At 39.4% G+C, this 124,109-nt stretch overlaps 1 protein-coding gene and 1 pseudogene across 5 annotated transcripts; one reads left to right on the top strand and one right to left on the bottom strand.

The window, feature by feature from the left end:
- Positions 1-38,699: 38,699 nt before the first annotated feature.
- On the bottom strand, positions 38,700-42,802 carry LOC137231168 (PHD finger protein 20 pseudogene; annotated as a pseudogene).
- Positions 42,803-69,122: 26,320 nt separating this feature from the next.
- On the top strand, positions 69,123-119,374 carry SLC35F2 (solute carrier family 35 member F2). 5 transcript variants are annotated; one of them, XM_067750917.1, is made up of 8 exons: positions 69,123-69,421; positions 99,168-99,343; positions 101,510-101,637; positions 111,718-111,877; positions 112,742-112,898; positions 113,445-113,497; positions 114,545-114,699; positions 118,333-119,374. In XM_067750917.1, the coding sequence occupies exons 1-8, from the start codon at positions 69,138-69,140 to the stop codon at positions 118,516-118,518; spliced, it is 1,299 nt and encodes a 432-aa protein (XP_067607018.1). In that variant the 5' UTR covers positions 69,123-69,137; the 3' UTR covers positions 118,519-119,374. The 5 variants fall into 5 exon arrangements, with proteins under 5 accessions (XP_067607018.1, XP_067607019.1, XP_067607021.1 ...); XM_067750918.1 differs by lacking the exon at positions 118,333-119,374 and adding an exon at positions 117,184-118,323; XM_067750920.1 differs by lacking the exon at positions 118,333-119,374 and adding an exon at positions 116,510-117,169.
- The last annotated feature ends 4,735 nt before the right edge of the window (positions 119,375-124,109 follow it).

The raw sequence follows: 124,109 nt of genomic DNA, 5'->3' as shown, positions 1-124,109 counted from the left end.
GCCTGCCTCTCATCTCAAGTGAAAGAGCCTGAGCAGGACCACTCATAGAGTTCAGTATGTGCCCCTAACAATTTAGAGAGATGTTTAACTCCACATGAGAAATCTAAAGAGTGAAAGCCTTGCTGGCTATCTGTTCCAATGAAGGAGTGAAGGAGAGGTTGCTCATATGTTGGGACTAACCTGCATTTCTCTACTTCACTGGGGAAAAGGATGAATTATCTATGGACCAGAAGAAGGAAATCATGCATATGCGAGGGTCAGCATGGAAGTGTCTTAGATTCCATCCAAGAGGACTCCTTGGATGTGTACCACTGGATGCCTGTGGACTACAGAAGGAATAGCAAACAACCAGTCAGAATACAGGTGCATGCAGCCATGACAAGGCTTGTAAGTGAGTTTTCTAGTGATATGGGATTTATGAAGAACCCCCAAAATCTACCAAAGTGCCAGGAAGAAAAGAGTTGGTTTAAGACCTTCTCTGAGACCAAGGAGTGTGACACCACATCACCATGACAGAATGGTATGAATTTTTCTGTTTCCCATTCCTCTTCCTCACACCCTAGAGTGACCCAAAACCAGGCTTGGCAAGATGAGAGAAGAGGAGAAACATTAGGTAAGGTAGAGAGAAGAAACTACCTTTCTCTCTTCCCTAGTTGCAGGCTTCTCATGGCAACAGGTCAGAGGTGGGGGTAGGGGAGAAGTCACAATTTTGAATCATGGGACAGGAGATTTTTATTATTGAATTGAGTGTTGTTGTATGACTTGAAGGGACTAAAATGACTTCTTATTACCTAAGAATGGCCTGAAAAGTCCAAGCACTGGCCTGAGTTTTACCTAGAGTTGCGGGGGCGAAAATTAGTGCCACAGAGTGGATTTAAAGGGACCCAGGGAAGCAAAAATAACCTGAACCTCTCAGTTCTTGTATTCATTATGTACATCACACTGTGTTATAGCTTTTGCGACTCATTCCTGTGCTTACAAAAAATACTTCCTTTCAGTTCAACAGGTGATCATTTAAGTAACATGCCACTGATTGGATTTTCAGTATCCTATCTTCAAATTGTAACACATCCCCAACTCCTTTCAAATAAATTCAGGTCATATGATCCCAGATTCCTATCCTTGAATGTCTATTGCCTACAGTATTTTTGGGTACAGGTAGGTAATGGAAATCACTCAGCTATTTTAAGCAGAAAATGATTTAATGCAGGAATTCAGTGGTGAAAATAATTGCCCGGAGGGCTAGAGGAGCAAGCTCTAGGTGGGGCTTCCAAGGGATGTCTCACAGAACAAGATGGCTACTGGAGTGCTGCCAATTCTGTCCTAATCAAGATGCTGGGGAATCAGAAAGCCACGCTACAACTGTTGTCCCCAGGAACATACATTCTTAGCTTCGACCCAGGAATCAGGATGCTGCTGCCACCACAACTGTTGGCTTCAGAGTCTTGTCTCTCTTGCTACATCCACACGAGCGAAAACAGATGCCATACATATTATATACTTATTCTCCCCTCAGATCTAAATTCAAGTCTTTTGTGCGTACATCTGATGAACAAAACCGAAGTCTTAGCTATAAGAGAATTGGGTAAATGTAATTTTTAGCTTTCCAACTTCTATATAACCAGAGAGGCACACTAGGAAGAGGTTATAAAAGTTATTTAGTGAGCCAATCGACTGTGTCAGCCATACCATATCTCTCTTTCTTTCTCTTTTGTTTTTTCTTTTTAAGGCAACTGAGAGCTGCTATTTTTCTCTAAATTCTTATTGGTTGTGATGCTATTGTTTACTTATTTGTTTGTTTTATATTTATTTATTTATTTGGCTGTGCCAGGTCTTAGTTGTGGCAGACGGGATCTTCATTGCAGCGTGTGGGCTCTTTTGGCTGCGGCAGGGGGGCTCTTAGTTGTGGGATGCGGGATTTATTTCCCTGGCCAGGGATTGAACCCGGGCCGCTTGCATTGGGAGTGGAGAGTCTTAACGACTGGGCCACCAGGGAAGTCCCTCTATTTCTTTCTTGATAAACTTTTTGATTTGGTGGATCACAATCTCCAACAGCTTCCCAAAAAAGGATGCAAAGCAAGAAAAATTTTTGAGAACTTTCAAGTCTAAAAACGCTTTTATTTTACCCTCACATTTACTTAATAGTTTGCCTGGATATTGTGCTTTATGGCTGGAAATAATTTTCCATCAGAATTTTGAAAACACTTTTGCATCGTCTCCTAGATTCCAGAGTTGTAGTTGAGAAGTCTAAAGCCATTTTCATTCCTAACTGTTTGTCTTGAAACTACTTGCTTTTTTCCTGTCTGAAGGTTTTCAGATCCTTTCTTTATGTCTGATTTCATAAAACTTTACAGTGATGTGACTTTTTCTTTCACTGTGGGCTCTTTCATTATGAATACTCACTTTTCAATGGTAGGATTTTTTTTTGTAATTGTTTTTTCTTTGAGAATTTCCTTTACTCCATTTCTTTGTTCTCTTCCTGAAATGCATATAGGTTGGATGTAAGATCTTTTGGGTATATCTTCTGAATTTCTTATTTTTTATCTCCCATTTTCTATCTCTTTGTATTTTGTGGATTTGCTTTTTTGTTTTTTGGCCACACCATGCACCTTGTGGGATCCTAGCTCCCTGACCTGGGATCAAACCCGTGCCTCTGCAAGGGAAGCACAGATTCCTAACCACTGGGAATTCCCTCTACTTAATTTTTCTGTAAATCTAATAGTGCTCTAAAAACTAAAGTCTATTAGAGCCATACTATGTTGAGACTAAACCAGGAGTCAAAATGGAAATAGGAATAGCTATTAGAAGGCTATTACAAGTACCCAGGCAAAAGTATTTTGTCTATCTAGGGGGGAAGTGGTGAGGGCGAAGAGAAATGTCACAAAAGGGCAAGTAACCCACGAACCACAGGAAGGCCAGGTGACCCTACTGCTTGCTAGTGCTGTGCATTATACCTGTGAAATACACCAGGCCCCCTTGAGACACATCAGATGGTACCTAGACCAGCTATCAGCAAAGACTTCCACAGCGAGACTACCACCTTAGGAACCAAACCCCCACTCCAGTGCTGGTCAAGCCAATCCTCAGAGAAATCTCCCTCAGGAGAAGCCCCCAGAACAAGGGAGAACATGACCAGGAAAGATTACCCGAAACTGCACCTAGGGAGAATGTGCAGCCAGCTGCAGAGATGTGTATTTTGGTTTTACATCTTGTAGATTTCTTCAACTTTATATTTCAGTCTTTCTATTGAATTAAAAAATTTTGCTTTCATACTTCAATTTCCAAGAGGTTTTTGCTATTGTTGCTTTCTGATTATTTCCTTTTTACAGCATACTGTTCTTGTTTTATGAATGTATTATTTCATTATCTTTATGATGACATTATTATTTTTAAAGTTTTCTTTTGGTCTCTGCTTAGTCTGTTTCCTTTGCCTTCATTTTATTTTCCCTGGTGACTTATTTTGGTCTCTGACTTTCCACACTGAGTTTGCAGCTTCCTGAATTCTGTTAAGTCAGTTACCACTTGTTGAAATACTTTTTTCTTGAAATATTTGGTTGGCAGCCTTGTCTGCTGTTGTCTTTTCTTCTGTTTTCTTTGTCTTTGTGGGTTTAAGTTTTTTCATTGTTTTTGTGGTTAACCTCTTTACTATATCACTCACTGAAGTTTTGAAGAAGAACAAGAAAAAACATATATGTTCAATACACTATGTTTTAAAATGACTTTCATTTGATGAGAGCTAAGATCCGGAGGACAGAGTAGCTTAGCCAAGAACAAAACACAAGTCTGTGGCAAAGCCAAGCTAACACTTAGTTCTGATTTCAGGTTTAAGGTTATTACCAATTCCTGCTTTCCCATTTCTTCTCTCCTACTTCTTGCACTTATAACTGTCTGATATTCTTCCTATGTATTATTAATTAACTAATTTATTTATTTATTTATTCACTTCCCCACTCCATCTTCCATGCTGTTTACATGCAATAACTAGAAAGTGCCTGGCACAGAGTAAGCACTCAGTCTTTAACTATTAAATAAATTAATTAAAAGTTAGGGAAGACAAACCCTTCTCCAAGTTGATGGTTCATGAGAGGTGTTAGACATTTTTGACTTGGGGTCTCCACATGCCTTCTATGAGCTAGGCACACCTTGTGTGTTCACAGTTTGTCTTCTTTTTTTGCCTGTAATGTCCTCCCCATTTCCTTGTTTGACTACTCTTACTTTTTAAAAAGCTGCCTATATCACCTTCTTTGTAATAATGTCATTCCCAATCCCTTTTCACCCTCGTAGTGTGGTCTCTTGCCTTCCTACATTGAGAACCTTTTCCTTTCTACTTCTATAACACCATTCAAGTCTATCTTGAGACTGTATACATCTATCCTTAAGAGCTCAAATTCTGGAGTCAGCAAATCTGGGTTTGAGTGTATCACTTGTTAACTGTGTGATACTGGGAAATTTATATACCTCTCTAGGTCTCAGTTTCTGACACATGGTAATCACTTATTTTACTTTATTTTAATTGGTGATTTATATATCTGGTATCTTCTGTTGCCTATGAGCATCTGAAGTCAGAATTTCCTTAACTGATCATTCAATAATGTAAGCAGCTTTTGGTAGGAAAGAGCTCTTTGCAGGATGCCCCTTTTGTCTTGTCACTTTAACAAAGCTGTATTGTAAGTAACCTTAAATCAGGCACTGCCACGCACTATTCATCTCCGGCCTAAGCATACCTCTCAAATCTTTTGATCACATAATACCTTACCTAACCTGTTGTTTCTTTCCTTAGATCAAAGAAATAGAAATGAAGAATAAGTAATTAGCATTTGAATAGATCTCTTCCCCAGCTTCCCCTTCAGTAATCTTGTGAACAAACTGTGTGAACAAGACAGCATCTAAGAAAGATCACAAAGAGTTGGCAAGCCTGCACACAGTGGGAGATAGTGACCAGTCTGATTCACTATCTCAGTGATTAACTGAGATTACTTCCTCTTTCCCCTTTAAAAACTTACATAGCCGAGCAGAATCTTCGGAGTTGGTTTCGGGGACAAGTCTACCTTCTCCCCAGATTGTTGGCTCTCTGATTAAAAGCAATGTTTTCTGTTTCTACGAACACTTGCCTCTCAAGTATTGATTTTTGAGTGGTGAGCAGCTGGACCTGAGTTCAGTAACACTAAGCACTTTTAATGTAAGTATACCTATTCACATAATCCTCCAAATACTCTGTCTGGGTCTAAGTTTGCCTGACTCCTAAATTCATACAATTTTGCCAAACTGCTTCCTGGTTTTAATATCAACCTCTCTAAATTCTTCCAATAATTTGGTGCTTCCATAAAAATTTATCAACAATAGTCTTATGCTTTTATAAGGTAATTATTTCTTAACATTACTTTATTGCTTAACATAAAGTATAAATAAGATCAACCCAGCTGGAATTCAGGGACTCACAGCTGAGTAGGTTTGAGGATTATCTCTAAAGTGTCAGTGAATAATTAGGATTTAAGCATTTATTTGAATATATTTGACTTTGTCCACAGGACCTCACGATTCATTTTTTTTAAATAGATTTTTATTGGAGTATAATTTCTTCACAATACTGGGTTAGTTTCTGTTGCATAACAAAGTGAATCAGCCATATGCATACACATGTGCCCATAACCTCTCCTTCTTGAGCCTCCCTTCCATCCTGTCTATCCCACACCTCTAAGTGGTCACAAAGCACGAAGCTGATCTCCCTGTGCTATGCTGCTGCTTCCCACCAGCCAATTATTTTACATTTGGTAGTGTATATATGTCAATGCTATTCTCACTTCGCCCTAGCTTTGCCCTCACACCCCATGTCCTCAAGTCCATTTTCTATGTTTACCTCTTTATTCCCGCCCTGCAACTAGGTTCATCAGTACCATTTTTTCTTTGTTTTTTAGATTCCATATATATCCATTAGCATACAGTATTTGTTTTTCTCTTTCTGACTTACTTCACTCTGTATGACAGACTCTATGTCCATCCAACTCACTACAAATAACTCAATTTCGTTTCTTTTTACGGCTGAGTAATATTCCATTGTATATATGTTTCACATCTTCTTTATCCATTCATCTGTCGATGGACATTTAGGTTGGTTCCATGTCCTGGCTATTCTAAATAGTGCTGCAATGAACACTGTAGTACATGTCTCTTCTTGAATTATGGTTTTCTCAGGGTATATGCCCAATAGTGGGTTTGCTGAGTCATATGGTTAGTTCTATTTTTAGTTTTTTAAGGAACCTCCATACTGTTTTCCATAGTGCTTGTAACAATTTACATTCCCACCAAGAGTGCAAGAGGGTTCACTTTTCACCACACCCTTTCCAGCATTTATTGTTTCTAGATTTTTTGATAACGGCCATTCTGCAACTGTGAGGTGATACTTCATTTTAGTTTTGATTTGCATTTCTCTAATAATCAGTGATATTGAGCATCTTTTCATGTGCCTCTTGGCCATCTGTATGTCTTCCTTGGTGAAATATCTATTCAGGCCTTATGCCCATTTTTTAACTGGATTGCTTGTTTTTTTGATATTGAGCTCCATGAGCTGTTTGTATATTTTGGAGTATAATCCTTTGTCTGTTGTTTCATTTGCAAATATTTTGTTCCATTCTGAAGGTTGTCTCCACACCCTCTCCAGCATTTATTGTTTCTAGATTTTTTGATGATGGCCATTCTGACTGGTGTGAGATGATATCTCATTGTAGTTTAGATTTGCATTTCTCTAATGATTAATGATGTTGAGCATTTTTCATGTGTTTGTTGGCAGTCTGTATATCTTCTTTGGAGAAATGTCTGTTTAGGTCTTCTGCCCATTTTTGGATTGGGTTGTTTGATTTTTTGGTATTGAGCTGCATATAAATTTTGGAGATTAATCCTTTGTCAGTTGCTTCATTTGCAAATATTTTCTCCCATTCTGAGGGTTGTCTTTTGGTCTTGTTTATGGTTTCCTTTGCTGTGCAAAAGCTTTGAAGTTTCATTAGGTCCCATTTGTTTATTTTTGGTTTTATTTCCATTTCTCTAGGAGGTGGGTCAAAAAGGATCTTGCTGTGATTTATGTCACAGAGTGTTCTGCCTATGTTTTCCTCTAAGAGTTTGATAGTTTGTGGCCTTACATTTAGGTCTTTAATCCACTTTGAGCCTATTTTTGTGTCTGGTGTTAGGGAGTGATCTAATCTCATACTTTTACATGTACCTGTCCAGTTTTCCCAGCACCACTTATTGAAGAGGCTGTCCTTTCTCCACTGTACATTCCTGCCTCCTTTATCAAAGATAAGGTGGCCATATGTGCATGGGTTTATCTCTGGGCTTTCTATCCTGTTCCATTGATCTATCTTTCTGTTATTGTGCCAGTACTATACTGTCTTGATTACTGTAGCTTTGTAGTATAGTCTGAAGTCAGGGAGCCTGATTCCTCCAGCTCCGTTTTTCATTCTCAAGATTGCTTTGGCGATTCAGGGTCTTTTGTGTTTCCATATAAATTGTGAAATTTTTTTATTCTAGTTCTGTGAAAAATGCCAGTGGTAGTTTGATAGGGATTGCACTGAATCTGTAGATGGCTTTGGGTAGTAGAGTCATTTTCACAATGTTGATTCTTCCAATCCAAGAACATGGTATATCTCTCCATCTATTTGTATCATCTTTAATTTCTTTCATCAGTGTCTTATAATTTTCTGCATACAGCTCTTTTGTCTCCTTAGGTAGGTTTATTCCTAGATATTTTATTCTTTTTGTTGCATTGGTAAATGGGAGTGTTTTCTTGATTTCACTTTCAGATTTTTCATCATTAGTGTATAGGAATGCCAGAGATTTCTGTGCATTAATTTTGTATCCTGCCACTTTACCAAATTCATTGATTAGCTCTAGTAGTTTTCTGGTAGCATCTTTAGGATTCTCTATGTATAGTATCCTGTCATCTGCAAACAGTGACAGCTTTACTTCTTCTTTTCTGATTTGGATTCCTTTTATTTCCTTTTCTTCTCTGATTGCTGTGGCTAAAACTTCCAAAACTATGTTGAATAAGAGTGGTGACAGTGGGCAGCCTTGTCTTGTTCCTGATCTTAGTGGAAATGCTTTCAGTTTTTCACCATTGAGGACGATGTTGGCTGTGGGTTTGTCATATATGGTCTTTATTACGTTGTGGAAAGTTCCCTCTATGCCTACTTTCTGCAGGGTTTTTATGGTAAATGGGTATTGAATTTTGTCAAAAGCTTTCTCTGCCTCTATTGAGATGATCATATGGTTTTTCTCCTTCAGTTTGTTAATATGGTGTATCCCATTTCTCTTTTTATTTTTATGAGTGGGATTGTGTTTCTGTCTTACTGGTTGTTTGGTCTGAGGCTTCTAACACTGGAGTTTGTAGGCTACTGGGTAGAGTTGGGTCTTGGTGCTGAGATGAGGAACTCTGTGAGATCCTACTCTGATGAATATTCCCTGGGGTCTGAGGTTCTCTGTTAGTCCAGTGGTTCGGACTGTGAGCTCCCACTGCAGGAGCTTCTGCCTGACCCCTGGCTCATGAATCAAGATCCCACAAACTGCCTGTGGTGGCAAAAAAAGAAAGAAAAAAAAAGAACAATAACACAGTAAAAAATAAAATTAGACTAGGAAACTAACAGATATGTTAGGAAGAATATAAAAATAAAAATATAGACGAACCAACAACCGGAATGTACATTAGTATAGCAATAGTAAAAAAAGGGGGGCGGAGGCCTTGGCTGTGGAGGACAGGGCTTAAGCGAGGGTGAGGTTTGGGTGGTGGGTGGGGCCAATGCTCAGGACCCACAGTTCTTGAAAGGGTCCTGGGGGTTGTGGGGGGTGGGACTTAGGCTCAAGGAACAGAAGCAACCCAGGTGTGCCCCCTACCCCTGGTCTCATTGGGCAGGGCACCTCACCTGGGATCCCTCCTCTCCTCTCCTGCTCCTCCTGCATGGCTCCTCCTGCCTGCCTCTCCCAATCTCTCCAACCTCCCTCCTATGCCCCCAGGACCCATGTGGCCTGGATGGGGCTTTGGAGGGGAGTAACTGGCTTGGGAGTTCAGCAGGCTTCCCAGCCCAAGTGGGCCAGGCGATTGTCCTCTGCTCCTCTCCTGCTCTTCCCAGAGAGTCCCTCCCGCCTGTTGCTCCTGATCTCCCTGGCCTCAGGGGCGCCAATCCTGTCTGGCTTCCACTTCTCCGCCCCCCTCAGTCCCCCTACATCCTACTGGTTCACTTTGGGGTTCCTCCCGTCCCCTTGGGCATCAAAGTCCCCCACCAGTGCCCAGCAGGCGCCCTAGTTGTGGGGAGACGTTAAATCCATGTCTTCCTACACCGCCACCTTGACTCCACCTCCAGACCACATGATTCTAGAACAATTAGCCAAATATATGAATTCAATCAACTTGGTCAATTTATTTTTTAAAAAACCCAATTAGTTAATTGACTCAAGTAGCTAGTACAGGTGATTTATTTCCTAAACATCGATATGTCATTACTATGGGTAATTTCATCTTTTCCTTTCTAGAAATTTTGTATTCATTATTTTATTTATTCAATATTTGTATACAAATACGTTATTAGCCTTCACCTCACTTAAATAAGCAATATAGGGGGACCTTGAAGATGGCGGAAGAGTAAGACGCGGAGATCACCTTCCTCCCCACAGATACACCAGAAATACATTTACACGTGGAACAACTCCTACAGAACACCTACTGAAGGCTGGCAGAAGACCTCAGACCTCCCAAAACGCAAGAAACTCCCCACATACCTGGGTAGGGCAAAAGAAAAAAAAAAAAAGAAAAAACAGAGACAAAAGAATAGGGACGGCACCTGCACCAGTGGGAGGGAGCTGTGAAGGAGGAAAAGTTTCCACACACTAGGAAGCCCCTTCGCGGGCGGAGACTGCGGGAGGCGGAGGGGGGAGCTTCGAAGCCGCGGAGGAGTGCACAGCAACGGGTGCGGAGGGCAAAGCGGGGAGATTCCCGCACAGAGGATCGGTGCCGACCGGCACTCACCAGCCCGAGAGGCTTGTCTGCTCACCCGCCGGGGCGGGCGGGGCTGCGAGCTGAGGCTCTGAGGCTCGGGTTTCGGTTTCGGAAGGAGCGCAGGGAGAGGACTTGGGTTGGCGGCTTGAACATAGCCTGAAGGGGTTAGTGCACCACGGCTAGCCGGGAGGGAGTCCGGGGAAAAGTCTGCACCTGCCGAAGAGGCAAGAGACTTTTTCTTCCCTCTTCGTTTCCTGGTGCGTGAGGAGAGGGGTTTAAGAACGCTGCTTAAAGGAATTCCAGAGACGGGCGCGAGTCGCGGCTAAAAGCGCGGACCCCAGAGACGGGTGCAAGCCGCGGCTAAAAGCGCGGACCCCAGAGACGGGCGGGAGACGCTAAGGCTGCTGCTGCCGCCACCAAGGGGCCTGTGTGCGAGCACAGGTCACTCTCCACACCCCTCTTCCGCGGAGCCTGTGCAGCCCGCCACTGCCAGGTTCCCGGATCCAGGGACAACTTCACCGGGAGAACGCACCGCTGGCCTCAGGCTGGTGCAAAGTCACGCGGACTTTGCCGCCGCAGGCCCGCCCCGCACTCTGTGCCCCTCCCTCCCCACCGGCCTGAGTGCGCCAGAGCCCCCGAATCAGCGGCTCCTTGAACCCCGTCCTGTCTAAGTGAAAAAACAGATGCCCTCCAGCGACCTACACGCAGAGGCAGGGCCAAATCCAAAGCTGAGCCCCTGTGAGCTGTGAGAACAAAGAAGAGAAAGGGAAATCTCTCCCAGCAGCCTCAGAAGCAGCGGATTAAAGTCCACAATCAACTTGATATACCTTGCATCTGTGGAATACCTGAATAGACAACCAATCATCCCAAATTAAGGAAGTGGACTTTAGGAGCAAGATCTATGATTTTTTTCCCTATTCCTCTTTTTGTGAATGTGTATGTGTATGCTTCTGTGTGAGATCTTGTCTGTATAGTCTTGCTTCCACCATTTGTCCTAGGGTTCTATCCATCCATGGTTTCTTTAAAAAACTTTTTTCTTAATAATCAATTTTAATTTTAATAACGTTATTATACTTTACCTTCTTTCTTTCTTTTTCTTTCTTTCTTTCTTTCTTTCTTTCTTTCTTTCTTTCTTTCTTTCTTTCCTTCTTGCCTTCTTTCCTTCTTTCTTTCTTCCTTCCTTCCTTCCTTCCTTCCTTCTCTCCTTTCCTTCTTTCTTTCCTCTTACTTCTACTAATTCCCTCTACTTTTTCTCCCTTTTATTCTGAGCCGTGTGGATGAAAGGCTCTTGGTGCTCCAGCCAGGAGTCAGGGCTCTGCCTCTGAGGTAGGAGAGCCAACTTCAGGACACTGGTCAACAAGAGACCTCCCAGCTCCACGTAATATCAAACGGCAAAAATCTCCCAGAGACCTCCATCTTAACACCAACACCCAGCTTCACTCAACGACCAGCAAGCCACAGTGCTGGACAACCTATGCCAAACAACTAGCAAAACAGGAACACAACCCCACCCATTAACAGAGAGGCTGCCTAAAATCATAATAAGGCCACAGACACCCCAAAACACACCACCAGACGTGAACCTGCCCACTAGAGAGACAAGATCCAGCCTCATCCACCACAACACAGGCACTAGTCCTCTCCACCAGGAAGCCTACACAACCCACTGAACCAACCTTACCCACTGGAGACAGACATCAAAAACAGCGGGAACTACGAACCTGCAGTCTGCAAAAAGGAGACCCCAAACACAATAAGATAAGCAAAATGAGAAGACAGAAAAACACACAGCAGATAAAGGAGCAAAATAAAAATGCACCAGACCTAACAAATGAAGAGGAAATAGGCAGTCTACCTGAAAAAGAATTCAGAATAATGATAGTAAGGATGATCAAAAATCTTGGAAACAGAATGGACAAAATGCAAGAAACAGTTAACAAGGACCTAGAAGAAATAAAGATGAAACAAGCAATGATGAACAACATAATAAATGAAATTAAAAGTACTCTAGATGGGATCAATAACAGAATAACTGAGGCAGAAGAACAGATAAGTGACCTGGAAGATAAAATAGTGGAAATAACTACTGCAGAGCAGAATAAAGAAAAAAGAATGAAAAGAACTGAGGACAGTCTCAGAGACCTCTGGGACAACATTAAACGCACCAACATTCGAATTATAGGGGTTCCAGAAGAAGAAGAGAAAAAGAAAGGGACTGAGAAAATATTTGAAGAGATTATAGTTGAAAACTTCCCTGATATGGGAAAGGAAATAGTTAATCAAGTCCAGGAAGCACAGAGCGTCCCATACAGGATAAATCCAAGGAGAAATACACCAAGACACATATTAATCAAACTGTCAAAAATTAAATACAAAGAAAGCATATTAAAAGCAGCAAGGGAAAAACAACAAATAACACATAAGGGAATCCCCATAAGGTTAACAGCTGATCTCTCAGCAGAAACCCTACAAGCCAGAAGGGAGTGGCAGGACATACTGAAAGTGATGAAGGAGAAAAACCTGCAGCCAAGACTACTCTACCCAGCAAGGATCTCATTCAGATTTGATGGAGAAATTAAAACCTTTACAGACAAGCAAAAGCTGAGAGAGTTCAGCACCACCAAACCAGCTTTACAACAAATGCTAAAGGAACTTCTCTAGGCAAGAAACACAAGAGAAGGAAAAGACCTATAATAACGAACCCAAAACAATTTAGAAAATGGGAATAGGAACATACATATCGATAATTACCTTAAATGTAAATGGACTAAATGCTCCCACCAAAAGACACAGATTAGCTGAATGGATACAAAAACAAGACCCTTATATATGGTGTCTACAAGAGACCCACTTCAGACCTAGAGACACATACAGACTGAAAGTAAGGGGATGGAAAAAGATATTCCATGCAAATGGAAACCAAAAGAAAGCTGGAGTAGCAATTCTTATATCAGACAAAATAGACTTTAAAATAAGGACTATTAAAAGAGTCAAAGAAGGACACTACATAATGATCAAGGGATCGATCCAAGAAGAAGATATAACAATTGTAAATATTTATGCACCCAACATAGGAGCACATCAATACATAAGGCAAATACTAACAGCCATAAAAGGGGAAATTGACAGTAACACATTCATAGTAGGGGACTTAAACACCCCACTTTCACCCATGGACAGATCATCCAAAATGAAAATAAATAAGGAAACACAAGCTTTAAATGATACATTAAACAAGATGGACTTAATTGATATTTATAGGACACTCTATCCAAAAACAATAGAATACACATTTTTCTCAAGTGCTCATGGAACATTCTCCAGAATAGATCATATCTTGGGTCACAAATCAAGCCTTGGTAAATTTAAGAAAATCGAAATTGTATCAAGTATCTTTTCTGACCACAACGCCATGAGACTAGATATCAATTACAGGAAAAGATCTGTAAAGAATACAAACACATGGAGGCTAAACAATACACTACTTAATAATGAAGTGATCACTGAAGAAATCAAAGAGAAAATCAAAAAATACATAGAAACAAATGACAATGGAGACACAATGACCCAAAACCTATGGGATGCAGCAAAAGCCATTCTAAGGGGGAAGTTTATAGCAATACAAACCCACCTTAAGGAGCAGGAAACATCTCGAATAAACAACCTAACCTTGCACCTCAAGCAATTAGAGAAAGAAGAACAAAAAAAATCCAAAGCTAGCAGAAGGAAAGAAATCATAAAAATCAGATCAGAAATAAATGAAAAAGAAATGAAGGAAACAATAGCAAAGATCAATAAAACTAAAAGCTGGTTCTTTGAGAAGATAAACAAAATAGATAAACCACTAGCCAGACTCATCAAGAAAAAAAGGGAGAAGACTCAAATCAATAGAATTAGAAATGAAAAAGGAGAGGTAACAACTGACACTTCAGAAATAAAAAAGATCATGAGAGATTACTCAGGCAACTCTATGCCAATAAAATGGACAATCTGGAAGAAATGGACAAATTCTTAGAAATGCACAACCCGCCAAGACTGAATCAGGAAGAAATAGAAAATATGAACAGACCAATCACAAGCACTGAAATTGAAACTGTGATTAAAAATCTTCCAAAAAACAAAAGCCCAGGACCAGATGGCTTCACAGGCGAATTCTATCAAACATTTAGAGAAGAGCTAACACCTATCCTTCTCAAACTCTTCCAAAATATAGCAGAGAGAGGCACACTCCCAAACTCCTTCTACGAGGACACCATCACCTTGATACCAAAACCAGACAAGGATGTCACAAAGAAAGAAAACTACAGGCCAATATCACTGATGAACATAGATGCAAAAATCCTCAACAAAATACTAGCAAACAGAATCCAACAGCACATTAAAAGGATCATACACCATGATCAAGTGGGGTTTATTCCAGGAATGCAAGGATTCTTCAATATACGGAAATCTGTCAATGTGATAAACCATATTAACAAATTGAAGGAGAAAAACCATATGATCATCTCAATAGAGGCAGAGAAAGCTTTTGACAAAATTCAACACCCATTTATGATAAAAACCCTGCAGAAAGTAGGCATAGAGGGAACTTTCCTCAACATAATAAAGGCCATATATGACAAGCCCACAGCAAACATCATCCTCAATGGTGAAAAACTGAAAGCATTTCCACTAAGATCAGGAACAAGACAAGGTTGCCCACTGTCACCACTCTTATTCAACATAGTTTTGAAAGTTCTAGCCACAGCAATCAGAGAAGAAAAGGAAATAAAAGGAATCCAAATCAGAAAAGAAGAAGTAAAGCTGTCACTGTTTGCAGATGACAGGATACTATACATAGAGAATCCTAAAGATGCTACCAGAAAACTACTAGAGCTAATCAATGAATTTGGTAAAGTGGCAGGATACAAAATTAATGCACAGAAATCTCTGGCATTCCTATACACTAATGATGAAAAATCTGAAAGTGAAATCAAGAAAACACTCCCATTTACCACTGCAACAAATAGAATAAAATATCTAGGAATAAACCTACCTAAGGAGACAAAAGACCTGTATGCAGAAAATTATAAGACACTGATGAAATAAATTAAAGATGATACAAATAGATGGAGAGATATACCATGTTCTTGGATTAGAAGAATCAACATTGTGAAAATGACTCTACTACCCAAAGCAATCTATAGATTCAATGCAATCCCTATCAAACTACCACTGGCATTTTTCACAGAACTAGAACAAAAAATTTCACAATTTGTATGGAAACACAAAAGACCCTGAATAGCCAAAGCAATCTTGAGAACGAAAAAAGGAACTGGAGGAATCAGGCTCCCTGACTTCAGACTATACTATAAAGCTACAGTTATCAAGACGGTATGGTACTGGCACAAAAACAGAAAGATAGATCAATGGAACAGGATAGAAAGCCCAGAGATAAACCCACGCACATATGGACACCTTATCTTTGATAAAGGTGGCAGGGATGTACAGTGGAGAAAGGACAGCCTCTTCAATAAGTGGTGCTGGGAAAACTGGACAGGTACATGTAAAAATATGAGATTAGATCACTTCCTAACACCATACAAAAAAAATAAGCTCAAAATGGATTAAAGACCTAAATGTAAGGCCACAAACTATCAAACTCTTAGAGGAAAACATAGGCAGAACACTCTGTGATATAAATCACAGCAAGATCCTTTCTGACCCACCTCCTAGAGTAATGGAAATAAAACCAAAAATAAACAAATGGGACCTAATGAAACTTCAAAGCTTTTGCACAGCAAAGGAAACCATAAACAAGACCAAAAGACAACCCTCAGAATGGGAGAAAATATTTGCAAAGGAAGCAACTGACAAAGGATTAATCGCCAAAATTTACAAGCAGCTCATGCAGCTCAATAACAGAAAAACAAACAACCCAATCCAAAAATGGGCAGAAGACCTAAACAGACATTTCTCCAAAGAAGATATACAGACTGCCAACAAACACATGAAAGAAAGCTCAACATCATTCATCATTAGAGAAATGCAAATCAAAACTGCAATGAGATATCATCTCACACCAGTCAGAATGGCCATCATCAAAAAATCTAGAAACAAGAAATGCTGGAGAGGGTGTGGAGAAAAGGGAACACTGTTGCACTGCTGGTGGGAATGTGAATTGGTTCAGCCACTATGGAGAACAGTATGGAGGTTCCTTAAAAAACTACAAATAGAACTACCATATGACCCAGCAATCCCACTACTGGGCATATACCCTGAGAAAACCAAAATTCAAAAAGAGTCATGTACCAAAATGTTCATTGCAGCTCTATTTACAATAGCCCGGAGATGGAAACAACCTAAGTGCCCATCATCGGATGAATGGATAAAGAAGATGTGGCACATATATACAATGGAATATTACTCAGCCATAAAAAGAAACGAAATTGAGTTATTTGCAATGAGGTGGATAGACCTAGAGTCTGTCATACAGAGTGAAGTAAGTCAGAAGGAAAAAGACAAATACCGTATGCTAACACATATCTATGGAATTTAAGAAAAAAAAATATCATGAAGAACCTAGGGGTAAGGCAGGAATAAAGACACAGACCTACTGGAGAACGGACTTGAGGTTATGGGGACGGGGAAGGGTGAGCTGTGACAGGGCGAGAGAGAGTCATGGACATATACACACTAACAAACATAGTAAGGTAGATAGCTAGTGGGAAGCAGCCGCATGGCACAGGGATATTGGCTCGGTGCTTTGTGACAGCCTGGAGGGGTGGGATAGGGAGGGTGGGAGGGAGGGAGACGCAAGAGGGAAGACATATGGGAACATATGTTTATGTATGACTGATTCACTTTGTTATAAAGCAGAAACTAACACACCATTGTCAAGCAATTATACCCCAATAAAGATGTTAAAAAAAAAAATAGATAGCCAACAAGGACCTACTGTATAGCACAGGGAACTCTGCTCAATATTCTGTAATAACCTAAAAACCTAAATGGGAAAAGAATTTGAAAAACAATAGATACATGTGTACGTATAACTGAATCACTTTGCTGTACACCAAACCAACACAACATTGTTAATTAACTGTACTCTAATATAAAATAAAAATTAAAAAAAATAGTAATCAAAAAAAATAAGCAATATACATTTAATTTGAAAACATTGCAATATTTGTCTCGATATAATTTCTATTGGCAATGTTTATGAAAATGAGCTTTGGTGTCATTCTTGCCTTTTCATTATTCTTTAGTACATTTTCAATATCTTATATTTGCTTGAATAATACTGAGATGAACTTCCAAAATACTAATCATTATCCTCATTTATGTTACATATTTTGGTTTCCCGCACTGACATCCATTAAATGTCACAAATGGTCTCCACACATGACCTCTCTCCCTCTTTCCATCCCCTAAGTGAGGGCATTTGCTAGGTTAGTTCTGTTTTTCTCTATATACATTGTCATCTTCAGGGAATTTCATTTAGCTTAATTGTTTCAGCTACCACTTCTAGGCATAAGAATATTTCTCTAGTATTGTCTTTTCTGTGTATCTTAAACAGCCTAGATATGATTTCCTGGAAGCTTAGCTGTTCCTTGAAGTACAACATGCTTGAAAATCAAACTCATTGTCTACTTCACAAACTGACTTGTCCAGATTTCTCTTTCTCTGTCAATAGTACCATCATTCTCTCAGTCATTCTCAGAACCTTCAGGTCATCTTTTATCTCTTCCTCTTCCTTGCTAAGCAATCACCAAGTTCTATAGATTCTTTAGACATGAGCCTTGTTTTGGTTCCTTCTTTTGTATTCTTTCCACCACTACTCAAGTGGAGCTTGTTACTGAATGTGGTGCTACAATAATTACCTTCTAATGGCTCTCCTACATTCAGAATCCTTTCTTTCTTTCTAATGGATTCTTACATGAGCAGTCTTCTTGGTAACCTACTGCTCAAAAAGCCTCTTAATAACTGTCTATAGAATGAAACTGAAACTACTTGACTTAAATTCAAGGCCCTTCACAGTTTGGTCCCAACCTACCTTTTTTTCCTTTTCTTATCCTGTTCCTTATCATGAAATCCCCTCTTTCAGCAAGGCCTTCTGCTTATTCTTCCATGATTATACATAATACTCCATTTTTCACCTTGATTCCAAATGCTCTCTTACTCATCACCTATCCAAAGTCCTAACCATAATTTAAAGCTCAGAAAAAGAGGTTTTTTTTTTTCTTCAGGAAGTCTTTTCTGATTGAGCCTGGAGCTTAACTTTTAATGTGCATGCTTTGTTTTTCCAATAAATTGCAAATTTCTTGATGCCAAGGATACATATATGTATTAATACATATATTAACATCTTGATTCCAAGGACAAAATTAGGACATATGGTCTGTGAAAATGTGACAGTACTAATGGAGAGATAGGGCTGCTATTTGAATTTGGGGCACTCAAGACTTATGGAAAATATACCCAAATTTCAAATTTTAAAAGTCCTTTTTGTTGATGCATTTAAATTGGTTTTCCAAAAAATACATTTTGCAGGACAGTAAAGGCAATGTTATTTGGCACATATGAATGGAAAGTTTAACTGTTTTTTATTTTATTTTATCTGATTTAGTGAGAACACAAATAAATCAAAGTATGAAAATCAAATATATTAAACCTCAGAATATTCTTAGCTGATTTATTTTGACAAGTGTTTAAATTATTTAGCTGTTCTGAATTTGATTTTTAATTATTTATAAAAACACATGGTAGTGCATTAGTAAATGTCTTGAAGAGTGTTTTGTAAAACTAGGCAGCAGTAATAATATCACCATAACTCTGCCATTTAATTTTTGCTGATGAGTGGGTTGCGCCTCTGAGGATAGTTGTAAGAAACATTAGGGTACAGTGCTTATGCAGTGTGATACAGGATGATAGTGTATCAATTGTCTTTTTAAGTCTTTGTGCTACTACAGTTTTTCAATATTTTTCAAAACTGCCAGCAGTTCAGTGAGACTTTTAATTCATTCTTTAGCTTAGAATATCATCTTTATATTCACTCAATGCTATATGCTCAAATTTCTCAAGAAATTATCTACTTACTTTTTAGCAACAGCACTTTTAAATGATGTCCATTACATCCTAAATGTCCAACCTCTTCTGTTTTTACTTCTGCTTGGAGAATTTTCAAAAGCACTTCAGTATTTGAACAATAATGTAATAATCTACAATGTAGATTTTACATGGAACAATTGTAGGTAATAAACCTAGCTTCCTTATGCAATTTTCCCCTTAATTTTTTCCTTTTGACATTTTCAATACAGACTCCTTATTATTCCTCAATGAGAGTGAGGTTAATATAAAGAGGGCTACAGTAAGGCATTCCCAAAGTTTATTGGTTTTGAAAGCAAAACCAAGAAGAATCAATGTTTAATTTAACTCCTGCAATGGATGTCACCTGTGTTTATTACTAATAAACACTGTGCTAGTGCTGGAAAAGTTATAACCTTAAGCACTATCCAAGGTAGAGAGACATTGTATTTATTTCACAGATATAATTCCTCCAGTTACTGGACAGATGGAATCTATTGTGGGACAAGGGCTTTCTAATTTATGTATCAACTCTTTTTTGTTTCACTTATGTGGTAACATCATGCATGGCTTAGCACTTGATCTCCATCCTTCCTAACACTTGATTTCCTCCCAGTGTATCTTCCTGGTTTGCAAAGGCTGGAAAGGTAAACATTAGATTTCTCAGGCTTTTTTTGTGGCTATGTGTTTAAAATAAAACTTTTTGTATGGACATTTTAAAACATTTACAAAAATAGAAAGACTAGTAGAGTGAACCACGCATACCTATCCATCATTCAGCTTCAAAAATTACCAGCATTTTGCCAGTCTTGTTTCACCTATTCCCTTCCACTTTTTTTTGTTGTTGAAATTTAAAAAAAAACTAAGATATCACATATTTGTACCTGTAAACATTTCAGAAGTCATTGCTAACTGATAAGTACATTTAACAAAACATCAAAAACAGCTTGGTTCTTGCAAGATGTGTGTGGTCAAGATTTGAGAGGTAGAGGTGAGGTAGAGGCCATATGTCTGCTGTCTGCTGTTAGGCATGAGCAGTGAAGACTGGGTTTATCTTCACAGCAATCCAGTATCCAGTTGTTCACTATTGGCAAATAAAACGTCACTACATTACTGGAATGATTGATCTCAATCATCAAGGAGAAATCACGCTGCTGCTGTACAAGGAGACAAAAAAAAAAAAAAAAAAAAAGAGTTTTTCTGGAATCTAAGGTATCCTCTGGGTTGCCTCTTATGTGCCAAGCCAGTGACAAAGGTTAATGGAAAACTCAGCTACCCAGTACAGGCAGGACTTCTCGGGAAGTAAACAACAGCTTGTGCTTACATAGTATCAACTATGTGTCATATACTGTTCTAAGCATTTCACATTTCATGTATATCAACTCATCTAATTCTCACAATAATCCTATGATGTGGACACTTTCATTATCTCTGTTTTACAGATGAGCGTGCTGAGGCACAGAGAGATTAAAATAACTTGACCAAAGTTCACAGAGTTAATAAGTGGCAGAGCTGGGCTTCAAACCCAGATAACATAATTCCAGAGCCATGCTCGTAATAACTGCATTTTACTAGTTCTTAGTTCGGATCATCCTATCAGGTAAAATCCAAATCAGTTAAGGTGCTAACTGAGAGCAAAGGGAACATAGAATGTGTAATGAAGAAGGAAATTATAAATAGCAATATGATTTTATGACTAGTAGCAGAAATGAGACCTGCAGTAACAACTCAGATATTTCTCCTGTCTGTGTTATATATTATAGCAGACATCTTTGGTGCTGAATCTGATTTTAGTTGCAGTTATTTTGAGTAGTTCCCCTGGTGGACGATTCCTTTGCATGCTGTGTCTGACTTCAAGGGTTTCTCTGTTTTCCTGCTCAGGGCTTTCTCTGAAGTTGTGGGGATCTGTTCATCCCAGGCAGAGGGCAGCCTAGAAACGAAGAGGAGTTACTGCCCAGGAGCAATTCTCTACCATCAGGGATTGATGTTGTTGGATCAATGCCAACCTCCATCCTTGAGGAGCAATTCATAATTGCATTCAATCTCTTCCTCAGGATTCCCAGTGAGATCAGCTCCAGTTGCCTACAGTGATAACTGTGCCGGCTCAGTAATAGAGGTTTTGTTGTCTTTCTTTCCTGTCTAAATCACCCCATTCTTTTATTCCTCCTTTGTGGGGTCACCTCCCAAATAAATATGGGCACTCAAGTCCTTGTCTTGGGTATTATATTTAAGTACTTGAACCAATTTCCTTCATCTTCCCCTCTTCTGTTCTCTTTGTAGGGTGTGTTGTTGGTGGTTAACTTCATAATTTAGTCCACTGGTTATAGTATATGATGGCAGGATTGTGACTAAACAAGAAGAGGAATGAACATCACCCAGGAATGGATGCAGTGATTCTTGAGAATTTGGATGTACTTTTCTTGTGAGAGATTTTGCATGTCTTTTTATTAGTAAGGGTAATTGCATTATGTTAGACAGGAGCAGGCTGGTTTTGCTCTTGATATTGTTTAGAAGTTTAAGCAGAAGTAGAAGTGTGCATGGATATTGAGTAGCCAAAGAGCTGAATTATGGGAAACAATTAATAATTCAGCATCCATTTCCAACTCCTTCTACTTTCTCTTCCTATACTTTGAGTCTGAAAATCTATAAACTGCACTTTAGGACTCTCTTGTATTTATGATCATTGTTGTGATATAAGTTCCACAAATTAGATGCATTTATTATGATTTAAAGGTGGAAGTGAGGAAAAGGCCTCACTAGTATTTTGCTCTACCAAGTATAGTCATGGGGATGTTGTTTTATTTATTTATTTTTTAAAACATCTTTATTGGAGTATAATTGCTTTACAATGGTGTGTTAGTTTCTGCTTTATAACAAAGTGAATCAGTCATACATAAACATATGTTCCCATATGTCTTCCCACTTGTGTCTCCCTCCCTCCCACCCTCCCCATCCCACCCCTCCAGGCTGTCACAAAGCACCGAGCCAATATCCCTGTGCCATGCGGCTGCTTCCCACTAGCTACCTACCTTACTACGTTTGTTAGTGTGTATATGCCCATGACTCTCTCTCGCCCTGTCACAGCTCACCCTTCCCCCTCCCCATAACCTCAAGTCCGTTCTCTAGGAGGTCTGCGTCTTTATTCCTGCTTTACCCCTAGGTTCTTCATGACATTTTTTTTCTTAAATTCCATAGATATGTGTTAGCATACGGTATTTGTCTTTTTCCTTCTGACTTACTTCACTCTGTATGACAGACTCTAGGTCTATCCACCTCATTGCAAATAACTCAATTTCGTTTCTTTTTATGGCTGAGTAATATTCCATTGTATATATGTGCCACATCTTCTTTATCCATTCATCTGATGATGGGCACTTAGGTTGTTTCCATCTCCGGGCTATTGTAAATAGAGCTGCAATGAACATTTTGGTACATGACTCTTTTTGAATTTCGGTTTTCTCAGGGTATATGCCCAGTAGTGGGATTGCTGGGTCATATGGTAGTTCTATTTGTAGTTTTTAAGGAACCTCCATACTGTTCTCCATAGTGGCTGAACCAATTCACATTCCAACCAGCAGTGCAAGAGTGTTCCCTTTTCTCTATACCCTCTCCAGCATTCATTGTTTCTAGATTTTTTGATGATGGCCATTCTGACTGGTGTGAGATTATATCTCATTGCAGTTTTGATTTGCATTTCTCTAATGATGAATGATGTTGAGCATTCTTTCATGTGTTTGTTGGCAGTCTGTATATCTTCTTTGGAGAAATGTCTGTTTAGGTCTTCTGCCCATTTTTGGATTGGGTTGTTTGTTTTTCTGTTATTGAGCTGCATGAGCTGCTTGTAAATTTTGGAGATTAATCCTTTGTCAGTTGCTTCCTTTGCAAATATTTTCTCCCATTCTGAGGGTTGTCTTTTGGTCTTGTTTATGGTTTCCTTTGCTGTGCAAAAGCTTTGAAGTTTCATTAGGTCCCATTTGTTTATTTTTGTTTTTATTTCCATTACTCTAGGAGGTGGATCAGAAAGGATCTTCCTGTGATTTATGTCACAGAGTGTTCTGCCTATGTTTTCCTCTAAGAGTTTGATAGTTTCTAGCCTTACATTTAGGTCTTTAATCCATTTTGAGCTTATTTTTTTTGTATGGTGTTAGGGAGTGATCTAATCTCATACTTTTACATGTATCTGTCCAGTTTTCCCAGCACCACTTATTGAAGAGGCTGTCCTTTCTCCACTGTACATTCCTGCCACCTTTATCAAAGATAAGGTGTCCATATGTACATGGGTTTATCTCTGGGCTTTCTATCCTGTTCCATTGATCTATCTTTCTGTTATTGTGCCAGTACCATACCGTCTTGATAACTGTAGCTTTGTAGTATAGTCTGAAGTCAGGGAGTCTGATTCCTCCAGCTTTGTTTTTCGTTCTCAAGATTGCTTTGGCTATTCAGGGTCTTTTGTGTTTCCATACAAATTGCAAAATTTTTTGTTCTAGTTCTGTGAAAAATGCCAGTGGTAGTTTGATAGGGATTGCTTTGAATCTATAGATTGCTTTGGGTAGTAGAGTCATTTTCACAATGTTGATTCTTCTAATCCAAGAACATGGTATATCTCTCCATCTATTTGTATCATCTTTAATTTATTTCATCAGTGTCTTATAATTTTCTGCATACAGGTCTTTTGTCTCCTTAGGTAGGTTTATTCCTAGATATTTTATTCTATTTGTTGCGATGGTAAATGGGAGTGTTTTCTTGATTTCACTTTCAGATTTTTCATCATTAGTATATAGGAAAGCCAGAGATTTCCGTGCATTAATTTTGTATCCTGCTACTTTACCAAATTCATTGATTAGCTCTAGTAGTTTTCTGGTAGCATCTTTAGGATTCTCTATGTATAGTATCATGTCATCTGCAAACAGTGACAGCTTTACTTCTTCTTTTCTGATTTGGATTCCTTTTACTTCCTTTTCTTCTCTGATTGCTGTGGCTAGAACTTTCAAAACTATGTTGAATAAGAGTGGTGAGAGTGGACAACCTTGTCTTGCTCCTGATCTTAGTGGAAATGCTTTCAGTTTTTCACCATTGAGGATGATGTTTGCTGTGGGCTTGTCATATATGGCCTTTATTATGTTGAGGAAAGTTCCCTCTATGCCTACTTTCTGCAGGGTTTTTATCATAAATGGTGTTGAATTTTGTCAAAAGCTTTCTCTGCCTCTATTGAGAGGATCATATGGTTTTTCTCCTTCATTTTGTTAATATGGTTTATCACATTGATAGATTTGCGTATATTGAAGAATCCTTGCATTCCTGGAATAAACCCCACTTGATCATGGTGTATGATCCGTTTAATGTGCTGTTGGATTCTGTTTGCTAGTATTTTGTTGAGGATTTTTGCATCTATGTTCATCAGTGATATTGGCCTGTAGTTTTCTTTCTTTGTGACATCCTTGTCTGGTTTTGGTATCAAGGTGATGGTGGCCTCATAGAAGGAATTTGGTAGTGTTCCTCCCTCTGCTATATTTTGGAAGAGTTTGAGAAGGATAGGTGTTAGCTATTCTCTGAATATTTGATAGAATTCGCCTGTGAAGCCATCTGGTCCTGGGCTTTTGTTTTTTGGAAGATTTTTAATCACAGTTTCAATTTCAGTGCTTGTGATTGGTCTGTTCATATTTTCTATTTCTTCCTGATTCAGTCTTGGTAGGTTGTGCATTTCTAAGAATTTGTCCATTTCTTCCAGATTGTCCATTTTATTGGCATAGAGTTGCCTGAGTAATCTCTCATGATCCTTTTTATTTCTGAAGTGTCAGTTGTTACCTCTCCTTTTTCATTTCTAATTCTATTGATTTGAGTCTTCTCCCTTTTTTTCTTGATGAGTCTGGCTAGTGGTTTATCTATTTTGTTTATCTTCTCAAAGAACCAGCTTTTAGTTTTATTGATCTTTGCTATTGTTTCCTTCATTTCTTTTTCATTTATTTCTGATCTGATTTTTATGATTTCTTTCCTTCTGCTAGCTTTGGATTTTTTTTGTTCTTCTTTCTCTAATTGCTTGAGGTGCAAGGTTAGGTTGTTTATTCGAGATGTTTCCTGCTCCTTAAGGTGGGTTTGTATTGCTATATACTTCCCCCTTAGAATGGCTTTTGCTGCATTCCATAGGTTTTGGGTCATTGTGTCTCCATTGTCATTTGTTTCTATGTATTTTTTAATTTCCTCTTTGATTTCTTCAGTGATCACTTCATTATTAAGTAGTGTATTGTTTAGCCTCCATGTGTTTGCATTTTTTACAGATCTTTTCCTGTAATTGATATCTAGTCTCATAGCGTTGTGGTCAGAAAAGATACTTGATACAATTTCGATTTTCTTAAATTTACCAAGGTTTGATTTTTGACCCAAGTTATGATCTATTCTGGAGAATGTTGCATGAGCACTTGAGACAAAGGTGTATTCTGTTGTTTTTGGATGGAATGTCCTATAAATATCAATTAAGTCCATCTTGTTTAATGTATCATTTAAAGCTTGTGTTTCCTTATTTATTTTCATTTTGGATGATCTGTCCATGGGTGAAAGCGGGGTGTTAAGGTCCCCTACTATGAATGTGTTACTGTCGATTTCCCCTTTTATGGCTGTTAGTATTTGCCTTATGTATTGATGTGCTCCTATGTTGGGTGCATAAATATTTACAATTGTTATATCTTCTTCTTGGATCGATCCCTTGATCATTATGTAGTGTCCTTCTTTGACTCTTTTAATAGTCCTTATTTTAAAGTCTATTTTGTCTGATATGAGAATCGCTACTCCAGCTTTCTTTTGGTTTCCATTTGCATGGAATATCCTTTTCCACCCCCTTACTTTCAGTCTGTATGTGTCTCTAGGTCTGAAGTGGGTCTCTTGTAGACAGCATACATAAGGGTCTTGTTTTTGTATCCATTCAGCCAGTCTGTGTCTTTTCGTGGGAGCATTTAGTCCATTTACATTTAAGGTAATTATCGATATATATGTTCCTATTCCCATTTTCTAAATTGTTTTGGGTTCGTTATTGTAGGTCTTTTCCTTCTCTTGTGTTTCTTGTCTAGAGAAGTTCCTTTAGCATTTGTTGTAAAGCTGGTTTGGTGGTGCTGAACTCTCTCAGCTTTTGCTTGTCTGTAAAGCTTTTAATTTCTCCATCAAATCTGAATGAGATCCTTGCTGGGTAGAGTAGTCTTGGTTGCAGGTTTTTCTCCTTCATCACTTTCAGTATGTCCTGCCACTCCCTTCTGGCTTGTAGGGTTTCTGCTGAGAGATCAGCTGTTAACCTTATGGGGATTCCCTTGTGTGTTATTTGTTGTTTTTCCCTTGCTGCTTTTAATATGCTTTCTTTGTATTTAATTTTTGACAGTTTGATTAATATGTGTCTTGGCATATTTCTCCTTGGATTTATCCTGTATGGGACTCTCTGTGCATCTTGGACTTGATTAACTATTTCCTTTCCCATATCAGGGAAGTTTTCAACTATAATCTCTTCAAATATTTTCTCAGTCCCTTTCTTTTTCTCTTCTTCTTCTGGAACCCCTATAATTCGAATGTTGGTGTTTTTAATGTTGTCCCAGAGGTCTCTGAGACTGTCCTCAGTTCTTTTCATTCTTTTTTCTTTATTCTGCTCTGCAGTAGTTATTTCCACTATTTTATCTTCCAGGTCACTTATCTGTTCTTCTGCCTCAGTTATTCTGCTATTGATCCCATCTAGAGTACTTTTAATTTCATTTATTGTGTTGTTCATCATTGCTTGTTTCATCTTTATTTCTTCTAGGTCCTTGTTAACTGTTTCTTGCATTTTGTCCATTCTATTTCCAAGATTTTTGATCATCCTTACTATTATTATTCTGAATTCTTTTTCAGGTAGACTGCCTATTTCCTCTTCATTTGTTAGGTCTGGTGCATTTTTATCTTGCTTCTTTATCTGCTGTGTGTTTTTCTGTCTTCTCATTTTGCTTATCTTACTGTGTTTGGGGTCTCCTTTTTGCAGGCTGCAGGTTTGTAGTTCTCACTGTTTTTGATGTCTGTCTCCAGTGGGTAAGGTTGGTTCAGTGGGTTGTGTAGGCTTCCTGGTGGAGGGGACTAGTGCCTGTGTTGTGGTGGATGAGGCTGGATCTTGTCTCTCTAGTGGGCAGGTTCATGTCTGGTGGTGTGTTTTGGGGTGTCTGTGGCCTTATTATGATTTTAGCAGCCTCTCTGCTAATGGGTGGGGTTGTGTTCCTGTATTGCTAGTTGTTTGGCATAGGTTGTCCAGGACTGTAGCTTGCTGGTCGTTGAGAGAAGCTGGGTGCTGGTGTTAAGATGGAGGTCTCTGGGAGATTTTTGCTGTTTGATATTATGTGGAGCTGGGAGGTCTCTTGTTGACCAGTATCCTGAAGTTGGCTCTCCTACCTCAGAGGCAGAGTCCTGACTGCTGGCTGGAGCACCAAGAGCCTTTCATCCACACGGCTCAGAATAAAAGGGAGAAAAAGTAGAGAGAATTAGTAGAAGTATGAAGAAAGAAAGAAAGAAAGAAAGAAAGAAAGAAAGAAAGAAAGAAAGAAAGAAAGAAAGAAGCAAAGAAGGAAAGAAAGGAGGGAGGGAGGGAGGAAGGAAGGAAGGAAGGAGGGAAGGAAGGAAAAAAAGACAGAAAGAAGATACAGTAAAATAAAATAAAGTATAATAAAGTGATTGAATTGAAAAATAATTTTTTAGAAAAATAAAAAGGGACGGATAGAACCGTAGGACAAATGTTGGAAGCAAAGCTATACAGACAAAATCTTACACAGAAACATACACATACACCCTCACAAAAAGAGGTAAAGGGGAAAAAATCATAACTCTTGCTCTCTGAGACCACCTCCTCAATTTGGGATGATTCATTGTCTAAAGGAAGGAAGGAAGGAAGGAAAGAAAGAAAGAAAGAAAGAAAGAAAGAATGAAAGAAAGAAAGAAAGAAGGAAGGAAGGAAAGAAAGAAAGAAAGAAAGAATGAAAGAAAGAAAGAAAGAAGAAAGAAAGAAAGAAAGAAAGAAAGAAAGAAAGAAAGAAAGAAAGAAAGAAAGAAAGAAAGAAAGAAAGAACGATGTTTTATTCTTATAAGGACATCAGTGTCCAGTTTCTAGCTTTGCTGGTAGCAAGAGACAAGGCATGGAACGCCTGGCAGGCATGGAGTGAGCTCAGAATCACCATTTGTGGCAGCAGTGACTTCCTGATCTGTGAATTGGAGCTTCTACATTGTGTTTTAGACACAGCCTCTGATTCTCCACCTTCCTGCCTGTTGCAGAGGCTGAAACTCCTCGGGTGGGCTAGTTTTGTGATTCTGTTCTATCTAGAAATCATCTCTGGAGAGTAGACTAGAGTCAGCTTCTCCAGGCATTCCAAAGGGTTTTTTGTAAGCACCTAATTCCCTGGTTTATATTGTTTTATGTTTAAAATAGTTCCTCGTTGCTGTTTTCTGCAACTGGACCCTGACTGAAAAAATTAGAATGAGACATATCTCTGTGCTGTGTCACCTCAGGATTTATTACCAGATGAAGCTTCTGGATCAGCAGAGCTGAGGGTCTGGACCTGAAGTACTCTTGCCCCACCACAGTGATGTCATTCTGTGGCTCCCTTTATGATTTGTGTTCTCTACTAAAACAAAAGCTCTTTTCAAGAATGTTTAGGTCTAGAGGCATATAAAAGATATCTTTCAGAAACCTCATTTTACTTTATGCATTTTTTTCTGTTAATTTCTTATTTATTTAATTTTAAATTAGGTATAAATTTAAGTGCATATAAAAGTGTAGTCCAATGGATTTTTACATATATATATATATATCATAACCACTACCCAGATCAAGATACAAAACATTTTTAGTACCCCAGAAGTTTCCTTCAAGTTCTCTCCTAGTTTATATCCCCCCATAGCATATTAGTTTTCTAGAGCTGCCATAACAGATTACCACAAATTAGGTGGCTTAAAAAATAGAAATTTATTCTTTCTCTGTTCTAGAGGCTCTTAAGGAGAATCTGTTCTATGTCTCTCTCCTAGCTTCTGCTGGTTTCCAGCAATCCTTGAAGGTCTTTGTCCTACAGCTGTATCACTCCAATCTCTGCCTTCCTCATCACATGGCATTCTTTCTCTTTGTCTCTATGTCTCTGTGTCCAAATTTCCCACTTCTTATAAGGACATCAGTCACTGAATTAGGGTCCACCCTAATCCAGTATGATCTCATCCTACTTGATTACATCTTAAAAGACCCCATTTCCAAATAAGGTCACATTCACAGGTGCTGGAGTTAAGACTTCAACATATCTTTTTAGGGGACACAATTCAACCCATAACACCAAAAGTAACCACTATTAAGATTCCAATCCTAAAAGGTTCGTTTCAGTTTTTTGAACTTCTTGAAATTAATATAAATGGAAGCATAGAGTAATTCTGGCTTTTTTTCACTTAATATACATCTGTAAGATTCATCCCATGTTATTTCATGTATCAGTACTTTGGTTTTTTTAATTGATGCACTATAGTATTCCATTGTAGAAATTTATCTCCTCTATTATTGATGGACATTTATGTGTTTTCCAGTTTGGGGTGATGAAATAAAATTTGTATTTTATGACAAGAGAATAAAAAAGTTAAACAATATTTTTTCTCTGCCTGTTGGGGCCTTCTCCCTCCTCTTTGCTGTGTATTGTGCATTGCATTAACTAGACTTTCTTAGGAGATAACCTTCCTTCTTTTTCTTCAGTAGTTTAAAAAATCTTTTTAAATACTTTTTGGAGGTATAGTTGATGTACAATATTATATAAGTTTTGATGCACAACATAGTGATTCACATTTTTAAAATTTATACTCCATTTATAGTTATTATAAAGTATAGGCTATATTCCCTGTGCTGTACAATATATCCTTATACCTTATTTGTTTTATACATAGGAGTTTGTACCTCTTAATCCCCTACCCCTATCTTGCTCCTCCCCCACTTCCTTCTTCCTGCTGGTAACCACTGTTTTGTTCCCTATATCTGTGAGTCTTCCTCTTTTTTTTTTTAAAGTCTTTATTGAATTTGTTACAATATTGCTTCTGTTTTATGTTTTGTTTTTTTGACCACGAGGCATGTGGGATCTTAGCTCTCTGACCAGAGATCGAACACTCACCCCCTGCATTGGAAGGGGAAGTCTTAATCACTGGACCACCAGGGAAGTCCCTTTTTAAAAACTATTCACTAGTTTATTGTATTCTTTAGATTCCACATATAAGTGGTATCATGCAGTGATATTTGTGGTATAAGTCTTTCTCTATCTGACTTATTTCACTTAGTATAATACCCTTCAAGTCCATCCATGTTGTTACAAATGGCAAAATTTTGTTCTTTTTAATGGCTGAGTAGTATTCCATTGTATATATATACCACATCTTTTTTATCCATTCATCTGTTGATGGACACTTAGGTTGCTTCCATACCTTGGCAATTGTAAATAATGCTGCAATGAACATTGGGATGCATATATCTTTTTGATTTGTTTTTATTTTTTGGATAGATACCCTGTAGTGGAATTGGTGGGTCATATGATAGTTTGATTTTAAGTTTTTTGAGAAACCTCCATATTGTTTTCCCTAGTGGCTGCACCAATTTACTTTCCCACCAACACTGTACTAGGGTTCCATTTTCTTGCCAGCATTTCTTATTTGTGTTCTTTTCAATGATAGCCATTCTAACAGATGTGAGGTGATATCTGAGGTGGTTTTAATTTGCATTTCTCAGTTAATGAGGTTGAACATATTTTCATGTGCCTGCTGGCCATCTGTACATCTTCTTTGGAAAAAAGTCTATCAGGTCTTCTGCTCATTTTTAAATTGGGCTGTTTGGGTTTTTTTTTTGATGTTGAGTTGTATGAGCTGTTTATATATTTTGGATATTAACTCCTTATTGGTCACATCATTTGCAAATGTTTTCTCCCATTCAGTATGTTGTCCTTTTGTTTTGTCAGCTGTTTCCTTTGCTGTGCAAAAAGCTTTTAAGTTTAATTAGGTCCCTTTTGTTTATTTTTGCTTTTATTTCCTTTGTTTTAGGGAACAGATCCAAAAAAAATATTGCTACGATTTATGTCAAAGAGTGTCCTGCCTATGTTTTCCTCTAGTAGTTTTATAGTATCAGGTCTTACATTTAGGTCTTTAATCCATTTTGAGTTTATTTTTGTATATAGTGTTAGAGAATGTTCTAATTTCATTCTTTTACATGTAGCTGTCCAATTTTCCCAGCACCATTTATTGAAGAGACAGTCTTTTCTCCATTGTATATTCTTACTTCCTTTGTCATAGATTAATTGGCTATAAGTATTTGTGTTTATTTCTGGCTTTCTGTTCTGTTTGATTGATCTATGTGTCTGCTTTTGTGCCAATACCATACTGTTTCGATTACTGAATCTTTGTAGTCTGTATAGTCTAAAGTCAGGGAGTGTGATTCCTCCAGCTCTGTTCTTTCTCAAGATTGATACCCTTCCTTCTTAATCTTGTAAGGGGTCATGATGACCCAATACTTGAGATCTGGATCATGTAAACTGTCAATACATCATTTGTTGTATAACCTTTTTTCTCAAAAACTTATATAACTGTGCTTTGACCTCTGAGGACAGACAGTCCTCAGAGCTTTCTGAAAGACTGTCTCTGGGGTTATAATTGTCAGGTTGGCTTGAATAAAATTTTCCATTTGTTTCTTAGTTTGGCTGTTGATTAATTTTTGCCACCATTAGCATTGTGTAGCTGGCAGAATATCAGAGATACCCACCAGAGGATACCTGGAGTCTTCCCCAAACTAGCACTCAGTACCAGCACAGGCCCATTGAAACCCAATGGTTTCTTGGTACACATCAGGTGTTCTGATGAATTCTCCTGATATCTGGATCTCATTACTTTTAAGTGATGATCCAAAAAATTTTTATTAGAGCTGTTTTCACTTAAGACTTGGAGTCTTAAGGGGCACAGGTGCATTTCCTAAGCAGGGACTTAGGGGGATCTGGGCAGGAGGCCCAGGGAAATATAGGTGGCAGATTTTTTGTGAAATTTGGTTTAAATTGAAAAAAATAACTAAGTTGACATGTGGTTTGAATAGAACTTTTGCTAGTGAAGTGAGAGACTGAATATTCAGCTCTGATGAACAAGGGACATTTGCTCCTTCTAGCTACAGGATGCCCTTAGGCAACTAAGGACCTAGTGGATTTTCTGATGATTATTCCTTGTGATGTGTAGCTGTCCTACAGAAGAACCCCACTACAACCATTAAGTAAATACTGATTTTCTTTTTCTTCTTCTTCTTTTTTCTTTTTTTCATATTTTTTGGCCGTGCTGTGTGGCAAGTGGGATCTTATTTCCCTGACCAGGGATCAAACCTGTGCCACCTGCAGTGGAAGTGTGGTGTCTTAACCACTGGACTGCCAGGGAAGTCCCAAATACTGCTTTTCTGAGGATGCCTGAGATAAGGACTGATCATCCAGTCCTCTGGGCACCCACAGCGGTTTCAGACTATGAGAGGGAGAAACTGAGACACATAAAAGAATCAAACTGACTTAAGGCTAACTCCTTGGGGAGCTAGAATCAGAAGCAGCACACTACCCTGATCTCAGAAAGTTGTTCAGATCATATTTCATATCTGAATTAGACTACAAATAATGGGAAATTGTGCCTCAAAGCCAAACAGTCTGGGCTTCCCTGGTGGCGCAGTGGTTGAGAATGTGCCTGATAGTGCAGGGGACACAGGTTCGAGCCCTGGTCTGAGAAGATCCCACATGCCGCGGAGCAACTAGGCCCGTGAGCCACAACTACTGAGCCTGCGCGTCTGGAGCCTGTGCTCCGCAACAAGAGAGGCCGAGATAGTGAAGAGGCCCGCTCACTGCGATGAAGAGTGGCCCCTTCTTGCCGCAACTAGAGAAAGCCCTCGCACAGAAACGAAGACCCAACACAGCCAAAAAAAAAAAAAAAAAAAGAAATATAAAAATAAATTAAAAAAATAAAAAAAGCCAAACAGTCCACTGATGGACAGACACCTATGGGGATACCAGCTGTTTATGTATGCTTGCAAGTGCCTACTTAATTGGGAATTAAAGGTAATCCTGCCTTGAAATAGTCAAGGTGGGGCTTTTTTTGGCATTCCCAAACTGATTTTTGTGTGCACAATTAAAGCAGAAGGTTAAGTTCTTACCATGTCAGTCAATCTCCTGGATTTCTGCCTGCATTGTCTACTGGAAACAAGAGTGGTAAGAGTTCTTTTTCTCTTTTCTAAAATTAGATTAACAGGAAAAAATATTTGTAAGGCTAGCTTCTTGAACTCTTTGACTTGGAAAGACATCTAAATTGTTAAAATTTAGAGAGCTCTCAAGTTAAACTATTGTACCTATTTTAATTTGTATGCAGAAGCCCCCAAAGGCTTCAAAATTCCAAAATAGCTTCATTGAAGGATTAATAATATAAAAGATACCTGAAACAAACAAAAAGCTTTAAGACTGACATAACTTCTGCTCCACTCTATCCTCCTTTACTTGAGTACTCATTCTAGTGATCCTCTCTGAGTTGCCCTTCCACTCTGAAGAGACTTTCAAACAGTTACCTTTAGAAATGAGACCACCTGAAGCTGTAAGCTAGCTTCTTCAGATCAAAGGCCATAGGTAAAGAATAGTTAAAGTATTTCTTAAACCCAGGGAGGATCCTCAAAAATTTTTGTAATTGGATTACCAAGATAGGAAGATACTGGTCTAACTTAACTCCTAACCACACCTGAAATTCAGAGCCTGATAGGATTTTTTTTTTTTTTTTTGGCCTCCCCTAGGCTAAATGAGTGGGGGAAAAAAATTTCAGTGTAGGTGGATGGGTATGTTGGTCCTTTGATGTCACTGAGGTGGCCACCTGATTCTTTGAGGAATTAAAAACAGTTGCCTTGGTTCTACAAATCTAGTCTTTACAGGACAAGAGGGGTGGCTCCAGAAACAATCCAAAGCCCAACAATCCTTTTACCACTCCCCAAACCTCCCCTATTTATCTTAAGAGGCTTATAAGTATTGAAAAATAAATCTGGCCTTAAGAGAACAAAAGTTCTTCCTAGGAGGAACTTGCATTTCTCTCCCTATGCCTTTGAAATGCAAATGTTCTACCTGGTCTTCTCCAGGAACTCTCATCTAGGTCATCTTTTTAAAATGCAAATTTCAGGAAAGTAACTCTTATCAAAAGAAAAAATAACAGGGAGAAAATGTGGGACTTCCTGGCATGTGCAGTTGTTAAGAATCCACCTGCCAATGCAGGGGACACAGGTTTGATCCCTGGTCTGGGAAGATCCTACCTTCTGCGGAGCAACTAAGCCCGTGCACCACAACTACTGAGCCTATGCTCTAGAGCCTGCGGGCCACAACTACCGAGCCTGTGTGCTGCAACTACTGAAGCCCGCACCCCTAGAGCCTGTGCTCTGCAACAAGAGAAGCCAGCGTAATGAGAAGCCCGAGCACTGCAACGAAGAGTGGCCCCCGCTTGCCACAACTAGAGAAAAGCCTGCGCGCAGCAACGAAGACCCAACGCAAAAAAAAAAAAAAAAAAAAAAAAAGGTGGGGGGAAGGTAATTTGGACTAGGACAAATCTTAAGTGTCTTCTCCATAAATATTAGTAAAAAATGGTTTAGCCATCTAAACAGGTGACTTTGATTTGTTCCATCTGCCAGAAACCCAATTTGAACTCAACCTACTTGTAACTAATGGATTTTGTATTATTGTACCTGATTCATGGCTGAAGTTTTGCAATGGGAACTATGGTGTCAGTGTGTGTGTGTGTGTGTGTGTGTGTGTGTGTGTGTGTAGTATTGTCAAAATTAATTTGTAAAAGAACTCTATTTAATTGATCTTAAAGGAAATTAAGCATTTATATAAATACTCAGAAATTCAAAAGAAATTAACCCAAATGAATTTCAGGATCATATGATCTAGGATTAAGTTTTATTGAATGAAAACAACTTTAAGTTTGTTGGTTTAATTAATACAGACATGTCTTTAGAGTCATCAAAAGTATAATATTTGTATAATATTATACAGTATAATATATAATAATATAATAAATTATAATATTTTATTGTACCTAGTTTTACTAGAAGTGAAATAAGATCTTATTATTCCTGGCACAAAATTTGTCATTAAGAAAAATAACTTGATATGATGAAACTTTTAAGTAAATTAAATGTAAATGAGATAAGACATTTTAGGTGAACACTTTGGGAATAATTATGTTTTAGGACTGTCTACTTAAAATAGTTTCTCCAGATTTTTGGTAAGTTGAAACTGCTAAATTAAGTTAAATGATGAGAATTCATTGGATATCCAGATCATTTCCAAATAGGATACTGGAACATTAATTGCTAAGCAAGACTAAGTTTACCTGCTTTTGCTTACTAGAGAAAAACTAAAGATGTTTGTGTTCATTGGACACGTCTTGTACCCCACTGAAGAAAGAAATTATGTTACAGAATATGTTCATAGGTTTGCCAGTCAAGAAATGCTGGTATGACAGTTTATAATTATTTGCTTCTCAGTTTTCACTAGAAAATTAAACTTAAAACCTCAGTTGTTTTTTTTTGCTGTTGTTTTTTGCTTTTTGCTGTATGTGGGCCTCTCACTGTTGTGGCCTCTCCCGTTGCGGAGCACTGGCTCTGGACGTGCAGGCTCAGCCATGGCTCACGGGCCTAGCCACTCTGTGGCATGTGGGATCTTCCCGGACCGGGGCACGAACCCGTGTCCCCTGCATCGGCAGGCGGACTCTCAACCACTGCGCCACCAGGGAAGCCCAAAACCTCAGTTTTAAGGTTAAGAATTCTAATTAAAATATGTAATTAAAACTATTAAAATTAATAAGTAAAACATCTTTGTATGCAAGGAAAAAGAAGGTATAAGGAACAGAAATACATTTTTTCAAGGGAAAATAAAGTAATTTTGTCCTAAATCTGGTTATTTCTAAATGGGAAAGAAAATAAGGGCCAAATTTATATGGATATACAAAGTTGTTCTACAAAGTTCTAGGTTTATGAGAAAAAAAAAAGAAACTTTAAAAAGGAATCCTATGTGTGGTCAGGACTAAGATTAGAATAAATTTAATTGAGTAAATAAAATTTAATATTAAAGGTAAAGTGGTATAAAGCCTGAATTTGGTTTTCTCTCTGTTAAGAGGACAAAGTTTTCTTAGAGTATTAATCTGCTTTTGATAACAGATTGTAAAATTTCTTTAGCTTCTAAGTAATCTGTTTTAACTTTCTGTATTTGTTTTGAAATCTTTTATTGTCACTTTGGTTAAGTGAATATTGTTCCACAGTTATCTATCATCTTATTCAACCAAGTGTTCTGAAACTTTTTTGATATTTTTGACAAACTTCCCCAAAATCAAATTCTAACTGAAGTTCATTTGACCTCTAGCTAACTTCGAGGTTTTTCCAAAGACTCCTGGAACACCTCAAGAGAATTGGGTTTTTTCTTCTTATCAAAGAAAGATAAACCTTATTTGGTACATTAAATTACATGGTAAGCATTGTCAAGTGTGTGGTGATAAACCTTCTTAAGATATGGGTAAATGTCATTAATATAGATGTTCTAGAAATTATATAAAATTTCTAAAATTGAATAAGTCCTGGTAAAATGCTACTGATTCTAGTTATTATCTTAAAATATTGTATGCCACAGCAATTACCAAGTTTCTTTGTCAACTGCATTGTAATCAAAAAGTCTTTTGTCATTCACAGACAGTTACTGCTTTACTTTGATGCTTTTGCAAAAAATGTTTCATCTTTAAGAAGATTCATAGAAAGGACTTTTTGACAAGTACAGGTTTCTGATAACTTTCAGATCATACCACTGAACTGGGTAAGAAATTAAAGAATTCTAGCAGAAAATCTGATGGATTCATGAAGCTGTTAACAAAGGATAAAAATCAAGGACTAGTCACATAAAACTGAGTGAACTGATAAATATGGTTATAATTTTTTCATTTTGTCTGAAATATGACATTTTAATATGTGTTTTCCAGATATAAGGAAACCATTCCCCTCAAGCTATTATGACTTACAGCAATTTGGTAAATTATATCTTTGTAAGTAGAACTGAAACATTTATCTTTTCTTTCTACCTGATTCCTTCAGAAATTGGAAACTCTTAGGTTTCTGGGAACAGCAGCCTTATCAGATGAATAAAAAATGCTACCTCCTAGCAGTTGCAGGAATCTTAAGATATTTTGGGGACCTCAAGCAGAGGAATCCACCAAAATCTATAGATTTCACAGGTGGAATCTGATGGCAAGCCCTTGGTGTGGCTTTCCTGGTCTTGAGAGACTTTTTTTTTTTAACACCTTTATTGGAGTATAATTGCTTTACAATGGTGTGTTAGTTTCTGCTTTACAACAAAATGAATCAGTTATATATATACATATGTTCCCATATGTCTTTCCTCTTGCGTCTCTCTCCCTCCCACCCTCCCTATCCCACCCCTCCAGGCGGTCACAAAGCACCGAGCTGATCTCCCGTGCTATGCGGCTGCTTCCCACTAGCTATCTACCTTACGTTTTGTAGTGTATATATGTCCATGCCTCTCTCTCGCTTTGTCACAGCTTACCCTTCCCCCTCCCCATATCTTCAAGTCCATTCTCTAGTAGGTCTGTGTCTTTATTCTTGTTTTACCCCTAGGTTCTTCATGACATTTTTTAAAATTAAATTCCATATATGTGTTAGCATACAGTATTTGTCTCTCTCTTTCTTTAAAACTGCAATTTGAGATTCCTTATAAAAAGGTCCAGCACAGTCAATTTTTTTTTTATTATATTGAAGTATAGTTGATTTACAGTGTCATGTTTAATTTCTGCCATATAGCAAAGTGACTCAGTTTACACACACACACACACACACACACACACATGCACACACATATATTTATTTTCATATTCTTTTCCTTTTTGGTTTATCACAGGATATTGAATATAGTTCTCTGTGCTATACAGCAGGACCTTGTTGTTTATCCATCCTATATATAATAGTTTACAGCTGCTAATCCCAAACTCCCAATCCTTTCTCTCCTCTTCCCCTTGGCAACCACAGGTCTGTTCTCTATATCTGTGAATCTTCTTTTTGTTTGTTTTGTTTTGTACATATGTTCATTTGTGTCATATTTTAGATTCCACATATAAATGATATCATGCGTTATTTGTCTTTCTCTTTCTGACTTACTTCGCTTAGTATGATAATCTCTAGGTCCATCTATGTTGCTGCAAATGGCATTATTTCATTCTTTTTTATGGCTGAGTAATATTCCATTGTATGTATGTGTGTGTATATATATATATATATATATATATATATACCACATTTTCTTTATCCATTAATCTGTCGATGGACATTTAGGTTGTTTCCATGTCTTGGCTATTGTGAATAGTGCTGCTATGAACATAGGGGTGCATGTATCTTTTTTTTTCTTTCTTTTGTCAAGGTAATTTTTTTTTTTTGCGGTACGCGGGCCTCTCACTGTTGTGGCCTCTCCCGTTGCAGAGCACAGGCTCCGGATGTGCAGGCTCAGCGGCCATGGCTCACGGGCCCAGCCGCTCTGCGGCATGTGGGATCTTCCTGGACCGGGGCACGAACCTGTGTCCCCTGCATCGGCAGGCGAACTCTCAACCACTGCGCCACCAGGGAAGTCCAAGGCAATTTTTTTAATAGGTGGATAGTTTTTCTCAAAAGAAAACTTAGGTAGTGTACATATTTCTAAATGGTAACATTAATTAACAGTAATATTTGCAAATAACAGTTTCCAGTGCTCCAGCCTGGGGTTAATTCAACTTGACCCAGGAATTGGGGATGGAGCCCCTCAACATAGCTTTAAATTAGGGAAGCACACAGGGGTTATCAGAACTTGGAGTCACCCCCTGCTTCCCTAAGGACAAAGGTCACAATGAGTGAAATGGGATTATTTCCTTTACAAAAAGCATACAGTAAACTCAATAATGGCCACTTGGCAAAATTAGGGTAACTCAGTTTCTTCTTTCATCTTGAAAAAGACATGAGATTGACTCCCTTAAAGTTACAGCTTCCCCAGAAGTTATGCTCAAATGTGTTTTCAGGAAAGAAAAATCAGTAATCTAATAAGTCACCGTACCTCACAGTTGTGGCTACAGAAAATCATCCTGTTTCTTCCCCTTTCAGACAAGCTTCACACAGTTCTTATAATGTGGCCGTCTGATAAATTATGCTAAACATAGATGCCATGCATACTCCTTGAGCGTTTCTTCCCACACCAGAAACACCAATATTAGCAATGGGAAACAACCTCTTAGAGAGGAATTGTGTCAGCTTTATTACAGATGTCATAGCCACATGTATTCCCTCTGATGGATGAGCTACAGCAGGTTAACTTGTCCTAAATTCATTTTATATCAAATGGTGAGTTAAATTACTAGACAAAGCATACCCTGAAACAGATCTTGGTACAGAGGGCTTTGTGACCGCAATGACCTGTACCTTAAAGCCTAACCATCCCAAAGGTCACCGGAGATACTCTCATTGCTTATTGAGATATTGGCTACTTCACATTTACATAGTAAATATTTGCAGCATATAACATTACAGATTCATAAACCCATAATTAACTTGTGAGTGTTAATGGATAGATGTGCTTTGATTTTTGCCTTTAGTGATAGGAAAACTAAATGGTAAAACGGGTCACTCCTCAAAGCATGGAACATTTTCTTTAACTTTGCCTAGTAAGGAAAAACAAAACAATTACATGTGGAACCATAATCTGGAAGAGTAACAAATATTGTCTCAAAAGGTACAAACTGTACCTGGACCTTAAGCAGCATAATCACCTTGATCTCACAAAATAATACGAACAGGAAATTTAAAGTGTTAAAGTATATTAAAACAATTCTGAAAATGCCAACTACTGAACATATACCCTTCGGGGAAGGAGAAAAGCGGCAGCAGATGTAGAATCTGGTTTGTTTACAACAATACAAAGTAAGGTAATTCCCCAAACCACATTCTTTGTAACAAATATTTACAGTGAGAGTTCAAATTTGGGGGAACCATTTGTTGGACATTAAATAGAACTGGTAAGCTGTCAAGAAATGGGTAGAAAGTGCTGTCCTTTGGGTTCCAGACCCTGCCTGCTTCAGTTTGGAATTCCTCCTAGATTCTTATTACAGTGAGATTCTATTTCTTCCACGGGCTGTATGGGTTCTGCTACAAAAGACACAACCCAGCCAATTCTGGGGTGAAAGCATACAAAACTTGTCCCCGGTACCATGAAGTCATGCAACAGAGGTAGTGAGAAAATGAAGAGTTCTAAGAAGGCAGGGTGGCCAAGGCCTCTGCTCCTTCCCAACCTCCACAGAATGGTGAAGTCACGACTTTCCCACGAAGCTGGAAAAATGAAAATGATGCCTGCTGCCTAAATCCATGCCAGGCAGAAAACCAGAAGGCTTGGCATGTGCCCCAACCTGACAGAAAAGTCAATTAAATAAGCTGCAAGTTGAATTTACAACTGTTTCCGACTAAACATTTTTGGCTCTCATTCCATTTATCATCAGTGGCACGATTTCAAGTGAAGTTTGTGCAAAAAGACTCACTCTCCATTCAACAATGTGCACAGAAGAAGGGAATTCCAAGAGTCTATTTGCTACCTTCTTGGTAGGCTTCAAGATCAGAGTGCCCTCCCTTCCAGCAGCCAAAACGGCCTCTTTGTCCAAGTCCATCACACCCCTGCCCAGATCCCTGAAGTCAGTCAGTGTCACGTGCATTTGGCATGCTAGGTTTATTTATTTAAATACGTGAAGCTCCTCCTGCAGGTGCCCCAGGATTGTTCCCCCATTAGTGTGGGGGTGCCCAGTTTCATGTTGAGCAACAGAGTGCGATCTGTTGCACCTTGCCCAGGTCCATCAGCAGCTGCTTGATGCAATGCTTGAGCTGCGGAAGGCTGGCCAGAGGCTCCGGGGGCTCCAGCTCCCCAGTGTAGTCCAGCCAGCTCTCCAACACGTCCAGCTCCTTCTCAATGGAGTCCATCCTATGCATAACTTCGTCCTGAAGAGACTCCACATGCGTCAGCAGGTTAAACTGCCACTGGTGCTGGGAGCTCAGCAACCCCTCTCCGCCTCTGTCCAGCAGCTTCCGAGCGGGGTCTTCCTCAGGTAGGACCTTTCTGGAGACATATTCCCTCACCTTTGGGGAGCTGGGTTTGGGGTCACTGTCCCCTCTGCTCCTGTCTTGTTCTAGAGGCCAGCGCAGGCGCGGAGAGTGGGAATCGTCACCATTCTCGTGGAGGGGGTTGACTGCATCGTCAAGGGCAGAGCACCGGGTCTCCACCACCAGCTTCTGTTCCACAGCAGGGTAGTAGGTGCGGGGCTTCTGCAAGGGCAGGGGCAGAGGCTTCTCCACCGCCTCGTTCAAAGTTCTATAGCTTGGGGCTTCCTCCCTGCTCTTGGCTTCAGTGACATGGATGTGTTTGGAATGAGATCTCCCCTCCGCCAGATGCTGTTTCCAAGGCTGACACCACAGCTGCAGATCAGGATGTTCCCGGCTTCTTCTTCTTCAGACTCCTTGGTACCGGATGATGTGTTTTGCAAAGGATCAGTAGTAACCGTATTAACCAAATCTGATACAACCAAGTCAGGATCTAGGATCTCGTGGGTCCCATTAGTGGACAGCCTGGAGGACCGTCTCCTTGATAGGTCTTTGTCAGTGTTTTCCGAGTAGTTTTTTTACTGTTCCTGGGATGAATTTTTGTCAAGCCGAGGACGTTTTAATGGGACTTCACTTCTTTTTGATATCTTCCGTCTTCTCAATTCCAATGTTATTGGTTGCAAAGTTTGAGAGTTTGAATCCACAGCAGTAGGAGCTATGGAAGGGAGTCTGCCTCGCTTTCTTTTTGGCTCTCTCAAGTTTTCTTATGGACTCTTCACAATATCATTTTCAGGTTTCTTATCCACTTGAGCATCTCCAGAATACTCTCTGTCATTTTCTGAAATGTTCTTCTTATCTTCCTTCTTGTTCTTGAGAAGGCTCCTCTGACACCTTCCCCTTTTCAGAACAGATTAACTTTCCTTCTTTATCAGGTTGTTTGGGTCTCTTTTCTGTCTTTAAGGCTTTGTCCTCTTTGTCTTTCTTCACATTGGCTGTGGCTTTTCTCTGCTCTTTAAACTTCTGTCTTTTATCAGGAGATGATGAAAGACTTTTTATGTTCTGTTTCTTTAGGCCTAGCATTACCCACAATATTCTGATCTTTCGAAAAAGCTTTGACATGAATATGTTTGACAGTCTGAACTACTCCATCATAAAATTTCACAGTGTAGGTACCTGTGCTGTACAGTATATCCTTGTAGCTTTTTCTTCTATGAGTTTGACTTGATTTTCCCCATATTAAGTGAGATCAGTCACCATTTTAATAAAAATTGTCCATCCTTGTTAACAGCAGTGATTTTGGCTGGGTAAAAACGACAATCAGACCAGCAAGCAAGGACCTGCTCATTTATTTGAAATTCAGATGATCTTTCCTCTTCATGTAAGCCTGCTTTCCTCAGCTGTATTTTCTCTAAAGGGCGTAAATAAGGACTTTCCCAGCAGAACCATTCATCAGAATGATGGTTCCAACGCTTGAAATGGATGAGTACTTTTCCTTCTTCATAATCAATATCTTCTATGTGAGCTGGATACCAGTTTTTTAATTGGTCCCAGGCTTCCAACTGGCCTCCCACTTCAAAGCTGATTCCTCGTCTGTTAGGTGGATGCTTTGTCATTTTCAGTCATCAATGGAGGCTGCCTTTATTCTACTCACAGCCCCGCTCCGGCTGCTCCGCTCCGGGTCCAACCGACTGAAGGACTCTGCGTGCTGCACACCACGTGACCCTGGGGACGCGGCCAGGCAATCCCCCGCCCCACCCCCCACATGCACCATCGACTGCACCGAGTGACGCAGCGCCTCAGTTGCCCCGCCCTTGGCCCCGCCCCACCGGCGCATGTATCTTTTTGAATTATAGTTTTGTCTGGGTATATGCCCAGGAGTGGAATTGCTGGATGGTATGGCAACTTTATTTTTAGTTTCTTGAGGAACCTCTATACTAATTTCCATAGTGGCTGCACCAATTTACATTGCCACCAACAGTGTAAGAAGGTTCCCTTTTCTCCACACTCTCTCCTGCATTTCTTATTTGTAGACTTTTTAATGATGGCCATTCTGACTGGTGTGAGGTGGTACCTCATTGTTGCTTTGATTTACATTTCTCTAATAATTAGTGATGGTGAGTGTCTTTTCATGCAGTGCAGCCAATATAAAAGAGCCTGTAGGATCAACTTATGTAAATAATCAGACCAAGTTTATTGAAGTCAGGAATATTTTTCAAACAAATTAGTCTTTTTTTTTTTTTTTTTTGCGATATGCGGGCCTCCCACCGCCGCAGCCTCTCCCATTGCGGAGCACAGGCTACGGATGCACAGGCCCAGCGGCCATAGCCCACGGGCCCAGCCGCTCCACGGCACGCGGGATCTTCCCGGACCGGGGCACGAACCCGCGTCCCCCGCATCCCAACCACTGCGCCACCAGGGAAACCCCTAAAGATTTTAACAAATGTACTTTCATTTACTTATTTATTTATTTATGGCTGTGTTGGGTCTTCGTTGCTGCACGCGTGTTTTCCCTAGTTGCGGCGAGCGAGGGCTACTATTTGTAGTGCACGGGCTTCTCATAGTGGTGGCTTCTGTTGTTGCAGAGCATGGGCTCTAGGCACGGGGGCTTCAGTAGTTGTGGCGCATGGGCTCAGTAGTTGTGGCTCGTGGGCTCTAGAGATCATAGGCTCAGTAGTTGTGGTGCACGGGCTTAGTTGCTCTGCGGTACATGGGATCTTCCCAGACCAGGGCTTGAACCTACGTCCTCTGCATTGGCAGGTGGATTCTTAACCACTGTGCCATCAGGGAAGTCCACAAATTAGTCTTAATTTGGCCATATTTGGTAGAAATTAGGGTATTTTAGAGATAAAAAAGTGAACGTTTCAGTGGACATTAAGTTCTACTGTTGCTGTCTTTGAGGTTTCTTGTATTTACTGCCTAAGACTCACTTCCCAGTTGGCTCCTTGTTACTATGTTACATTGTTGTAAAGTTTAATTGAATTATTAAAAGGATAGTCTAAGTTTGTTTCTAAAGCTTATCACAGCAATCTATCTTTGGATGAATATCAGATGCCTCATGACCTGCAGATAGGAGATTATGCAAACTGGAAAACATATCAGATAAAGAACTCTGTACAGACATTGGAAGGAGCCATATCAGGTCTCCTTTCCTGAACTGCAGCTCCTTTTTCTGACACCCAACTTCCACTAACTAAGACCAACACTACCAGACCAGGACGTCTGAAATAGACAGCTGACACAAGATCCCAGATCAGGCCTGTACACTAATTACTTTGATAATTGCTCACACTTTTGCTTATGAACCAAATGTATTTCTTCCTTGGAAGAAATCATAGGTGAGTTTCAAAAATCAATCCAGTTGCTGGGTTTGTGGCCAATTGCCTACATCCAGCACCCTGTGTTCCCAGGTAGTCTCCCATACAGGTACTAATCAGGCACGATTCTGTTTGGCCTCCAAGATCAGATGAGATGGGCCACATACAGTACTCCTGGGTTACTGGTTACTTGTGGATTTCTCTTCTTCAAGGCTCTAATTGGATTGCCCTTACAGATTTTATTTTAGAAGAAAGAAACTCTAGTACTCTGTAAGATACTGCTGCCACCAGTATCACTAAGTGAGACCCTCTTACCTGGCCAGTTAATGGCACATGTTCTGAACCTGGCCATAAATACTCCTTTTCACTAGATGTTAAATATTGGATGGCTCTTAACAGGACCCAGGACTTATGGAACAAATTTTGGCCTTGGCTCTCCCCAGGTTGGTTAGGAAGATGAACAATTGGTTCCCCTTGGTCTCAAGGTCACCTAGGGGTAGGCCTCCAATCTGACTTTAATGCAAGTGCACTGGGTTTGATCAGTTTTCCAATGCTATGATCATTTGGCCATGATATATTTTTCCTTCACTTGGAAGAGAAGATATTATTACTCACATAGAAGCTTTAACAAAATGTACTCAGCCAGCTTTGAATGATAGTAATCAAGTTATCAGCTTGCTCAGTTTGGAAGTTTCCATGATGAAAAAGTGATCCTACAGAATCACATGGCCTTTGATATTCTATTTCCCAAGGGGAAACTTGTGCTATAATCCATGCTGAATGTTGGGTTTTATACCTGATATATCTTCTGATGTAACTCATCTTATGCCACATATGAAGAATCAATTTCCACTCTAAATGATCCTCTTCCCAGTTTAGGTGAAATACTAGAAAATTGGTTTGGTTTAGGAGGATCTTGGCTTAAACCTTTATTAGTGACATTGTTACTCTTATTGGCAATTTTGATTATTGTTTATGTAACTTATAAAGTTATAGATTCTTGCCTTACACACTGTATATCACCTACTCCTACCAAGACAATATCTAAACAACTTGAAACTATTGATCACATCTGTAGTACTCTATACATCAGTGAACATGCACAATGCACATGCAAGGTAAAATTAGCATAAGTCCTATTGGACAACTTGGAATTGACTGCTAGTCCTTGCCAAACATCTTATTGGTACAATCCCCTGAAAGACAAGAAAGCACTGGGCTATTAAGACCTGACAGTGAGGAACATGATGGACGCAGGGCAGGTAATCAACCATCGTGGCATCAAGGGACCAAATATTTGGTCTCTTACTGCTTTCTTTCAAAAGATTAATGATCAAAAGGGGGAAATTGATGAAATAAAATCCATATTTTATGGCAAGACAAGAAAATTTAAACATATTTTCTCTGGCCATTTGGGCCTCTGCCCTCCCCTTTAGTGTGTATTGTGCATCTGCATTAACTAGACCTCCTTAGGAGATAATATGCCTTCTTAATCTTGTAAAAGGTCATGATGATCCACTATTTGATAACTCCTTAGGATATAACCTTCATTTTCAATCTTGTAAGAGGGTCATGATGACCCACTATTCACCTTGTATGTGCTGATCTGGATTGTGTAAACTGTCAGTATGTCATTTGACATATAACTGTTTGTCTCAAAAACATATGTAACTGTGCTTTGACCTCTAAGGGTAGAACAGTCCTCAGAGCTTTCTGAAAGACTGTCTCCTGGATTATAATCCTCTAGTTGGCTTGAATAAAATTTCCCATTTCTTTCTTAGAGTGACTATTGATTAATTTTTGTCAACACGGATTACTAGAATCTGTTTTTACCCACAGAACATTTTTGACTCCAAATATGTGGATTTTCCACATTAACAATCAATTCTCCCACTCTCCAGACACCATCTGGGTGTTCTGTAGCTCAATTCAACACTGACACTAACTATATGGAGTGAGCACAGACTTCACAGGTTAAGGGATCAGTCCCACAAGAAACTTTCCACTTCAGAGGCCAATTGCAAGTCTGGGCCTCGCATACTTCTGCATAGTCAGCTACAAAGTCAGGGGATTCCCATGACCCCTCCTTAGGTGTGATAGTTTACCAGAAGGGCTCATAGGACTCAGGAAAATAGTTTATTTACTATTATCAATTTATTATAAAGTATATATTATATGTATTATAAAGGATATAATAAATAAAATTTATTAGAAAAGGATAAAGGATTATCAACAACAGCCAAGTGGAGGAGATGCATAGGGCAAGATGTGGGAGGTGGGTGGGTGGGCACAGAGCTTCCATTCTCTGTCTGGGTGCACCACCCTCCCAGCACTCCTTGTTTTCACCAAACTGGAAACTCTGTGAACCTCACTGTTTAGTGTTTTTATGAAGGTTCCATTATGTAGGCATGGTTGATTCATTCACTGGCCATTCATGATTAACTAAACTTCCAGCTTCTTTCTCCTCCCCAGAGGTCAGGGGTGGGGCTTAAAGTTCCAACTGTCTAGCCACATGGCTGGTTTCTCTGGCAACAAGACTGTATCTTCTGAGAGTCATCACATTAGCATAAACTCAGATATGGTTGAAAGGGGCTTATTATGAATGACAAAAATGTTCCTCTTACCCCTATCACTCAGGAAATTCCAAGCCTTTTAGGAACTCTGTGACAGGAACTGGGGATGAAGAACAAATATGTATTTCTTATTATATCACAATAACACAGAGGTATTATTACATTTTTGTATATGTCATTGATGGAAATATGTATTAATTTTCTCATGGGTATACACTTGTCAGTGGGATATTAGGGTCATGTGGTATGCATATGTTCAGCTTTAGCTGGTATACAGTTTTCTAAAGTGGTCATACTTATTTATATTACCACCAGGAGTGTATGAGAGTTCTAGTAGTTATATAGCCTCATCAATATTTGGCATTGTCATTTTAAGAATTTAGAAGTTCTGTTGGGTGTATAGTGGTGAAACTGTGCAACTCAGATTGGGACTTGAATGCACACACTTGGACTCGAACCCAGCCAAAACCCAGATTGGTACATGAACCCACGGTCTTTTTTTTTTTTTTTTTTAACATCTTTATTGGAGTATAATTGCTTTACAGTGGTGTGTTAGTTTCTGCTTTATAACAAAGTGAATCAGTTATACATAAACATATGTTCCCATATCTCTTCCCTCTTGCGTCTCCCTCCCTCCCACCCTCCCTATCCCACCCCTCCAGGCTGTCACAAAGCACCAAGCCAATATCTCTGTGCCATGCGGCTGCTTCCAACTAGCTATCTACCTTACTACGTTTGTTAGTGTGTATATGTCCATGACTCTCTCTCGCCCTGTCACAGCTCACCCTTCCCCCTCCCCATAACCTCAAGTCCGTTCTCTAGGAGGTCTGCGTCTTTATTCCTGCCTTACCCCACCCACGGTCTTTTAATTGAGATCACACACCTGGTCTCAGAACATAATGAAGCTCAGGTTCTTGATGTCTCATTGCAGAAAGAATTCAGTGAGAGACAGAGTGGTAAGTAAGAAGTGGATTTATTTAGAGAGAAACACTCTCCACAGACAGAATGTGGGCCATCTCAGAAGGCAAGAGGTTCCGAAATATGGGGTGGTTAATTTTTATTGGCTGGGTAATTTCATAGGCTAATGAGCATGAGGATTATTCCAAGTATTTTGGGGAAAGGGTGAGATTTCCAGGAACTGAGTCACAGCCCACTTTTTGATCTTTGATGGTCGGCTTTGGAACTGTCATGGCACTGGTGGGTGTGACACTTCTTAGCTTATGCTAATATATTACAATGAAGCATATAATTAAGCTCAAGGTCCACTGAAAGTCAAATCTTTGCCATCTTGGACCTAGTTGGTTCTAACCAGTTTTTGTCATGTCCTATGGCTATGTCATTCTTTTAAAGGTTGTGCCCTGCCCCCTTCCTTTCTGTGTCATTGGAATGTCATTGCATTTCCTTGATGACTAGTAATGGTGAGTATCTTATAGTTATTGGCCATTTGGATATCCTATTTTGTGAAGTGCCTGTAAAAATATTTTGCCCACTTTTTATTTGGTTTGTCTTTTTCTTCTTGATTTGTAGGAATTTTTTTTATGTATTGTGGATTTGAGTCTTTTGTCAGATATGTATTATAAATATCTTCTCCCAGTCTGTCGCTACTTTTTTTTCTTAAATTATTTTAATGATTCAAAACTTTTATATTATAGATTAAATAAATGCAGAATTACATTTCAGGCATGTTGTCAGTTAGACTGTGAATGACCCTCCAAACTAAACAAATAAAACATGAAGAATACGAAGTCATTTAAAATCCATTGCTAACTGATTTGTTAGGTAGCTAGTCAGACATGAATGGGTCTCCACCCCATCCTGGATGGGGTCATCTTTCCCTCCCCCACCTAATTATACAGGTAATTAGAGAATGCCCAGAGATCTTCCCTCTTCTAGTCAAGGACCACCACTAAGTTTCCAGTCTTATCAGGACCAAGCAAAATAAAACCACCCCCACAGGTTGGCACAGGTGCACCAAGACCTAAAACGTGACTCAAAGCAACCCGGGGTTCATTATGCTGTATTTGGAATACATTGGCATTGCATTTTTTGCCTCCCCCTCTCCCCCATGGGTTTTTCTTGGGTGCTTATGGATATGTGCCTGCACACTAGGAGAAAACTTATATAACCTAAAGCTGTCAATCGACTTCTCAGTCAAATGACACAGGACACAGTGAGGGACCACCACTCTAAACAACCCAACCCTACACCCATTGCGGGGCTGCTTCTGGTTTCCAGACAGCTCACTCTCATTTCTTTCTTGGGAGTGTACTTTTGCTTTGCTTAATAAAACTCTTGCTACTTAAAGCACTATTCACAATAGCCAAAATGTGGAAACAACCTAAATGTCCACCGACAGATGAATGGATAATGAAGATGTATATATATATACAATGGAATACTACTCAGTCATAAAAAAGAATGAAATAATGCCATTTGCAGCAACATGGATGTGCCTAGAGATTATCATACTAAGGGAAGTAAGTGAGAAAGACAAATACCATATGATATCACTTATATGTAGAATCTAAATTATGGCACAAATAAACCTATCTACAAAAGAGAAACAGACTCACAGACATAGAGAACAGACTTGTGGTTGCCAAGGGGGAGAGGGGTGGGGGAGGGAAATACTGGGAGTTTGGGATTAGCACATGAAAATTTATATAGGATAGATAAACAACAAGGTCCTACTGTATAGCACAGGGAACTATATTCAATATCCTGTGATAAACCATAATGGAAAAGAATATTAAAAAAAGAATGCCTATAGGTGTATAACTGAGTCACTTTGCTGTAAAGCAGAGATTGACACAACACTGTAAATCAACTATATTTCAATTAAATTTTTAAAAAATCCATTGCTGAGCTAGTAGGAAAGTAGCAACTCTGCAGAGAACTCCAAATGAAGTGAACTCAGATATCCTGTGAACTAATAATGTGCTAAAGCCAGTTTTTGCCCTGAAGGTTTCTGCTAACTCTTAAAGAATGTGAGCCTCTGCTTTGAAGACTTCTTTGTGCTACTTCTTTAAGTGTAAAAGTTAAAGTTCAGGGCATGCTTAAGGTGAGGGTCTCTGAAAGGAAAATCAAAATGGAGTCAGTATTGCTAAGAGTGTCTCTAAAATGGAACCAGGAAGCCATTAAGGAAGTGGACTTATGCACTGCTCATCTCAGTTTGGATGGAATCTGACATTTTGACCTGATGAAGTCATCCAGAGCACCTGCCAGAAACTCAAGATACTTATTGGACCCTTACACTAATATAACTTGTAATAGTTTACCTATTTATCAGACCCCTACTCTAAAACAGCTCCTGAGTTCTTAAGGACAAATATTTTCTAGCTTGCATCAGAGTCAATCACAGTTCTTGTCAGGCAACTTTTAACAACGCTGTTGCTTTTTATCTTTTTTTTTTTTTTTTTTTGACTATGCGGGTTTGTGGGATTTCCGTTTCCCGACCAGGGTTCGATCACATGCCCCCTGCAGTGGAAGCTCAGAGCCCTAACCACTGGACCACCAGGGAATTCCCATGGCTTTTTATCTTTTTAAGCTTCTCTTTCTCCTCCTTGGAGCAGTAATTCAGGGTTACCTGAATTTGTGTCTCTCAAACTGCAATTCTTCTTTATTTTAAAATATTTATTTATTTATTTGGTTGCTCTGGGTCTTAGTTGTGGCACATGGGCTCCTTAGCTGTGACATGTGAACTCTTAGTTGTGGCATGCATCTGGGCAGATCTAGTTCCCCGCCCAGAGATTGAACCTGGGACCCCTGCATTGGGAGCACAATGTCTTAACTACTGCACCACCTGGGAAGTCCTTCAAATTGCAATTCTTTTTTTTGTTTGTTTGGTTTTATTCTGGGGATTTTTTTTTTATTCAACAGAAAGTCACAAAAATTATAATCATCCTCATCAGTTCACTCAGTCCCATGTAATTCATTTTTTTTCACCTTGATCTTTTGTTAGCACTTTTATGAATTCATCAGTTTTCCATTAGAGTTCTGAAAATGGTTACTCATTCAGTTCAGCAGTATAGTCAGTTACCAGAAATCTGTACTTGTCAGAGTCTTTTCCATGCAAATTGCAATTCTTAAGACCCCAAATAACTCTTTTTTTTAAAGATTTTTTTGATGTGGACCATTTTTAAAGTCTTTATTGAATTTGTTACAATATTGTTTATGTTTTAGTTTTTTTGGCCACAAGGCATGTGGGATCTTAGCTCTCTGACCAGGGATCAAACCCACACCCCTTGCATTGGTAGGCAAAGTCTTCACCACTGGACTGCCAGGGAAGTCACTAAACTCTTCTTATTTTTGTTGACAGGACCCAGTCATAAACCTTCTGAGTAAAGCTGGAGGCTCAGAGATCTATATTTGAAGTGTAAATGTGAATAAAAAAATAAATCTCATTATGCAGAAGAGATCAGCAAAGAGAGTTGCCTGTTTGAAACTTGGTGGAGATGAAAAATAGCATTCAAAGATTCATAACACAAGCTAGCCAATATGAGTTTTGCAATTTGAATTCATGCTACCTGTGTGTGACTCAAAAAACCTCCAGTGTGGAATTTAATTTAAAATGGTCCTAGTCTGGTAGCTCCCCCAGGTAGAAGTAACTCATCTTCGAGGGAATTCAGCTCTAATCTAGATATCAAAATATTCACAGATAGGGACTTCCCTGGTGGTGCAGTGGATAAGACTCCGTGCTCCCAATGCAGGGAGCCTGGGTTTGATATCTGGTCAGGGAACTAGATCTCACATGCATGCCACAACTAAGAGTTCACATGTCACAACTAAGGAGTCGGCTAGTCATAACTAAGGAGCCCACCTGCTGCAACTAAGAGCCAGTGCAACCAAATAAATAAATATTTTTAAAAATTCACAGATAATATTCTGAAGACTAGAACAGTTTAAAAGAAATCAGGCACCATTAATGAGAAATAATAGAAGCAATGAACAGCAGGCATTCACCTATAAAATTCCAGCTTTGGGGATTTTAAGGCAGAATGTAAAATAACTTTACTTAATGTGTTTTTTAAAAATGAGGGAAGCTTGAATATATGAGGAGGAAACAAATCGATTTGCATAATAACCTCTAGAAATAATTGATATGAATATCTCAAAATTGGTTTAAACCACAATCACATGCAATTAAAAAGAGAATTAACATTCTTGAGGATAGATTTGAAGTAATTATCCAGAATAACTTCAGAGACAAGGATATGGAAAATATGAAAGAAATGAAGAGATTTGGAGGAGAGAATAAGAAAGTCTGATCTACATTTAGAAGGAGTTTCTGAAGAAGATAATAAATAGGGAAAGGGCAATATCCAAAGAGATAATGCAGAAAAAAATTAATTATTAAAAAGTATTTTCAGGTCCAGGAAGCCCAACAAAGCCAAACAAATCCCAAGCAAAATAATCTACATCTAGATACATCATAATGAAATGCACAACCCCAGGGAAAAAGAAAAGGTAGTAAAAAGTAACAAGAAAAAAATCAGATCACCTACAAAGAAAAGGTAAATTAGATGGTTGGCTGGCTCTCAATTGCAACAGTGAAGACAGGAAAATATATTCAAAGTGGTGAGAGAAAATATTAGTCAATTTAAACTTCCATACCCATCAAAACTGTCTTCAAAACAAAGAGGGTAAAATAAAGTTATTTTCAGACAAGCAATAATAGAGAGATTTTACCATCAAAGCCACGCTCTAAAGGAAGTTCTAAAGATATAACTCAAGTAGAAAGAAAATAAATTCTTTTTTTTTTTTTGCGGTACGCGGGCCTCTCACTGTTGTGGCCTCTCCCGCTGCGGAGCACAGGCTCCGGACGCGCAGGCTCAGCGGCCATGGCCCATGGGCCCAGGCGCTCCGCGGCATGTGGAATCCTCCCAGACCAGGGCACGAGCCTGCATCCCCCGCATCGGCAGGCGGACTCTCAACCACTGTGCCACCAGGGAAGCCCAAGAAAATAAATTCTTGATGGAAGATCTGGCCACATAATTTTGGTGTCTCAGTGAAGGATTCTGAAAATGCAGAGCTCCTTGTTAAAAAATTAAGGATTTCAAGATGGTAACAGCAGAACATGAAATCAAGCATGGGGCCCTTCTGAGCAGTGGGCCCTATGTGACTGCACATGTCACAGACCCATAAATATGATGCTAATCAATAAGTCTGTGAAACAATAATAAATTTATCTACTTGTGAGGGAGAAAAAGCAAGCTAGAATTAAATTACTAGACAATATCATAAAAATTGGAGGAGTTATTAGAGTACTCTAATTTTCTTGAGGATAAAAACTGATTAATTTTAAACTTTGTTAACTTTGCATGTTAGAATAGCTAGGACAACCATAAAAGAATAAGTGTAGAGTATATAACTTCCAAATAAGTAAAGGAGAAAAAACATAGCCAATCCAAAAGAAGGCAAGAAAGAGGAAAAAAAAGTGTCTCATGACACTTTGAGACAAGTTGAAACCACATAATAATTTGGTCTGAATAAATCCAAATATTCTGGTAATCACTCTATATGTAAATAGACTAAATTCCAATGAAATGACAAAGATTGTCAGATTGAAAGACAAAACAAAATCCAGCTATATGTTATTTCAAGAGATGTATAAACGTCATTATTATGCAGACATATTGAAAAGCAAAAAATGGAAAAAAAATGCCAGGCCAATACTAACCAAAAGGAAGCTGGAGAGACTATATTAGTATCAGGAAAAACTGACTTTAATATAAAAAGTTATTACTATAGATAAAGAGTACCATGTCATAATGATAAAATATTTAACTCACTAGAGATATATAACAATTTAAAATTACTACGTACCTGGTAACAAAAATTAAAAACATCCAAAGTAAAGATTGGCAAATCTACAAGGAGAAACTGATAAAGCTCCCATTATAGAGGGATTGTTTAACGCACTGGTTCAAATTTTAGTATACATACATCAGAAACCATGGAAGCCTTGTTAGAACACAGATTGCTGGGCCCACCTCTAGAATTCCTGATTCAGTAGGCTGAGGGTAAAGTTTGAGAATTTCCACTTCTAAAAAGTTATCAAGTGCTACTGATGTTTCTGGTTTAGGAACCACATTTTGAAAGTCACTGGTTTAACAAATGTTTCAATAATTGATAGATCAAACAGACAAAAAATCAGTAGGAGATGCAATATTTGAAGAGCACCATTAATGTTTGGTCTAATAGACATTAGAATATTAGAGAATACACATTATTTTAAACACACATGAAATATTTATGAAAATTGACTATGTAGTAGGTCTTAAAGCTAGTCTTGGCAAATTTCAAAGTTTTGGTAACCTATAGGCTACATAATCATTAATTAAGCAATTAAATTAAGACTCAATTACAGAAAAATAACTTAAAAATAGCTTATTATGCTTGGAAATCAAGGAATGTTTTAACTCATAGAAGAAATAGAAGAAATCATAATGGAAGCTGGAAAACACTTAGAATTGAACGATAGCAAAAATATCAACTTGTGAGATTCAGCTCAAAATTAATGGGCTTAGCATACAACTTAAGAAGTCAGGGATATAGAAGAATAAACCCAAAAAATGTAGAAGGAAAAAACAATATAGATTGGAACAAAAGTTAATGAAATAGAAAATAAATATAAAACAGGGAGGCTTTAAAAACATTTCCCTGAGGAAGGAACCCCTGAGCTGAGTTTTGAAGTATAAGAAGGCACTAGCTAGCCTAAGCAGATATCGAGGGTTATTCTAGACAAAGGGAAAGCATGTGCAAAGGCATAGCCATGCAAAACGGCATGGCATGTTTCATGAACTTCAAGTAACCTGGTATGGCTAAAGGAATGGGTGCTGAGAATCAGTGCAGGAGAGTGAAGAAAGAAAAAGGTTGTGAGAGGGGAATTGAGATTAATACATTAAAATTTGTAGAAGATATGTATGAAGAGATTTAAAAAACTTTCTGGAGGGGGGTACCTGAATGCTCTATGGTTTAACCTCTTTGTTGAGCTCTAACATGATTATCAAGGCACTTATGGGGCTGTTCCTACTAGAAGGGCAAGACTCGCTTTGTGGGCAGGGGAACACTAAGTTAAATAAACAAGACAATTTTAGCTAATTTCTGAATTAGTTTGCTTGGTTTGCCATAACAAGGTACCACACTAGGTGGCTTAAATAACAGAAATTTATTTTTTCACAGTTCTGGAGGCTGGAAGTACAAATTCAAGGTGTCAGCAGGGTTGGTTTCTTCTGAAGCCTTCTCCTTGGCTTGCAGATGGCCATCTTCTCCCTGTATCCTCACATTGTCTTCCTTCTTAAAAGGTCACCAGTCATATTGGATTAGGGCCTACCCTAATTACTTTGTTTTATTATCTTTGAAAGATCTTATCTCCAAATATAGTCACATTCTGAGGTACTAAGCATTAGGAGTTCCACCATATGAATTTTGGTGGGACACAATTCAGCCCCAAACACTCTCCACTCTGCCCACCCCCAAATTCATGTCCTCACATGCAAAATATATTTGCCCTATCCCACCAGCTTCAAAAGTCTTAACCCATTCCAGCATCAACTCTAAGTCCAAAAATCTCATCTAGATATTATCTTAATAATGTATGGGTGAGATTTGGGGTATGACTCATCCTGAGGCAAAATTCCTCTCTAGTTGTGAACCTGTAAAACTGAACAAGTGTAGAGAGGGTGGGAGGGAGACGCAAGAGGGAGGAGATATGGGGATGTATGTATATGTATAGCTGATTCATTTTGTTTTACAGCAGAAGCTAACACACCATTGCAAAGCAATTATACTCCAATAAAGACGTTAAAAAAAAAAACCAAACTGAACAAGTGGTGGGCAGGCATAGGACAGACATTCTCCATTCCAAAAGGAATAAACTGGAGAGAAAAAAGGCATCACAAGTAAGTCCCAGCAAATCAAAAACTAGCAGGGGAAAATTTCATTATACTTTAAGGCTTGAGAATAATCCTCTTTGGCTTGATGCTTTGTTCTTTAGGCCAGCCAGGGTGGCCCTGCCTTCCTGGTTTACCAGGGTGATGGCCCTGCCTTCTTGGTCCTGTTTGACTTTAACATATAAATTTGGAGGGAACACAATTCAGCCCATAAAAAATTTCTATGGTAAAAATATAATCAATCAATTTGATAGAGAGAGACTGGGAGACAATGGATTAATTTATGTCAGGGAAGTCTTGTCTGAATATGTGACATTGGACCTGAGACTATGCTGAGATTATGCTCCAATAATCTGGAGGCAGATTTTTCCAGGCAGAGGAAATAAGACAGGCTTGGAATTTGAGAAATAGAAAGAAGAGTACCATGTGCAAGTTGAAGAGACAGGCAGGAGTATTGTAAACCAGAGTGAGGAGCCTAAACTTTATTCTAAATATAACAGGCAGCATTGGAGGCTTGTAAGCAGGAGAGTGGCCTTATTTCATAGGCATTTTGGCATTAACTGTACAGAAGCAAGAATAGAATATGTAAGAAGATATGGGAGTCTACTGCAGTGGTCTAGACTAGAGATTTTAGTGGTTTGGCCTTCAGTGGTGGACATAGAGAAAAGTTAGTGAATTTAAGATATATTTTGGAAATGGAAAAAGACTGGCTATTGGATTGAATGGGGAGGATAAGAGAAAAGGAGCATTCTTAGCTTGAGAACTGATTGAGGTTCTCTATACTGGGATGGGAGTGAATGGGAAAAGAGTAGGAAATGGGGAAACAAAGAGTTTTGTTTGGGCCACTTTTGAGATGCCTTTAAGATTTCCTCATGGGAGAAGCAAGAAGAACTACAATCCTGCAGCCTCTGGATCAAAAACCACATTCACAGAAAGATAGACAAGATGAAAAGGCAGAGGACTATGTACCAGATGAAGGAACAAGATAAAACCCCAGGAAAACAACTAAATGAAGTGGAGATAGGCAACCTTCCAGAAAAAGAATTCAGAATAATGATAGTGAAGATGATCCAGGACCTCGGAAAAGGAATGGAGGCAAAGATTGAGAAGATGCAAGAAATGTTTAACAAAGACCTAGAAGAATTAAAGAACAAACAAACAGAGATGAACAATGCAATAACTGAAATGAAAATTACACTAGAAGGAAGCAATAACAGAATAACTGAGGCAGAAGAACGGATAAGTGACCTGGAAGACAGAATGGTGGAATTCACTGCCATGGAACAGAATAAAGAAAAAAGAATGAAAAGAAATGAAGACAGCCTAAGAGACCTCTGGGACAACATTAAACGCAACAACATTTGCATTATAGGGGTCCCAGAAGGAGAAGAGAGAGAGAAAGGACCCGAGAAAATATTTGAAGAGATTATAGTCGAAAACTTCCCAACCATGGGAAAGGAAATAGCCACCCAAGTCCAGGAAGCACAGCGAGTCCCATACAGGATAAACCCAAGGAGAAACACACCAAGACACACAGTAATCAAATTGGCAAAATTTAAAGCCAAAGAAAAATTATTGAAAGCAGCAAGGGAAAAAACGACAAATAACATACAAGGGAATTCCCATAAGGGTAACAGCTGATTTCTCAGCAGAAACTCTACAAGCCAGAAGGAAGTGGCATGATATACTTAAAGTGACGAAAGGGAAGAAGTTACAACCAAGATTAGTCTACCTGGCAAGGATCTCATTCAGATTCAATGGAGAAATCAAAAGCTTTACAGACAAGCAAAAGCTAAGAGAATTCAGCACCACCAAACCAGCTGTATAACAAATGCTAAAGGAACTTCTCTAACTGGGAAACACAAGAGAAGAAAAGGACCTACAAAAACAAACCCAAAACAATTAAGAAAATGGTCATAGGAACATACATATCGATAATTACCTTAAACATGAATGGATTAAATGCTGCAACCAAAAGACACAGGCTTGCTGAATGGATACAAAAACAAGACCCATATATATGCTGTCTACAAGAGACCCACTTCAGACCTAGGGACACATACATACTGAAAGTGAGAGGATGGAAAAAGATATTCCATGCAAATGGAAATCAAAAGAAAGCTGGAGTAGCAATACTCATATATGATAAAATAGACTTTAAAATAAAGAATGTTTCCAGAGACAAGGACGGACACTACATAATGATCAAGGGATCAATCCAAGAAGAAGATATAACAATTATAAATATATATGTACCCAACAGAGAAGCACCTCGATACATAAGGCAACTACTAAAAAAAAAAAAAAAAAAAAAAAAAAGATTTCCTCACGGAAATGTCAAGTAAGCAGTTAGATATATGAATCTGGAGCTCTGGGGACACCAGTATTGGAGTTAAAAATTTGGGAGTTGTCAGCCTACGGATGGTATTTAAAACCATGTAACTAAACAATAAGGTATAGTTATGGTTAATTACATACTTTAAATTTCTTCAGATGATTTTTTGGTTCCCTTATTTAAAAAAAATTTTTTTTTGTTCAACCCCACGTCTGTTTCCTTTTCACCGATGCTTAACTAATTATTTCAGAGGTTGGACTATCTCAGGAAAAAAGATTCAGACAATAGTAGTGGCAATAGTATATATTTAGTAGACCCTACAAACAAGATCTTTTACTTAAAAATTTTTTTTTTAATATTTTGGCCTTGCTGTGCGGCCTGTGGGATCTTAGTTCCCTGACCAGGGATCGAACCTGGGCCCCCTGCATTGGAAGCATGGAATTTTAACCACTGGACCACCAGTGAAGTCCCAAGATCTTTTAAAATAAGGGTTTTCTCCCAGCTTTACAGAGATATAATTAACAAAGAAGTTTGTATGAGTAAAGCATACAATGCGATGATTTGATATATGTATATATTCTGAAACGACTGCCACATTAAGGTTAGTTAACACATCCATCACCTCACATAGTTACCATTTTTTGTGTGTGGTGAGAACATTTAAGATCTACTCTCTTAGCAGATTTTAAGTTTACAATAAAGTATTGGTAACTTGTCACCTTGCTGTACATTATATCCCCAGAACTTATTCATCTTATAACTGAAAGTTTGTACTCTTTGACCAACATCTCCCCATTTCCCCCAGCACCTGGTAACAACCATTCTACTCTGTTTCTATGAGTTAGTTCAACTTTTTTAGATTCCACATAGTGGAATTATTTTAAGACCATGCAAAGTTTGTCTTTCTCTGTCTGACTTACTTCAGTTATCATAATGCCCTTGAATTTCATTCATGTTGTTGCAAATGGCAGTATTTCTTTTTATGGCTGAATAATATTCCATTGTATTAAAATAAGGCTTTTAAAATATGGGCTTTGAGATGAACTTAAATACAGATTACACTTGGAAAGTTCCCATTTACTTTTCATAAAAATGACTTCAGGAATTAGGGGGATCAAGATGGCATAGTAGGAGGTCATGGAGCTCACCTCCCCCCTACAAACACAGCAAAAATACATCTACATGTGTAACAATTCTCATGGAAAACTAACTGGAAAAACTGACAGAACTCCTATACAACAAAAGCTGCAGGAAAGATTGCCACATAATTGGATAGGATGAAAAAAAGGCATCAGGTTGGACCTGAGCCCCTGGGAGGGATCTGTAAGGAAGAGAAGGTCCACACAGGGGGACCCTCATTCTGGGAAGTGAGCAGGTCAACCCACAATCTGAGCATCCCAGTCCTAGGGTCTTGCCTGCAAGGCCTCTTGCCTGCTGGGAAATCTGCTGAGACAGACAGAAGGGCTGGAGAAGCCTGGTTTTTATTTGTGAGGAGTGCACACATGCTGGCTTGTTAACAATCAGGGCAGAAAGAGCATTGCACTGGCAGCTGCTGCTTCGCTGCACTTATCAATTCCAAGGCACAACACTCTGGCCCTGCTCACTCCACACCACAGCCTGGCAAAAGATCTGGGCAAAGATTTTGTCTAGCTATGTGGAGACATATTAGGGCACCTGAGGTGTGATCCAGGTGAACCTTGGAGCCCATTGTCAGCATGTGCACAAGGTGGGGAGGGGCTGCCCTGAACATCTTCAGTGTATGCACAGGGCAGTACCACAAGAGGGCACAGTGGCTAAGCTCTGCATCTTGGGCAGACAAGCCATGGGCAGGAGTACTCAATGGTTTGTTTTCCAGTGAGGGCACTTAGGCCCTGCCCACTCCATACCACAGCTTACAATAGATCTGGAGCAGACAAGTCCTGGGAGAAGTCTGCCGCAGAGGCAGCCCAGATCTCGGGGCAGCAGAGCCACCTTAATTCCTGCAGTCACAATGCCCTGACCCCCTGTGCCCTGTGTAGTCACAATGCTACTCCAAACCACAGCCTTGCACTAGATCTGGGATGAACACAAGAGAAAAAGAGATGCAACATTGGGCTGCTTCTGAGTGGAACCACAGATGCTACACAGGTGGCACATAGGTCCTCTGTGATCATATGGGCTTCACTTCCTTCAGCAATCACATCCTTTGTGGCAGGCCTTGCACTCAAGGACAATGGAGCCTGATAGAACCTGAGCCTCAGGGCTTCTACTCCAAAAACTGGGGAGCAGAACTTGCCCCTGACAGGGCTGTGATAGCAACAGAGCACAGAGGAAGCCCTGCCTCATTCCTGCACAAGGTTTAAATCCCCTAACACCAACCACACCCATTCTGCACGGCATCCATAACAAAACCAGCCCTCACACAAAAAATACTGGACACACACAGTCTACATAGGGATGGCCCCACATAAAAACACCCCTTCAAGACCAGAGTAGATAACTGGTTCTCTTAAATTCAGAGACAGAAAAAGTTAAGTAAAATGAAAAGGCAGAGGAACTACTCCCAATTAAAAGAATAAGAGAAATCTCCTGAAAAAACAATGAATGAAACAGACCTCACCAGTCTACTAGACCCTGAGTTCAAAAATGAGGTAATAAAAATTCTAAATGAATTTAAAAGATTTTCAATGGAAATGCAGATCACTTTAACAAGGAATTAGAAACCAAAAAAATGAACCAATCAAAAACAGACAATTCAATTGTCATGATAAAAACCAATAGAGAAGCAATAAGTAGCAGACTAAATGACACTGGAGAACTAACAAGTGATCTGGAAGACAGAATAATGGAAATCACCCAATCCAAACAGTACACAGAAAGACAAATTAAAAAAAAAAAAAAGAAGAAAGTAACATACAAGATCTATGGGATAATATAAAGCATTCCAACCTACGCATAATAGGGGTTTCAGAAGGAAAAGAGAGAGAGAAGGGGATTGAAAATGTATTTGAAGAAATTATAGCTGAAAACTTCCCAAACTTAAAGAAGAAGGAAACAGATATCTAGGTATAGGAAGCACAGAGGGCCCCAAAACAGATGTACCTAAACAGACTCACACTAAGACATATCATGATTAAAATGTCAAAAGTTAAAGATAGAGAGGATTATAAAGGCAGCAAGAGAAAAACAAAGAGTCAGTTAAAAGGGAATCCCCATAAGGCTATCAGCTGATTCCTCTGCAGGAACTTTATAGGCCAGGAGGGAGTGGCATTATATATTTAAAGTCCTGAAAGAGAAAAACCTGCAACCTACGGTACTCTACCCAGCAAGATTATCATTTAGAATAGAAGGAGAAAGAAATAATTTCTCAGAGAAGCAAAAACTAAAAGAATTCAGCAATACTTAACCTACCCCAAAAGAAATATTGAAGGGTCTTCTCTAAATAGAAAAGAAGCAAGAGTCTACGGGAAAGGGGAAATCACAATAGGAAAGGCAAACATATAAAAGGTTGAAAATCACTTAAATAAGCCAGAACATAGATTAAAAAACAACTTTAAAAATTGTAAAATGACTTTTAACTACAATTAATAGTAAAAACATAAGCATGAAGGTTTAAAATAGGACATCAAAGTCACAAAATGTGGGAGAAAGGAGGATAAAAATGTAGATCATTTAGACTGTGTTTTAACTTGAATGACTATCAGTTTAAAGAAAATAGATATAGTTATGGGTCAACATACTTGAACTCCATGGTAAGCACAAATAGAAAACATACAATACATTCACAAAAAACAAAAAGGAAAGAACTCAAGCATACTACAAAAGAAAATCATCAAACCACAAAAGGAAAAACAACAAGGAGAACAACAAAAGAGAACTACAAAGACAACTGGAAAACAAGGATTAAAATGGCAATAAGTACATACCTATCAATAATTACTTTAAATGTCAATGGACTAAATGCTCCAATCAAAAGACACAGAGTGGCAGATTAGATAATAAAACAAGAAACTATGATATGCTGACTACAAGAGACTCACTTCAGGGTGAAAGACACAAACTAAAAGTAAGGGGATGGAAAAAGATATTTCATGCAAATGGAAATGGCAAGAGAGTGAGGGTAGCAATAAACATATCAGACAAAATAGACTTTAAAACCAAGGCCATAAAAAAGACAAAGAAGAGCATTATCTAACGATAAAGAGATCAATACAAGAAGAGGATATTACACTCATTAACATATATGCACCCAATATAGGAGCACCTAACTATACAAAGCAAATACTAACAGACATACAGGAAGAAATTGACCATAATACAATAATAGTAAGAGACATTAACACCTTACTGACATCAATGGAGAGATCATAAGGCAACAGAGATCCTAAATGGCACAATTGACCAGTTGGACTTAATTTATATCTACAAGATCCTACATCCAAAAAAAAACAAAAACAAAAACGAAAACAAAACCAAAATACAGATTCTTTTCAAGTATGCATGGAACCTTCTCTAGGATAGAGCACATACTAGGTCACAAAACAAATCTCAACAAATTTAAAAGGATAGAAATTATTTCAAGCATTTTCTCTGAACATAACTGTATGAAACTAGAAATTAACACAGAAAGAAAACTGGGAATAGAATAAACACATGGATAGTGAACAACATGCTACTACAAATGGGTCAATGATGAAATCAAAGAAGAAATCAGAAAATACCTTGAGACAAATGAAAATGAAAACACAACCTTATAAAATTTATGGGAGGCAACAAAAGCAATTCTAAGAGAGAAGTTCATAGTGATACAGGCCTTCCTGAAGAAACAAGGAAAATCTCAAATAAACAACCTAACTTACCACCTAAAAGAATTAGAAAAAGAAAAAACAAAACCCAAAAGCCCATAGTCATCAGAAAGAAGGAAATAATAAAGATCAGAGAGAAAATAAATAAAATAGAAATTAAAAAGCAATAGAAAATATCAGTAAAAACAAGAACTGGTTATTTGAAAAGGTAAATGAAATCAACAAACCTCTAGCTAAGCTCACCAAGAAGAAAAGAGAGATGACCCCCCAAAAAAATAAAAACAAAATAAGAAATGAAAGAGGAGAAATAATAACTGATGCCACAGAAATACAAAAAATAATGAGGGAATACTATGAACAGTTATATGCCAACAAATAGGACTACCTACAAGAAATAGACAAATTTCTAGAAACATACGGCCTGCCAAAATTGAGTCAAGAAGAAACAGATAGTTTGAACAGACTGATCACTAGCAGTGAAATAGAGTCTGTAATAAAAAACTCCCTGCAAACAAAAGCCCAGGACGGGACAGCTTCACTGGGGAATTGTACCAAACGTAAAAAGAAAAACTTATACCTATCCTTCTTCAACAATTCCAAAAAATGGAAGAGGAGGGAACACTCCCAAATTCATTCTGTGAAACCACTATCACCTTGATACCAAAACCACACAAAGACACTACAAAAAAATATAAATTACAGGTCAATATCCTTGATGAATACAGAATCCTTAACAAAATAGTAGCAAATCAAATCCAACAATACTTAAAAAGATCATACACCATGATCAATTTGGATTCACTCCAGGGATGCAAGAATGGTTTGGCATAAGCAAATCAATCAATGTGATACACCACATTAGCAAAAGGAAAGACATAAACCACAAGATTATCTCAATAGATGCAAAAAAAAAAAAAAGCATTGGACAAAATTCAACATCCATTTATGATAAAAACTCTCACCAAAATGGGCATAGAGGGAACGTATCTCAACATAATAAAAGCCATTTATGGCAAACGCACAGCCAACATAATCCTCAATGGTGAAAAGCTGAAAGCCTTCCTGCTAAATTCAGGAACAAGACAAGGATGCCCAACTAACTATCTCTATTCAACATAGTATTAGAAGTCCTAGCCACAGCAGCCAGACAAGAAAAACAAATAAATAGTATACAGATTGGAAGGGAAGAGGTATAAATGTCACTATTTGAAGATGACATGATACTTCATATAGAGAACCCTAAAGTCTCCACACAAAAACTGTTAGAACTAATAAATAAATTCAGCAAGATAGTGGGATACTAGATTAATATACAGAACTCTGCTGCAATTCTTTACAACTAATAACAAAATATCAGAAAGAGAAAGTAAAAGAAAATAATCCTTTTTAGAATTGTGTCCAAAAACAAAAACAAAACAAAACAAAACCAAGGAATAAACTTAACCAAGGAGATGAAAGACCTATACACTGAAAACTATAAAACATTGATCATGGAAATTGAAGATGATTCAGAGGAATGGAAAGATATCCCATGTTCTTGGATTGGAAGAATTTACATTGTTAAAATGGCTATACTACTCAAAGCAATCTGCATATTTAATGCAATCCCTATCAAAATACCCAGGACAATTTTCACAGAACTGGAACAAATAATCCTAAAATTTATATGGAATCACAAAAGGGCCAGAATTGCCAAAGCAATCCTGAGGAAAAACAACAAAGTTGGAGGCATAACAGGTTCAGACTTCAGACTATATTACAAAGCTCCAGTAATCAAAACAGCATGATGTTGGGACTTCTCTGGTGGCACAGTGGTTAAGAATCCACCTGCTAATGCAGGGGACATGGGTTCAAGCCCTGGTCCAGGAAGGTTCCACATGCCATAGAGCAACTGAGCCCGCATGCCACAACTACTGGAGCCAGTGTGCCTAGAGCTGTGCTCTGCAACAAGAGAAGCCACTACAATGAGAAGTCTGCACACCTTAATGAAGAGTAGCCCCCGCTCACATCAACTAGAGAAAGCCCACGCACAGCAATGAAGACCCAACACAGGCAAAAAAATAAATATATAAATAAATTAATTAATTTTTTAAAAAAACAGCACGGTATTGGCACAAAAATAGACATATAGATCAATAGAACAGAATATAGAGCCCAGAAATAAACCCAGGCATCTGTGGTCAATTAATCTATGACAAAGGAGGCAAGAATATACAATAGAAAAAAGATAGCCTCTCCAACAAGTGGTGTTGGGAAAGCTGGACAGCTACATGTAAATCAATGAAATTAGAACTCTCCCTCACACCATATACAAAAATAAACTCAAAATGGTTTAAAGACTTAAATATAAGACATGACACCATAAAACTTCTGGAAGAGAACATAGGCAAAACTTTCTCTGACATAATTGTAGCAATATTTTCTTAGATCAGTCTCCTAAGGCAAAACAAATAAAAGCAAAAATAAATGGGACCTAATCAAACTTAAAAGCTTTTCATAGCAAAGGAAATCAACAAGACAAAACAACCTACAGAATGGGAGAAAATATTTGCAAATGATGCGAATGATAAGGGGTTAATATCCAAAAATATGCAACAGCTCATACATAACTCAATATCAAAAAACCCCAAACAACCCAATTAAAAAATGAGCAGGAGACCTAAATAGAAAAATTTCCAAAGACATACAGATGGCCAACAGGGACATGAAAAGATGCTCATTGTCACTAATTATTAGAGAAATGCAAATCAAAACCACAATGAGGTATCACCTCACACTGGTTAGAATGTCTATCATCACTAAGTCTACAAATAATAAATGCTGGAGAAGATTTGGAGAAAAGGGAATACTCCTACACTGTTGGTGGGAGTGTAAATTGGTGCAGCCACTATGGAAAACAATATGGAGTGTCCTTAAAAAACTAAAAATAGAGCTACCATATGATCCAGCAATTCCACTCCTGGGTATATATCTGGAAAAAATGAAAAGTCTAACTCAAAAAGATACATGCACCCCAATGTTCATAGCAGCACTATTTACAATAGCCAAGACATGGAAACAACCCAAGTGCCCATCAACAGTTGATTACTTTAAGAAGATGTGGTACACACACACACACACACACACACACACACACACACACACACTGGAATATTACTCAGCTGTAAAAAAGAATGAAATATTGCCATGTGCAGCAACATGGATGGATGGACTGATATACTCAGTGAAGTAAGCCAAACAGAGAAATACAAATACTACAAGATAACAGTTATATGTGGAATCTAAAAAATAATACAAATGAATCTAGGGAATTCCCTGGCGGTCCAGTGGTTAGGACTCCATGCTCCCACTGCAGGGGGCACAGGTTTGATCCCTAGTTGGGGAACTAAGATCCTGCAAGCCTCGTGGTGCAGCCAAAAAAGAAAAAAAAAAAAAAAAAGAATCTGTATACAAAACAGAAACAGACTCATAGACATAGAAAACAAACTTATGGTTACCAAAGGGGAGACGGAGGGAGAGAAAGACAAATGAGGAGTACAGGATTAACAGATACAAACTACTATACCTAAAATAGATAAGCATCAAGGATTTATTGTAGAGCACAGGGAACGATATTTGATATCTTGTTATAACCTGTATTGGAATATAATCTGAAAAAATATATAACCGAGTTGCTTTGCTGTACACCTGAAACTAACACAATATTGTAAATCCACTATATTTCAAATTTTTATAAATGACTTCAGTTTATCTTAAACGTTGGTTCCAGTTTAAGGGAGTCTTAAATATTGATATCTGCTTTAGAATTTTTCTTCTTTTTGATCCTTTTCAATAAAAATGTTGAAGTTCATTACTATTATGGTATTTTTAGTATTCAAATATGCCTCTCAGGGACTTCCCTGGTGGTCCAGTGGCTAAGGATCTGCCTTCCAACGCAGGGATGCCGGTTCGATCCCTGGTTGGGGAACTAAGATCCCACATGCCACAGGGCAACCAATCCCGTGCACTGTAGAGCCCCCGCACCACAAGTAGAGAGAAGCCCGCACACTGCAACAAAAAGCCCATGCGCCACAACAAAAGATCCCGCATGGAATCTCTCCTGGTGGCGCAGTGGTTAAGAGTTCGCCTGCCAATGCTTTTTGAGAAGCATTTTCTGTTTAGAAAATACATATAACTTTGCGCATAACTTTAGAATCCACATTAGTGGTCGACTACGTTTCCTGGCCCCATTTTCCTGTGGGGGTAATATGTTGAGCCAAACATGACTTACTGAAAAATATCTAAATTGAATACTTTTCAAATTGCAAAAGTAGTATATGCCCATAGTAAAAACACAAAACAAAGATGTATAAAACAATTCTCCCTTATTCCCCTCCTCAACTCCCCCCCATTCCCACCACCCTCACAACTTAAACCTGTATCAATATCCTGGTGTGGGGCTTCCCTGGTGGCGCAGCGGTTGAGAGTCCGCCTGCCGATGCAGGGGACACGGGTTTGTGCCCCGCTCCGGGAAGATCCTACATGCCGCGGAGCGGCTGGGCCCGTGAGCCATGGCCACTGAGCCTGCGCATCCGGAGCCTGTGCTCCGCAACGGGAGAGGCCACAACAGTGAGAGGTCCGTGTACCGCAAAAAAAAAAAAAAAAAAAAAAAAAAAAGCCTGGTGTGTATTCTTTCACACCCTTCTTTTGCTCATATAAACACAATTGAGCATAAAGATATGCATATAGATGTATATGTTTATATAAAGATATTAAGTTACTTGGTGTTTTTTACTAAAAAGGAATCATATTATACAATTATTCTGCAACTCTGCAACTTACTTTTTTCACTTGACAGTACCTCATGACCACTTACAAGTTAGTGTATATACTACATCTGCAATTGTTTCTTATGGTTGTTGCAACAAGTCACCACCAATTTAGTAGCTTAAAACAACACAAGTCTATTCTCCTACAGTTCTGGAAGCCAGAAGTCCGAAATCAGTTTTACTGGGCTACAGTTAAGGCTTAAGTCGGCAGGGCTACTTCCTTCTCAAGGCTCTAAACTTCTACTGGCTGACTTTATTCCTTGGCTTGTGGAGACCCCTCCATCTTCAAAGCTATCCCTCCAAGCTCTGCTTCCATTATCGTATCACCTTCTCTCTTCTTAAACAATTAAAAAAAAAATCATTTCATTTAAATTTTGGAGTTTCTGTAGTTGCTAAACTTGGGGTTCCTAAAGCTACATTTCATTTTTCAAAATCTATTTTCTTTCTTAGAATCTTCTCACAGCCTGCTCCCCACTCCTGCCGCCCGGACCTTGCCCGGGAAGGAGGTGGTCAGGAAAAAAACGGTCTCAACACCTTTCCTTTTGTCTTCCTGATCTCCTTTCCGGAAGTAGCAGTCTACCAGACCCACCAACGTCCTTTTTGTCAGTGAGTCAGGAACTTTTGGACCCCAGTTCCTAGTCCCTCCTTGGCCCGCAGAAGCATCGGAAGGCGTGACCCAGGCCCAGGACACCCTAGCTGAGCGCCAGGGGTTGACACTCTTCTCTAGCACCTCAGAGACAATTCTGAATATTGAAAGACAAACCAAACACACCCGTAAGGAAGGAGACACACCACAAGGACCAAGAAGACATGTTTCCGGCATCCCTTTACGGATAGGAAACATAGGATTTTACCTATGTTTTGCGAAAACAAGAAACACAGAACTAAGGCGTCTTCAGTTCTATTAGATGGGAAATATCTTTTATAAGTTAGTCAGAGGGAGGGAGACTAGGTCAAGAGAGGGGTCAGCCAGACCTTCCCAGTTAGCAAAGGTCAGGCAGTAGCTAAATCACTGCTTCTTAAGTTAGTACACGCTGGCATAACCTCGATTCACCTCATTTGCTGATTTTAAATAAGGGACCATAAGAACTTGAAATGCATATTGGGTGTCAACCAACAGTGAAGCTCGACTGCCAAGGTGGAAAAAAAAAAGCGCCCTTTCTCCTCCTGCTCCTGGCCCCCCGAGGTGCCAGGTTGCAATCTGCAAATGTATTGTCTGGCCCTAGGGGCTTGACAGTTAATGATTTGCCGCAGAAGGAGCCCGCCGGCCGCGGTGCGAGAAGGACGCGAGCGAACCCGGCAGCGCGGACTCACTGGCCGAGCCGAGCCGCCACCGGCAGCACAGGCACCGCCTCCCGTCTTCCGGGACCCGGCACGTCTAGGGGTTCCGGGCGCCGGAGACCGCGGGGCTCCCATGGAGGCCACCTCGCCGGCGGGATCCGCCCGCCCGCAGCCGCACGCGCAGGGAGCAGCGGGCGAGTCCGCCAGCCTGCTGCTCTGGATCAAGGGCAAACTCTTCACCTGGTGAGTGGAGGCCGCGCACGGCGACCGGCTGGGCGGCCGGCGCTGCTGGGAGCTCCCGGGTTCGCAAGTGGCGGCGGCAAGCACTGGGGTGCTGGTTCAGGCGGCTGAACATGTGCTGCAGGGATGTAGCTGTTTACTGGCTTTATGAAGCTCTTGGCGTCCCTCCCTTGACTCCCTCTTAGAAATCGTGGGGATGTATTTCAGAGGATTTGAGGGGAAATTCACTGTCTTGGCATTGTTAGGTCAATCCCCAGTGGCCTCCCAGCGGGGAGGGGACGAAGTCCCCAGGGATGCTGTGAAGGAGGGGTGCCCAGTCTCGGGCTTGGTAGGTGGGTGAGCTCCTCTTCCTGCCGCCGGTGCCCACATTCTCTGCTGCGGAGCCCGGCAGAGTGGGCGGGTGATCCCTCACTAACAGTTGAGTTCACCCAAGTGAGAAGTCTGTGTTGAGTTTTGTGGTGCCGCCCCGAGGAAATCCAGAGCCTGCCTCTTTCCCGGGCTGAGCGAGGCGACGTAGCCACCTTCGGGTCTGAGGTCCAGGGAAGCCTGCTTCTCTTGTCACTGTGTTACGTGGAAAATAGAGAGAAATGTGCTCAAGGGATCGGCAGAGACTCTGGGACAGGGAAAGCATTTCTGTGGTTACTGGACGACTCGCATCCTGGAAATACAGATAACTCAGGATCTAAATAATGAAAGCGAACGTTCACTGAGCATTCACTATGTCACGTACTGTGCTTAGCGATTTATATGGATACTATCATTTAATCCATACCATTTTATGAGATGGCACTGTTGTTATCCCTGCTTTGCTGATGGAGAAACAAAGAAGGCTAAGCAATTTCCCCAAGGCCATGCGATGACCTGTAAGGGGTGGCGCCTGCCAGCCCCAGTCTAAACTGGGCTTAACTACTCCTGGACGCTGGCACCCTTTTTTTTTTTTTTTTTTAAGGTTAACAAAGTGAATTTTCCTTTAAAGGTTGTGAAAACTGTCTTAAAAAGTCATACTATATTCAAAACTAGATCAATAATGGTGTATGTATTTTTTCATGTAAATAAGTTTTAAATAGCTGTGTGTGTTTAAAGGGCCAAAAATCACCTTGTATTATCCAGCTATATACAGTATGTCTGATAAATTTAGCCATAAGTTCTCAGCTGGGAGGCAGTGTAGTGTAGTGTCTAAGGGTACAGATTCTGGACTCAAATCCTGTTTTTGTGCCACTTACCAGCTAGGTGACCTTGGGCAAGTCACTTAACTTCTCTGTGCCCCACTTTTCTTACTTGTAGAATGGGGATAATAACAGTACCTACCTTGTTGGGTTATTGTGGAGATTAAGTGGCTGATTACGCAGGAGTGGCAGACAGCCTTGTTCATGGTACTATGCATGGGTTAGTTTACACCCACCATCAGCCCTCCATTCCTGGGTGATAGGAAGATGTGGTGTTGCTTCAGGAGATGAGAAGCAACCCTGATGAGGAGACAGACAATATGGTGGATTAGTTGAGCAAGACATAACAAGGATTAGCAATAATTGTTTTTTTCCTAATGCTCTAATATTTTCAAAATCTGGTATGTTTTACCAGGAACATCTGATAGCTTCCTAGATAGAAGATTTCTTCTGTCTCTGAACAGACTTTCTTTGTGCCTCCCTTATGGATTTTTACTTTCTTCCCTGTGTGATAGCTATTTATGTGTATCTTGCATTCCTGATGGACGAAGTCCTTAACAGCAGAAATCAAGTCTTTTAAATTTTTGTATTTCCCACAACCCCATAAATGAATGAATGAGGGATGACTAAGGTTCTTGAGGCTTCCTTTCCATTCTGCCATACTCTCTACAGTCTTCCCTTTATTGATCTTTATTCTGAGGGTCTTGGGCTGGAGCTTTTTTTTTTTTTTGGTTGGCTGAGCTCTTTTGTTCATTAAGATTTTCAGTCCTACCTCTGGCAACCATCCAAACATGAATTCTTGTTTGCAGTTTCTCCTTGTCTAACCCAGCAATCAGAAAAATGCAGTTTACCTGATATCCAGGACTTCTTATATTCAGTATTTTAAACTCTCAGTATTAAAACTCATCCCCTAAATTTGAGTTTAGCTCCATGAATCCCTAACCGTTATGGGATGGAGAGAGGTTGGTAAGTAGATGTGTTATCACTATATGGATAGGATATAAAGGAATAGTTTGTGACCACACAACTGGTTTCTACTCGTTTTACCAAAAGGGGGCAATAATACCTCTTTTGGCAACTGGGTACTAAATAACAGAGGAAAAGTTTAGGACCTTGAGCTGGTTCTGTTTTCATTATGAGAGGGATATATTCTAGGTAACACCAACTCCTGATATGCCTGCCTCAGTAGTAGACAGATAACTTTTTCTCTATGATTAAGAATATCAGGTCACTCGTTCAATAAAAATTTATTGAGGACCCACTACATGCCAGGCATTCATGATAATGAGCACTCTATGTTTCCAAGTAGATTCTGCTTGTAATTTCAGCTTTTGTCACTTATTGCTATCAACTCAAATGACAAATACTACGATAGGAGGATATGGATTTCCAGGAATACCTGAGGATATTTATTTAATCGTATGGATACTATCTAGCAGATTATATCCTAATGTATACTCTAATTCAAATATGAAAAAATGCATGTTTATTATAATGACTATCAAATTTATATCTCTAGCAAAAATTGTTAATTATTATTTCACATATTTGTCCTTTTCCCATCAAATAGATGGTAAGCTTTTTGAGGGCATAGGTTTTATCCCATTCTTTTCGTAGTACAGTGCAGGACATGTATTCATTCATTCAGTCTTTCATTCGATAAACCTTGAGCATCTATGATGTTCTAGGTTCTAGACTAGTCTCTGTGCTATTAAGATGAATAGGATATAGTTCCTGTTCCCAGAGAACTCATGATCAAATTATGGTAAGAAGTTATGATAAAAACATCATAAAAAAAAGAAGTTATGATAAGTACTGTAGAGGTGAGCACAAAGTACAGATGGCACAAAGTAGGCCAGAGATCATGTCCACCAGCATGAGGGAGCTCGACAGAGAAGGTGATCAGGAATTTGACGCATGAATGAGTTTTCCAGGTGGACTAGGTGAGGAAGGACAGTCCAGGCTTAGAGATGCCAAAGAGTATTTTGCTCAAGGAACTGCAAATAGCTTGGTTTGAGGGGGGCACAGTCTTGAGGAGGAATGAACAATAGTATTTGGTCAGTCTACACGTGTACTCCTTGTTACTGTCTAGTAGAGGGCCTGGCCCTTTGGTTCTTCTTTTCTGTTTGGTTTCCTCATTTCAAAGGTTAAGGCGCAGAAATTTGGAAGGAGTCATTTAGTGGTGTTTAACTGTACAGCCTTCATCTATTCACTCAACAAACATCTATTGAGCACTCACTGTGCACAACACAATCCTAAGCCGGTATGTAGCCCTCCTGAAAGGTACTGTAAATTGAAGAACTTTCTGTGGCCTTTGCAAGTGAGTGATTAGGGAGCTCTAGATCCTACCAGTCTCCAAAATATCTTCTCCCTTCCCCTTTAAATTTGCAAGATTAATTAATATCTGCCTCTTCTACTAGACTTCAGGAGGTAAGGAATCCAATCTAGTTTTGGTCACGATTGTATTCTCTGCCAAGTGTAGCGCTTACCTTGCAAATACATACACAATGAATACCAGATGTGACTATATGAATCCTTAATTCCAAATAGGAATTTTATAATAGATCACATCTCTTAAAAATTTTTTTTTTCTATTCAGCACTATATGTTTATGACCCAGTCATGTTTTGTTCCTCTACTCCATCGTTTTTCAATCTCAGCCTTATTGACATTTTGGGTCAAATAATTCTTTGCTCTGGGGGCTGGCCTGTACATCGTGGGATGTAGCAGTATCCCTGGCCTCTACCCTCTAGATGCTAGTATAGCACTCTCTCCACCTCCTTACCTCTGAGTTGTGATAATCAAAAATCTTTCCAGACATTGTCAGATGTTTCTTGGGGGACAAAATGACCCTGGTTGAGAATCACTGATCTAGCCTGTTGTTTCTAACTATCTGTGGTTCCATGGTCCTTCAGTGATGGACACTCAGATAGTTTCCAACTCCCAGCCACAAACAACACTGATGAGCATTCTCATACATGTCCCCTTGTGTACTGGGGAAGAGTCAATGGCCAGGCCTGGCCAAGTCCCTCCAGGTGGCTTTAGGTAGAAGGGAGGGGATGAATCCCAGAATGGAGAATCCTTGGGCATTACAAAACCACTGTTGATTGCTTTTGTTTGGCACCCCTCCATCAGGCTGTTCTGTGACCATGGCTTTATCACCAGCTGCTCTGGAAGAAGGAGGAGGCAGTCTTTCTAGGTTGTAACCCATTAGCCCTAGGAGCTTGGAGGGAGGTGGGTGGAGGAATGGCTCCTGGCTAGAAAGCCTGAACCTTTTTAACTTCTCAACACTGCAGGAAGTTGTTAAAGGGATAGGCAGTAATGCAATGTAGGGGAGAGGTAAGGGTTGACATTAAAAGCCTTCCACTTGGCCTCTGGCTGTTCTGTGCCCCGGGTATAGTCCTGTCCCTCCCCCAGACCAGTTCTAGGAATAACCTTTGGGTTATTCCTGCTTATCTCTGCTCCTTTCTTCAGGTTGATTTGGAGGAATATGAGATGGCTGCCAGTGCTTATTTCCCATCTTGACAGCATTTCCAGAATATTTCTGGAGTCCACCTTCCCCTCCAATCCTTATTATCACTACTTCAGTTTAGGCCTTTATCATTACTTGGACTTTTGTCGTAGCTTCCATCCATGCCTCCACCTACCCTAAATCATCTTATTTCACAGGAACCAGAGTAATGTCAAATAAAATTAAAGGGTACCAATAGCTGCCATCAAATGAGAATTTACCACCTATCAAGGTATCCTACTAACATTTCATCAGTCCTTATATAAAAAGTTTTTTTAGTCCCTTTATAGCATAGAAGTAACTTGCCTGAGGGCACATGGTTAGTGAGAGGCAGAGTTGAAATAGTTTCATTTGATTCCAAACCAGACTGTTTTACAGTACTGTCTCAGAAATCTCACTGCATCATGTTCAGGCTGAAACCTTTTGGCTTCCTCCCATCACCTGCATCAGTGGTTTGCAAATTGAGGGAGCTCTTGGGGTTCCCTGGAGACTCCTCTGGGTCCATTATGGGGGCAAGTTAGGAAACAGACGCTGGTGGCTCCTGGGCTGGCCTCTGGCCCCCACCAGTCTGTTGCTTTGCCTGGTTTATAGTTGGGCTTCTGTGCAAGATGTTTGAAGAAAGGGTTCTGCAGCTAAAACAAGACTGAGAGCCACTGGTTACTGGATGGAGCTCAAGCTGTGGCTGTTGCTACTGCTTCTGGCTGTTGTTCCCCTCCTCCCTCCTTCATTTTCTTCTTTACCTGAACACAATTATTATATTTTTAGTGGGTTTTATTATGGTAAAATATATATAACATAAAATTTACCATTTTAAGCATTTTAAGTGACATTAAGTATATTCAAAATGTTGTGCAACCATCACCGCTCTCCATTTCCAGAATTTGTTTATTATTCCAAACAGAAACTCTGAACCTGTGTAAACACTAACTCTGCATCCCCCTCTCCCCTCAGCCCCTGGTAACCACCATTCTACTTTCTGTCTCTACAAATTTGACTATTCTAGATCTCTTATATAAGTGGAATCATGCAATATTTGTCCTTTTGTGAGAACTCAAGGTTCTTGACGTGAACTGTAAGGCCCCCTATCACTGGCCCACTTCCCTCTCCAAGTTTATCTCCCAGAACATCCATCTCTCATGTGGCGGCCCAGCAATAACGGCATGCCTCTGAGTCCCTTGCTGTCTGCATCTTTACACCTGTACCTCCCTTCTTGAATGCCTTCCTATCTGACCTCATGGCTGCTTAAAGACTCTTTGTAGACAGAATCAAGTCAGGCAGTCTTCTTCCCTGGCTCCTTGCTGTACTCTGTTGGATGTCCTTCCTCTATGCCCTTCAGTTACCTGTTTCCTAACTCGTTACATTTACCATATTATGACAAAAAAGGTAATTTTCACTAGCCATAGCTGTGGAAGAAGCGAACTGGCTCTCAAGGTAACTGCTTGTGTATATAAGTTTTGGTAAGTTTGTTAAAAAGTTATAAAGCTTCCTTATATTATTATTTACTGAGGAACATCAGAGAAAATGAATCATTTCATGCAGGTGAATTTTACAGAAAACTTATGACCCACTCTTTTAAAGTATTAAAATTTACTTTTAAACCCAATTAAAATGACACTGTTTATGTAATGGATTACTCACTTCTGTTAATTAATTTATTCATAATTTTGGGCAGCAGTTCTTCAACATTTAATTGGTTTGTATCAAACAACTTTCTAGGGTAGGCCAACCCATTGAATTACTTAGTGGGTCCATTTGCAACTAATCCTGGAGATTTTACCAAGGGAAAAAAACCCATTATTTAGAAGTCTTCATGGTATATTTAAAACAGATATATGAGACTACTTGCCTTTTAATAAACAAAGTGCATTCAACATATCACCTTTTCTTCATGATTCAGGATCATCATTATGATGATTTTCTTTTTTTTGCGGAACGCGGGCCTCTCACTGTTGTGGCCTCTCCCGTTGCGGAGCACAGGCTCCGGACACGCAGGCTCAGCGGCCATGGCTCACGGGCCTAGCCGCTCTGCAGCATGTGGGATCTTCCCAAACCGGGGCATGAACCTGTGTCCCCTGCATCGGCAGGCGGACTTGCAACCACTGCGCCACCAGGGAAGCCCCATTATGATGATTATGATGATTAAAATTATTATTCTGAGTGGTTGTAATATAATCAGAGGTTAATTTTTTGTCTTATTTTTTTCTGACTTCTTTCTGACAGTTTTCACACATGATTTTTTTCTGTATTACTGAGCATATCTCTGAAAGTCTGCATTCTTACTAAATTATGACTTCTAACCTGTTAATGCTGTAGAAACCAGGTAACCCATTTTCTTAGAATTGCTCGTAGTGAAAGTATAAATAGGCCCTGTATAAAGATTTAAATGGTTTTTATTTTAATAAATTATAAAAACTTTAAGTCCACAAATTTTGGGACATTTTTTTGGATGGTTACAGGAGTCTATGTTAATTAAAGTCATCAGATATGTCACAAAAACTTGGTTATTTATGCTAATGATGCAGAGAAAGATTCCATGAGAAACCACCTTTGAGTCCCAAACTTCTTTCTAGTCATTTCTTGGAAACCAGAGTATTTAAGGAACGTTTTAACTCAGTTTTTTCAGTCCAACAAATCCTACTGAGAGCTTGAGGCTAGTATTATTGAGAGCTTGAAGCTTAGAGCTTCCCGGAGCAGTACTGAACAAAAGAGTTTAGGAGAATATTTCTTAAGCTTTTCACTGTGGTATCAAGCCAGAGATAAAAAAAATAATAAAAGCTAATCTTTGTTGAGTAAAGTTTACTTAGTATACCTAGAGCAACTTCACTATTCCAGCACCTCATGTGGATTAACTCATGTAATCCTTACAATAATACTCTGCAGTAAGTATTATACTATCATTGCCAGCCTACTGAACACATTTGGAAGCTGAGGCACTGAGAGGTTAAATCGTATTCCCTAACAGGATTAGTCACACAGTAGTAAGGAAAGCAACCAGGTTTCATCTCCTCCATCAAGTCAGTCTGGCCACAGAGCCTGTGCTACTAACCAGTGTGGTGACCCTGCCTCCTATGAGCTGGGCAATAAACAGAAAAAAAAGGACTTGGAAAATTTACCCCCTAGGGTTTTTGCTCTGGGTTATTTGTATCGCCTTGGGGTGCCAGAGAGTATATAAAGTCACACGATAAATATAATGCTCTTTCTGGGGCATCATTTAATTTATTTTTTAGATTTCAGTTGCACAGAAGTGGATTAATCATAATCCCTGGCTCATGACACCCTTTCGTTGTTGGCCCATGAATAAGTTAATTTTTTTGTGTGCAGTAAGTTCCTGTATACCTACAACCAGCCTTAAAGGTAATTTTAATCTACCTATTAGTCATCTCCTCCTTCATATCCCTTCTTCCCCAACCAAAGATAATCACCATCCTGAATCCTCCTTTCACCATTTCCTTGCTCTCATTTTGATATAGTTTGGTACCTCTATGTATTTCTATATATAATCTGTTGGGATTTTTTTACCCATTGCTAACTTTCATCCATATTGTTACCTTATGCTGCAACACACTCTCTTTTGCTTCATATAATGTTCTTTCCTGTGAGTATACCACACTTTATTTACTCATTCTATTGATGGGCATTTGGGCTTTTTTCTGTTTTTTGCAATAGTGAACAGTGAGCATTCTTCTACATGGCTCCTACTGATCACTTGTAAGAGCTTCTTTTATACACACACATGCACATATACATACATCTAGGAGGGGAATTACTGGATTATAGGGTATGTGATTGTTCAACTTTATAAAATAATGCCAAACTTTTTCCAAAGTGGTTGTATCAATTTACACTCCCACTAGCTGAGTATGAGAGGTCCTGTGAAACAAATAACCTTTCTAACACTTGATATTATCAGACTTTAAAATTTTTGACAGTCAGATGAATGTAAAAGAGTATCTCTTAATTTGCATATCCCTGATCACTAATGAAGCTGGGTCTCTGTGTATGTTTATTGGCCTTATTTGTTTCCACTTTTGAGAAATACTCATATTACCTGTGAAATACCCATATTTTGCTATTACTTTTATATTAAATAGTGTCTCTATACACAATGCAATTTATATAGATTTTAAAGATACCACCAGAGAGTTGAAAACATTGGGGCTTGTATCAGGTTCCCCACTAATGCTCATTTACTTCTCCTTGCCTGATAGTGGGGGTTCAGTTGAAAAGGCTGAGAGTAGTTGAGAGTTGGGAGGTGTAAATTAGGAGCAAATGAGTCAGATTAAGGAGGGGAATGAGTTTTTCTGGTTTGAGGCCTGTGGAGTGTTGAAAGACTCACATGACTCACAGGAAATCTCCCTTACACCTCCATTTGCCTCCCAGGCCCAGTCCTCAGGAACTTTCTAATTCAGGTTTAGACTCCTGTTTTCTTTTGGTGCCTGGCTGGTGTTTAAATAGTGTATTAGTTTGATTGTTAGCAGAGAAATCCAGCTCACCACTGTTGTAGGTAAAATAGAGGGTTTATGACTTCACAGAGTTCAAGGAGGGTAAAAGTGCCAAACCACAGAGAGCAGAGAAGCAGCTGGAGGCAGGAACCCAAACCACAGTGGGATTCTCTGCCTGTCTCTTTATTTGTGCTTTGCTTTCACTGTTGATTTCATTCTTCTAACTGCAGACCAGATGATTATCTTCATTTGAGAATTACATTTTACAGTTTAAACCACACAAAACAGAAAAAAACCCCAAACCCTCAAGTTTTGAAGTCTGTATTTTTGTTTGATAATCCACAAGGGATGTACATTTAGATTTTCCAATGGTTAAAAAAAAAAAAAAAAACTTCTTCAAACTTCCTATTCAGCCTCAGCCTCAATGGGCAGGCAGTATTAGCAATTAAAAATTTTATGGGTCGTGGCTTCTTGGCTGCCCATTGAGAACAGGGTTAGTCTGTTTTCTTCCATGCATTTGCCAGACTGGGCTGGGTAGAGAGAGGGCTGTACATCTGTCACAGGGTCATAAACTCTAGTCATCTAGACTCTTGAAACAGCAGCACACTCATTACCCAATACTAATCCCATCCTTCTGAATCTACCCTTCCCCCATCCCTGAGCCCAAATTGTCAGCCCTCCTGGAGCTCCTGTTCCTAGCCTTTGGAGGGTGTTCACATTGGTGCCCCTCTTAGAATTCTCACACAGGAGACTGGGGAGAGGGAGAATCCTGGAGGTAGAGGCCATATCCTCTACATGTTGCCCACAGTTTAGTGCTGCCCCCTCCCCTCTTGTAGGCTGTAGGACTCAAGTTTCTCTGACCTGTGTCCAAAGAGAATAGGTGAGTTGAATATGTGTTTCAGACTTTCTTATTTCAGCCAATCAAAAATTGGAGGACAGAGGGAGGATATCATAAATAGATTTTATGTCATCTTATTTTCATTAGAACACCCCTTATTAAAATAATTAATTGTAGAACATATAATCAAATGAGTGTGTTAATGCCCATTGTTAGAGATGCAAGGTAATTTGTATCAGTTGGTCTCCCTGTATGGTATTATAATCCTCAATATTGTATATTTTATTTTTGTTCTTATCAGGGAGGCAGTGTGTAGCATGAGAAAATACAAACTGAACAGCTAAAACTCAGTTTCTCACCTATTCAATTGTACTTGTAATCCCTTTCTTACAAAAGTTTTTGTGAGATTTAAATGAAACAACATATATAAGCACTTAGTATGGCACCTGACACACAGTTATTTTTATTAAGCCACCTCACTTTTGTTAGGATAATAATAAAGGATTTTTGAGTTCATAATAAATGCAAGTAGTATCCCAACTGTCCTCAGTTTCAGTTACACATGGTCAACTGAGGTCTGAAAATATTAAATGGAAATTCCAGAAATAGACAATTCATAAGTTCTAAATTTCGTGCTGCTCTGAGTAGCATGATGAAATCCTGTGCCGTCTGCTCCATCCCACCTGGGACTTGAATCATCCCTTTGTCCTGCGTGTCCTGCCCATTAGTCACTTGTAGCATCTTGGTTATCAGATTGACTGTTCTTGTGTTCAAGTCACCATTACTTTACTTAAAAATGACCCCCAAATGAAAGAGTAGTGATGTTGGCAATTTGGATATACCACAGAGAAGCCATAAAGTGTTTTCTTTAATTGAAAAGGTGAAAGTTCTCTACTTAATAAGGAAAAAAATTGTCAGCTGAGGTTGCTAAGATACATGGTAAGAACAAATCTTCTAGATGTGAAGTTGTGAAGAAGGAAAAAGAAATGTGTGCTAGTGTTGCTGCAGCACCTTAAACTGCAAAAGCTACAGCCGCAGTGTGTAATAAATGCTCAGTTAAGATGGAAAGGGCATTAAAGGCATTAAATTTGTACCATAAGATATTCTGAGAAGGATCACATTCACATAACTTTTATAACAGTATATTGTTGTGATTGCTCTATTCTATTAGTTACTGTTGTTAACTTCATTTATAAATTAAACTTTATCGTAGGTATGTAGGTATAGGAAAAAACATAGCATATATAGGGTTTAGTACTATCCACGTTTTTGGGCTTCCACTGGGGTTCTTGGAATGTATCCCTCATGGATAAAGGGGAGGGGGCTACTGTACTTCCAATATAACAATGATTATGAGCCACACTGCTTGGGTTGCTCTCCAGGTTCTACCACTTACTAGCTGTGTGATATTGGGCAAGTTGCTTAATGTCTTGTGCCTCAGTTTCTTTATCTATAAAGAGCTATAAAAGTAGTACCTACCTGGGACTTCCCTGGTGGTCCAGTGGTTAAGACTCCATGCTTCCACTGCAGGGGTCACGGGTTGGATCCCTGGTTGGGCAACTAAGATCCCACATGCTGCATGGCGTGGACAGAAAAAAAAAAAATAGTACCTACCTTTAGGATTATTGGGAGGATTAAATGCATTAGGATTATGAAATTGTGAAATTGTTAGAACAGTGCTTTGTACATAATGTGCACTCAACAAGTGTCAGATATTGTTATTACTACTGTAAACAATAACAGTGGTAACAGTAATAATAGTAATGGTAACAATAGTAACAACAACAATAATAACAGTACTAGATATTGTGTGGATATGTATATAAGGGGGAGGCACAAAAATATCCGTGACAGTTTCTGCATTTATAATCTAGTAAAACAAATACAACAGGCATATAAAACACTACAGACAGGATGTAGAAAATGGGAAGGAAGTTTACAATGCAAATGCCGTAGGAGTTGAGAGGACACGATTCTGGAACTGGGCACCCTTACTATCTTTCTTCCCACAATTATTTGATTTTCTTAGCATAGAGGAATGGAAAGAACACAGGCTTTAGAATCTTGTTTGGATTTTAATCTAGTGTTACTATCTGTTTGTCATATCAACTTGGTTAAAAGACTTTGAACTTTTGCAAAATTTTGCCTACATTTTAGGTTTGTATGAAAATCCAGTAAGATAATATATGTAAAAGCTCAATACAGTGACTGACACTTGTCTCCCTTTTATTGTATAGACAGTGAGTATTAATGTTTCCCTTGTATTCTTGACTACCTAGGAATCATGCAGGACATAATATGTAAGGAAATCACTGGATTTCCAATTTTTACTTTTGTTGGTTTGAATAAATCTAGTTTGGTAGATTCTGTCTTGATGGCATGGTTTCATTTTTTTCCCAGCAAATGATGAAAGTGTTTTAATCCAGGATGGCTCCTGATCAACTTTGTCTGAAGTTACTTAATAGGCTTTTTACTTGATGTGATTATCTTGTTACTAAGGCCATTCATTGAGATTAATGTAAATAGTTAAATAATATTATGATTCAAGTATGATTTTAAGTGTCATATGCAACTAAGTTGACTTGGTGTATTAGTTTTCTAGTGCTGTCATAACAAATTACCACAAATTTAGTAACTGAAGACAACACAGATTTATTATCTTACAGTTCCTTAGGGCAGAAATCTGACACAGGTCTCACTGGGCTAAACGCAAGGTGTCAGCAGGGTTTTGTTCTTTTCTGGAGGCTCTAGGGAGAGTGGATTTCTTTTCCTTTTTCAGTTTCTAGAGGATACCTGCATTCCTTGGCCTTTGGCCCCTTCCCCATCTTCAAAGCCAGCCACTTTGCATCTCTCTGACTTTTCTTCTGTAGTCATACCTTCCTCAACCACAGATGGGAAAGATTCTTCCTTTTAAGGACTCATCTCAATGTACTTAACCATAATCACATCTGCAAAGTCCCTTTTGCCATGTAAAAGGAAAAAAACTTCTGACAACAAATGTCAGGGTGGGGGTGCGTGGTTTTCTCACATCAACCGATTCTTCAACTCTCCAGACACAAATTGGGTGTCCTACAATTTAGTTTGACACTATTTGGAGCTAGTGCAGATGACGCAGGTTAAAGACTCAGTCCCAAAAGATTGCCCCCGTCCCCCAACCTCCCATTTCAGACACCACTCACAAGTCCCAGGTTGTCACCTTGTACTTCTGACCAACCAGCTATAAATCAGAGGTTCCCATAACCTCCTTCTCGGGTTTGATAATTTGCTAGAGTGGTTCACAGGACTCAAGAAAAGTTTACTTGTTAGATTACCAGTTTATTATAAAAAGATACAACTCAGGAACAGTAAGATAGAAGAAATGCATAGGGCAAGCTATGGAGGAGGGGGCATGGAGCTTCCATGCCCTCTCCAGGTACATCACCCTCCCAGCACCCCAATGTGTTCACCGACCTGGAAGATCTCTGAAAACCTTGGTTAGGGATTTTATGAATGCTTCGTTATGTAGGCACGAGTGATTAACTCATTGATCATTAGTGATTAACTCAGCCTCCAGCCCCTCTCCCCTCCCTGGGGGTGGAGCTGAAAGTTCCAGCCCTCTAATCACTGGCTGGTACCCTTGGCAGCCAGTCCTCCATCCTTAGGGGCTTTCTTAAAGTCATATTATTAACATAAACTCTGGTGTGGTTGAAGAGGGCCTGTTATGAATAACAAAAGATGATTCTTTCACCTTTATCACTCTGCAGCTATTTCAGGAATTGGGGACAAACAAACAAACAAAAAAAGGTGCTTTTCACTCTTATCATTTAGAAAATTACAAGGGTTTTAAGATCTGGCCAGAAAACAAGACTAAAATATGTATTTCTTATATCATAATATCACACTATGTAAGGTGAACTATTCACAGGTTCCAGGGTACTAGGACATGGACAGTTTTGGGGAGACATCATTCTGCCTACTACATTTGGTGATAGAGTCTAAAATTAGTTCCAATAAAAAAAAAACAGCTTTAGAGCACAAACACCACCTGGATGCTGGTAAAAATGTAAGCAATAATTCATAAAATGTCAAGGAAACCTTTTTTAAACCTTTTCTCAGCTCATCTAACCCACACCTTCTGCACATGGTCAGTGTTTGAAATAACCAACCAAGAATTGGTACTCTTTTCAGGTTGTACCACAGGTTTGAAAGAGATTTGGTAGCTGCTAATTTCTTTGGATGAGCTGCATCTCTAGGCTCCAGGCATGCTGGAGAATTCACAATACCATTCTCTCTGCTGAGACCCTATAAGCGGATAGGGTAGGGGGTCCCTGGAGAAAGAGAACCAGGCATGGCTTTCTTGACATTAGAGAAAGACCTAAGCCATTTTGTGATCTAAGCCTGGACACAATGCCCTTGAACAGGTCTCAGTAATTAGTGATCTTAAGGGAACAAAAAAACAAATGAGTTCTTAGGCAAGAGAAGTAACAGTAGCAAAGAATAAATCAGTTATAAAGGCTCTCAGTTCTGTTTCAATGGTAAAGATAGCCTGAAGCACATTCTTGGGCTGTTTTACAGAATTGAGCCCCCCAACCCCACCCCCTGCCTAGTGCAGCTGGAACCTAAGGAATGATGATGTTGAGCTTTTCTGACCCACGAGATTTCGGTCAACTAAAGCTTGGACTCTGTCAACCTTTGTCCCAATTCTATGCTGAATTCTTCTCTGCTCAAGCCCCTTCATGAATATGCATATACCCTCAGCTTCAGACTTCCCCAATTTTGCTGTTGGGGAGACACTGCTTTGGGAAAGATACCTGTTGTTCTTACTTGCTGCAAGTAATAAATCCTTCCTTCTCCCACTCTTTGGCTTGGCAGTGTCTTTTAGCTCAAAACCCACTAAGAAGTGAACCCAGTTTTCGGGTAACAGAACAGCAGTTCCTATTCCCTTTCTGTTAACCTGAGCAACTTGACTTCATTCTTTGTGTCAGATGAAATATTACTTCATGAGGAAAGCCTTGCATGAAATCTCAAATTAGGTTAGGTCCCATCCCAATTGTTTCTTTACTGTTTTTCTTCACTGCTGTGTTGTGAATTTCATGAAGGCAGGCTCTCTATTATTTTTCTATATTCCCAGAGCCTGACATACTGTCAGGAAGTAAAAAAATATTTGCTGAATTGAAAAGGATACCATTAAGAAGATGGTAATAAAGGTCACCATGGGTTATTGCAATTGCCTGCCTTGTGGACTATTTCCACTAAGCAGTTTCTAGGTAGGAGTGGTGTACTACTGCAAAGGCTACCCCTCTTCTGAAAAAAGACACAGTTATTAACTTGATTTGATCATCCCTGAGATCATCTCCCTTGAACAAGCTGCAGCTTTCTACTCCACATGTGCAGTTACCTTCAAATACCTCAAATGCTTTTCTCTCTCCACACTTCTTTATTTATGTGAGGATGAGTGTGTGTGTGTGTTTCTGCTTAACTCTGATTTTCTAGAGGGCTTGATATTGGTAGCCTTCTCTTTTATTGGCTGTGGGATGATACTGTGATGATGAAAGTTGCCAGGTATTGCAGAAGGTTATATATACTTCAGTAGTGTGCATAGTATTTATTAAATTGCTTGGTGTGTGTTAGGATATATTTGTATACAAAATTCCAAGTAAAATGTAAAATAATCATAATTCTATGATAACTGATTTAATTCTATGCAAACCCAGTCTGCAGTTATTATGGAATATTTTATCTATTATAAAAATATGGGGAAATATAATATTGAAGACATATTCAATGATCACATAAGAAGTCAGGCATTTATATAGAGAGATGGCACCAACCTGTATTTTTGCAGCCTCATCCATTGTCATCAAACATTTGGTTATAGGAAAAAAAGAAGAGATTAATCCTCTACTTTGAAGTTATTTTAACAGAATCATGTAGGAGGGAACATGGTGGGCTAGCAGAAGCACTCTACTTAGTGTTGGGGTTTTGTATTTTGTACCTAATTCTGCCACTTTTGAACAACGTTGGTTAAGTGACCCATTTCACCTCTCTCAGTCTTGGTTTCTTCGTCTGTAACTCCACAGCACTGTCAAATGGATCAAAAATCAAAGAGAGTAGAGAGAAGTTTTTGTAAATTGTGAGGCACTATAAAAAACATAAAGTTAGGTATTCTGATGGGGTCCATTTATGTGAATGTAATAAATAAATAATATTTGATGATGACGGATGCCCCATTGGCGAGTCCAGGGAGCTTTAAGTCAGCAGTTTGGAAACCTTGAATTGTCAGCTGAGAATCGCAGGTAATAAGGAGGTTGGGGGAGAAGCAAAGGTGAGCTGTGAATCAACATTAGCACAAGGATTCAAAATGAGGAGTCAAAAAAGTCTTCTAATGTTATGTTCTCTTCTGGTCCCTTCACTTTACAGGTTTTCATAGAAAGAAAGGATTTTTTTTTTTTTTTTTTTTTTTTTGCGGTACGTGGGCCTCTCATTGTTGTAGCCTCTCCCGTTGCGGAGCACAGGCTCCGGGCGCGCAGGCTCAGCGGCTCCGCGGCATGTGGGACGCTCGCGGACCGGGGCACGTACCCGTGTCCCCTGCATGGGCAGACGGACTCTCAACCACTGCACCACCAGGGAAGCCCCTCTCTCCTGGCATTTTTTACCTTTACAGCAATTCAGCCTGCCCGTATTGATTCACATACTGGATAAACAAAGATGAATAGGACATTGTTTCTGCCTTTTAGTAGCCTACAACCTACCTGGGGAGCTAAACACATACTAAGTAGTGTATAATGTGAGACATTTTATTAGATCAGCAATCTTTAGGGTTTTCCTCCATTATAAACCCCTTTTCATTACTTCTCTGCCAGGAATTAATGTATATTGAAACTCCTGTAAATTGCATTTGTTAAGTAATAATGAATTTATTTTTCCTTCTCTCTCTTTTAACTAATCAGACACTAAAACTTCTGATAAGCAAGAGAAAATGAGTGTTACCATGCTTAGTTGGTAACTGAAAGTAAGTAAATGTGATGTTTGGGTTTATCATGGGTAAATGTGGGGGTTCTGTTAGGCTTAAAAAATATGGAAACGTTTAAATAAAAATAGAGACTATTACCTGCTGTGATGTACTCATCACCCAATAATTATCAACTCATTTCATTTGCACTGCTCCACTTCACCCCTTCTGGATTATACTAAAGTAGATCTCAAGCATCATATAATATCATGCATAAATATTTCAGTATTGATCTCTGCAAGATAAGGGCTTAAGAAACGTAGTCATAGTACCATTATTCCCCCTAAAAATTAACAGTAGTTCCTTACTATCATATATCTTGTCCATGTTCAGATTTCCCCAATTATAGCTTAATTTTAAAAATAGTGTTTTTAAACCAAGATGCACATAAGGCCCATGCATTTCAACGGGTTGTTATATCTACATCTTTTTCTTCTATACGTTTCCTCTTCCTCTTGGCTCTTTTTTGTTGTTGTTGTCTTTTTCTTTTCTTGGCTCTTTTTTTTCTTGCAGTTTATTTTTGAAGAAACAGTTCATTTGTCATGGAGAGTTTTCCACACTCTCAGTTTTGCTGATTGTATCTTTCTGGTGGATGTACAGTATTTCCTTCTCAGAATACTGTTTTTAAATGCAGAAAATAAAATATATAGGATTATAGTGGAAACACATTACATCTGTTTAGGTATTAAACTATTAAAACATATTATGATGTTAATATATGTGCTTCTTTTCTTTAAAAAAAAACATGTTAAATAACAAGATCTCACAATGGGTCTTTACCATGATTTTGGAGTAGTGATGATATTTTGAAATTTCAGCAACAGTTGTCATATGATATGAAAATATCTGTGAATTCTTTGGCAGCAAAGTCATAGGTACTGCTAATACTTCTACAGTTTGTTACCCACGTTCACAATCGAAGGAAACGTATTGTGATGTATTTTTTTCCCATCCAAGTTCATGTATTTCCCAGAATATTTTCATGGACCTGATCAGTGGACCCCTGTTAAAAACCCTGTGGTCCTACATTTTTGGCAAGACTATTTCATAGATATTGTGTATTATCTTCAGGAGATGCATAACGTTTGCTTGTCTTTATTGTTGTTGTTGTTATATTAGGAGCTATCAAGTTTTATTGCCTAGATTATTATTTTATTAGGGGTTGTAAAATGATATTCTATTTCTGTCATTCCATTTTTATTTATTATATAAGTATTTCTACAAACTCCCTGTCATTAACTCATTACCCTGAGGTATAATTTGTATAGGAAGGGAGGGATTGCCCTTTGAGTTAATTCTAACTTTTAATAAAGTTCAGAACCATAGGGTTTTTAATATAACCTCTTCAGTCTTACATCTTCATCTCCTTTTTCCTGTACCCAAAATCAATACATTAATATCATTTCTTGTTTGCTTTATTCCACAGTATGCACACAGTCTCAAAATAATATCAACACTACCTCTAAAAAGTTTAAGATATTTTACAGTTCTTATTGTTTCTATGGTATATTCTATTAGGAATGTACTGTCAAATTAGTGTGTTTTAAAGTCGCTTGAAATAATTCCTTTCTATTTGGTTTTGCCACCAACTTAAGACATCCTTAAGTTCATTTAAAATTTTGTTTTTAATTTTATATGTAGCTTTTAAAAAAATTTAATTTTTGTTTGATAATTATGTAAAATACATGGCTCCTAAGACAAATCTATAAAACAAGGCATATTCAGACATAATGTACCTCTTACTTTCTCTCTCTCCTGACCTATAGGTAACTGTAAAAAGTTACCTGTTTTCATTTAAAAATACTAACAAATATAGGTAAATGTTTGCATTCCATACCCATTTTCCTCCTCATTTGGTTCTTTTTTTAGTATCTCCTGGCCGTCATTTTATAGAGTGTATAGAGATATTTACTTTGCTTTTTATAGCTGCACGGTATTCCTTTGTGTTTATTAAGCTAGTCCCCTGAGACAGGAAGGCGGCAGGGCACAACCTTTAAAAGAATGACAGCCATTGAGGACACGACGTAAACCGTTTAGAAGGAACTGGGTCCAAGATGGTGGGTGATTGACTTCCACTAAACCTTGAACCTCAGTATATGTTCATTGCAATACATCAGCAAGCTAAATGACACACCCACAGGCGCCATGACAGTTACGAGGCCGACCATAAAAGGCAAAAAAGTGGGCAGTGGCCCAATTCATGGAAATCCCCACCTCTTCCCCAAAATAGTTGGAATAATCCTCCCACTCATTAGCCTATGAAATTATCCACGCCTATAAAAACTGACAACTGCATACCCTAGTGCCTGTCATCTTCTGAGGTGGTCCACACTCTGTCTATGGAGGGTGTATCTCCCTGAATAAACCTTCTGTCACTTTACTATGGCTCACTCTTGAATTCTTTCCTGTGTGAAGCTAAGAACCCACACTTGGCAGCCGTCCCAGGGACTCGCCTGAGACCAGGGACATGACCATCCTCTTGTGCTCACTTTCTTTCCTGCAACAATATTTTTAGACATACAGGTTTTTTTCTTTAGATTTTCACTATTATAAATAGTGCTGCAGTGAATAGTCTGTATATATTTACTGAGCATCTACAATGAGTAAGGCATAATCCAACGGGGGAAAAAGAAAATTACCTTTCCCTACTTGCCTTCCTTTTGAGGTAATAATATATACTACTGCTCTTTCTATTCTTTGAAATTTGGCTTGCTTGGCCACTTTGAGTTTTGAATATGCCTTTATTACATCAGAATGTGTGTTCTTCAAAACTGCTAGCTACTTATGCTTATTAGCATTAGATGATACACTAATGGCTAAATTTTTGAATCATAGAAATGTAGATAAGGAAAGAATATAACAGGTCATCTAGGCTGCTACTCACTATATAAAGAAAAACTATCATATTTTAGCTTCCTTCCAGTCTAATTTAAAATACTCTACTAATAGACGCTGGATAATCTATGTGCTAAATGTGATGATTTATTCTCTCCAGATTTGTAATAGGATTTTATTTTTTTTATGTTGGGGGGTAGGAGTTTATTAATTAATTAATTTATTTTTGCTGTGTTGGGTCTTCGTTTCTGTGCGAGGGCTATCTCCAGTTGTGGCAAGCGGGGGCCACTCTTCATCGTGGTGCGCCGGCCTCTCACTATCGCGGCCTCTCTTGTTGAGTAGCACAGGCTCCAGACTCGCAGGCTCAGTAGTTGTGGCTCACGGGCCTAGTTGCTCCGCGGCATGTGGGATCCTCCCAGACCAGGGCTTGAACCCATGTCCCCTGCATTAGCAGGCAGATTCTCAACCACTGCGCCACCAGGGAAGCCCCTGTAATAGGATTTTTATAAAAGTGCTCAAGTTATTATTCTATCCCGGGTATTTACAGATGGCGGTATGATAGATTTAAAAATCTCCCCAAGGAGACGGCTCCATAGATGTCTTTTAGCTTTGATACTAAATCTTGCCTTTAGATGATAATGTACAACCTAGCAGCACGGATTTGAGACATAAAGTGAACAAAAATGTGTGATTTGCATTCAAACAATGCATTGTATCAGTCATTTGACACTTTTTTTTTTCTTCAAATAATTCAGTGGTTTGTCATCTTCATTGTGTATTAGATGCATCTAGGGGACTTTTAAAGTAGACTGATATTTGGATGCCACCTCCTAAGAATGTGATTCAACTCGTTTGGGCTGATGTCTTAGTTCTGGTGTTGTTTTAAAGCTCCCAATGATTTTTAAATGTACCCCCAGGTAAAGGACTATCAATCTAACCTGACATTCCAAATGAAGAAGAGCTGAATAAATGAATCAGTCCTGTCATTGTGTCTTGTGTATATTTTATGTAAAGCTAGTGTTTGAATTAGGCAAAAATCCTTCATTCCTGAATCTTCCTGGAAATTGTTCACCTTTCTGGTCTATGATCAAGTGTCTCATTCTTTGTGAACGTTTTCCAGGCAGTCTTGACTTTTCCTTACCCTGGCCACGCATACAACTCTGTTTTGACACTTTCCCATTTTATTGTGGTTCTGTGTTGTGAGGTCTGTTTCCTCGACTAGACAGAAAGCTCCTTAGCACGTTCAACAATGGCAAATATCCTTGAAGCATTTATTCTGTGCCAGGCACTGTGTTACTCATGGAGAATATAATGTCCCTGTCCTCCTGGAGCTTAGAGTCCTGGAGGAAGAAGAACCACAAGCAGCATGGTAGGTGCTAGGATAGAGGGATATGGTATTTTTTCAGGGCACACAGCAAGAGCCTGCTGACCTGTTCTGGAGAGAAGTGGGCCTGGGACCATGAAATACATGGGCCTTCTAAATTCCCTGTGCTTATTAGCACATATTAGGCACCCAAGAAACTTTAGTAAGTACATGACTGAAGAGTTTACTGACTGATTAAATGAATAAAAGAAGTTATAGTTTCATTGGAAAGCATGTGCATGAGTATGTGTTTTGAAATGGAAGGGATGTTAAAATACGTACTTTAGCTTTTCTGGAAGAAAGAAGGGGGGAAATAAAATGCCTTAAAGTCTTTTCTTCTTTTATTCCTTAAATTCATACAATATATCCAGATAGTAATGTGGTCAGAAGTGGTGTTATTTAGTTTATTTTCTACGTGTTTTCCCACCCCTACCCCTGATGATCCATGACTTGTTTGCCCTGCTTTCTGGTGTCCCGGCTCCCACAGCATGAAGCTGCCTTGGAAAATATGTCTTGGAGTTGGATCATATCCTGCCATTGAAGTTCACTTCAGTGGAGGTTCCGTTTGAAAAACAGTGGCAGGATATGTCCTATGGTTAGATGCATGTTGCTTCTGTCAGCTTCCCTTAGAGAGTAACAGGTTTTATTAAGGTGTAGAGAGAGTCCCTTTGTTTAATTCAGAATTCATATGCATTAGGACCTTGTGAAATCCAAATGCTTAAATAGGAAGCCATAAGTAACAAAAATTGTTTTGAGGCCTATGGTATCTCTACGAGTCTGAGTGGTTTTCTCTTCTTTCGCCCTTGTTCAGCCTCCACCCCCTTCAGTTTCTCTTTCTTTCTGTCTTTCTAACTTGCTCTCATTCTTGCTCTCTTCCTCTTCCATTATAGATGAGGTCATTATGATTTGGAGCCAAGAGAAGTGCATTCCTGTAACTTTAAATCTCCATACTCAATTTATGACTTTTTTTTTAGAAGATGGTTATACTTTATAGTTGGAGGACAGCTTGCTTAATTGTGCTATTTTTTAATGTAAATGTGAGCTTATTAGAGGAATTTTCTCAATTTGTGAACAGGGCTTACTGCTTCCACATTTCTTATTCTCACATATTTCACATTTATTATTGCTTTTGAGCCCATTATGTTCTGCAAAGAATGTTCTGAATTTGATAAAGTTATCAGCCCCTTGATTAGCTTTTTAGTGTCCTGTACTTTGGACATCCAATGCCCTCCTGACATACGGAGAAACAGTGTTAATACTGGTAGCAGGGAAATTAGGCTAGACCCTTTGTTTCCTGACTGCAAGGTGAGGTGCAGGGATCCTTTGAAGAAGGTGTTTCCTAATATAAGCTCTGTTATAAAATCTTGGAGAAGTGAAGGAGGGTAAGGAGATGAATGTAGGGAAAGGTGAGTGAGGACAAAGAGGTACAGGAGGTAAGAAGATATCAGCCGTGAGAGATGACCTCACTTACTATCCTAAGACCATGTTGTATAGCGGGCACAGCAGATGTTCAGTGGTCAGACAATTTGTGCACAGACTCTGCTCCTGAGATGATCTTAGGGAAGACACACCCCTCTTCTGGGCCACAGTTTCCTCAACTTAAAAAAGTGGGCATTAGCAACAAAATCTAGCAATTCTGAGACTTTGTTCCATGGAAGAGAGGAGGAGAAGTTTAAAGAAATGAGGTCATTAAACAATGAAATACCAGAAAATTGGAACCATTTCCTTGGCCAGGTACCCTTCCACACATGATTCCAGAGGGAAGTATGTGGTTGGGGACAATGACACAAAGTGAATGCACTTTTTCACTCTTTGGCTTTGGCCTATACTTCTGTAGGTTCCCAGTACACTATACAGGACCCAGTGGTGAATTTCTTATGCCTAGGATAGGGCAGCATAACATCCAGAATTGATGCAAACTATGCCTCCTTCAGGAAGAAATGAGCATAAGAGAAAGAGGTAGCAACCCACAGATCCAGTTTGCCTCATCAGCCTGTGACAGGTAGAACATCCCTAGAAAGAACACTGCTCTGGGGCTTCTCTGGTGGTGCAGTGGTTAAGAATCCACCTGCCAGTGCAGGGGACACGGGCTGGAGCCCTGGTTGGGGAAGATCCCACATGCCGCGGGGCAACTAAGCCCGTGCGCCACAACTACTGAGCCTGTGCTCTAGAGCCTGCAAACCACAACTACTGAAGCCTGCATGCCTAGAGTCCATGCTCCACAACAAGAGAAGCCACGGCAATGAGAAGCTCGCGCACTGCAATGAAGACGCAACGCAGCCAAAAATAAATACATATATAAATAAATTTTTAAAACAAGAATACTACTCTGTGGGAGCAAGTCCTTAACCTCTTGCTCACCTGGGTGAAAATTTCCTTCAGTAGCCTAATAAAATGTCTTTGGGTCTGGCCATTTCCTGATATAATTTCTGCCTGTTGAAGGGTGAAGTTGCTTCATTTCCTTCCTTTTGAAAGTAACAGAGTAAACTGGAGTGATATAACCCTTTGAAGAGCATTTTAGCAAAACAAGTAAAGTTGAAGACATGCCCTAAAACCAATGATTCTACTCTTAAATATATCTCCAGAGCAAATGATTTCTTTAAACTTCATGACACAAATAGAAACTTCATGACACAAATAGAAACTCATGACACAAATAGAAACTCATGACACAAATAGAAACTCATGACACAAATAAAAACTCATTATAGTTGTAGAGTACTCTGAGTTCACTGCTTCCAGCAGATGTCTAGATGGTACCCATCAGGCCATCCTGAGTGTGGAGGAGATTATATGTTAGCACATAGTTTGCTAAAACCCAGAAAAAGTCTTAGATATGTATGTCAGGAGACATACATATGAATGTTTGTAGAGGCATTGTTTATAAGTGCAAATAGAAACTTCATGACACAAATAGAAACTCATTATATTTGTAGAGTACTCTGAGTTCACTGCTTCCAGCAGATGTCTAGATGGTACCCATCAGGCCATCCTGAGTGTGGAGGAGATTATATGTTAACACATAGTTTGCTAAAACCCAGAAAAAGTCTTAGATATGTATGTCAGGGGACACACATATGAATGTTTGTAGAGGCATTGTTTATAAGTGCAAAAATAAATTGGAATACAACCTAATAATAAGGGAATGGATAAATAAAGTGTGATATAATCACATAGTGGAGTACTATACAGTAGTGGAAAGGAATGAACTAGAACTAACATCAATATAGAGGACTCTCTTGAACAATGTTTATCAAAAAAGCAAGTTGCAAAAGTATACATTTAGTATGATGCTGTTTATATAAAAAATTAAAACAGACAAAACAATTGTATACATTGCATGAGGATACTTCTGTAAATATGAAAATATATGGAAATGCATTGAATGTTAAATACCAAGTTCTAGAAAGTACTTATCTCAGGAGTAAAAAATTAAAACAGACAAAACAATTGTATACATTGCATGAGGATACTTCTGTAAATATGAAAATATATGGAAATGCATTGAATGTTAAATACCAAGTTCTAGAAAGTACTTATCTCAGGAGGGCTAAGAGATTGGGGAGAACACAAGGGGGATATGTTGATTTTGGCAATATTTGTGGAGAGAGAGAGTAGAGCAGGAAGAGCAGTTAGGAGAAATTTGCTGCAGTTCAAACTGTAGAGCGCTTCCTCCTTGAAATGCCACTTACTCTTGCTTCCAGAGTGTTTTTCCTTGTTTTCTCCCTGCGTCTCTCTGGCCATGCCCCTTCATCCCCATCTCTAATTCCTCTTCCTCCTCTGCCCCTTAAATGTTGCTGTTTCCCAGATTGATTTTTTAAAATAATTTTATATATTTATTTTTAAATTTATTGGCTGCATTGGGTCTTCGTTGCTGCACGTGGGCTTTCTCTAGTTGTGGTGAGCGGGGGCTACTCATCATTGCGGTGGGGCTTTTCACTGCAGTGGCTTCTCTTGTTGTGGAGCACGGGCTCTAGGCACATGGGCTTCAGTAGTTGTGGCACACGAGCTCAGTAGTTGCTCTGCAGCATGTGGGATCTTCCCGGACCAGGACTTGAACCAGTGTCCCCTGCATTGGCAGGAGGATTCTTAACCACTGAGCCACCAGAGAAGTCCCCCAGGAAGTTTCTTTTTTACCCTCTTTTCTTTTCAATTTTTAGGTATATGTTTTAGTGACCTCATTTATATCCCAACTTCGATTACCACTTTTATGATCATGATTCCCAAATTTATTTCTCCAATCCAGTCCTTTTTCCCAGCTCCAAACTGTCTATTGGACATTTCTTCTTGACTGTCTCATAATTAAACAAAATCCAGCATGTCCAAAATGGAGTTAATCTCTTTTCCAAATGTGCCTTTTCCTTTTGTCTTTGGGATCTTGATTAATTACATTGTTATCTACACAGGTGTCTGATCCAGAAAACTGGGTATTATATTAGGTAGATCTGTCTCTGTCAATTTTCCTCTTTAATTGGCTTCCATGGCAGGAATTAAGGGTTAGGTTTTGGTGTTCTGTGTTATGACATAATGTGCTATGACATATTTAGGGACCCAGGAATGCTCAATTCCTACCTTGCTAATCTCTTTACTCTCTCCTATTCAGAAGATTTCAATGAGCTTACCACCAGCAAAATAAGATACCAACTTTAGAACCTATTTTAGATCTCTTCTTGATCTCGATTCTATTGACTTTTCCATCATCTGCTGCTCTTGTTTTTCTCTTACACTCTGGGTTATAGCTACACCAACCCACTTGAAATCCCTGAACGTGCCATATTGTTTTAGAACTCTGTGCCTTTGTACCTGCTATTCCTTCTGCTTGAGATACCTTTCCTTACTGTGCCTGTCTAGTGAACCCCTGAGGTTCTTGTAAGTAGCCCATTTTTGTACTTGTCTGTCTGTGCCCTAATTACTAGTTTATATGCCTACTTATCCCCAATGGTCTCTGAGCCTCTGAGGCACAGAGAGTGCCTATTCAGTTTTGTATCTTCATGGCCTGGCACATGGTAGATGCTCTATAAGTATATATTTAGGGTTGACTTACCCAGCAAATTTCCCCTTTTTCTTTTTGCCTGTGTTAGGATTGTTTGAGATTAGTTGCAAATTACTGAAGCAAATATTCCAAAGAAAAAATACATTGTAAACTCTTAGAACAGATATTCTCTGTCTTCTGCAATTTGGGTATTTTCTATTTTGCTTAGAGCAACTCTGGAAGGAAGTATTTATGTAGAGAACATTTAAATAAAATTTGCAGTATTCTCAATCCTGGTCCCTGAACCTCCCAGGAACTATATGTCTTCATCATCTCTTTTAATTTCTTTTAAGTTTCTTTCAAGTTTTCACCCATATTGCCTTCTGCTCATCTCCCAAACTTGTTTAAGTTTCCCTGCTTCTTTAACAAGAAAATAATTAAACAAACAAACAAACAAGCAAAAACCCTGTCCTCAACACTGCTGCTAATAAGCAGAATACTTCAAACTCTTTCCCCATCGCTGTTCTCCTTTTCATCATTAAAAAGAAAAAAAGAGCTATTTATGTTTGGTGCATTAATTTGCTCATATTCTACTCACTCAGCCCACTAGAATCTGACTTTAGTCATTACCACTAACAAAATGCTTTCCTTCCAAGCCATCTAGCAGCATCCAGCTTGCCAGTCCAACTGTGTCTATTTAGCCATGATGACATCTTTTCTCTCTGCAGTTTTTGACACTGTAGTATTGATGAGCTCATCCTTCTTGAAATGTTTTTCTACTCTTAGTTTCTGTATCATGGCACTCATAATTTCTTGTCTTTCTCTGACTATTGAACTTCATTGGATAAGTGTGGAAGTGTCTTATATTTGAGGTAAACATATATTTGGGCATATGTGGTAATTTCTTTATCCATTTACATTCCCTTGACAAATATTTATTTATTAAGTGACAACAAAGTGCCAGCACTGGATATGTAGTGGAGAGTAAAACAGATATGGTCTTTCTGAAGTCCAGAGTTTCAACCTTGTATTTGTTATCTGTTGCTACTGTGTAACAAATTACCTCAAATTTAGTGGCTTAAAACAATACACATCTGTTATCATAGTTTTTATGGATTAGGCATCTGGGCATGGCTTAGCTCTGCCCTCTGCTTCAGGGTCTCTCATAAGGCTGCAGTCATGGTGTCGGCCAGGGCTAGAGTCTCATCTGAAGTCATGACTGGGGAGGGAATCTGCTTCCAAGCTCATGTTGATTTTGGCAAGATTTATTTCCTTGGAGACTGTTGGACTCAGGGTCTCAGTTCCTTGCTGGTTGTTGACCAGAGGCCACCCTTAGTTCCTTTCCATGTGGGCCTGTCTATATATAGCAGCTTGTTTGATCCGAGCCAGCAAGGAAGAGAATCAATAGAGTTGGGTAGCAAGATGGAAGTTATAACCTCAGGTAGTGTATCCATGGAAGTGGTATCCTGGTTTTTTTTTTTTTTAATTGAAGTATAGTTGATGTACAATATTATATAAGTTACAGGTGTACAATATAGTGATTCACAATTTTTAAAGATTATACTCTATTTATAGTTATTATAAAGTATTGGCTATATTCCCTGTGTTGTATAGTATGGTATCCCATTAATTTTCTTGTATTCTATTGGTTAGAATCAAGTAAAAGATCCAACCCATGTTAAAGTGGAAGAGATTACACAGAGTAAAACTACCCAGAAATAGAGATTCACTGGTGGCCATCTTAGAGTCTGCCTGTCACAAACCTCTTAATGTTTTTCTCTTAGACCTTCCAGCCACCTCAATTTCTAGTGTTCTCAAATTAAGCTCAGTACTCTCCCCTTGCCCAAACCTGCTTCTCATCCTGTATTCTGTGTCTTGGTCAGCAGCCTTATATCTATCCAGTCATCTAGTGCAGAAACCCAGAGATCATTTTCAATACCTCCTCCTGAGATTTAATGGATCACTAGGCTCTGTGAGTCTTTCACATCATTCTCTACTTAACATTCACATTTATGTGGCTTTAGTTCAGTCATGGATCATTATATTAACCTTCTAACCTTCAGTAGTCCTTCTCATAGTAACCAGAGTTACCTTTTTTTTTTTTTTTTGCGGTACACGGGCCTCTCACTTTTGTGGCCTCTCCCGTTGTGGAGCACAGGCTCCGGATGCGCAGGCTCAGCGGCCATGGCTCACGGGCCCAGCCGCTCCGCGGCATGTGGGATCCTACCGGACTGGGGCACGAACCCATGTCCCCTGCATCGGCAGGCGGACTCCCAACCACTGCGCCACCAGGGAAGCCCCAGAGCTACCTTTTTACAGTCTGGCCTCTACTTACTTTTCCAGGCTTCTTGCCCTCCACTCTTTGCAATTGACCTTATGCCTTAGGCATAGGCCACTCGATATTTCCTGAACCCACCATTGCATGTTTGTGTCTCTACATTTGGTCCTACAGTTACTTCTTCCTGGGTTCCCTTCTCCCTACTTCTTCCTCTAGATATCTCTTATATACATACTTCCAAACCTAACTGAAAAATCACTTCTTCCATAAAACTTTTCTCAGTTTTCTCCCTGCCTGCTAACTCCCTCACTCAGAATTAACCAATAGTACCTGTGTGCTCTCTCAGCCCCTTAATCACACCACTGTTACTGTTGTAACAGTGTACACTGTTGTTGTGTAGTTTGCTTTCTGCAGTTTCGTAGTTGGCTGTTAAGGTACTTCTCTTTTAAAATGCCAAAGGGTAGGGTCTAGATCTTATTCTTCTCTGGATCCAAAGTGCCAGCCTCTGGAACAGTGATTCACAATCTTGGCTGCATTTGGAATTACTTGGGGACCTTTGAACTCCACCGAGGTCTGGACCCACCCCCCGAGGCGACGATATGATTGGTCTCAGGTGCAGCCCGGGATATTAGCATTTTTAAAAGCTCCATGATTCTAACATGTAGGTAACATTGAAAGCCTCTGCTTCTAGTTGAAGGAACCAAGTCTCTGGGAGAATGAGAGAAAATGTTAAACAATGAATAGGAAGACTTTAAAACTAGAGTTAAAGTTGAGCTTTAAAAAATCATACACACAGGGCTTCCCTGGTGGCGCAGTGGTTGAGAGTCCGCCTGCCGATGCAGGGGACACGGGTTCGTGCCCCGGTCCAGGAAGATCCCACATGCCGCGGAGTGGCTAGGCCCGTGAGCCATGGCCGCTGAGCCTGCGCGTCCGGAGCCTGTGCTTCACAACGGGAGAGGCCACAACAGTGAGAGCCCCACGTACTGCCAAAAAAAAAAAAAAAAAAAAAAAACATACACACATAATTCAAATAAAATATGACATAGCAAAGTAATCAAAAGGATCTCTAAATAAATCATCAGTGAACTGGGGGAATATGTATTTTTGTGGTAATGAGGGGAAAATTAGAAATGTAAAAGAGAATAAAACTGTAGTCTCTCAAAATCCAACGCTTTAATTTTTGTGCATATGAAGTAAGCGATAAAATGAAATAAAGAACCACCTGGAATTATTAGCATTTTCCTTTTGGTTTAGCCCTAAAGTGTGTGTGTGTGTGTGTGTGTGTGTGTGTGTGTGTGTGTGAAAGATATAACTTACTTGCCAGTTCCTCTGATTTCCTCCTTTGTTTTCTAGGAATATTTTGAAAACAATTGCCCTGGGTCAGATGTTGTCCTTGTGTATATGTGGGACAGCCATCACCAGCCAATATTTGGCAGAAAGATACAAAGTGAATACCCCCATGCTTCAGAGCTTTATCAACTATTGCTTGCTGTTTCTAATTTATACAGTGATGCTGGCATTTCAATCAGGTATGTCAAATGTTGGAATTACCTTTTCAACAAATTATCTTCATAAAAATTTTTGGCTCTTGACATTCAAAAAATAAAATATGGGGCAAAATCAAGAACAGGAAACTACTGCTGTTTTTATTAAAGTTATTAGAAAAGTATGACACCTTTGAATTCTATGAAATTGGTGACTAGAGATTTGTGTATAATTCTCTGAAATTGTTGATTAAAATAAGTAGCACCAAACTGTAACGTAGGAGTTGTCTAAAAAAAAAAGTGTAGGGCTTCCCTGGTGGCGCAGTGGTTGAGAGTCCGCCTGCCGATGCAGGGGACACGGGTTCGTGCCCCGGTCCGGGAAGATCCCACATAACGCGGAGCGGCTGGGCCCATGAGCCATGGCCGCTGAGCCTGCGCGTCCGGAGCCTGTGCTCCGCAACGGGAGAGGCCACAACAGTGAGAGGTCTGCGTACCGCAAAAAAAAAAAAAAAAAAGTGTAAATGCCATTACAAATTAGGTCTTCTATTTTTCCCCCCATGGTTGATAAATTTAAAAGACAGTATTAGAAACACTTAAAAAGTCAAGAACCTCACTGTCCAAAATATGTATTTCCAGCTAAGTGGAGAATGCTAAATGGACCACCAATTGCATGTATTGATAGATCAAGTCTATGTTGTGAGAGAAACAAAACAAGGAATTGGCAAGGAATTAACATCTTATCACTGGCTGGTTAAGTTGTTTTAGAATCATTATAGAATTATCATTTCTAGCTAACTATTTATAAATGGGAAAAACTAGGCTAACATTATTGCGCCAGGTATCATTTTAATTGCTTAACTCATTGAAGCCTCCTAACAAATCAAGTGAGTATTATTATTATCTCCACTTTATAGATGAGTAATCTGAGGCATGTAGTACTTAGATAACTTGCTGTAAATCATGCAGGTGGAGGCAGATTTCAACCTAGGCAGCCTGCCCCAGAGCCCATGCACTCACCACCATGCTGTATTAGGGGCTTCTTGTCATGATAAGAGCCATCCTTCCCACAAAAGAAGAACATGGTACTATAAAATAAATTAAATAAGATTGAATTCAAGAGTGTAAAGACAATGGGTAACCCAGACTGATAGGTAGGGTGCAATACTCCCATTTTCATCACATTTAAGGCAAATAATAAAATCACCAGTGTGCTATTTGCTAATCGTCTTTTAATATGAACCTTAATACATAATGGTATTTCTATGTGTCAGGATAAATAACTTATTTTGAAAGAAAATGGAAACCAGCTGTGGGAAGGGGTAAAGAGATATCTTAAGGGGAAATCTTCAAATTTGGCAAGAACTTTAGGAGTTGGAAATAGAACTGGTACATGGTTAATAGCCCCAGACTTTTCTCCTCTATGTAAGCACTGGCCTTTAGGAAGTCAGTGTGATTCATAAGTATATCAGTGTAGTCCTTCTAAGGGATGGTTATTAGGTGCGTTCCATGCCATCTTATCTTGGGGAAGACAAACTGTGTTTTCAGGATGTTCCTGCTGATTGGGATTTCATGATAATTATTTGGCTACGAGTCTCACTACCTTTATTTCCTTGCAGGTTATCTTACCCATAAAGCCTTCTTGTATATGTGCCAACTCTATATCTCCTTGTGATGCTAGATTCTACAAAGAAATGAATCACAGTTAACTTGAATAAATAGAATTTAGGGGATAAAAGGTGTTTCTTCAGTGGGGCCACTAAATCTTTTTTCCATACTTACCACTGGCTTAATTTTCTCTTGAAAGCACATCTTTTCCAAAAGAATGACCACATGCAGAGTTTTCTTTGAAGAAGCTCATGAACAGAGGTTAAATAACCAATGAATTCATAAGCAAACATTTCATTTCCTAGGGATCTGGATGTTATATTTCTGTTGCAGTAGGAAAGGGAATTTAACCACTTTTTTCTTATTTCCTTTCTCTTTGGTGTTTTCATTGAACACTTGGTCTATGATGACACCTTAGCTTGGGCCTCATACTAGAAAAAAATCTGACTGCTGAGCTGTTGCAGGAGTTTGGGTTATGAGTAATGGAAATTAGGAGGGTCCACATTCAAAATACATAGTAAACCCTTGCTTTGACTCTTTATCTCTAAATTAACATGCAAGGAATCATTTTAAGTACATGTACTAATCTAGATTTCTTTCAACCAGGTAGTGATAACCTTTTAAACATCTTGAAAAAGAAATGGTGGAAGTACATCCTGCTTGGACTAGCAGATGTAGAAGCTAATTACCTGATTGTCAGAGCATACCAGTACACAACTCTAACCAGTGTCCAGGTAAGGAGTCCTCTTACCAGTTTGGGTTTTATAGCTTTAAGAGAAGAATCTGAGCTCATATGCGCTCACCTAATTTTATTAAGAACCTGTTCATTTGAAGAAAACCTCAACACAGGTGGTTGCTATCTGTTTTCCAGTGGAGCATATATGCTAATGAGTAAGGCTTCCTGGAATTACTGAAAATGTGTACAAGTTAATCAGTTCCCAAACTGCTAATGCTACAGCAGAATAGAACAGTTGCTATGAAAATAAACATAAATATTTAGTTGGCAATGGATGCTGTGATGTTGGCAAGAGTTCTGTTTTATGTGTTGCTTAAACATGGCATATAAAGTGGATATTACCATTGTGCTACAGAAAAGTTGGAGGTTTGCAAGTAAAGTGGATATTCAAGACAAAGGAACAATTAGAAGGAACCTATTAGACATCTTGGTTAGAGATGGTAGCCAAAAGTAAAACTTATATCTCTATTCCTTTTCTAGGTTTATTCTCACTGGATTGAAAGAAAAATGTTTCTACATAGCAGTACTTTTCAACCTGGTGGAGCTGAGGAAGATTGTTTAAGTTGTCTTAATGTTAGGGAGTTTGCTGGTGGCCTAGTGGTTAGGATTATGGGCTTTCGCTGCTGTAGCCTGGTTCCATCCCTGGTTGAGGAACTGAGATCCCACAAGCCGTGTCATGCAGCCAAAAAAAAAGAAAAGAGTTGTCTTAATGTTGGCAAACTGTGTGATGTATCATAACACTGACTCCCCATTGCTAACAACAAAATATCTTATAAATGGAGATGAAAGTAAGATAGATTCCAATACCAGGTTTTTGCGGTACGCGGGCCTCTCATTGCTGTGGCCTCTCCCCCTGCGGAGCACAGGCTCCGGACATGCAGGCTCAGCGGCCATGGCTCACGGGTCTAGCCGCTCTGCGGCATGTGGGATCCTCCTGGACCGGGGCACGAACCCATGTCCCCTGCATCGGCAGGCGAACTCTCCACCACTGTGCCACCAGGGAAACTCCTGAATTTAAGACTTTTGATGCATCACTTTTTTTTTGTTTTGGCTGCACAGCATGACTTGCGGTACCTTAGTTCCCCGACCAGGGAGAGATTGAACCTGCACCCTCAGCAGTGTAAGCACGGAGTCTTAACCACTGGACTACCAAGGAATTCCTGATGCATCACTTTTTTATATAAAACAGATATGGTCTTATCTTCAAATATTAGGAACATGGAAAAATTTAGCTGTCCAGTTTTCCCAGCACCACTTATTGAAGAGGCTGTCTTTTCTCCATTGTATATTCTTGCCTCCTTTATCAAAGATAAGGTGACCATATGTGCGTTGGTTAATCTCTAGGCTTTCTATCCTGTTCTATTGATCTATATTTCTGGTTTTGTGCCAGTACCATACTGTCTTGATTACTGTAGCTTTGTAGTATAGTCTGAAGTCCAGGAGCCTGATTCCTCCAGATCTGTTTTTCGTTCTCAAGATTGCTTTGGCTATTTCGGGTCTTTTGTATTTCCATACAAATTGTGAAATTTTTTGTTCTAGTTCTATGAAAAATGCCAGTGGTAGTTTGATAGGGATTGCATTGAATCTGTAGATTTCTTTGGGTAGTAGAGTCATTTTCACAATGTTGATTCTTCCAATCCAAGAACATGGTATATCTCTCCATCTATTTGTATCATCTTTAATTTCTTTCATCAGTGTCTTATAATTTTCTGCATACAGCTCTTTTGTCTCCTTAGGTAGGTTTATTCCTAGATATTTTATTCTTTTTGTTGCAATGGTAAATGGGAGTGTTTTCTTAATTTCACTTTCAGATTTTTCATCATTAGTGTATAAGAATGCCAGAGATTCCTGTGCATTAATTTTGTATCCTGCTACTTTACCAAATTCATTGATTAGCTCTAGTAGTTTTCAGGTAGCATCTTTAGGATTCTCTGTGTATAGTATCCTGTCGTCTGCAAACAGTGACAGCTTCACTTCTTCTTTTCCGATTTGGATTCCTTTTATTTCTTTTTCTTCTCTGATTGCTGTGGCTAAAACTTCCAAAACTATGTTGAATAAGAGTGGTGAGAGTGGGCAACCTTGTCTTGTTCCTGATCTTAGTGGAAATGCTTTCAGTTTTTCACCATTGAGGACGATGTTGGCTGTGGGTTTGTCATATATGGCCTTTATTATGTTGAGGAAAGTTCCCTCTATGCCTACTTTCTGCAGGGTTTTTATCATAAATGGGTGTTGAATTTTGTCGAAAGCTTTCTCTGCATCTATTGAGATGATATAGTTTTTCTCCTTCAATTTGTTAATATGGTGTATCACGTTGATTGATTTGCGTATATTGAAGAATCCTTGCATTCCTGGAATAAACCCCACTTGATCATGGTGTATGATCCTTTTAGTGTGCTGTTGGATTCTGTTTGCTAGTATTTTGTTGAGCATTTTTGCATCTATGTTCATCAGTGATATTGGCCTGTAGTTTTCTTTCTTTGTGACATCTTTGTCTGGTTTTGGTATCAGGATGATGGTGGCCTCGTAGAATGAGTTTGAGAGTGTTCCTCCCTCTGCTATATTTTGGAAAAGTTTGAGAAGGATAGGTGTTAGCTCTTCTCTAAATGTTTGATAGAATTTGCCTGTGAAGCCATCTGGTCCTGGGCTTTCGTTTGTTGGAAGATTTTTAATCACAGTTTCAATTTCAGTGCTTGTGATTGGTCTGTTCATATTTTCTATTTCTTCCTGGTTCAGTCTCGGCAGGTTGTGCATTTCTATGAATTTGTCCATTTCTTCCAGGTTGTCCATTTTATTGGCATAGAGTTACTTGTAGTAATCTCTCATGATCCTTTGTATTTCTGCGGTGTCATTTGTTACTTCTCCTTTTTCATTTCCAATTCTATTGATTTGAGTCTTCTCCCTTTTTTTCTTGATGAGTCTGGCTAATGGTTTATCAATTTTGTTTAACTTCTCAAAGAACCAGCTTTTAGTTTTATTGATCTTTGCTATTGTTTCCTTCATTTCTTTTTCATTTATTTCTGATCTGATCTTTATGATTTCTTTCCTTCTGCTAGCTTTGGGGATTTTTTCTTCTTCTTTCTCTAATTCCTTTAGGTGCAAGGTTAGGTTGTTTATTTGAGATGTTTCCTGTTTCTTAAGGTAGGAATGTATTGCTATAAACTTCCCTCTTAGAACTGCTTTTGCTGCATCCCATAGGTTTTGGGTCGTTGTGTTTTCATTGTCATTTGTTTCTAGGTATTTTTCGATTTCTTCTTTGATTTCTTCAGTGATCACTTCGTTATTAAGTAGTGTATTGTTTAGCCTCCATGTGTTTGTATTTTTTACAGATCTTTTCCTGTAATTGATATCTAGTCTCATAGTGTTGTGGTTGGAAAAGATACTTGATACGATTTCGATTTTCCTAAATTTACCAAGGCAAGATTTGTGACCCAAGATATAATCTATCCTAGAGAATGTTCCATGAGCACTTGAGACAAAGGTGTATTCTGTTGTTTTTGGATGGAATGTCCTATAAATATTAATTAAGTCCATCTTGTTTAATGTATCATTTATAGCTTGTGTTTCCGTATTTATTTTCATTTTGGATGATCTGTCCATTGGTGAAAGTGGGGTGTTAAAGTCCCCTACTATGATTCTGTTACTGTCGATTTCCCCTTTTATGGCTGCTAGTATTTGCCTTATGTATTGAGGTGCTCCTATATTGGGTGCATAAATATTTACAATTGTTATATCTTCTTCTTGGATCTATCCCTTGATCATTATGTAGTGTTCTTCTTTGTCTCTTCTAATAGTCCCTATTTTAAAGTCTATTTTGTCTGATATGAGAATCGCTACTCCAGCTTTCTTTTGGTTTCCATTTGCATGGAATATCTTTTTCCATCCCCTCACTTTCAGTCTGTATGTGTCCCTAGGTCTGAAGTGGGTCTCTTGTAGACAGCATATATACGGATCTTGTTTTTGTATCCATTCAGCCAGTCTGTGTCTTTTGGTGGGAGCATTTAATCCATTTACATTTAAGGTAATTACCAATATGTATGTTCCTATTCCCATTTTCTTAATTCTTTTGGGTTGATTATTGTAGGTCTTTTCCTTCTCTTGTGTTTCTTGCCTATAGAAGTTCCTTTAGCAGTTGTTGTAAAGCTGGTTTGGTGGTGCTGAACTCTCTCAGCTTTTGCTTGTCTGTAAAGGTTTTAATTTCTCCATCAAATCTGAATGAGATCCTTGCTGGGTAGAGTAATCTTGGTTGTAGCTTTTTCTCCTTTATCACTTTAAATATGTCCTGCCACTCCCTTCTGGCTCACAGAGTTTCTGCTGAAATATCAGCTGTTAACCTTATGGGGATTCCCTTGTGTGTTATTTGTTGCTTTTCTCTTGCTGCTTTTAATATGTTTTCTTTGTATTTAATTTTTGATAGTTTGATTAATATGTGTCTTGGCATGTTCTTCCTTGGATTTATCCTGTATGGGACTCTCTGTGCTTCCTGGACTTGATTATTTCCTTTCCCATATTAGGGAAATTTTCAACTATAATCTCTTCAAATATTTTCTCAGTCCCTTTCTTTTACTCTTCTTCTTCTGGGACCCCTATAATTCGAATGTTGGTTCATTTAATGTTGTCCCAGAGGTCTCTGAGACTGTCTGCAGTTCTTTTCATTCTTTTTTCTTTAGTTCTGCTCTGCAGTAGTTATTTCCACTATTTTATCTTCCAGTTCACTTATCCGTTCTGCCTCAGTTATTCTGCTATTGATCCCTTCTAGAGTATTTTTAATTTCATTTATTGTGTTGTTCATCATTGCTTGTTTCCGCTTTAGTTCTTCTAGGCCCTTGTTAAATGTTTCTTGCATTTTCTCTAGTCTATTTCCAAGATTTTAGGATCATCTTTACTATCATTATTCTGAATTCTTTTTCAGGTGGACTGCCTATTTCCTCTTCATTTGTTAGGTCTGGTGGGTTTTTACCTTGCTCCTTCATCTGCTGTGTGTTTTTCTGTCTTTTCATTTTGCTTATCTTACTGTGTTTGGGGTCTCCTTTTTGCAGGCTGCATGTTCGTAGTTCCCGTTGTTTTTGGTGTCTGTCCCCAGTGGCTAAGTTTGGTTCAGTGGGTTGTGTAGGTTTCCTGGTGGAGGGGACCAGTGCCTGTGTTCTGGTGGATGAGGTTGGATCTTGTCTTTCTGGTGGGTAGGTTCACGTCTGGTGGTGTATTTTGGGGTGTCTGTGGCCTTATTATGATTTTAGGCAGCCTCTCTGCTAATGGATGGGGCTGTGTTCCTGTCTTGCTAGTTGTTTGGCATAGGGTGTCCAGCACTGTAGCTTGCTGGTCATTGAGTGAAGCTGGGTGTTGGTGTTGAGATGGAGATCTCTGGGAGATTTTCGCTGTTTGATATTACGTGGAGCTGGGAGATCTCTTGTGGACCAGTGTCCTGAACTTGGCTCTCCCACCTCAGAGGCACAGCCCTGATGCCTGGCTGGAGCACCAAGAGCCTGTCCTCCACACAGCTCAGAATAAAAGGGAGAAAAAATAGAAAGAAAGAAAGAAAGAGGATAAAAGAAAGTAAGATAAAATAAAATAAAGTTACTAAAATAAAAAATTATTAAGAAAAAATTTTAAGTAAAAAAAAAAAAAAAGAGAAAAGAAAAAAAACAAAAACGGACGGACAGAACCCTAGGACAAATGGTGAAAGCAAAGCTATACAGACAAAATCTCACACAGAAGCATACACATACACACTCACCAAAAGAGGAAAAGGGGAAAAAATAATATATCTTGCTCCCAAAGTCCACCTCCTCAATTTGGGATGATTCGTTGTCTATTCAGGTATTCCACAGATGCAGGGTTCATCAAGTTGATTGTGCAGCTTTAATCCGCTGCTTCTGAGGCTGCTGGGTGAAATTTCCCTTTCTCTTCTTTGTTCGCACAGCTCCCGGGGTTCAGCTTTGGATTTGGCCCCTCCTCTGCATGTAGGTCGCCTCAGGGCATCTGTTTTTTCACTTAGACAGGACGGGGTTAAAGGAGCCGCTGATTTGGGGGCTCTGGCTCACTCAGGCCGGGCAGAGGGAGGGGTACAGATGCGGGGCGAGCCTGCGGCAGCACAGGTCAGCATAACGTTGCACCAATCTGAGGCGCGCCGTGTGTTCTCCCGGGGAAGTTGTCCCTGGATCACGGGACCCTGGCAGTGGCGGGCTACACAGTCTACCCGGAAGGGAGGTGTGGATAGTGACCTGTGCTCGCACACAGGCTTCTTGGTGGCGGCAGCAGCAGCCTTAGCTTCTTATGCCCGATTCTGGGGTCCGCGCTGATAGACGCGGCTCGCGCCCATCTCTGGAGCTCCTTTAAGCAGCCCTCTTAATCCCCTGTCCTTGCGCACCAGGAAACAAAGAGGGAAGAAAAAGTCTCTTGCCTCTCCGGCAGCTCCAGACTTTTTCCCGGACTCCCTCCTGGCTAGCTGTGGCGCAGTAGTCTCCTTCAGGCTGTGTTCACGCCGACAACCCCAGTCCTCTCCCTGCTATCCAACCGAAGCCCAAGCCTCAGCTCCCAGCCCCTGCCCGCCCCGGTGGGTGAGCAGACAAGCCTCTCAGGCTGGTGAGTGTTGGTCGGCACCGATCCTCTGTGCAGTAGTCTCTGCGCTTTGCCCTCTGCAGCCCTGTTGCTGCACTCTCCTCCGTGGCTCTGAAGCTTCCCCCTCCGCCACCCGCAGTCTCCACCCACGAAGGGGCTTCTAGTGCGTGGAAACCTTTCCTCCATCACAGCTCCCTCCCTCTGGTGCAGGTCCCGTCCCTATTCTTTTGTCTCTGTTTTTACTTTTTTCTTTTGCCCTACCCAGGTACGTGGGGAGTTTCTTGCCTTTTGGGAGGTCTGAGGTTTTCTGCCAGCCTTCAGTCAGTGTGCTATAGGAGCAGTTCCACGTGTAGATGTATTTCTGATGTATCTGTGGGGAGGAAGGTGATCTCTGCGTCTTACTCTTCCGCCATCTTCTCAAATTTCCAGAATGCCTTTTAATATTGTGCTAAGCATTTTCCTCAGCAAATCTCTTGGGTTTCGACTGGCATGGGTTAAAAAGCCAAGATAGGAAATATTTGTTAAGACAGACATAATAGGAGGCACGTGAAAAACCCAGAATTTCACAAAAATTAAAACCAGGAGTTACCTAGAAGATGCAGTTCATCACAAATAGTATTAAGTGTACTTTTAGCAATGAATAATGAGTATAAGTATATAGAAAATGGCATTTTTCTAGTCACATCTATCCTCATAATCTCACACACCGTTTAATTACTTGATTACAATTTGCAGAAACTTTGATCTCTGACTAATGACAATTAGAAGTTATGAATTGGTACAAGGTCTAAACACAGCTAAACAAAACACAGCTGGGTTATTGTGACTAAAGGTCATGCCTTAAACTAATCTCAAACAATTTCTTTCGTCTTAGCCTCTTAGAAAAACCTAAGCATTTGGTTGTCAAAAGTTATGCATTTATGGTCCTAGCAAGCCCTATTATAAAAAGCACATCTAACAACTAGAGGTGCTTGCAGCAGTAGAAAGTGCCTCTCATTGGAATTCTTCAAGCGGATTCTCTCCTTGAGTAAATCTCTGGCCTGGTTAATCTGAAAGGGTGGAAGTTATTTACTGATTGATTGATCACCATGCGTGACATGTGGGATCTTAGTTCCCTGACCAGGGATCGAACCTGTGTCCCCTGCAGTGGAAGCTTGGAGTCCTAACAACTGGACCACCAGGGAATTCCCCTTGAAAATGTGGAAGTTTAGATTGGATGGTCTTTGAAACTCCTTCTTAAGGATTCCTTCAAAGATTCTGTAATTGCAAATAGTAATGTAGTAGTTCTTGATGTGGCCATTGACATTGCTGGCCTAGGTTTCTACTCATGTCTCTTCTCACTTCACTGCCACATCTACACATTCCGTACCCACAGGCGGCTTCTCTCTCTTATGTTGCTCTATTCTTTCTAGAATGAATCCTTTTTAAAGCCCCTTCTCTAAGGCCTAATTCAATTTCACTTTCTCCTCTATACTCCACTGTATAAAGTCTAATTCATGTTTATATCCATGCCTTCTCCTCATTCCAGGTTCTTACTTAGTTCCTTGCTTACTGTGACTGTACAATAATTTTTAAAGATTAAATTAAATAGGGAGGCTCTTAGAGCTACAAGCATCAAACAGAAGACATCTGTCACCAAGAACACATTTTGAAAAGATCCAATGTAGATAAATGACTGAATGTGATAGATATCAGATTAGAAGTCATGGAATTTTAGAGTGGGAAGGTACCTGTGAGATCATTTAGTCTGACCTCTTGATTTCAGATTTTGACTCAAAGGGTGACTAGCTAGAGATCACACAGCTGGTCAATGGTAGGTCTGGGGCCTGAGGCCTTGGGAGCTCTTACCAAATGTAGGTGCCTCCCTTATATGGCTACTCATTGCCCACCAAAAATTGTTTAAAATAGAGCAGATTTAAGTTTGACTTTAAGACACAATTTGAGGATAGGGAGTCTCCTGTAATAGTTTTTAGAGTGACTTTTTCCACTTTTTTTGTTTAAGGAATGTAGTTTAGACTTTGTTACTTCATTATGGCTGGATTCTGTTGGTGTCTTCCAGGACAAGCTATTATCATTTGCATCGTTTAATGGTTTGTTGTTCAGGCAGGCTCAATAAAGCACTTAAGAGATTGGAGTTCTAAAAAAAAAAAAAAGAGAGAGAGATTGGAGCTCTGCAGCTGGAATAAATAACACAAGGCAAGGTGCCCATTCCTATACTTAACATTGCAGTGAAAGGCAATCAGTAAACAACTGTGGACAGGATCAAACGGGCTGTTGGAGATTTAGGGGCCTGCCTTCTCCAAGACTAAACAGATACAGAGCAAATCAGGGACACGTTTAAAAAAAGAACAGGATGAGCAATCAAAAAACATCATCAGGAACATTATTAGTAAAAGGAATATATCTTATCCTTGAATGCACTTTACCAAATTTGTGACTTTAAGAATCCAGTGAATGGAATCTCTTTTTCTTTTATCTTACAAAGATTTTGGATTTACTATAATTTTGGCACTCTTAATCCCCCTGCCTTTCAGACTGGCAATATCAAGGGTGTAGCAAGTATTTTCTGGATGCAGGACCAACAGGTGATGGAGGAGTATATGATGAAGATGAGCAAGAGTATTTGCTGTGAGCAAGCATCTGTCTTATATGGTGGGGTTGGACACTTTGTCAAGGAGATGGTGTCTGTTTGCTCTCTCATAATAACCTGTACTTTTTTGTAGCTCTTAGCCCAATTGCATTTATATATTGGTTGTGTGATTCTTCTGTGTCTGTCTAGCCTTCTGTATACTCCTCTTTGTGTCTCTCTTGTTCTCCTGTATATTTCAGCTCCTCTCACAGTGTCTCCCACATATCATATACTTAAATATTTGTTGACTGACTGAATGGGCACATGTCTACTGGACTTAAAGATAAACACAGGTGGGAGTGTAGAGGTAAACTGCATAGGCTGTTGGGCAGAATTCCTGGGTTCATCAACTGGCTCCAACACTTTTATTTATTTATGGCTGTGTTGGGTCTTTGTTGCTACACGCGGGCTTTCTCTAGTTGCAGTGAGTGGGGGCTACTCTTCGTTGCGGTGCATGTGCTTCTCATTGCGGTTGCTTCTCTTGTTGCAGAGCACGGGCTCTAGGCACGCGGGCTCAGTAGTTGTGGTGGACAGGCTTAGTTGCTCCACGGCATTGGGATCTTCCCGGACCAGGGCTCAAACCCGTGTCCCCTGTATTGGCAGGCGGATTCTTAACCACTGTGCCACCAGGAAAGTCCTCCACCACTTTTAACTATGTGAATTTGGGCAACTCATTTAACCTTTCTGTGCCTTTGTTTTCCTCCTGTGTAAAACGGAGATTGCAGTTATAATCTCATAGAATTGTTGTGAGGATTAAATGAGTTAATCCAGGTAAGGCATTTAGTACAGGGCTGGCAATAATAAATGCTCAATAAACACTGACTCCTGTTATTACTTAATCATCTTGTAGCTAATGAGAGATGTTTTAAGCCATCTGTTTCTCCTTCCATGCAGCTTTTGGATTGCTTTGGGATTCCTGTGTTGATGGCTCTCTCGTGGTTTATTCTTTATGCAAGATACAGAGTGATCCACTTCATCGCTGTGGCTGTCTGTCTGTTGGGCGTAGGAACTATGGTTGGTGCAGACATAGTAGCAGGGAGGGAAGACAATTCAGGTGAGACTGTGTTACTTGTTTCTGGTTTAGTCACAGAAAAAGTTTTGCTTATGTCCTCACTTTTATTGTGCAAAGATAAAGTAAAAGGCAGAGAACGTGTCCTGATTAACTATCTTTAAAATTTTACTTTTAGATTTGCTTGCTTCTGGTACTATAACCATTTCCACAAAGCAGTCTTTATGTTTCTACCTGCCCTGAGCCCTTGCTGTGTTTTGTCACACTAAATGGTTTGTTTTGTGTCATGAGAGAGAAGTTTCTTTATATATTTGCAATAATCTTTTTTTGGCCCATACATTTGGATTAGTTACTGGAAATCCTACTGTAGATTCTTGGGTTTTGTTTTCATCAAAAAGGAGACTTTGTGTTCACTGAATGACCTCTTTTTTCAGTTACTCTGTGGATGAGAACATTTTGATATTCTTTATGTCAAGGTTCAGATAGTTGATACTGTAAAATCTAAATAAGGTCTATGATTTCACTCAATATACAAGTGACTTCAGTGTCTCCTTTGATTGAGAAAATTACCTTGCTTACCTAGCTTCCTTCCCTATAGTTTTCAATGAATTCCCATCAATAATTTCCATTAATTTCTCATGTCATAGAATCATTTTCTGAGGCCTTACATTATGGTATACACCACCATCTTCCAATCTGTTAGTCTCCTGAGGATCCAAAATAAGAAAAATGAAAGCAGAATTGTGCCAGAAAGTGAGACGAGCAAGAGTCTTTAAACTTCTAAAAATCAGGGTTTCTTCTTCTGTAAAATCTTACTTAAATAAATATGAGCCAGATAATTTCCTGGAAGCAAGCTGGAGTTTTCCCTAGTGACAAATGTATTCCTTTTTGTGGCTTATCTCCTTATAGGTAGTGATGTACTGATTGGTGACATCTTGGTCCTTCTTGGGGCTTCCCTCTATGCTGTTTCTAATGTGTGTGAAGAATACATCGTGAAGAAGCTGAGCAGACAGGAGTTTTTAGGAATGGTGGGCTTGTTTGGAACAATTATCAGTGGCATACAGCTGTAAGATTCTAAACTTATCCTTAAAAACAATATAAGCAAATATGTCATAGATGATTACTTTCCAGCTACTAATATTCATTGTTTATTTGGCCCAAATTCAAATTTGAAATCAGTAACTTGCTAAATATCTATTAGAAGATTTTTGAAACATCAAGAATTATGCCTCATTTTCTTATACATGTGTGATGCTTGATTCCTGCTTATAATGTGGTAGACTTTATATTACCAGTGAAGACTCTTTTTCAATTATTCCTAGAAAATATTAACTTCCTGTTCAAAGGGAACACATAGTGTAATGTTTTCCTCCTGTAGTTGACTACTGTAGAGTGCTTCTAAGGGAGTCAAACATGTGTTTATGGACTCCTCTGGGTTTTATTCTTTGTCATTTTAATTAAAGATAGTTATTTTTATACTCTAAGAAAAATTCAAAAGTCAACATAATTAATCACCTTGGTGAAGTACTTAAAGCTTGAAGCAATTTAATTGCTTATAAAATAGTAAAAATTAGTATAAAGATCTCTCTGTGACCTCTTGTTTTAATCACAGATTGATTGTGGAATATAAGGATATTGCCAGCATTCACTGGGACTGGAAAATTGGTATGTACATACATAATAATCCTTGTTAGTCTTTCCCCGACACACATCAAGAAATAAATACTTCATTTTAGTAATACTATTAAACATTTTTATATAAAATCACAGAGTAATTTAGTACACAGAGAACTATAGTGGTTTATATTGAGTTTTCTCTGAGAACTTGTAAACAAACCCCCCCATAAAAGTTAATCCTTAATCTTTACCTTCAGGAATAGCCTTTCTTTACTAGGAATTCTGAACAAGACTGACCTTTGGTCACACTAACTTTCAACTAGATCTGTATCTCGAGTCCTCAGACTTCTTGTAAAGGTTGTCTGCTTGATGTAATTTGTGAAGTATTAACCTGAATAATCTGATAGTGTGTAATCACCACCACGTTCCATTGCTACTCTCATCTGATAGGAAAGATTTGAACCTTATTTAATGATGCGTGGAAAGAAATTAAGTACTACATGAAGTGTCATTGAAATTCATTTACCATGCTTGGATGATTTCATTCAAGTAAATAACTTAGATTGCCTGTGTGTGTGTGTGTGTGTGTGTGTGTGTGTTGAGTGAGGTTGGAGAAGTGGTTGTGAAGCAGAGATAACTGCTATAAGTAGTTGCTGACCCACATGACTAGCTCTTATGAGATGAACAAAAGATAATGGGCCTAACGACTATCTTTGATACCCTAAAAATACTTTATTTTGATTCAACCACACAAATCATGTCCAACCATGATGCCTTTTATCATTGGCATCTCTCTGCCCTGGGCAGGTGGATAACATGGGGTGATAAGAGCTGTTGACTTACACCATAAGCAAGATTCTATGGCCTCAATCATTTAACACTCTGTTGAATTTTTTAAGTTCTTCATCATATCTTGTTGTTATTTTTTCTGAGAGCTTTGTATGTCTCATTTGCAATACTTGCTGTTAACAAGGGGCTTTGTGGATAGTATGTTAAAGGATCAGGGAATTTTATATATCAGTCAAGCTTTAAAAGCACAGCACCTTTAACTTTTGGTTTCTTCCTATAACATTAGATATTCCATTTTTTTCACAGCCCTGCTGTTTGTAGCATTTGCCCTATGTATGTTTTGCCTGTACAGCTTCATGCCACTGGTGATTAAAGTCACTAGTGCCACTTCTGTCAACCTGGGCATCCTGACATCTGACCTCTACAGTCTTTTCTTTGGACTCTTTCTGTTTGGCTATAAGGTGAGCAAATAGATCTTGTTCAAATCAGAACACTTTTTTGGTTTAAAAGAAGTAATGGGTTTCTTTAAGATTTTAGATCCCAAAATGAAACCTTCTCACCTTCTTGGCAAGAATTTCTTCGGACACTCTCACTCCAGGCAAATAGCATGTTAGTGTTATTATAAGAGTCTTGCTTTGAGAACTACTGCCTTAGAAATCCATCTTTCCGGGACTTCCCTGGTGGCGCAGTGGTTAAGAATCCGCCTGCCAATGCGGGGGACATGGGTTTGAGCCCTGGTCCAGGAAGATCTCATATGCCGCGGAGCAACTAAGCCCATGTGCCACAACTACTGAGCCCGTGAGCCACAACTACTGAAGCCCGTGCACCTAGAGCCCGTGCTCCGCAACAAGAGAAGCCACTGCAATGAGAAGCCTGCGCGCCACAATGAAGAGTAACCCCCGCTTGCTGCACCTAGAGAAAGCCCGCGTGCAGCAACGAAAACCCAAAACAGCCAAAAATAAATAAATAAATTTATTTGTTTATTTATTTATTTATTTATTTATTTTTCTTTTTGCGTTACGTACGCGGGCCTCTCACCGCTGTGGCCTCTCCCGCTGCGGAGCACAGGCTCCGGACGCGCAGGCCCAGCGGCCATGGCCCACGGGCCCAGCCGCTCCGCGGCATGTGGGATCCTCCCAGACTGGGGCACGAACCCGTGTCCCCTGCATCGGCAGGCGGACTCCCAACCACTGTGCCACCAGGGAAGCCCAATAAATTTATTTTTTAAAAAAAGAAAGAAATCCATCTTTCCATAGTATAAAGCTTGTTGACTTGGCTGCTATTACAGTCATTTGAACAAATAGTTAGAATGTCGGCTGTTGCTTGATAATTTTGATTTTAGCTGGGGATAGCGACTATATTTCTTTATCCGTGTAAAATTTTGTATCTGGGTGGAAATTGCTTGGCACTGATTTACACTGTTCCCAGGAATTGGCCAGGAACTCACAATGCCTAGTTCAGTGTGTTCTCAGAAATTTCTGCTTAAGAAGCATAAACCATTTTTGCTTTTACATGTCACAGGAACCAGCTGTTATCTTCACAAACTTGCTGGTTAAGGTATTCCTGAACTAAGACTGAAGAAGTATTTATAGCTTTTTGGTGGCATCATTAAAAAGTAACAAATGTCAAAGTGAATCAGGGAAGTGATCCTGACAGCCCTAGATTTTTTTTTTCTATGATAGCAATCATTAAGGGGTACAAAGTGGGCCTTAAAAGTGAGTTAAAAAAAAAAAAAGTGAGTTAGCTGTTCTGTGGTGCTGTTCTTGCATTTCACATGACCACCACTAGGGGACCATGGTGTTTTTATTCTGCAGTTCAAGGCCAGTTGATGGCTACCCATACCCAGAGAAAGCTTGAGAGCTCTGCAGTATAACATGTGGCCCCGCTTACCTGTGCTTTTTTTTTTTTTTTAACTAAACATATTGAGTAGCTTTAGTAGTTTAACTTTTACTTTTCCCTCATTAGTAAAATAATGTCCAAGGAGGAAGTAAGGTTAAAGAAATAAAAGCTTCAAAGTGAAAGTACACTTGTCGCTTACCTATTATAAGCTCCCTTAATGTACATATTTGCTTTTTAACTGTATTAACTTTAATGAGAAAAAGCCTTCTTGTGTTGTCATTTTTTTGGCCACATGACTTACACTATTATTCTCAAAAGTGGAACATGCAAACTATAAGTTCCTTGCAGTTCTTTTGCTTTATGTTTCTTTGTCCCTGCATGTCTAGCAGCTCACTCATAACTCATATCAGATTTTATTCTTTTTGGTCAAAGGCTGTTTCAAGACTTGTAGAGCAAAGAGGAGGTCTGCTGTTATCTTCAGAGTAAATTACAGAGGTGGGAAATCATTCAGAGCATAAAGACGATATCTAGGATCTTAGAAGAAATTTTTAAAGACAGCATCATAAGTTCAATATATCACTAATTAAAAAAAATTATAGTATCTAAAATAACTTCGGCTCTGATATTTTAAAACACAGTTGAAAAAGACATTAAACAATTTCTGTATTCATTGGTGTCAGACTCTGCCTCCTCTGGATTGATCTTGAGTAAATACTCACTGAACAGTTTAGCCACAAGAAATTTCCTGTATAGATCCAGACACAAAGGGTAAAATTTTAAAAACAGCCTCTGATTCAGGAGACTTATTATCTCACTCCCTCAGAGTCTCTCTCTTCTAATAAAGGTGCCTCCATTTAATCATGTGCCTTCTTAAGAGGAACAAGATACTTTTTTCTTATAAACATTTAAAACCACCAAACCAAACAGGACATGTTTTGAATAAGTTACTTAGGTTTTCCCACAGGTAACAGTGAACATTCTGTTGGAGAGCATGATTGACCTTCATGATACTGACTTTAAAAGTTTAGGGTACTCTAAATAGCTTTAACTCCCTTTAATCTTTTCTGAATCATTTTTCCCCCAAAAAAACATTTATTCAATACCAGCTATGTGCTGGGTGCTGTGCTGAGATTGGATCCAAGAATGAAACCTGTGGAGGAAATTAGTTTGGCTGCTGCTCCGGTTGACATTATCACTGGCTTTGCATCATCACTGAATCCAGTGGAGGCCTTCCAGCTTTGGGGAGGGCTGTAGGTATTCCATTCCTTAAAAAGTTCTAACGGTTTAAGGTTAAGAACTAATTGAGCATCTATGAAACATTAACATGTTGAAGCCAATGGTGACCCGTAGAAGCCCACACCTGGAGATGACTATAATCTACTTAATACTCATTTCAAAACCCATTTCATTTTTTCCTTCTACCTTTGGGAGTATGTCTTTTTTTAAAAAAATTAATTTATTTTATTCATTTATTTTTGGCTGCATTGGATCTTCGTTGCTGCGTGCAAGCTGTTCTCTAGTTGCGGCCAGTGGGGGCTACTCTTCATTGTGGTGTGTGGGCTTCTCATTGCAGTGGCTTCTCTTGTTGCGAAGCACAGACTCTAGGAGCGTGGGCTTCAGTAGTTGTAGTATGCGAGCTCAGTAGTTGTGGCTCACGGGCTCTACAGTGCAGGCTCAGTAGTTGTGGCACACGGGTGTAGTTGCTCTGTGGCATGTGGGATCCTCCTGGACCAGGGCTCGAACCCATGTCCCCTGCCTTGGCAGGCGGATTCCCAACCACTGCACCACCAGGGAAGCCTGGGAGTGTGTCTTACTTTTTCTTCTCTCTCATCTTCTTTCTCTTCTCCTTCTCCAAACCATTCTGTTTTCTTATTGTTTCACACCAGTGTTGTAAGCTGTGCCTAGGGTCTGAATCTGGGTCTCTCATGGTACCATGCTAAATTTTTAGTCTCTCCACTAAGTAAGTGGGACTAGTTGTGAGGTGGGATGCAGCTGGGTTATCACAGAGAAAGGCAAAAGTCCATTTCCTAAAGATCCAAGAATCCAGTTGGCTGACGTGGTGGGTGATATGGGCAGAGCTCACACATTCACCAGTACACACACACAGAACGGTTTTGGTCATTAGCATCTCCTTGGGCAACTTTCAGAAAAAAAAATTATGAGAAGGTAACCCTCAAAGCTCTGTTGACAAAAGGCAGCAGTAAAGATGTGTATGTGAGGGAGCACTGTCCACATAGCCTATTATTTCCTCCTAGTTTTCAGGACTCTACATCCTGTCTTTCACCGTCATCATGGTGGGGTTCATTCTGTACTGCTCCACTCCAACACGCACTGCAGAGCCGTTTGAAAGCAGCATGCCACCAGTTACCAGCATTGGAATCGACAACCTGGGACTGAAGCTTGAGGAGAACCTCCAGGAGGCCCACTCTGCAGTCTTGTAGCTGGAGAAGAAGGCACACACGTACACCTGGGGTTTCCTGGGAAGCTGGAAGCTGTCACCTGGATAAAGCAGAGCCTACTGCCTTGGGATACTTGGAAAATTATCAGACTCAGAGTGAATACTCTGTAGCGTTGGGTTGGATCCAGTGGTTAGATTTTACAAAGGAATACAAAATAATGTATCAAAAGTAGAAATTCCAAAATAGGGCAGAAGCCAAGGCCAGAATTGTGTTTCTGTGTGTTTGAGGGCCAATATCTATTAGTGTCAGGGAGACAAGGAGTGGGGCCCACACTGGGGTCTTAGAGGTACAAGTAGGAAAGCAGGATTGGATAGATACCTGGGTGTGAGCCAGCCTCAGGACACAGCCTGAAAGCAGGCTGTCCAGGCTGGGCTAGGTAGTCAGGAGGAGGGGCAGCCCAGGTTGGTTTTGGAGTAGGTTTCCTCATTTGGAGGCATCTGAGTTTTGTCCTGCTGAGGCAGTTATTGTCCTTGTACAAGCCTCGTGGCCTTTAGGCCACTAGATGAGGTCTGGTGACTGATTGCACATGTTGGGAACATGGGTGGGCAGTACTTGAGAAATCCTGAGATACAACTGTGAGTACCATAGAAGCCGTAGAGTACAGTAAACCTAGGAACCTTCTCCCAATTGTTATATGCTACTTCTTAGCAAATAATGTGCCATGAGATTTTTATGATACTTCTTCAATACAGAGTATTAATATGTAGCATCATTATGATATCAACTACTAGTATGCCACTTTACAAAAACTCTGTATGTAAACATTTTTAGGTAAAAATATAATAAAGAAATTGAGGGTAAGTGTTCATATTATTAAAAGATTTTGATTTCATGGAAATATATTTACTGTGTGGTTTTTTTGATTACCTAATTCCCCTTGTGGATTTTAAATGACTTAATATATTCAAGCTTTCCTCATATCCAACTTTTCAGAATCATGTCTTCTTAAGGCGAAGCAAACCTATCTATTTGGGGCTCTGCCAGAATGGAGGGGAAATCAGAGTAAGCTCCCAGATCATTTTCTGGAATAAACATTTAAAAATGTTTAATGGGTTTTTAAAAAAACCTTTTTGAGTGAAATAACCTTTCATTTCCTGCAGCCAATTAAAACTGATATTTGGTTTTCACTCCTTACCATTAACAACTGTCAGTGAGTGGAAAAAGATTATGTTAAAATGTTTGGCCTTTTGGGGAAGACTTCCAGTTTGATTAATACACTGATTATTTCTTAAAATATCTTGCTTAATAATAAACCGGTATATATAGGGATAGTGGTGAAGTAGAGAATCTCAGGTGACAATATCCCACATGTCTGTCGAGGCTAAGCTCAAATGTCATCTCTACTATGAAGCCTTTTTTAGGCCATCTGGGCTGGGTCCCCCACCTCCTCTAGGTTCCCAGGGCCCTTGCTTGTTCACATCTTCCTCGTAGCACTTATTGAATTGAGGTGTTGCTGTTTACCTGCCTCTCCTCACCACGGGTTGAGCTCTTCCAGGTCAACAGCCTTTTATCATCTTTCTAGTCCTTTGGTCATCTTACTTCTTCAGTGATTATTAAATGAACTTTGTCTTTGGTCTCAGTTCGGAACATTTAAGGGGAGATTGATCTAAAGTAAGGCCTTTTATGCAGATACATGTCTGTAGGGAGTAAGTTATCCTACCCTACTCTCTTTCTACCCATCACCCTTAATCCTGGTGTTTCCCCTTGCTTGCTCCCTTTGGAAAGGGGCAGAGGAGTTCCAATCTGGGCATCCCAAATTAAAACTCAGAATAGTGTTCCAAAGAAGCAATTCTATGAATGACATTCAGCAACTGAGTAATAGTACTGCAAGGCTGTGCAAGGTTTAAGGAAGTTGTGAAGACTGTCAGTTTAACCAGCCTGCATAATACCACTTTCATGGAAGATGTGTCTTCAAAAATCTGGCTTACACACGAGCTTCTTATTTATTTATTTATTTATTTATGGCTGCATTGGGTCTTTGTTGCTGCGCGCGGGCTTTCCTCTAGTTGCAGCGAGCGGGGGCCACTCTTCTTTGCGGTGCGCAGGCTTCTCACTGCGGTGGCTTCTCTTGTTGAGGAGCGTGGGCTCTAGGTGCGTGGGCTTCAGTAGTTGTGATGCACGGGCTCAGTAGTTGTGGCTCGCGGGCTCTAGAGCGCAGGCTCAGTAGTTGTGGCGCACAGGCTTAGTTGCTCCGTGGAATGTGGGTTCCCAGACCAGGGCTTGAACCCGTGCCCCCTGCATCGGCAGATGGATCCTTAACAAGTGACCACCAGGGAAGCCCGACACACAAGCTTTTGAAACACAACACGTTCTTAAGTTGAAAACCTCCTATAAATTCTTTCTCAGCCTATTAGAGCAATATCGATTTTTCTATATTTTTTGTAGATATTCGTGCCATTAAAAAAAATATCCTGCTGAATAATATAATAGAGTTGCTAGGTCATTCCCTAGTGTTGTATAGGGGTAATAACTTGTGCAATTGGACTGTGGTAACACTGTAAGAAGAGAGGGCTTTGCTGGCGCCATTTTCGTTGTTTGCGTTTTGAATCTAGGTTCTCTTTTGTGGATGAGTAGTTAACATTTCTCACCTTTCTGATACCAATGTCTCACAGAGAATTGGTATGTAAGATCAGTATTTCCAGCAGGTGGCGCTTTAACAATTATAAAAAAGACCTGTGACATAATCTTTCATTTTGTAGTGTCTCCATAACGTTCTGTTAAATCAAAGTGTTTTGTTTTAAAAGAGGGTATTATGATGACTGTCCTCAGCAGCGATTGCCTTTGATTAACAGTTGAAGAATGCAGGTGTCAGAAAAGTTGAAATATCCTTTGCAGGTCACATAGTTTGGTGGCTAAAGTGAATACAGGATCCAGGATTCCCTTCAGTTTAGTTGGCAGCCTGAAGTTCCCACTGCTTCATGAAACTGAGTTCTGAGGGGGCCGTAGTCCCTGTGGAATGTACCTCCAGTGAGTGGAACTGGGAAGATTTTCCATAAAAACTAGCTTGATGGTGCAGTTTTCTCTGCGGCTCTGGAGCCTGCCCTTTTAAGAAGCTGTAGACATGCATCTCTGTGAGGTGTTCTGTATGCCTAGTCACGATTCTCTTTTCTGTCGTTATTATGGTAATGTACCATTTTCATCCACATTTAATCACTTAGTATCTGGATATATCCTCAGCCCTCAAAAGATACCAATAAATCAGGGAAATTCAGCAAATAGCCACTTAGCTTATTAAAAGGCAAGAGATTTATGAGGAAATTAGGTAATGCTGAACATGCAGTTCTTCAATAGTATTTTTATAAAGAGTGTTTTGAGAAGTCTGTCTATGTATATGTGGAATATCGAGAGGAGTAAAGCCTCTTTAGGATAGCAAAATTTTACCTGTAGGATTTAATGTCCCAAAGTTTCTTCCCCCAATGCTTTCTTCATACACTTTGTTCCTGGTTTAAATATTGCCCTCTTTAGCAATCTTAAAGTGCAGACACTTCTGGAGAAGAAAATTGGAAAGGGGAGAGAAATGATATGAATAAAAAACATGGGCCATTTGAACAATTATTGGCTCCAACTTACCATAACAAGCATTCAGATGGTGCCATATAATCATCACTCAATGAGCTATTCTTCACAGCCTGCCCAGTGGGGAGGCCAGACTCTATATACCAGGTGAGATGTAGAGGACTTGCAGTGCTAGTAGCCGGAGCTTGGAGTCCCACTTTCCTTGACCTCAGATGTTGCCTTCTTTCTGCTTGGTGACAGTGCTTTTCCACTTTTCCCTGAGTGTTTCACATTCTTTCAGATTCATATTCTGACTTTGGTCTTGTGGTCCCATGTGGGACCTTATCCACCTTGGTCTTCATAAAAAGTCCAGTGCAGGTACCTTTACATGATGGGACACACACAGACACACACACCACCATCACCACCATCACCAACTCCTATGTAGACCACTCCCCCCGACATCTTATTTTTCCAGAAATTGCAGTTGTTGATAAGATTGGTTGCAGCAGTTTCAGGGAATCTGCCCTCACCCCTGACACACATCCAGAGGCATTTCTATAGAACTTCAGTTTCCTGGTCCAGCTGTTGGATTAAGTGTACAGGCATACCCCATTTTATTGTACGTTGCTTTATTGTGTTTTGCTGATATCACGGTTTTTTACAAATTGAAGGTTTGTGGCAACCCTGTATTGAGCAAGTATATTAGCACCATTTTTTCCAACAGCAATTGCTTACTTCATGTTTCTGTGTCACATTTTGGTAATTCTCACAATATTTCAAATTTTTTGTTATTATATATTTGTCATGGTGATCTGTGATCAGTGATCTTTGGTATTACTGTTGTAATTGTTTCAGGCGCCATGAACTGTGCCCATATAAGATAGTGAATTTAATTGATAAATGTTGTGAGTATTCTGACTATTCCACCAACCAGCCATTCTTCTGTCTCTCTCCCTCAGCCTCACTATTACCTGAGACACAATAATATTGAAATTTGGTCTATTAATAACCCTACAGTGGCCTCTAAGTGTTCAAGTGAAAGGAAGAGTCACATGTCTCTCACTTTAAATCAAAAGCTAGAAATGATTAAGCTTAGTGAGGAAGGCATGTTGAAAGCTGAAAAAACTAGGCTTCTTGAGCCAAACAGCCAAGTCGTGACTGCAGAGGAAAAGTTCTTGAAGGAAATTATGTGCTACTCCAGTGAACACATGAATGATAAAAAAGCGTAACAGCCTTATTGCTGATATGCCGAAGATTTTGATGGCCTGGATAGAAGATCAAACCAGTCACAACATTCCCCTAAACCAAAGACCAATCCAGAGCAAGGCCCTAACTCTCTTCAATTCTGTGAAGGCTGATACAGGTTAGGAAGCTGCAGCAGAAAAGCTTGCAGTTGACAGAGGTTGGTTCACGAGGTTTAAGACAAGAAGCCAGCTCCATAACATGAAAGTGCAAGGTGACTCAGTAAGTGCTGATGTAGAAGCTGCAGCAAGTTATCCAAAAGATTAGCTAAGATAATTCATGAATGTGGCTCCTCTAAACAACAGATTTTCAATGTAGATGAAAGAGCCTTCTGCTGGAAGAAGATGCCATCTAGGACTTTCAATAGCTAGAGAAGAGAAATCATTGCCTGGTTTCAAAGCTTCAAAGGACAGGCTGACTCTCTTATTAGGGGTCTTTTTGAAACAAGTTCTACTGTGGGTAAAATGCTATCAAACAGCATTGCATGCTACAGAGAAATCATTCATGAAAGTAAGAGTAAAGTGATGCAGCAAACTTCATTGTTGCCTTATATTAAGAAATTGCCATGGCCGCCCCAAACTTTAGCAACCACCACCCTGATCAGTTGGCAGCCATTAACATTGAGGCAAGACCCTCCACCAGCAAACAGATTATGACTTGCTGAAGCCTCTGATGATGCTTAGCACTTTTTAGCAATAAAGTATTTTAAAATTAAGCTATATACATTGTTTTCTTAGACACGATACTATTGCACACTTAACTGACTACAAGTAACTTTTATATGCACTGGGAAACCAGAAAAAATTGTGTGACTCGCTTTATTGTGATATTTG

This window comes from Pseudorca crassidens, chromosome 9 (genome assembly GCF_039906515.1).
Source record: "Pseudorca crassidens isolate mPseCra1 chromosome 9, mPseCra1.hap1, whole genome shotgun sequence".
Taxonomy (NCBI): domain Eukaryota; kingdom Metazoa; phylum Chordata; class Mammalia; order Artiodactyla; family Delphinidae; genus Pseudorca; species Pseudorca crassidens.
The sequence above is the reverse complement of the archived record's forward strand: the minus strand, read 5'-3'. Positions and strand labels throughout refer to the sequence as shown.

Excerpts from the sequence above, each read along its gene's own strand:
- SLC35F2 (XM_067750917.1), top strand. The coding sequence starts at position 69,138 with ATGATTTGCCGCAGAAGGAGCCCGCCGGCCGCGGTGCGAGAAGGACGC. Across the intron at positions 69,422-99,167 it reads AAGGGCAAACTCTTCACCTG|GAATATTTTGAAAACAATTG; the intron begins GTGAGTGGAGGC and ends TTTGTTTTCTAG. Across the intron at positions 112,899-113,444 it reads ATTATCAGTGGCATACAGCT|ATTGATTGTGGAATATAAGG; the intron begins GTAAGATTCTAA and ends TTTTAATCACAG.